This window comes from Oncorhynchus kisutch, linkage group LG20 (assembly GCF_002021735.2).
Source record: "Oncorhynchus kisutch isolate 150728-3 linkage group LG20, Okis_V2, whole genome shotgun sequence".
Taxonomy (NCBI): domain Eukaryota; kingdom Metazoa; phylum Chordata; class Actinopteri; order Salmoniformes; family Salmonidae; genus Oncorhynchus; species Oncorhynchus kisutch.
This window is the reverse complement of record NC_034193.2, coordinates 27,680,880-27,825,058: the sequence shown is the minus strand read 5'-3', so window position 1 is coordinate 27,825,058 and position 144,179 is coordinate 27,680,880. Positions and strand designations below refer to the sequence as shown.

Here is a 144,179-nt window from a genome sequence, read left to right as displayed (position 1 = left end):
TGACTGTGCTGCTGCTCTAGTTTCAACTGTTCTGCCTTATTATTATTCGACCATGCTGGTCATTTATGAACATTGAACATCTTGACCATGTTCTGTTATAATCTCCACCCGGCACAGCCAGAAGAGGACTGGCCACCCCACATAGCCTGGTTCCTCTCTAGGTTTCTTCCTAGGTATTGGCCTTTCTAGGGAGTTTTTCCTAGCCACTGTGCTTCTCCACCTGCATTGCTTGCTGTTTGGGGTTTTAGGCTGGGTTTCTGTACAGCACTTTGAGATATCAGCTGATGTACGAAGGGCTATATAAATAAATTTGATTTGATTTGATTTAGTCCCATATCATAACAATCAGATGTGCTGTGTTGCGACCCTCTCGCTATTACTTTTAAATTTGGTGCTCCAACCAACATAGAACACAGCTGAGCAATATGAGCGCTTGCCCCAACTACGTGCAGTTTATAATGTGGTGCTTCACTATCACAGCATTAGATGCACTGCTTGTACCAGACAAAGAAGGCTAGTACTGATGAGTTCTTTCAATTGTATAGCGACCCTGGACATTTTCCATGCAAGATCCATCAGGTAATCAGTCATGAGCTGATGAAACAATCAAACTGCCCCATTGAGCAGCCCAGGCAAATTGTGTTCTAATAATAGGAATAGGCTAAATTTCTATATTATGTTTAGGCCATTCAAAACATAATAAAAGCATAATTAGACTAAAATATAGTTATAGTACTGCAATAGTGAATCAAGATTATCAATCAATCAATAATTTATGTGAATCAAAATAATCTGATGCAGCCTAGTCTACTAAATGTATTGTTCCCAATTGGAGACACATTCTTTAGCCTTGAAAGAATACTTTCACCTACTGTCACAGGAGATTCTGGGCACATCCCCATTCATTTGATTAGTGGCAGTGTCACGATCGTCGTAATGACGAGACCAAAGCGCAGCGTGATGTGAATACATATTTTTTATGAAAGACAGAAAACACGAAGTACACTAAACAAACCGCTATCAAAACTGAGTGCAAACATGCAACATCACATAGACAATAACCCACGAAATACCAAAAGAAGATGGCTGCCTAAATATGGTTCCCAATCAGAGACAACGATAAACAGCTGCCTCTAATTGAGAACCAATCTAGGCAACCAGACATACATAAACACCTTGATGGTAAAAAAAACATAAACCTACAAAACCCCTAGACAGTTCAAAAACACATACATCACATGTCACACCCTGACCTAACCAAAATATATAAAGAAAACAAAGAATACTCAGGTTAGGGCGTGACAGTACCCCCCCACAAAGGTGCGGACTCCGGCCGCAAAAACCTAATCTAAAGGGGAGGGTCCGGGTGGGCCTCTTTCACTACGGCGGCTCGGGTGCGGGACGTGGACCCCGCTCTACCTCAGTCTTGGCCTACTTAGATGGCGCCTCAGGAGTGGGGACCCTCGCAGCAGGCGAGCTGAAGTGTAAAATAGTTGACCTTTGTTGTACCACAATTATAGAATATTCTATTTGTTTCTACAAATTGCAAAATAGGCCTATATAAAGCTGAAGATCATCATAGAGAGCGCCACTGAATGGAAAGGCGCCTCTGGAAAGGGGCGCCTCTGGAAAGGAGCGACTCTGGAAAGGAGCGACTCTGGAAAGGAGCGACTCTGGAAAGGAGCGACTCTGGAAAGGAGCGACTCTGGAAAGGAGCGACTCTGGAAAGGAGCGACTCTGGAAAGGAGCGACTCAGGACAGACGGGAGACTCTGGCGGCTCAGGACAGACGGGAGACTCTGGCGGCTCAGGACAGACGGGAGACTCTGGCGGCTCAGGACAGACGGGAGACTCTGGCGGCTCAGGACAGACGGGAGACTCTGGCGGCTCAGGACAGACGGGAGACTCTGGCGGCTCAGGACAGACGGGAGACTCTGGCGGCTCAGGACAGACGGGAGACTCTGGCGGCTCAGGACAGACGGGAGACTCTGGCGGCTCAGGACAGACGGGAGACTCTGGCGGCTCAGGACAGACGGGAGACTCTGGCAGCTCAGGACAGACGGGAGACTCTGGCGGCTCAGGACAGACGGGAGACTCTGGCGGCTCAGGACAGACGGGAGACTCTGGCGGCTCAGGACAGACGGGAGACTCTGGCGGCTCAGGACAGACGGGAGACTCTGGCGGCTCAGGACAGACGGGAGACTCTGGCGGCTCAGGACAGACGGGAGACTCTGGCGGCTCAGGACAGACGGGAGACTCTGGCGGCTCAGGACAGACGGGAGACTCTGGCGGCTCAGGACAGACGGGAGACTCTGGCGGCTCAGGACAGACGGGAGACTCTGGCAGCTCAGGACAGACGGGAGACTCTGGCGGCTCAGGACAGACGGGAGACTCTGGCGGCTCAGGACAGACGGGAGACTCTGGCGGCTCAGGACAGACGGGAGACTCTGGCGGCTCAGGACAGATGGGAGACTCTGGCGGCTCAGGACAGACGGGAGACTCTGGCGGCTCAGGAGCACCTGTTGGGATGAGACGGAGAGACAGCCTGGTGCGGGGGGCTGCCACCGGAGGGCTGGTGCGTGGAGGTGGCACTGGATAGACCGGACCATGCAGGCGCACTGGAGCTCTTTAGCACCGAGCCTGCCCAACCTTACCTGGTTGAATGCTCCCGGTAGCCAGGCCAGTGCGGCGAGGTGGAATAGCCCGCACCGGGCTGTGCTGGCGAACCGGGGACACCATGCGGCCCGAGGAGACGCACTGGAGACCAGATGCGTAAAGCCGGCTTCATGGCACCTGGCTCGATGCCCACTCTAGCCCGGCCGATACGAGGAGCTGGAATGTACCACACCGGGCTATGCACACGCACTGGGGAGACTGTGCGCTCCACCGCAATACACAGTGCCTGCCTGGTCCCTCTCTCTCTCCGGTAAGCACAGGAAGTTGGCACAGGTCTCCTACCTGGCTTCACCACACTCACCGTGTGCCTCCCCCAAGACACGCTGCCGTGCTGCCTCCTCATACCGGCCCCTCTCTGCTTTCGCTGTCTCCAGCTCTGCTTTGGGGCGGCGATATTCCCCTGGCTGTGCCCAGGGTCCTTCGCCGTCCAGAATCTCCTCCCAAGTCCATGAGTCCTGCGTTCTTTGCCGCTGCTGGCCGTTACCACGCTGCTTGGTCCATTGTTGGTGGGTTATTCTGTCACGATCATCGTAGTGAGGAGACCAAAGCGCAGCGTGATGTGAATACATCTTTTTAATGAAAGACGGAAAACCCGAAGTACACTAAACAAACAAAATAACATGACGAACGTGACCGCTATCAAAACTGAGTGCAAACATGCAACACCACGAAATACCCAATGAAGATGGCTGCCTAAATATGGTTCCCAATCAGAGACAACGATAAACAGCTGCCTCTAATTGAGAACCAATCTAGGCAACCATAGACATACATAAACACCTAGATGGTAAACAACAACCCCATAAATCCCCTAGACAGTCCAAACATATACATCACCCATGTCACACCCTGACCTAACCAAAATATATAAAGAAAACAAAGAATACTCAGGTCAGGGCGTGACAGGCAGCACATGAGTGACAACTCAACTGACAGAATGGCTCCTCAATTTCAGGATGAGAAGAGATACCTTCCTACACCTGTGTGATGTTCTTCGGCCCAATCTGACTCACCAGAATACTAACTGTAGACAGGCAGTCACTGTAGATATACGAGTGGCATGGAGTTATTGTGATAAATGGAGGTTTCCACAGTGTACAGGTGCTATAGATGAGACCCATATTGGCATCCTGGCTCCAACTGACAATCTACTATAAGGTGTAGTGGACAACAACTTGAAATATCAGCTGGCCAGGAACAGTCCACGATGCCCAGGTTTTTGCCAATTCATCTCTGTACCAGCAAGGCCAGAGAGGCACACTGTTGCCGGGATGGACTGAGATGTGATTTATTTATAGTTTTTTTACCCCCCAATTGGTAGTTACAGTCTTGTTCCATCGCTGCAACTCCAGCTTTGTGCCACAGGAATGGCCCATCTTGGATGGCTCTTGTTCCCCTCACTCTGCTAATCAGTGCTCTGACTCCCTCTGCTCATCGGTGCTCTGACTCCCGCTGCTATGCTCATCATCCATGTCATTGGGTTTGGTTTGTTTTGCATTACTACCTTTAATAGAAAGTGAAATCATGTTAGTGATCATCTTTGACATTATGTATAGCACTGTGTTGTTGTCAATTAATTGATTTAATGCTAGAACCACTGGGCCTCGAGGTACCCCTTCAAGCTAATGAGCAGTCATTCTGACTGCAACATTCTAACATTGTAGTTAATACATGTCATATATGCCATCTCAAAAATAATCATTTGGTTGCGTTTATGAAGGTAACATTAGAAAAACTATTTTTCTATATTTAAATAACACAATAGCATTTTGATGAGGGAGGAGGATTATTTTTTGTAAGTGCATGACCTTATTTCTATTACAGCATTATCACATTCCATTCACCCAGCTCAATGAACATCGATAGGTTAAGACTACTACATGATAGTCCAATTTTCCCTATACGAGGTTGTTACAAGCCTATGAATGAAAGTTTACAACGTAGGTGCACAGGTCAAGATACATTTTAGTAATCAAGGTGACAGACATTGACACATTCAATATCGCCTTGCACAATCTTGCCTGCATCTAGCTGTTCTAGGGTGTAATCATTAGTCCAACAGCTGCAAACAAGAGTTTATTTTAGACAAATTCAGGTATGTTTATTCCAGTTTTGTTCCGTTTGCTTCCATTTTTCTTTTCAACAGAATCGGCGGAATGAATACACCCCTGATCACACGCAGACACAGTTCATAGCAGCCAGATCAGATCATTGTATAATTCCTTCATGTATCTACTCGCTCAACTTTTCCCTTCGCTTGTGGACTTCAGTGCACAACACATCTGTCTGTGACCAGGGGAAAAAAACTTCCCAAGCCACACCTTCATATCATAACCGCTAACCACTACACACAGTCTACATTGTTGTCACCATATTAGCTAATGTCATGTCAACAACATAACTACTTCAACTAACGTGTTAGTAAACCTGCTATAATCACGCAGTACAGTGTACAGTCAGCAAGCAGTTACACTTGGGGGCCCCAGTAGCAATAAATTTACAAAACCAAAAACTTAACATGACTTAGAAGAGTTCCAGTGTTGGATAGCCATGGTCAGCTAGGTAACATAGCATCCCTCTGTTTGAGCCAGGTGTTTGAGTAGGCTAAACTAGCTAGCTGAATTCGCTAGCTAAGTAAGTAAAAGTTTAATATATATATATATATATATATATATATATATAAATATAAATATATAGTTAGCTCTCCAGTTTCTTCATTTTTTAATACATTAATTTGTTCAAAACTGTTTAAGTATTGTCTTTCTCTCTGAGTCAACTACTCACCACATATTATGCACTGCAGTGCTGACTAGCTGTAGCTTATCAAATCAAAGTTTATTTGTCACATGCGCCGAATACAATAGGTGTAGACCTTACAGTGAAATGCTTACTATCAGGCTCTAACAAACAGTGCAAAAATGGTATTAGGAGAACCATAGGTAAGTAAAGAACTAAAAACAACTGTAAAAAGACAGTGAAAAATAACAGTAGTGAGGCTATATACAGGTACCGGTTAGTTGGGCTGATTGAGGTAGTATGTACATGTAGATATGGTTAAAGTGACTATGCATATATGATAAACAGAGAGTAGCGTAAAGGAGGAGGTGGCCGGTTGTGGGACACAACGCAGATAGCCCGGTTAGCCAATGTGCGGGGGGCACTGGTTGGTCGGGCCAATTGAGGTAGTATGTACATGAATGTATAGTTAAAGTGACTATGCATATATGATAAACAGAGAGTAGCAGCATCGTAAAAGCGGTGTTGGGGGGGGCACACAATGCAAATAGTCCGGGTAGCCATTTGATTACCTGTTCAGGAGTCTGATTGCGTGGGGGTAAAAACTGTTGAAAAGCCTTTTTGTCCTTGACTTGGCACTCCGGTACCACTTGCCATGCGGTAGTAGAGAGACCAGTCTATGACTGGGGTGGCTGGGGTCTTTGACCATTTTTAGGGCCTTCCTCTGACACCGCCTGGTATAGAGGTCCTGGATAGCAAGCAGCTGTCATGACGTTGGCCTGAGGAATAGGTTTATGACAGTCAAATACCTCTTCCCCCCTTTTTCCTCTCTCTAACCTACTGAGGTTACTTTTTTTTTTTACTTGGTTAACATAGAGATTCTGGGAACATCAGAATGTGGGGGGTAATGAACTATATTCTGGTAATCCGAACAATTGAACATATGCGGTGGTACTTAATGAATTATGTGTATTTGAATTCTGTGTGATTAGTTAGGTATTTAGTGAATAAATAATTAAACCCAATTTTGTATTGCTGATTCAAATTGTTGTAAAATAATTTACAACTTTCAGATGAGACTGAATTGAGGTGACGATTGATATTGACTGCTATGGATGTAAAATATTGCTAGGTCTTCAAGAGTTTATTCGGAAGATAACAGCTCTATAAATAGTATTTTGTGGTGCCCGACTCAAATCAAATCAAATCAAATCAAATGTTATTCGTCACATACACATGGTTAGCAGATGTTAATGCGAGTGTAACGAAATGCTTGTGCTTCTAGTTCCGACAATGCAGTAATAACGAAGAAGTAATCTAACTAACAATTCCAAAAAACGACTGTCTTATACACAGTGTAAGGGGATAAAGAATATGTACATAAGGATATATGAATGAGTGATGGTACAGAGCAGCATAGGCAAGATACAGTAGATGATATCGAGTACAGTATAACATATGAGATGAGTATGTAAACAAAGTGGCATAGTTAAAGTGGCTAGTGATACATGTATTACATAAGGATGCAGTCGATGATATAGCGTACAGTATATACGTATGCATATGAGATGAATAATGTTGGGTAAGTAACATTATATAAGGTAGCATTGTTTAAAGTGGCTAGTGATATATTTACATCATTTCCCATCAATTCCCATTATTAAAGTGGCTGGAGTTGAGTCAGTGTCATTGACAGTGTGTTGGCAGCAGCCACTCAATGTTAGTGGTGGCTGTTTAACAGTCTGATGGCCTTGAGATAGAAGCTGTTTTTCAGTCTCTCGGTCCCAGCTTTGATGCACCTGTACTGACCTCGCCTTCTGGATGACAGCGGGGTGAACAGGCAGTGGCTCGGGTGGTTGATGTCCTTGATGATCTTTATGGCCTTCCTGTAGCATCGGGTGGTGTAGGTGTCCTGGAGGGCAGGTAGTTTGCCCCCGGTGATGCGTTGTGCAGACCTCACTACCCTCTGGAGAGCCTTACGGTTGAGGGCAGTGCAGTTGCCATACCAGGTGGTGATACAGCCCGCCAGGATGCTCTCTATTGTGCATCTGTAGAAGTTTGTGAGTGCTTTTGGTGACAAGCCGAATTTCTTCAGCCTCCTGAGGTTGAAGAGGCGCTGCTGCGCCTTCTTCACGATGCTGTCTGTGTGAGTGGACCAATTCAGTTTGTCTGTGATGTGTATGCCAAGGAACTTAAAACTTGCTACCCTCTCCACTACTGTTCCATCGATGTGGATAGGGGGGTGTTCCCTCTGCTGTTTCCTGAAGTCCACAATCATCTCCTTAGTTTTGTTGACGTTGAGTGTGAGGTTATTTTCCTGACACCACACTCCGAGGGCCCTCACCTCCTCCCTGTAGGCCGTCTCGTCGTTGTTGGTAATCAAGCCTACCACTGTTGTGTCGTCCGCAAACTTGATGATTGAGTTGGAGGCGTGCGTGGCCACGCAGTCGTGGGTGAACAGGGAGTACAGGAGAGGGCTCAGAACGCACCCTTGTGGGGCCCCAGTGTTGAGGATCAGCGGGGAGGAGATGTTGTTGCCTACCCTCACCACCTGGGGGCGGCCCGTCAGGAAGTCCAGTACCCAGTTGCACAGGGCGGGGTCGAGACCCAGGGTCTCGAGCTTGATGACGAGCTTGGAGGGTACTATGGTGTTGAATGCCGAGCTGTAGTCGATGAACAGCATTCTCACATAGGTATTCCTCTTGTCCAAATGGGTTAGGGCAGTGTGCAGTGTGGTTGAGATTGCATTGTCTGTGGACCTATTTGGGCGGTAAGCAAATTGGAGTGGGTCTAGGGTGTCAGGTAGGGTGGAGGTGATATGGTCCTTGACTAGTCTCTCAAAGCACTTCATGATGACGGATGTGAGTGCTACGGGGCTACGGGGCGGTAGTCGTTTAGCTCAGTTACCTTAGCTTTCTTGGGAACAGGAACAATGGTGGCCCTCTTAAAGCATGTGGGAACAGCAGACTGGTATAGGGATTGATTGAATATGTCCGTAAACACACCGGCCAGCTGGTCTGCGCATGCTCTGAGGGCACGGCTGGGGATGCCGTCTGGGCCTGCAGCCTTGCGAGGGTTAACACGTTTAAATGTCTTACTCACCTCGGGTGCAGTGAAGGAGAGACCGCATGTTTTCGTTGCAGGCCGTGTCAGTGGCACTGTATTGTCCTCAAAGCGGGCAAAAAAGTTATTTAGTCTGCCTGGGAGCAAGACATCCTGGTCCGTGACTGGGCTGGATTTCTTCCTGTAGTCCGTGATTGACTGTAGACCCTGCCACATGCCTCTTGTGTCTGAGCCGTTGAATTGAGATTCTACTTTGTCTCTGTACTGGCGCTTAGCTTGTTTGATAGCCTTGCGGAGGGAATAGCTGCACTGTTTGTATTCGGTCATGTTACCAGACGCCTTGCCCTGATTAAAAGCAGTTGTTCGCGCTTTCAGTTTCACACGAATGCTGCCATCAATCCACGGTTTCTGGTTAGGGAATGTTTTAATCGTTGCTATGGGAACGACATCTTCAACGCACGTTCTAATGAACTCGCACACCGAATCAGCGTATTCGTCAATGTTGTTATCTGACGCAATACGAAACATCTCCCAGTCCACGTGATGGAAGCAGTTTTGGAGTGTGGAGTCAGCTTGGTCGGACCAGCGTTGGACAGACCTCAGCGTGGGAGCCTCTTGTTTTAGTTTCTGTCTGTAGGCAGGGATCAACAAAATGGAGTCGTGGTCAGCTTTTCCGAAAGGGGGGCGGGGCAGGGCCTTATATGCGTCGCGGAAGTTAGAGTAACAATGATCCAAGGTCTTTCCACCCCTGGTTGCGCAATCGATATGCTGATAAAATTTAGGGAGTCTTGTTTTCAGATTAGCCTTGTTAAAATCCCCAGCTACAATGAATGCAGCCTCCGGATAAATCGTTTCCAGTTTGCAGAGAGTTAAATAAAGTTTGTTCAGAGCCATCGATGTGTCTGCTTGGGGGGATATATACGGCTGTGATTATAATCGAAGAGAATTCTCTTGGTAGATAATGCGGTCTACATTTGATTGTGAGGAATTCTAAATCAGGTGAACAGAAGGATTTGAGTTCCTGTATGTTTATTTCATCACACCATGTCACGTTGGCCATAAGGCATACGCCCCCGCCCCTCTTCTTACCAGAAAGATGTTTGTTTCTGTCGGCGCGATGCGTGGAGAAACCCGTTGGCTGCACCGCTTCGGATAGCGTCTCTCCGGTGAGCCATGTTTCCGTGAAGCAAAGAACGTTACAGTCTCTGTTGTCCCTCTGGAATGCTACCCTTGCTCGGATTTCATCAACCTTGTTGTCAAGAGACTGGACATTGGCAAGAAGAATGCTAGGGAGTGGTGCACGGTGTGCCCGTCTCCGGAGTCTGACCAGAAGACCGCCTCGTTTCCCTCTCTTTCGGAGTCGTTTTTTTGGGTCGCTGCATAGGATCCACTCCGTTGTCCTGTTTGTTTCACGTCGCGAAAAACATATTCTTGGTCGTACTGATGGTGAGTTGACGCTGATCTTATATTCAGTAGTTCTTCTCGACTGTATGTAATGAAACCTAAGATGACCTGGGGTACTAATGTAAGAAATAACACATAAAAAAAAAAAAAAAACTGCATAGTTTCCTAGGAACGCGAAGCGAGGCGGCCATCTCTGTCGGCGCCGGAAGTAGTCACTCTCTAGTTAATGATATTTACATGATTAGCTCAATCAGGTAATAGTAATTACAGAGAAATTATTTCATAGAATAGCAGGTCATATCACTTAATCCGACATAGCCAAAGACACGACACAGCTTAGTCCCAGTGATGTCAGTGCCTTGCGGTGATGACCCCCTGTAGTGCCTTGCGGTCGGAGGCCGAGCAATTGCCGCACCAGGCAGTTATGCTTTCAGTACTAGATTCCTTCTGTGATACTTTGGGTGGACAACATGTCGGTTCATGCTGCAAGAGCTCTGATCGGTTGGAGGAAGTCCTCGGGAAGTAGTCCTAAATACTGTGTAAACCTATGGAAGGGGGTGAGAACCACGAGCCTCCTATTTTTTTTTTTATTGAAGTCAATGTACCCAGAAGAGGACAGAAAGTAGCTGTCCCCCAGCTACACCATCGTGCTACAGAGTGCTGTTGAGGCTACTTGTCACGTTGTATAAATGATTGGAGACAGGTGCAGGAATTCGTAATAGGTGGGGGTTTAATACTCCACCCCAAATATACACAACATGCCATTAAAAGGCACGGGGACGAAGCCCAAAACAAACACGTATACAAAAACACAGAGATGTAACCCAAACAAAAAAGTGAGGTAAATCCTCTAATTACACGGGGCAAGACCCGAAATACCAATACACGGGATGAGACAGTAAATATCAAGTGCACAACAATACACGGGACGAGACCCATAATAACGAGTACACAATACGAAAGCCGAAACAAAGCACCGATACTCAAGACCAACAGACATGGGAACAATAACAGACAAGACAATGGTGAACAGAGGGCACTTATCTACAATTACTATTCAGGGGAACTGGAATCAGGTGTGCGTAATGAGACAGTTCAGTGACGCCTCGAGGCACGGAATGAGCAGCAGTACCGGAGGAATCCGTGACACTACCGTAGACCTTCATTACAAAACAGTGTTTTAATCAATTATTTAGTAGTAGTTTTATCTAAAAATTAAAAATTAACTTTAATGTTTCACCATTTTTATGAAATTCACTGCGGATGATCCTTCGCTTCCTCCTCTGAGGACCCTCCACTATTAGCTATACTCTGAGTGGACAAAACATTAGGAACACTTTTTTTGCCCTCAAAACAATCTCAATTCGTCGGGCATGGACAAGGTGTCGAAAGCGTTCTAAGGGGATGGCCCATGTTGACTCCAATGCTTCCCACAGTTGTGTCAAGTTGGCTGGATGTCCTTTGGGTGGTGAACCATTTTTGATACACATAGGAAACTGTTGAGCATGAAAAACCCCTCAGCATTGCAGTTCTTGACACACTCAAACCGGTGCGCGTTGCACTTACTACATTACCCCGTTCAAATGCACTTAAATATTTTTTCTTGCCCATTCCCCCTCTAAATGGCACATACCTATAAGGGCACAAGGCGAAACCCAGATGCAGACACAGGAGGCAGATGGTTTGAGTCTTTGTTGTTTATTTATAATCCAAAAGGAGTAGGCAAGAGAATGGTCATGGACAGGCAAGAGGTCAAACCCAGTCCAAGAGGTAAAGAGTGGCAGACGGGCTTGATGTCAGGTCAGGCAGGCGGGTACGGAGTCCAGAAAAACAGTCAGATTCAAAACTGGGAAGACGAGACATGCTGGTTGACCTGAAAACATACCAGACCAAACGTACCAGACGAACTGGCACAGACACAGGAAACACTGGGGAAAATAAACACCTGGAGGGGGTGGAGACAATCACAAGAACAGGTGAAACAGATCAGGGCGTGACAATACCATTCATGTCTCAATAGTCTCAAGGCTAACCTCTCTCCTCCCCTTCATCTACCCTGATGGAAGTGGATTTAACAAGTGACATCAAAAAGGGATCATAGTTTTCACCTGGATTTACCTGGTCAGTCTATGTCATGGAAAAAGTAGCTGTTCCTAATCTTTTGTACAGTCAGTGTATGTAAAAACAGAAAACCACAAGGAAACAAAAAATTATAGTGTTCATTCAATGTTATTAGGGGACTGCCTTTGTTACAACTATGACACAGAAAGCATATGTTGGAACAGCTTCTTTTTATGACCGCCACAAAAAAGAATACCCTAACCACCAAGACGCACAAACATCAGTAGCCTAAACATCATTATAAGTGCCAAGTGTGCTTGATAAATTGTGAAAAACAGCACAAAAGCAACAATGGCATTATAATGAATGTGTCGTTATGACAGTAGTCAAAAATCGTCAATTACTTATATGTTGGATACACATTCGATTTTACAATGAAAAATCAACACAAAGAGTTCATTTTAACACTATCTTAGTGTGTAAACTGTACTCTGATTATAGTCTTACATTATGAATGTTAATGTTAATGTAACACTTCATAGTGTAAAAATAGTGTTACTCAAATGTGTAATTAAAACTGTGTGGTGTAAAGCTTAATTTGCATATATTTTTATTGTGCCTTTTCTTTTCAATTGAATTGTAGAGTTGCCACCCATGGCTATTTGTTACTGACAAACATGGTTGTTTAAAGGCCTTGTGGCTTTCACCTAATGAGTACCTAGGCGAATTGTCACGTTCTGACCTTAGTTCTTTTGTTTTGTCTTTGTTTTAGTATGGTCAGGGCGTGAGTTGGGGTGGGCAGTCTATGTTTGTTTTTCTAGGTTGGTTTTTGAGTTTGGCCTGGTATTGGTTCTCAATCAGAGGCAGGTGTCGTTAGTTGTCTCTGATTGAGAATCATACTTAGGTAGCCTTTTTCCACCTGTGTTTCGTGGGTGTTTATTTTCTGTTTTGTGTGTCATCACTAGACAGGACTGTATCGTTTGTTCGTTGATGTTTATGGTTAGGTACATATTGGTGTTTCGTCCTCACCTTCTTCCACCGACGACGATCGTTACACAAATGTAATCATAAAAATTATGATTACTTTATGACAATACATTACATATTTCATATAGCTTTCCTTTGGTGGCCTGGTTTTACCCTAACAAAGTGGTGTTAGGACAGCGTTTCCCAAACTCGGTCATGGGGAACCCAAGGGGTGTACTGTATGTTTCGTTTTTTGCCCTAGCACTACACAGCTGATTCAAATAATGTACTCTTCATCAAGTGTTGATTATTTGAATCATCTGTGTATTGCTGGGTCAAAAAACTAAATGTGCACCCCTTGGAGTACCCACGACCAAGTTTGGGAAAGGCTGTGTTAGAAACTCCTAGTTTACAGGATGTGACATTTCTTTTTGAGTCCAGCCAGAGTTAGGACAGTTGGAATTTGTATTCCCCCACAATCTGCATTCAGAATGACAGTCAGGGTTTGGGACATTGGCAAAGGAGACTACCTAAACTATTTAAACTGGAACAACCATTTCGGTAATGGGTGCAATACATCTAACTGATTGAATTAGTTTAGAAAAAAATATGTTATTTATCTTTGTGTAGAATAAGATGAATGAATCAATCAATCAATGTGCATGCAAAAACACAGATATTAAAAACAATACTAAAAAATCTACCTTGCAATAAGGCTTGCTGGCAAATATGATGGGTGCGGTTTTGATGGTAACGTTCTACTTGCCACAGAGTACAAATTGACACAATCAAACCCTCACCCTCAACATTGGGTATTAACACCAACATTAGGGTAATTGTATACCACTGAGTGTTAATTTCACACTTACAAAGTTAGTTTGAATCCTGAATCAACACTCTACATTTTACACTGAAAAATCCACACTAGGTAACACTGGCTAATGTGCTGTGTACCATGCCGAATTTGTCTGTTTCCGGGCGATGCGTTATCGTTTTGTCCAAAGAAAGGTATCCTGTCTGACCAGAATACACAGAATACACATTTCCACAGAATGCTCCATTGACATACAGGATTGAAAAAAAATGCTTCCAGCTCATCAACAGACAGATCCCAGTCTCAGTACAGCCACAGAACAGCCACAGTACAGTCCCTGATGTGCTGTAGCATACCCATGTCACATAAAAGCTGGCGTTGCTGATGTGTTCTTTGATCTCTCAGCGATAATCGGCCTGTAGCGTTGTCACCGGTTTGTTCTATTCAAACAGTGCCATCCCTTGGAGGGGTAGGTTCAAGCTGAGATTCAGATTCAGAAGCATAATCATCGGAGATGTCATGATTAATTTCTTTCTTCATGACTCATTTTCATTCAGATCTTGTAGCAGCGCTAACGCAGCTTGTACATCCATTCGTCTTCGTCTTCTTGCCATTGCCATTGCACTCTCACTGTGTACTCAAGTAGACCAGAGTAGACTGATAAGACTAATTGGATTTGGTGGACTAATATAAGCTACATACCATTTTGAGATTATAATAAAAATATACTTTACCAACACAATAAAATGGCCCACGCTGTTCTTCATACACAATTGCCGATTACATAATTATGCATCGTTCGCTTCCCCTCGCTCATCAACTCACCCATTGTCCCTCTTTCTCCCCATCATACTTTTACTTAATTTACAATACATGAACAAAAGTATGTGGACGTCTGCTCGTCAAACATCTCATTCCAAAATCATATGCATTAATATGGAGTTGGTCCCTCCGTTTGCCCCTATAACAGCCTCCACTCTTCTGGGACGGCTTTCCACAAGATGTTGGAACATTGCTGCAAGGACACAAAAGCATTAGTGAGGTCGGGCACTGATGTTGGGCTTAGGTCTGGCTCCAATTCATCCCAAAGGGGTTTTATGGAGTTGAGATCAGGGCTCTGTGCAGGCCAGTAAAGTTATTTTACACCGATCTCGACATACCGTGTCTGTATAGACCCCGCTTTGTGCACAGGGACATTGTCATGCTGAAACAGGAAAGGGCCTTCCCCTAACTGTTGCCACAAAGTTGGAAGCACAGAATCGTCTAGAATGTCATTGTATGCTGTAGACTTAACATTTCCCTGCGGTGAACTAAGGAGCCTAGCCAATGAATACCACCCCCTCCACCAAACTTTACAGTTGGAACTATGCATCGGGGCTGGTAGTGTTCTCCTGGCATCCGCAAAACCCTGATTAATCCATCTGACTGCCAGATGGTGAAGCGTGATTCACTACTCCAGAGAACACGTTTCCACTTCTCCAGAGTCCAATGGCAACGAGCTTTACACCACTCCAGCCGACGCTTGGCATTGCACATGGTGATCTTAGGCTTGTGTGTGGCTGCTTGGACATTGAAACCCCTTTTGTGAAGCTCCCGACTAACAGTTCTTATGCTGACGTTCCTTCCAGAGGCAGTTTGGAATTCGAAAGTGAGTGTTGCAACCAAAGACAGATGATTTTTACTCACTATGCGAGTCAGCACTGAGCTGTACCATTCTGTCAGCTTGTGTGGCCTACCACTTTGTGGCTAAGCCGTTGTTGACCCTAGACGTTGCCACTACACAATAACAGTACTTACAGTTGATCGGAGCAGCTCTGGCAGGCTATAAGTGTGACGAGCTGACTTGTTGGAAAGGTGCTATCCTATGACGGTGCCACATTGAAAGTCACTTAGCTCTTCAGTTAGGCCATTCTGCTGCCAATGTTTGTCTATGGAGATTGCACGGCAGTCTGCTTGATTTTATACACCTGTCAGCAGCTGATGTGGCTGAAATAGCTGAAATCCACTCATTTGAAGGGGTGTCCACCAGTGGAGGCTCCTCAGAGGAAGAAGGGGAGGACTATCCTCCTCATTGAAATTTCATACAAATAAAAATAGTGAAACATTAAAGTTATCCTTTTCAGATAAAACTATACTAAATATATTCATATGTCACCAAATACTTGATTAAAACACACTGTTTTGCAATGAAGGTCTATGGTAACAAAAACAGCACTCTCTGGTGTAGCACCATGGTGTAACCGGAGGACATCTAGCTTCCGTTTTCCTCTGGCTACATTGACTTCAATACAAAACCTAGGATGCTCGTAGGCCTCACCCCCTTCCATAGACCTGCATGGTTATTATGACCACTTCCGGAGGACGACCTCCAACCAATCAGTTTTTGAAGTATGTACTGACATGTTTTCCATCTAATCATAGGATTAGGATCAGAGAATTAACCTAGTGTGTCGTATTGGGGTTGTGCAGCAGAGCATTATTGGGGGGGTTGGGGGATTCTATGTGTTGAGAAGCTTGGTGAGTGTGACAAGTGATATTATTCAATTCAAAATAGTTTCTTCGAATTACAGGAGACAAAGGTGGTAGATTATAAATTGTATTCTTGGTTTTAGAACTTTATTCTTGTGTCCAGTTGAGGCACATTTATTTCAATTTGCCTCGCTAACTTCAGTAGCAGTAGCCAGCCAGCGCAGGTGTGCAGTTTGGCAGAATGACCAACGCTACCGAGAATGTTGTGGACTTTTTGTTGAAGAACCCCTTTCATTCTCTGAGGTAAACGGAAAATGTGCGAATTAAAACTGAGGGTTGACCTCTGCCTGAGATCAGTTTCATGAAGAACGATGAAAAGATGAAGGAGTTCGTATTGATTGGTATCAAAAGTTAGCTGGTTTAACCGGGAGACTTTCATCAATCCGCCTGTACAGGCAGGCAAGTCTGAACCATGGGCGAATAAAAATAAATAAATGTAACCTTTATTTAACTAGGCAAGTCAGTTAAGAACATATTAGGATTATTTTTCAAGCAACAAATTTAGCTACTTTTAAAATGTATTTGGAACTTTTAGCAACTGTTTAAAAGTGACTCAAACACTAAAATGCGCGCATTTTCCCTCTAGGTCATTAGTATGGTAAAATCCGGAAACTATCATTTCGAAACAAAACGTTTATTCTTTCAGTGAAATACGGAACCATTCCGTATTTTATCTAACGGGTGGCATCCGTAAGTCTAAATATTCCTGTTACATTGCACAACCTTCAATGTTATGTTATAGTTACGTAAAATTCTGGCAAATTAGTTCGCAAGGAGCCAGGCGTCCCAAACTGTTGCATATACCCTGACTCTGCGTGCAATGAATGCAAGAGAAGTAACACAATTTCCCTAGTTAATACTGCCTGCTAACCTGGATTTCTTTTAACTAAATATGCAGGTTTAAAAAAATATGCTTCTGTGTATTGATTTTAAGAAAGGCATTGATGTTTATGGTTAGGTACATTCGTGCAACGATCGTGCTTTTTTCGCAAATGCGCTTTTGTTAACTCATCGCCCGTTTGGCGAAGTTGGCTGTCTTTGTTAGGAAGAAAGTCTTCACACAGTTCGCAACGAGCCAGGCGGCCCAAACTGCTGCAATATACCCTGACATGCACAGAACGCAAGAGAAGTGACACAATTTCCCTAGTTAAAATAAATTCATGTTCACAGGCAATATTGACTAAATATGCAGGTTTAAAAATATATACTTGAGTATTGATTTTAAGAAAGGTGTTGATGTTTATGGTTAGGTACATATTGGTGCAACGACAGTGCTTTTTTCGCAAATGCGCTTAACAGGCTTAACAGGCCTTAACAGGTGAATGTGCTTAACAGGCACCACATTGATTATATGCAACGCAGGACAAGCTAGATAAACTAGTAATATCATCAACCATGTGTAGTTAACTGGTGATTATGTTAAGATAGAATTATAAAAAACAATCAATGCTGCCAATGACTGGAACGAACTGCAAAAATCTCTGAACCTGGAGACTCTTACCTCACTCACTAGCTTTAAGCACCAGCTGTCAGAGCAGCTCACAGATCACTGCACCTGTACATAGCTCATATGTAAATAGCCCATCAAATCTACCTCATCCCCATACTGTATTTATTTATCTTGCTCCTTTGCACCCCAGACAGGACTGGCAAAAAAAGAGCTCTTCACTGACAAGTCATGATTTTGTCTCACCAGGGTGATGGTCGGATTCGCGTTTATTGTCAAAGGAATGAGCATTACACCTAGGCCTGTACTCTGGACACAGGATCGATTTGGAGGTGGAGGGTCCGTCATTGTCTGTGACAGCATCATCAGACTGAGCTTGTTGTCTCAACGCTGTGAGTTACAAGGAAGACATCCTCCTCCCTCATGTGGTACCCTTCTTGCAGGCTCATCCTGACATTACACTCCAGCATGACAATGCCACCAGCCATACTAATCGTTCTGTGCGTGATTTCCTGCAAGACAGGAATGTCAGTGTTCTGCCATGGCCAGCAACAAGCCTGGATCTCGATTCCATTGAGCACATCTGGGACCTGTTGGATCAGAAGGTGAGGGCTAGGGCCATTCCCCCCAGAAATGTCCAGGAACTTGCAGGTGCCTTGGTGGAAGAGTGGGGTAACATCTAACAGCAAGAACTGGCAAATCTGGTGCAGTCCATGAGGAGGAGATACACTGCAGTGCTTAATGCAGCTGGTGGCCACACCAGATACTGACTCTTACTTTTGATTTTGACCCCCCTTTGTTCAGGGACACATTATTCCATTTCTGTTAGTCACATGTCTGTGGAACCTGTTCAGTTTGTGTCTCAGTTGTTGAATCTTGTTTATGTTCATACACATATTTACACATGTTAAGTTTGCTGAAAAGAAACGCAGTTGACAGTGAGAGGAAGTTTCTTTTTTTGCTGAGTTTAAAAGGAAATCAGTCAATTGAAATAAATTCATTAAGGCCTAATATATTAATTTTATATGCCTGGGAATACAGATATTTAAAAAGAAATGTAGGGGCGTGGATCAGAAAACCTGAGTATCTGGTGTGACCACCATCTGACTCATGAAGCACAACACATCTCCTTCGTATAGAGTTGATCCGGCTTTTGATTGTGGCCTTTAGAATGTTGTCACACTTCTCTTCAATGACTGTGCGAAGTTGCTGGATATAATACAATTGTGTTCATTGTCCGTAGTTTATGCCTGCCCATACCATAACCCCACCACCATGTGGCACTCCGTTCACAACATTGACTACACACCTCTGCCATATGTCCGGTACAGTTGAAACCGGAATTAATCCTTGAAGAGAACACTTCTCCAGTATGAGCATTTTCCCACTGAAGTCGGTTACATTGCCGAGCTGCAGTCAGTCAAGACCCTGGTGAGGACGACGAGCATGCACATGAGCTTCCCTGAGGCGGTTTCTGACAGTTTGTGCAGAAATTATTTGGTTGTGAAAACCCACAGTTTCATCAGCTGTCAGGGTGGCTGGTCTCAGACGATCCCGTTGGTGAAGAACCCGGATGTGGTGGTCCTGGCTGGCGCGGTTGGACGTATTGCCAAATTCTCTAAAACAATGTTAGTGGGTATTATTGTAAAAAATTTACACTCAATTCTCTGGCAATAGCTCTGCTGGACATTCCTGCAGTCAGCACGCCAATTGCACGCTACCTGAAATCTTGAGACATCTGTGGCATTGTGTCATGTGTCAAAACTGCACCTTTTAGAGTGGCCTTTTATTGTCCCCAGCACATTAGCTTCTTGATATGCCACACCTTTCAGTTGGATGGATTATCTTGGCAACGGAGAAATGCTTACTAACAGGGTTTTAACAGGGTAAACACATTTGTTCACAAAATTTGAGAGAAATAAGCTTTTTGTTCATATGGAACATTTCTGGGACCTTTTATTTCAGCTCATGAAACATAGGACCAACACTTCACATTTTGCGTTTATACTTTTGCATAAAGTAAGTAACCCAATCAACATTAGTCATACGTCGAGACCCCTCCGGCGACCACCCCATTATCTCCTCAAATGTATACAGATGAAATCATCTGCTCAGACAGTGGTGAGTTTTCGCATACAATAGTTTCCCGCTGAACTACCATTTTGCTTAAAGATATTTTGTTTTGGCATTCTTTGTTTTGGTTGTGAATGTATGGGGAAAAATGAGAGGCTCTTCCTGAATTATCATTCATATCTATTTATTGAGTGCCTATAATCTATGGACTTGGCTAGTTGGCTTCAGCAATGCTAAACAGACAATAATATGCATGGTACAGAAATGTAGGCTACAAACTACAGTATGAATCAGGTCATTAGGGACAACCATTAAAATAATTTTAATTCAATGACAACACAGTATGAACAGTAATGCACACAGTATGAACCAGTCTGCTAGCCCACAGCCATTTAACACTAGAACTGCTCAGTCAGTATTTTTGACTGCTCATGAAAAAAAGATATACATATTTTACAGACACTCTTATCCAGAGAAATGTACTGGAGCAATTAAGGTTAAGTGGCATGCTCAAGGGCACAGGCAGATGTTTCACCTAGTTGGCTTGGGGATTCAAACCAGCAATCTTTCAGTCATTGGCCCATTGTGCTTAACCACTAAGCTACCTGCCGTGCTCTAGGTTAGGATCAGTGGGCTCCTTTCAAACACAAATATTTAGAAGATATATCCTAATATAATATGAATTTGACATAAAGGGGTTTGCACAATTTCTCTCATATCTTGAGAATTGAGACACCTAGGACTGTTCAGAGGACCTCAGCTCAGACTCCCCTGGGGTAAGTGTGATGGTGAAATGCAGGGCACAGTTAAAGACACTGTGGGAAAGGAGGCAATTCAGTCTAATTTGCGCTCCATAGTCAGGCCTTCTGAACTTTGGCGAGTCTGGAGCATCTTCTGGACCATGTCCTTCCACTAGTCGTCTGAGATCTCCTGAGCCCCGGTCAGGATGGCCAGAGAGGGCAGGGCCACTGTTGCCATGGTTCGCTACACCAGCTCCATGCGGTCTTCATCCATGAGAATGGAGGCTGCGTTGCACTGAGCAGCGGCTCCTTCTGGTCCTCCTTCTCTGCCAATTATAAAGTCATGCCTCCCCTCCTTGACTTTTCCTAAATGAGTCTATATAACAGACTGCCATTGTTAGAATCTTAATATCATAAACAGAGCTGTAATTATAATCAGTTTTAGAAGGGCATTCCATTTTTTGAAAGGTTTTCCTCCTCCTGACCCTAGGGCCTGCTCTGCTCTTTCTCCCAACAGTGGAAGGTGCCATGCCAAGTTGATAATCACCCCGGTAATTGCCAAAAAAACAGAACCTAAATTATACCAAAACGGATTTTACACATATAACAGATGAAATACACTACATATACAAAAGTATGTGGACACCAGTGGAGGCTGGTGACTTGAACAATTGAGGAGGATGGGAGACCCACAGTATTGTCGCAAAATGCATGTCGATGGCAAAGCGTGTTTAAAAATTCGTCAAAGACTGATTATTTTAACCTCAAGCATTTAATAAAGGCATTTATAGCACAGCATTATGGGGAATGGGAATGAGAGCGCTTACTTACAGTGTTGGGAAGGGATCACAGCAGTGATTGAATGAGGGTATGAGGCATGAGTTGAGGTGTTCAGAGGTTCGACTTCAGTGAAGGACGGGGGTTGAGGTGTTCATAGACTTTAGTGCAGGACAGGCTCATCATGGATGGATGGATGGTGTTTGGAGAGAGCTCAACTCTTCCACTGAGGGCAGGACAGGATTGACTGGGAGGACAAAAAACAATAACACAACACTGTTAGACAAAAGAGCTAAGAATGAGTTAGTTCAGGCAAGGATTAAAATCATTGATGTGTAATAATATGATTATGTTTGTATGTGTGAATGACTCTACATACAGTAATGAGAGAAAATGTATAAGTGTACTCACAGTGCTTGGACAGGAAACATTCAACTTGCCAGTGAATGAGCGGGCAAATGAAACGTGGCTTCAGTTCATGTCCGGAGAGAGATGACAACAGTAGCTGAGTGGTCATCATCTCTTAATAAGGATCAGACCCTTTTTTCCAATTTCTGCCTAAAATGACATACCCAAATCTAACTGCCTGTATCTCCAGAACCTGAACCAAGGATATGCATATTCTTGATACCATTTGAAAGGAAACACTTTGAAGTTTATGGAAGTCTGTGGAAATTTGAAATTAATGTAGGAAAATAAAACACATTAGATCTGGAAAAAGATAATACAATCATTTTGAAATGCAAGCGAAAGGCCATCCATTGATATAGGATTATGGGTGTGAATTTAGATGTTGTCCACAAGATGGCAGCAGTATGTGTGCAAAGGTTCAGACTGATCCAGTGAAGAATTACATCTGCCAGGAGTTTGCCCAAATGTTCTGAATTGGTCAAATTAAAAATGTTCAAGTACATAACTATAGAGAACATACAAAAATGATATGGTAATAAAAACATTTGTTTACAAGCTCCCAGGAATGTTATACATGATGGATCATTAGCTTCCCTACAGAAAAGACACCTACCTTCACACATCTAGATGGCCGGGCAGGATGTGTGTGGAGCCAGGGACAGCAGTGGGGTCAAACTGTAGAACCCAGTTGCTACATTTGAATAAAAAAATGTATTTAATTTTTTTTTTTACTCACTACATTTTATCTCTGGGACCTTCAGGATGACAAATCAAAGCAAGTTAATGAATGCGAGTACATTATTTACCTTCAGAGGTGAATGTACCAAACCAGTTGCCGTGATAAAGTGTTTGTTGTTGTAGACTATCCTCAAACATTGCATTTTTTTGCTGTAACAGCTACTGTAAATTGGACACTGCAGTTAGATTAACAAGAATTTAAGCTTTCTGCCCAAATAAGACATCTTTTAAAAAAAAATTTAACCAGGCAAGTCAGTTAAGAACAAATTCTTATTTAGAATTGCAGCCTATCCCAACCAAAGCTGGGCCAATTGTGCCCCACCCTATGGGAGTCCCGATCACAGCCAGATGTGATGCAGCTTGGATTTGAACCAGCTACTGCAGTGACACCTCTTGCATTGAGATGCAGTTGGCTGTTGCTTACAATGTCATTCTAGTCACATTATCGCATATTGAACAACAACTGTCCCGGTTTAGGGACACTGATCCCATAGAGGTTATTAAATCAGGGAACAGGGGAGCTAGCTGTAAATACAAATAGCATATACATTCCATTACAGTTGCACCATTGTATGTTTGGGCAACAGGTTTCTCCATGAATATAAACTCAGACGTTTCAGAAATCAAAGTCAAACACAGACTGAGAAATCAAAGTTTGCCAAGAAATGTTCCTGGATAAAGCCCTGATCATCCTGACGGTAACTGACAACTTGCAAGCAGACTGGTTGCACCATAGGTCCCAAAATGGTGGGGCATTTTTTCCCCTTATCTGTTAGCCTAACCAGGAAAACTCTGGACCCTATAAAGTATGACAGTGATTAATCAGTTGTAAAAAGGTTTTATATGGTCTGTGATGGGACCAGTTTTTTTCCTAATCAGGTCAAATGGTTTAACAAAAAGAAAAACCTTGTCAAACTGTAGCAACTGTGTACTTTTTCATGTGAATTATATTTATATTAGATTAAGAGGGGAACATCCTCTACCCAGACAGAGACAACAACTGATAGACAATAGAACTCACAGGGCTGAGTTTGCTTTATGCATGTTTGCATCATGCAGGCCTATGCAACTGAAAGCCTAGTAAAACAAACTAAAATCTGTCATCAATATTATGTTGATTGATTCATTCCAGTTAATAATTTTGGATTGAAAACGTATAGGCAGCCTAGCCAGCCCAAGCTTGGATATAAACCAAATTTGATCACATTGACTATAAATACATAACGTTACCAATTTGTTTACCCTGACCAGATGGACTGGGAGTATAGGCTGTATGCAGCTATGCAATAATAGCCTACAGTTGATCAGACTGAAGAATTGTCTCCTTTTCATCCCATTCAGCATGTCAGATCTCTGTATAGGTGTAGCCTAGACTGCTGCAACATTTCTGTAATTAGTTTTTTCTTGTGTCTGTCCAGAGTGATTATGTGTTATCTCCTTTGCTAAATCAATCTGGAACGCGCGCAAAAAAATGCCCTGCCTCAACCTCTCCCTTGAATCTCACTTTTAATGGATGATGCGATGGAAGCTGTCAAATCATTCTCTATTGATTTCGACATCATAGAAAAGACAGTCGAAAGCTCCATGTTCAGCAAGTAAAGCCTCGCAACGTGCAATTACCTCCGCAATCTCATTGTAGTTGCCCTTGTTAGCGGAACTTTCCCTCTCATCGTGTCCTCTAAAAGCCAATTATTCCATGACCAAAAAATGCAGTGGTGTCGATAAACCGCTTTACAACATCGCTGTTTCTTTTTACTTTCTCATGGTGTGACGTAGTTTGAATACGTAGACCTTCATCCTGTCACGCCTGCTCCCACTCCTTCTCCCTGGCGCGGCGCCAGGCTACCCGTCATCATACACTCATGTTGCAAACAATAAGCGCAGCTGCACTCATTGGCAGTGTTGCCATTTTAGCGACTTAGTCACTATATTTAGCGAGTATTCAGTATACACATTTTCAAAAAAGCGACTAGCGACCAATCTAGCGACTTTTTCTGGTGTTATTGGAGACTTTTGCAGACTCTGACGTGAAAGCACGTATCGTTCTTACTCTTCTCAACTGACTTGCCTAGTTAAATAAAGGTTACACAAAGAGCATAACATTTCTACACCATAATTGTAGTCTAGCCAATACACAAACAGAGATTCAATGACAATAAAAATCTCATCGATTTATCAAGACCAGTCCCTATGCTTGTCTCAGAGCAGTGTGAAACAGTGCTAAAATTGTTGTAAGCTATTGCTTCTAACTTCAATATGCGCTTTAAATAAATAAGACCTTCACCACTTTTAATAGCACATTACTCAACACTAATGAGACCCATGTCACCTACCGTAGGCCTACAGTATATTAAAAAAAATATGACGTGACTCTCTGCCAATAATTACATATACAGGATTGGAGCATTCTAAATTAAAACCAAAAGCCGCCTTGTGTCTCCCGGCCCTGGTATCGAACCTGCATCTTTAGCAACGCATTTTGCACTACGGGATAACCAATCCACTCCGCACCCCCATCCACAAAGTATCAAAATACAGAGAGGTGTTGGTAAAGGAATATTGTCCTGCTAATAGCCCATAATGGGCTATTATAATACTGTACATGGTGTACAGGCCAGGATAACCAAAACATGTATTTATTATTACTATCAGAAAGAATGTTGATACTTATTTATTTTGATCCAAAGCCATGAATGAGTGTGTCACTCAGCTTTATGTAGGTGCCGCTATATGACTGTGTCATCAACTTGATAATACAGTATATAACGATATTTTTGAGGTTATTTATTTTTCAAAAAAATGAAAGACAGCGATTGTAATCTGAATAAATGCCAAAATAATATTTGTAAAGGCCAAAACATTTATTTCTGTTTTTAGAGGGAGAGAAACGCTGGGCCAATTGTGCTCCGCCCGTGAAGGCCAAAATATAGCCCTGTAATAGCCATAACGGCGCTGTACAATGTGACCGTGTGTGTTTGAAAGAGTATTTTTTATCATTATTTTATTAACGAAAGCATAAAGATGCCGATGAAGAAATACAGTACTGTACAGTATATGCTTTTATGTTTGGATAATAAAGCATTTAAAGATAATAAAGCATTTAAAGAATATTGAAGATATAAGCCACCTGTATTTGTTTATTAGGCTACTGTGCAGTCTGACAAGCTCGGCGGTCGTCATTGCCGGCCTATTAGCTGCCACTGATTGTCTTTCCTCCCCCTCCTTGTATGTTTATTGTAGGCACCTGTTAGTGAATCACTAGTTGGGCTTTATTAGACAGCCGTTTCTTTGTGCGGGATTAATTATTGTGACCTTCGGTTATGTAGTAGAGGAACGTGTTTGTTCCTGGTCGTGTATTAAGCTGTACTATTTTCGTCCCCCGTGTTTGGGGCATTTTGGTTTTGAGCACCCAGTGTTGCGTTAGTGCATTAAAGAGCACAGTATTGCACTCTCTGTTTCCTGCGTCTGACTCCACACCCACGACACCCGGAGCGTTAAACAGCCTACAGTACATACTGTAGTCAACATGGGAAAGTGCCTAATTCCTTACATAAGGGAGAGCAGTCCAGACTTTCTTGTGACCTCAAATACTCATTAACTCTATCTTTAATGCTTTTTTTCGGGTTGCACCAGTAATGGACAGAATCTACTGAGACACTGTATTAATGATGAACACACGGAGGTTCACTGGTAAGCCACATTTGCCTTGGGATCTATCCCAGTTGGTATTCTGTTCCCACTCGTGGTATCTCTCCCACTCGTGGTATCTCTGTGCCTGGTGAGCAGTTGGTCAAGATCTGTTGTCAGAAGAGGAATGGAAATGTCAGAGTAAACTGACGACCTGACGAACCCGCCGGGTATGTTGACTCTGCCTGTCGGAGGTGGAGTTCCAGAGCTCACAAGTGTGCCTGGCATGGATTGTGACTCCATCTCGTTCCTCGCCCTCTTCAAAGCGTCATTCTCCGCCTGACTCTCTGCAGATGCCGCCTGGCCCTGGACCAATGCATCAGCTGTCACCGGTATCTCTGCCCTCCAATAATGTTTCTCTTTCTGCTGGTCTGCCTTCAACGACTCGATCTCGGTCTTCAAAGTTTGAATCTGATCCATGTGCACCTTCATCAGATGAGCAGAATGGTACCAACCTGAGCCCCCATTGACTACAGTGGCCTATGACAGAAACGGTATATCAATTAAGAATTAAAAGTGACTCCAACACACACATGCTGCATACACATTTTAAGAATCTAGCGAAACTAACCACTTTCTTGGAAACCATACATTTTTTCGGTGCGGGCAGTTGTCCAGCCCTTTGTCCACAGATGGTGGTCGGCATGTTTGTATGCTCTGAAAAAACACATTAATGTTTTTAGTACACAATTGTATTTTTATTTTATTTATTTAACCTTTATTTAATTATTGATTTTTATTACACAGTATGCCTACACATTGATAGGCTGTATACATTTTTTTTAAGAAAATGCACAGAAACCAAAATACCTTTTAGTGTTAGTGATCCTCTCACCTCCGGGTCATTTTCAAGTCCTCTCATGGTGGTGTCACGTTCTGACCTTAGTTCCTTTGTTTTGTCTTCGTATGGTCAGGGTGTGAGTTGGGGTGTGCAGTCCATGTTCCTTTTTCTAAAATTTGGGATTCTGTGTTTGGCCTGGTACGGTTCTCAATCAGAGGCAGCTGTCAATCGTTGTCCCTGATTGAGAACCATACTTAGGTAGCCTGGTTTCACTTTTGAGTTGTGGGTGCTTATTTCCTGTTTAGTGTTTTTGTCTTTCACCTTATGGGACTGTTCAGTGTTCTAGTACGTCATTAAAAGCTATGAACACTTACCACGCTGCGCATTGGTCCTCCTCCCTTTCTCCCAACGACGAATGTTACAGGTGGTCCTAACCCTGGAACAGGTAGCACTATAGAAAGAAGCTGGCTTGATGAAAACGATGTCCATTTTATCTGTTCTCTTTGGTCGCAATGTCATTTTTTTTAGATAAACAGCTAGTTTTTGAATGGTAACAGTTTCTAAACATTTTATTAATGAAAATGAAAAGATGTTGAAGAAATAATGTACTGCTGTTTTGAGTAAGAAATGTAACACTTCAGAGTGCTTAAGCATTGAATACATTGCAGGTAGGGGGAATTTCACACCTGCAGTAGCCGGGCTATAAAGAGTCTTTTATCCTGATAATTGGGCTACAAGTGTTTGAAACCCTCTTTTCAAAATATCACCAACTGTCCATCACTACTGTAAATAAAAACACAGCATCTTGTTTACATTCTTTATTGTAACCACAATGTCACAAATCATTGGTATCTACCTTTCCAATTACTTTTAGATTTTGGTATTAATTTGATTAATATTATGGTGTTTCTATTATAAGGAGAAAAAAAAACTTGAACATGGGGTGAGAAATTGTTACTAATTTGTAAATATAGCCAGTTTGTTATTTCAAATCATTTATTTCTGTATTTAGAGGGAGAGAAACAAAAACCTACAATCATCTCATGGGTGAAGAGCAGCACAGGTATTGAGCCAGCATCTGTAGCAACACAGCTTGCACTGCTATGCAGTGTCTTAGAACATTACACCATCCAAGGTCTGTATAATATGACATTTCAGGAGGGGCATACAGTACAACAGTAAGAGCAAAATAATAAAATAATATAAACCTTAGTGTAACAACAGTTTAAATAAGTAATACTGAAGTTGTGCACAATTATCAGTTTCTATTTAGGTTTCTGCCGCCCATTCATTGTCAGAGACACAGTAGGACCCAAAAGCATAATCAGTGCTTCTCTCTCCCCTTTGCCTCCTTCGCATAGAGTTGATCAGGCTGTTGATTGTGGCCTGTGGAATGTTGTCCTACTCCTCATCAATGGCTATGCAAAGTTGCTGGATAGTGTCAGGAACTGGAACATGCAGTCATACAAGTCAATCCAGAGCATCCCAAACATACTCATTCAGTTACATTTCTGGTGAGCATGCAAGCCATGGAAGAACTGGGACATTTTCAGCTTCCAGGAATTGTGTACAGATCCTTGCTACATGGGGCTGTGCATTATCATGCTGAAACAGAGGCGATGGTGGTGGATGAATGACACAACAATGGGCCTCAGGATCTTGTCACAGTATCTCTGTGCATTCAAATTGCCATTGATAAAATGCAATTGTGTTCATTGTGCGTAGCTTATACCTGCCCGTACCATAACCCCACTGCGACCATGAAACACTCCGTTTGAAATGTTGACATCAGCAAACTGCTCACTCACATGACATCATACACGCTGTCTGCCATCTGCCCGGTACAGTTTAAGCTGGGATTAATCTGTGAAGAGCACACTACTCCAGCGTGCCAGTGGCCATTGAAGGTGAGCATTTGCCCACTGAAGCATTTGCCCACTGAACTCGTCTCCCCTGGCGAGGGTGAAGAGCATGCAAATGAGCTTCCCTGAGACGGTTTCTGACAGTTTGTGCAAACCCATAGTTTAATCAGCTGTCCGGGTGGCTGGTCTCAGAAGCCTGTTGGACGTACTGCCAAATTCTCTAAAACAACGTCAGAGGCGGCTTATGGTAGAGAGATTAACATTAAATTATCTGGCAACAGCTCTGGTGGACATTCCTACAGTCAGCATACCAATTGCATGCTACCTCAGAACTTAAGACATCTGTGGCATTGTGTTGTTTGACAAAACTGCACATTTTAGAGTGGCCTTTTATATTTTCCCCAACACAAGGTGTAATGATCATGAAGTTTAATCAGCTTCTTGATATGCCACACCTGTCAGGTAGATGGATTATCTTGGCAAAGGAGAAATGCTCACTAACAGGAATGTAATGAAATGTGTGCACATAATTTAGGAGAAATAAGATTTTTGTGAGTATGGAAAATTTCTGGGATCTTTTATTTCAGCTGATGAAACATGGGACCAACATTTTACATGTTGCATTTATATTTTTGTTCAGTGTATATTGGGTGATTGACATTATGTTGAATTTCATATTTGATTAGATATATTTTATTTGACCTTGTCTCAATGTTGATAGTAAAATAGTACGTTGGAATCAATGTCATCATTTCAACATCTTGCCATCAACCTAAAGAGAACGAGTCTACCATTCAGATGCCTACCTCTATGTACCCTGCTTAGCTTTGGAAAAAAACAGTGTTCGTTTCTGCTGAGCTATCATGTCAACACATTTGGAAATTGATCATCTTCCATACTCATTTGTGTATCTATGCTTGATAATACCTTGATAATACTGAATAGTTGAAAGTAACTCCTCTAACTTGTTTTACACAAGTTATGTGAAAGTAAATTCGGAGTGAAGTTGGGTTTACGCAGTCTGTATTCAATGTAGTAAGTACACTGACATCTGATTTGCCCAACTTCTGATTTGCCCAAAGGAAACCATAAATTCAACATGTAGCTAGGTATAATTTCATTAATTCATGACTGATCTTAAGAAGTTTAGAAGTAGTTACCTTTAGCCCTACAAACTTTAGCCCTGTCTTTTATAAATATGTTATTCATAATATATATGGATAAGACAATATCCAAATGTAAATGTTTTATTATATTAACACTGATTCGTACCATCACATATTTGTGATAATTGTTGAGTGGTCCCTGATGGTACCATCGCAAATACGTGATTGGAACAATAGCAACAGAACATACAGTTGAAGTCGAAAGTTTACATACGTACACCTTAGCCAAATACCTTTAAACTCAGTTTTTCACAATTCCTGACATTTAATCCTGCACAACACATCACCGGGGGCCCTCCAGGACACCTACAGCACACGATGTCACAGGAAGGCCAAAAAGGTCATCAAGGACAACAACCACCCGAGCCACTGCCTGTTCACACCGCTACCATCCAGAAGGTGAGGTCAGTACAGGTGCATCAAAACTGGGACCGAGAGTCTGAAAAACAGCTTCTATTTCAAGGCCATCAGACTGCTAAACAGCAATCACTAACTCAGAGAGGCTGCTGCCTACATTGAGACCCAATCACTGGTCACTTTAATACATGGATCACTAGTCACTTTATACAAAGCACTCTAAATAATGCCACTTTAATAATATTTACATATCTTACATTACTCATATCACTTGTATATACTGGATTTTATACCACCTACTGCACTTTGCCTATGCCGCTCGGCCATCGCTCATCCATAAACTTACATGCACATACAGTGGCTTGCGAAAGAATTCACCCCCCTTGGCTTTTTTCCCTATTTTGTGGCCTTACAACCTGGAATTAAAATAGATTTTGGGGGGGTTTGTATCATTGGATTTACACAACTTTCCTACCACTTTGAAGATTATTGTAAAACAAACAAGAAATAAGACAAAGAAATAGAAAACTTGAGCGTGCATAACTATTCAACCCCCCCCAAAGTCAATACCTTTTGCAGCAATTACAGCTACAAGTCTCTTGGGGTATGTCTCTACAAGCTTGGCACATCTAGCCACTGGGACTTTTTCTCATTCTTCAAGGCAAAACTGCTCCAGGTCCTTCAAGTTGGATGGGTTCCACTGGTGTACAGCAATCTTTAAGTCATACCACAGACTCTCAATTGGATTGAGGTCTGGGCTTTGACTTGGGCATTCCAAGACATTTAAATGTTTCCCCTTAAACCACTCAAGTGTTAATTTAGCAGTATGCATAGGGTCATTTTCCTGCTGGAAGGTCCAGTCTCAAATCTCTGGAAAACTGAAAAAGTTTCCCTCAAGGATTTCCCTGTATTTAGCGACATCCATCAATTCTTCAACTTCAGTTTCCCAGTCCCTGCCGGTGGATAACATTCCCACAGCATGATCCTGCCACCACCATGCTTCACTGTGGGGATGTTGTTCTTGAGGGCGATGAGAGGTGTTAGGTTTGCGCCAGACATAGCGTTTTCCTTGATTGCCAAAAAGCTCAATTTTAGTCTCATCTGACCAGAGAACCTTCTCCATATGTTTGGGTAGTCTCCCACATGCCTTTTGGCGAACACCAAACGTGCTTGCTTATTTTTTTCTTTAACTTCGTGGTGACAATATTGAGTAGCTTGGATGAATAAGTTGCCCAGAGTAAACTGCCGGCTACTCTGTCCCAGATGCTAATATAGGCATATTATTAGTAGTATTGGACCTGGGAAGTATGAGGCTGAAGAAATTTAGCTTGGCACCTAAAACCCTCACAAACTTTTACAGATGCACAATTGAGAGCATCCTGTCAGGCTGTAACACCGCCTGGTACGGAAACTGCACCGCCCACAACCGCAGGGTTGTCCAGTTGGTAGTATTGGATAGAAAACACTCTGAAGTTTCTAAAACTGTTTGAATGATGTCTGTGAGTATTACAGAACTCATATGGGAAGTATGACATTACTTTGCAGGCTAGCTCTGCAGTAGACTGCAACTCCTCCCCCTTTGGCAGTTATATCTTGACGGAAAATGTTATAGTTGGGTATGGAAATCTCAGAATTTTTGGTGGAGTTCCTGAGCCAGATTCAGACACGGCAAGGACATCAGGGTTAGCAGAGTGTGCTAAAGCAGTGAGTAAAACAAACTTAGGGAGGAGGCTTCTGATGTTGACATGCATGAAACCAAGGCTTTTTCGATCACAGAAGTCAACAAATGAGGGTGCCTGGGGACATGCAGGGCCTGGGTTTACCTCCACATCACCCATGGAACAGAGGAGGAGTAGTATGAGGGTGCGGCTAAAGGCTATCAAAACTGGTCGCCTAGAGCGTTGGGGACAAAGAATAAAAGGAGCAGATTTCCTGGCATGGTAGAATATATTCAGGGCATAATGCGCAGACAGGGGTATGGTGGGGTGCGGGTACAGCGGAGGTAAGCCCAGGCACTGGGTGATGATAAGAGAGGTTGTATCTCTGGACATGCTGGTTGTAAATGGGTGAGGTCACCGCCTGTGTGGGAGGTGGGACACAGGAGGTATCAGGGGTGTGAAGAGTGGAACTAGGGGCTCCATTGTAAACTAAAACAATGATAACTAACCTGAACAACAGTATACAAGGCATATTGACATTTGAGAGAGACATACAGCGAGGCATACAGTAATCACAGGTATTGATTGGGAGAGCTAGCTAAACCAGTAGGTGAGACAACAACAGTATTCACTGCATAGCTGGGAGAGTTGGCATTGCCACCAGAGGATGATCTTCAAAGGTAAGCGATTTATTTTATTGTTATTTCTGACTTTCGTGACACTAATGCTTGGTTGGAAAATGCTCGTAATATTTATGTGTGCTGGGCACTGTCCTCAGATAATCGCATGGTATGCTTTCACCATAAAGCCTTTTGGAAATCTGACAAAGCGGCTGGATTAACAAGAAGTTAAGCTTTTAAATGAATGTTTAATATTAGGAATGGTGTTTTTAGAATGTTAGTGTGCTGCAATTTCACAGGATGTTGGCCAGGTGGGACGATACTGTCCCACGTACCCTAAAGAGTTCAAAACTTTCCACCTTCTCCAATGCTGTCCCATCGATGTGGATAGGGGGGTGCTCCCTCTTCTGTTTCCTGAAGTCCACGATCATCTCCTTTGTTTTGTTGACATTACGTTTGAGTTATTCTTCTGACACCACACTTCGAGAACCCTCACCTCCTCCCTGTAGGCTGTCTCATCGTTGTTGGTAATCAAGCCTACTACTGTTGTGTCATCTGCAAACTTGATGATTGCGTTGGAGGCATGCATGGCCACGCTGTCATGGGTGAACAGGGAGTACAGGAGTGGACTGAGCACACACCCTTGTGGGGCACCAGTGTTGAGGATCAGCGAAGTGGAGATGTTGTTTCTTACCTTCACTTCCTGGGGTGGCACGTCAGGAAGTCCAGGACCCAATTGCACAGGGCGGGGTTCAGACCCAAGGGTCTCAAGCTTAATGATGAGCTTGGAGGGTATTATGGTGTTGAATGCTGAGCCATAGTCAATGAACAATATTCTTACAGTATAGTATTCCTCTTGTTAAGATGGGATAGGGCAGTGGGATGGCAATTGCATCTTCTGTGGACCTATTGGGGCTGTAAGCAAATTGAAGTGGGTCTAAGGGTAACAGGTAAGGTGATATGATCCTATGATCCTAGTCTCTCAATGCACTTCATGATGACAGAAGGGAGTGCTGTGGGGCGATAGTCATTTAGTTCAGTTACCTTTGCATTCTTGGGTACAGGAACAATGGTGGCCATCTTGAAGCATGTGGGGACAGCAGACTGAGATAGGGAGAGTTTGAATATGTCCGTAAACACACCAGCCAGCTGGTCTGCGCATGCTTTGAGGAAGCGGATAGATGTCGTCTGGGCTGGCAGCCTTGCGAGGGTTAACATGTTTAAATATCTTACTCAAGTCAGCCACAGAGAAGGAGAGCCCACAGTCCTTGGTAGCAGGCTGCGTTGGTGGAACTGTATTTTCCTCAAAGCGGGCAAAGAAAGTGTTTAGTTTGTCTGGAACCAAGATGACGGTGTCCACGACGTGGCTGGTTTCCCTTTGGTAGTCTGTGATTGTCTGTAGACTGATGGGTCAAATTGGGGTCATGATAGGGGCTGCACCAAATGTTTGATGTATTATAATAATTTATTATTCTTATGTAGTATTAATAGAAGTGGAGGGGCTATGGGACCCTTCGTCCTCTACATTTATGGGGTCCTAGACTACAGATTAACAATATATATATATTCATTGTAAGGTTTTAGAAAAGACTGTGGAACAATTCTAAGTCTCTGCCTCTTATAAAGAAATGGGGGGTCTGTGAGAAAGCATTTCAAAGATAAACAAAGAGCCCTGCAGGGGAGTACAAGAGATAAGAGGCTAGTCAGACATACCTCTATAAATCGACTTGGGGGATTGGACATTTACTGCTGAGGCCTTTGAAAACACTGGATCTATTGTATCTCTTCAAAGTTTCTATAGCTGTGTATGCATGGGCTTAGTCTGAGGAGTAGCAGGTAATGACATATGCAGTGACATCACAGGGGGTTGACTACAAGCATGATAAAAGCAACTTGGACTTTTCCTATGGGGCAGAACGCATGAGATCAGTTGTATATGTGATGTTTGATCTTTGACTTCTGTCTACAGCTGTATTTTGATTATAATTGTCATGATTTATAAGTGCACGTTTTGAGTGTTCCTTATTTGTTACGTAAATTAAACGAAGCACAGAAAAACGGAACCAACAAGACCCTGTCACATACAGTGGGGAGATAACCTGCTAAATCGGCAGTGTTTCCTACTTACAAAGCATGTAGAGGTCTGTAATTTTTATCATAGGTACACTTCAACTGTGAGAGACAGAATCTAAAACAAAAATCCAGAAAATCACATTGTATGATTTTTAAGTAATTATTTGCAAACCTGAAAAATCGGCAGTGTATCAAATACTTGTTCTCCCTACTGTATGTCTCCTGTCTGAGCCATTGAATTGCGACTCCACTCTGTCTTTATACTGACATTTTGCTTGTTTGATTGCCTTGCGGAGGGAATGACTACACTGTTTCTATTCTGCCATATTCTCAGTCGCCTTGCCATGGTAAAATGCAGTGCTACGTGCTTTCAGTTTTGCGTGAATGCTGCCATCTGGTTAGGGTAAGTCCCCATAGAGGAGGCAGCTAAGGAGGGGCCCGTGGTGATGGTGGAGCATGGGCACCATAGAGAAGGCCGTTGAGGAGGGGCCCGTGGTGACAGATGCAGAGCAGGTGACTGTGGTCACCATTGAGGAGGGTACTAATCCCAATCACGGCAGGTAAGCGAGAAAGCTGAATCTTAAGCAGAAATAACACTGGGGACTCCATCAACCACGTGCAACAGCAGTAAGCGTTAATTCACATAGGCAGTGTAGGGTATGCCAGCGTAATTGTCAGGAAAAGCCATTATAAAGAGTTGTATTCTCTTTTGAAATCGAAGTTACCCCATTCCTTGAGTTTTCCAGACTACATGCCCATGATCGAAATAAACAGTAATAGCCGGTGCATTTTATTTCAAATAGGAATCTACCCTATTTGTCAGATAAACCATAGCCTACAGCTCAAAATATATTTTTAAACCATATAACTTTACTTAGCAGAGTAGAGAAGATCATAACAATGCCTTGAATTCTCTTTCTACAAACAACCCACTCAATCTCTAAACCAGATTTGATTCATTTAAACCACTTCGTTTGAACTGTACAATCAAATCAACTGTAAGCAACAATGGTGATAAGTGACACTGATGATGTGATATCATTCCGAAACACAATCAAGTTTATAAATGTTGAATTAACATGAGGGGAGAGAGAGAGATGGTTTCAAGTGCAGGGCGGCGGCAGGTTGCAAAGGACCACAGGAGGAGGCAGGTAGCAGGTCCAGGGGCAGGCATACACAAGGGGACCAAAAGGGCTAAAGTACAGGCGTCATTAGTTTTTGCCTGCCTCACTATCATACACGGGAGGAGTAAATCACACAGAAAACTGTGCGCCGAAAGACCTGTGTCTCAAAACAAACAATACCTCATTATGATGGGGTGCAAAGAACTGAACTAAATAGTGTGTGATATTGACATACAGGTGTGTGAACAGGGGATTAGAATTCAGGTGATTGGGATCTGGAGCGTGAGCTGCATTCAGGAGCTGCATCTAGGTGTTTGTGGGTGTGAGTTGGAAGCAGACATTACAAACGTTGCATTCATACATTACTTCATATGCACTAGTCTATACATAATGTTGACTTGCAATTCAATTTATTTACACAAAAAATACACGTTTTAAATTAACTTCGCAACCATGTTGACATTTATTGTCATTAACTGAGTGATTTCCCCTATAGCCAGCTGGCTATATTGGAAAAATGTAGGGTTAGGGTTAGGCATTAGGGTTAGCAGTGTGGTTAGGTTTAAAATCTGATTGTATGACTTTGTGGTTGTGCCAGCTACGGGCCAATCTGCAGAGCTGCCTCCAGAACAAGATTAATCACAACAAATGCTAACCTGCACTTCACAATTCCAGACTCGGTAACAATGCACAAACAGTTTATTTTCTGAGAATTGATCAGCTCATTCTACCAGCATTGCGCCGCGAGAAAAATTGCTTTCTAATTTGGCTTTCTGTATACTTATAATGTCGTTGACACTTACAGCCCGTCTGTTTTCCCTTATTGAGTCCCATGCATTCTATTTCCAGCGTAAGCATGATTGTTCACGCACATAAAAAAAAAAGAGGCTCCATGTGTGATTTGGGCTTTACCCATAGTGAATCAGCCGTTCCCAGTTCACTCCCTAACTCTGTCCCTTGGCCCTAACCATTAGATGTTTTTATATGTGTAAGGTGTAAGCAATATGGTGTAAGCTCTATCACTTTCCTGATTATACCTATCCAGACCCTTCAGAAAAACCTAAGGGTTAAGCCAGGGCCAAGAAGGAGGGGTGGTGAGTGAATTTGGACCGGCAAATAATGTGCATGTGCCACCTAAGAGTTTCAATACCAATTATGTCCGTGTGTGTTCATTCAGGTTGATGTTCACAATGGAAGAGAAGCAGGGGTCCATTGTGATAATGTTGGAGGACACCGGCACTGCAGAGTGACAGAAAAGACAGAAACCGAATAAGCAATGGTACACGGATCTATCTTTAATTTGTCACTGACTATTTTCTTTGTCTCCACTGTACACAATGCGAGCCTGGGCTGTCATTTCTATAGTACAGCATGTTATCTTAGTTGTTTATTAATGTACCAGCAATGACAGTGAAAGTCAACTAAGTTATCAACAGCATGTTTGGAGGCAACAACTAAAATACATTACCATTCTATCATGTGTAGAAATATCCCTATTTCAGAATGCAAGGATAGGAACTCTTTAAGAACAGTTGAGACAGTGGTGAAGTCCAGAGTTAGGGAGGTTAGTTTGAATGGAATTTAAGGGAAGAACAGGGAAGGGAAGAACAGTTATGACATTGATGTTATTATGCAATAAAAAGGTCAAACTGGTGAAATTGTTAGATTTTCTGTAAACAGTAACAATGTATGTCACCTCTATTTGACCTGCACCTAGTTATTTGCAAGGATGTACAGTCAGTATAGTCAATTCCATCCATCAATTGAGTAAATTTGTGAATTCAGTAAAAGGTTGTAAATTACACAAAACCACAAAGCAAGCGATTTCAAATAATAACATTAGCTAATTCTGTTCATAAAGGGGCAGAGAGAATATTTAATCAGATGGAAGCCATGATCCTGATAAGTTTTTTTATTTTTATATATTTCACCTTTATTTAACCAGGTAGCCAAGTTGAGAACAAGTTCTCATTTACAATTGCGACCTGGCCAAGATAAAGCAAAGCAGTTCGACAGATACAACGACACAGAGTTACACATGGAGCAAAACAAACATACAGTCAATAATACAGTATAAACAAGTCTATATACAATGTGAGCAAATGAGGTGAGAAGGGAGGTAAAGGCAAAAAAGGCCATGGTGGCAAAGTAAATACAATATAGCAAGTAAAAAGTAGGATGCTATGCCAGAGTTTTGTCACTTTTTCCATCTATTGGGACATACAGTGATTGACTTCGGTTGGAGCTCACCGGAGCTGAGTACTGGCACCTCAGATTTACTACTGCTTGAGCTCCTGTTCCTCTGCACATACTGCACATACTGTATGTAAATCAGGAGAAAAAGTTTACATAAAAGTTATTTCATTCTTCCATTTGACTTATCTTGATGTGGTTTGTTCATTTTGTTGGTGGTGGTGGCTTTTCATTGCAGTGGCAGAAAATGGCGGAGCACCTGGGCCAACCTACCTACCATCTCCTAAAGCCCACTCTTGTTCCTATACCTATGAAGGAGCTCTCTCGTTCTCTTTCTTTCTCTATATACTCCCACCCTCCCCTCCATATAATAAACCCTCTTCAGTTTCCAATGCGTGGTCTGTGCTTTATGAAGGCATTGTTAAGAAATAATTGGATTCAATATAATCCTATGTTATTGTTTAATGGCATAACCACCTACATGCAATATGACAGATCTAGTACCATGAATCAAGACAGCAGCAGATAAGGCAATTGGCAGAGCCAGGAGGATAAAATGGTAGATGGTATACATGTAGCCTGGTCCCATTTCCCAATTCTGTGGAGACCAAATGGATCTCCAGAGTTATATTAAGATATTAAGATTTGGGTCAGTAACATGAACAAATTCTAGGTAAACTGCTGCAATCAGTGGAGGCTGTTTAGGGGAGGACGGCTCATAATAATGACTGTAAAGGTGCGATACCATTCCACTTATTCTGCTCCTGCCATTACTATGAGCCCGTCCTCCCCAATTAAGAAGCCACCAACCTCCTGTGGCTACAATATGTATAGGACATTCATTCATTTATTCATTCATCAATAAATGTCATACTTAGAATCGGTATGTTCCTGGTCAATTTTTAAGTGTTGTTATAGTTTGATTGTACTGCTGACACAATTGCCTCTACACAGAACATTTCTACGTGACCATTCTGTAACGTTGAGCCCTCCCTTACAAAAAAAGATAGCAATTTTGAAACCGCAGTAAAATGTGCAGTAACTGCAGTCGACTGTGGTATTATGGTTTTAGTAATTGCAGAACAACTGCAGTGCAGTAAGAAAAACTGTTATTTTGGATGCAGTATTTACAGCATACTGCAGTTATAATGCACTCTAACTGCAGTTAAGAAGAACCATACCAGGAGAGAAGCATACCAGGCCAAGACATAGAAATACAAAACATAGAAAAAAGGACATAGAATGCCCACCCTAGTCACACCCTGGCATAACCAAAATAGAGAATAAAAAGCCCCCCCCCCCAAAAGGTGTGGACTCCGGCCGCAAAACCTGACTCTAAAGGGGAGGGTCCGGGTGGGCCTTCTTACGGTGGCGGCTCGGGTGCGGGATGTGGACCCCGCTCCACATCAGTCTTGGCCCACTTAGGTGAAGAACCCTCGCAGCGGGCCCCGGACTGAAGACCCTCGTAGAGGGCGCCACTGGACTGAGGGGTGCCTCTGGACTGAGGGGCTGCGGCTCTGGCAGCTCCGGACAGGAGGGAGGCTCTGGCAGCTCCGGACAGGAGGGAGACTCTGGCAGCCCCGGACAGGAGGGAGACTCTGGCAGCCCCGGACAGGAGGGAGACTCTGGCAGCCCCGGACAGGAGGGAGACTCTGGCAGCCCCGGACAGGAGGGAGACTCTGGCAGCCCTCGCAGCGGGCCCCGGACTGAAGACCCTCGTAGAGGGCGCCACTGGACTGAGGGGTGCCTCTGGACTGAGGGGCTGCGGCTCTGGCAGCTCCGGACAGGAGGGAGGCTCTGGCAGCTCCGGACAGGAGGGAGACTCTGGCAGCCCCGGACAGGAGGGAGACTCTGGCAGCCCCGGACAGGAGGGAGACTCTGGCAGCCCCGGACAGGAGGGAGACTCTGGCAGCCCCGGACAGGAGGGAGACTCTGGCAGCCCCGGACAGGAGGGAGACTCTGGCAGCCCCGGACAGGAGGGAGACTATGGCAGCCCCGGACAGGAGGGAGACTCTGGCAGCCCCGGACAGGAGGGAGACTCTGGCAGCCCCGGACAGGAGGGAGACTCTGGCAGCCCCGGACAGGAGGGAGACTCTGGCAGCCCCGGACAGGAGGGAGACTCTGGCAGCCCCGGACAGGAGGGAGACTCTGGCAGCCCCGGACAGGAGGGAGACTCTGGCAGCCCCGGACAGGAGGGAGACTCTGGCAGCCCCGGACAGGAGGGAGACTCTGGCAGCCCCGGACAGGAGGGAGACTCTGGCAGCCCCGGACAGGAGGGAGACTCTGGCAGCCCCGGACAGGAGGGAGACTCTGGCAGCTCCGGACAGGAGGGAGACTCTGGCAGCTCCGGACAGGAGGGAGACTCTGGCAGCTCCGGACAGGAGGGAGACTCTGGCAGCTCCGGACAGGAGGGAGACTCTGGCAGCTCCGGACAGGAGGCAGGCACAGGACTCACCGGGCTGGGGAGACACACAGGAGACCTGGCTCTGGGAGCAGGCACAGGACTCACCGGGCTGGGGAGAGATCCAGGAGGCCTCTTCCTTGGCCAAGGCACCGGATACACTGGGCCGTGGAGGCGCACTGGTGGTCTCGAGCGCAGAGCTGGCCCCACCCGTTCTGGCTGGATGCCAGCTTCCACCCGGCAAATGCGGGATGCTGGCACCGAGCACACCGGCCTGTGAATGCTCCGCCTCGATACCGTGAGCATCACCCCATACCACGGGGCCTGACCAGTCCCATGCTCTCCACGGTAAGCACGGGGAGTTGGCTCAGGTCAGCATGGTAAGCGTACATTTTCCTTTTATTAAAAATGACGCCGACAAAACAAAGAACCAAACCAAACCGTGAAACTTTGGGCTATGTGCCCTGAACAAAGTCAAAGTTAACTTCCCACAAAACAGGTGGGGGAAAAGGGTACCTAAGTATGGTTCCCGATCAGAGACAACGATAGACAGCTGTCCCTGATTGAGAACCATACCTGGCCAAAACAAAGAAATACAAAAACATAGAAAAAAGAACCAAGAATGCCCACCCAAATCACACCCTGACCAAACCAAAATAGAGACATAAAAAGCTCTCTAAGGTCAGGGCGTGACGCCTTCATATGTAAGCTTGAAATGTGGGAGCCTCATGATTTAATTAGGGTCTCTTAGTAAACCATGTCAAATAATGTTTGAATATGTTAATCTGTTTTTGACTTACAAATCATTAAAGTTTGGACACAATACAACACACACATATAAAGTGAATCGATTGAGTGCTCTACAATAATGATGGCTGGTCGACAAATCACTCTCAGATGATTCGTTGAGAGCCCTGAGACAAAAATACAAAGGTATTTTATGGCCAAGATACACCCCCTTCAGGCTATATGACAAACAACAGACATATGGAATGGGTCACAAGGTTAAGATTTGTATGAGAGACCAAGGTCTGGCGCTGGAGTCATCTCTCACGGGTACTTTATAGAACAGAAATATTAACTCATGCTCTGGAATGCGATATCATCCAAAGACATTGTAAATCTTCCAGAGGCCCATCCTTGGTAGAACACACACAGATGAGTGTTCTAACAACCCCTTATTCTGTTGCATAAAACAACCATTTGATGCAATAACAGCATTATAACATAATTTTGTAATTTCTCCACCATACACCCCAAATATATTTTCGGGCCAAGCCACAAGTATGAGCTACCAAAAACATTCCATGACCAGACATGGCTTATTGCTTCATGGCAGAAAACAAGTGTATGTATGTAAATGTTTATAAAAAACAGTTTTATGTTGATATTGGAGAACCTCGTAAATATACTATTTAAACATTCTACACCCTTTATATGGCCATTCAACCCCTATACCCATTATTCATGTAATGGACATAACCGTGCCTCTATTGCCATGGTCTTCGGCACAGCATATTTCTGATGAGCAAGACAATTATGCACTGAATTCTCACTACCTATCTAAATCAAGCAGCTGTGCCATGATTTGGCTTTCACCTTCAGAAAATACATCCCTCTGTTAAGTAGCCCACAGAACCCAAGCAGATAAACGCACCTGTCACAAAACATGCAAAACATGCAGCAAAACAAACAGAAGGAATGCAGGTAAGGTAAAAACCTAAAAGCATAGGCTATATATACAGCACATAAACTATGATGACATACACGTAGGCCTATATGTATTATAATCTATAGCTACATCTAACCTATTATAGGCCTATAAACTCCTCTATGAAGATAAGCTTATTATCCCAAATAGCCCTATATTGCATAGCCTATTTGAAGATCAGTCGCCATATAATAATCTATAATAAGTTGTTCCCTGTGTAGTATCTGGGATCTACATCTGTTTATATTAGTTACTGTGCTGTTACTAAGCAGTAATGCATTACGGCAGTGTTACGTTACTACACCTAATAGGAAATGCACATGCGCACTGGGGTGCCGCGAACTGTAGAGCACGAGGGGTTTTGACTAAACGAAAACTAACTGTACTCCCGCCTCCTTCTCCACAACACAAATTTTACACCCTGTTACAAATGGTAACAGGAGCCCTGCGCGGCCTAAATAGTTAACGCTGTATCAGCCCTTTCAAAACGCCCTAATTCTTCATGACACCCCTCACGCAGGTCCACTGATGTTGGAATTTGCCTACGTATCCTGTTTTCTCATTACTCACAACAAAATCATTAGGCCTACTAAAGTTGCTCAGACCAATCCACTGCTCATAACCTATATCAATCAGCATTGTGTCATATGCGTATCTTAGTAGGCTATAGTTTGTGAACTTTATTTTTATACCATGAATATATCAATTAACATCAATTAATTTTGGTAAAATAACTATTAAATCATATGTTGCTGTAAATAGGCATACTACGTTATTGTCATTCATCAGCCAGTAAACTTTACCTTACCATTTGAAATTATGGTGTAGGGTACAATGCACTGCTGAAATATATGGGTTGGGCACCAGTACATTCAACTCAATATCAAATTAGAAAGCTGATGTTGTACTTACAATGTTGCAAGGGGCAGCAATGGTTTACTGTGACGACCCTCCCACTCTGTCTGATGAATTGGGTGAATTGGGTGGGTGGAGCCGGGAGGGTCGTCAGTGAAATGGGACACACCTGGGCTCAGGTGTGTCCCAGGATAAATGCACCTCTTCCCCATTCATTGAGGAGACTCTCTCCATGCAGACACACAGATTTTGGTTGTGGCATTTTTGTGGCTATTTGGTTTGTTTGCGTTGGCACCTTTCAACATCCCTCATTATCACATGTATACACGTGACCACTCACTTACACTGACTAAACACGCACCACTGTTAATTGTATTTACTTTAGTTAAAAAACATATTTTGTTATTCTTTATCTCCACGTTATCTCCCTTTTTGTTACGGGCTTCGAGCCTATTCGTGAAACTTACAACATCAAATCAAATGTTATTTGTCACATACACATGTTTATCAGATGTTATTGCAGGTATTGTGAAATGCTTGTGTTTCTAGCTCTAACAGTGCAGTAAAATCTAACAATTCCACAACAATACACACAAATCTTAAGTAAAGGAATTAAGAATATATAAATATTGGCCGAGCAATGTCAGATGAGTAATGCAAAATATGTAAAGATTATTAAAGTGGCCAGTGATTACAAGTCTAGGGCAGCAGCCTCTAATGTGATGGTTATTTAACATAATTTAAGTCTGAGGGCCTTGAGATAGAAGCTGTTTTTCAGTCTCTTGGTCCCAGCTTTTGATGCACCTATACTGAACTCACCTTCTGGATGATAGCGGGGTGAACAGGCAGTGGCTTCGGGTGGTTGTTGTCCTTGATCTTTTTGGCCTTCCTGTGACATCAGGTGCTGTAGGTGTCCTGTAGGACAGGTAGTTTGCCCCTGGTGAAGCTCTGGGCAGACCGAACCACCCTCTGGAGAGCCCTGTGGTTGCGGCCGGTGCAGTTGCCTTACCAGGCGGAGATACAGCCCGACAGGATGCTCTCAATTGTGCATCTGTAAAAGTTTGTGAGTTTTAGGTGTCAAGCTGCATTTCTTCAACCTCCTGAGATTGAAGAGGTGCTGTTGTGCTCTCTTCACCACACTGTCTGTGTGGTTGGACCATTTCAGTTCATCAGGGATGTGTACGCCGAGGAACTTGAAGCTTTCCACCTGCTCCACTGTGGTCCCGTCGATGTGGACAGGGGGGGGTGCTCCCTCTGCTGTTTCCTAAAGTACACGATCAATTCCTTTTGACATTGGGAATTTGTCTTTTTTTGTTGTATTTTATTAGGATCCCCATTAGCTGTTGCAAAAGCAGCAGCTACTCTTCTTGGGGTCCACACAAAACATGAAACATAATACAGAATGACATAATACAGAGCATCAATAGACAAGAATAGCTCAAAAGACAGAACATACATTTTTTTTAAAGGCACACGTATCCTACATGTCAATGCATACACAAACTCTATAGGTCAAATAGGGGAGAGGCGTTGTGCAGTCTCTTGAAGTCCAGGACCAAATTGCACAGGGTGGGGTTCAGACCCAGGGCCTCAAGCTTAATGATAAGCTTGGAGATTACTATGGTGTTGAATGCTGAGCTATAGTCAATGAACAGCATTCTTACATAGGTATTCCTCTTGTCCAGATGGGATAGGGCAGTGTGATGGCGATTGCATCGTCTGTGGATCTATTTGGGTAAGCTAATAGTCATTTAGTTCAGTTACCTTTGCTTTCTTGGGTACAGGAAGAATAGTGGACATCTTGAAGCATGTGGAGACAGTAGACTGAGATAGGGAGAGATTGAATATGTCCGTAAACACTCCAGCCAGCTGATCTGCACACGCTCTGAGGATGCGGCTAGGGATGCCACCTGGGCCGGCGGCCTTGTGAGGGTTAACATGTTTAAATGTCTTATGGTGGCCATGGAGAAGGAGAGCCCACAGTCCTTGGTAGGGGGCCGCGTCGGTGACGCTGTATTATCCTCTGAGCGAGCGAAGATGTTTAACTTCCCGGAAGCAAGATGTCGTTGTCTGACATGGCTGGTTTCCCCTTTGTTGTCCGTGATTGTCTGAAGAACCTGCCACAATTTGTGTCTGAGCCATTGAGTTGAGACTCCACTTTGTCTCTGATGTTTTGCCTGTTTGATTGCCTTACGGCGGGAATAACTACACTTTTTGGATTTGTCACCTTGCTATGGTTAAATGCGATGTTTGCGCTTTCAGTTCCGCGCGAATGCTACCATTTTCATAGTCACAGTGGGTACAACATCTCCTATACACTTCCTGATAACCTTAAATCAGCGTATAGACATTGATATTAATCTCGGCTACCCGGAAAATATCCCAGTCCAGGTGATCAAAACATTCTTGAAGCGTGAATTCCGATTGGTCAGACCAGAGTTGAATAATCCTTAGCACGGGTACTTCCTGAAGTGGGTCTGAACCAACACTTTATTACATCAAAATAACTTCATACTATGTAACTGATTGAAACACACACAGTGCCTAATGCATTTATTGATTTGTTAAGACCTTTATTTATTTTAGCAGTCCCATTGAGATCAAGGACTCTTTTGCAACTCACAAAAACCCCAATCATGGCAGCATAGAAAATACTTGACGTAAATACAAATAAATAATAATGAAGAACCACATTCCTCAGTAAGAGGTCCTCAACCAACAGTATGAGTTGCAGATGATGTTGCCATAGTCTAGGACCGGAAGAGAGGTGGTGAGGAGAGGAAACATGACACATTCCTTCTCCACTAGCACATCATCAGGCAAATTACAGTTCCCTGGATGGGTTCAGAAGGTGAGGGGTCAACGTCAGGAGACCAGGCTGCTCCTAAGGGAGGTGGTTGGCGGCCTTCTCCCTCTCCTGCGGGAGAAAGCGAGACCGAGAGAAAGAGGCAGGGGTGGTGTAGGATTTCAGAAAGCATAGCAGTTGTCATCTGAGCTCTCAGCAATAGAACTTCTATCTTCATCGGAGTTCTCACCTACATCAGTCATAAAAAAATATCCCCTTCTCCCAGAATCAGCTTGTGGTAGGTATTCCTGGTGTCAACTTGGTCTTGTGTCAGTTCACTCAATCTTCTCTTCAGGTGGCAGAGAAGGCCATTCTTCCCTCCCTCTGAAAACTCCACTGCATTACCTAAAAGTCACATGTAAAGCTTTACAATTCCATTACACAAAATAGTGTGGAGGGTATTTGTAAAGCAAGACAAAAAGTTCAGTCCAAAAATAGTATAAACCTCAACTTACTCTGATCTTGTAGGTACAGTGCTGCCACAGTTCCCACTGCTCTTTGTAGGCTCCCCCAGTGCCTCTTCATCTCCCGGACCAGGATCCTCTCTTCCTCCTGCAGTCTGTTCACTAACAACAGTCTGTTGAAGATTGCCTTTTGATGGCAGTTGCCTGTGAGCTGTAAACCCAGAGGTATATAACAGAACAGCAATGATTGCAGCCTACGCTGAAGGTAAACATTCAATCACAAAAGATACTTTCTGCAATCATATATTTACTGGTGCCAAGTCTCTCCCATGGCCACACAAAGTTATCAGTATTGAGCAGCTCATCCACTGTGGGGAGCCTAAACTCTGCCTGCTGCTCGTGAAGTTGAACAATGGCAGCTGTCAAGGCTGCTTTGTCCTCAATTTCTCAGAATCAGATGATGCCTCTTGTTGCCGTCAAAATAAAAAGGGTGATTAGACTGTATATTCAGATATATTACATGACTATAAGTTAGAGCTACTATAGAGGCACAAACAAAGAATACAAAGCAAGCAACTAATTTCCAAAGCATTTGTCGTCATGTAGTTAACATTACACAAGGCATGCAGAGGTGTGGCTCACAAGAGGTACATGGTCACATAATTTCTCAGTTTAATTACTTGTTTTGCATTAGATCAATTAATAACATAGGTCATACCTACATTTGATCATTAACATGGTCTGATGTGTATGACTAATGCATTCTCTTTCACAACTCACTTTTACTGCTTGATTAATAATATGTTTGAGGTCATACTGTTGTTGGGGCTTACCTGTCAAATGGTAGAAGTAGTTTCCTCTTTCACACTGTGGTAAAGCCCTTCAAGCTTCTTCTGGAGATGACCCGTCTGACGATCCTGAAGTGTGTCTGTCAAACATGACTCCACTGACATTAATGCAATTATGAAGTTGAGACAGAAACTGTCATTTTTCTGCCTGTTGGATTCTGGCTTGAAACATACTTATTCCTGTCATCATATTAGAACGTATTGATTACTTTACATGTTAGGTGTCAATGAAGGGTGAATAGGAACTTTGGGTATGGAAAGTTACTGAGTGAGACAAGGGAAGTGCAGAAAGTTCATATTCTATTCAAACATGTTATTGCTGAATATTAATATTTCTAAGTAAAGAGGCAAAGGGTAGCAGTTAGGTTTCAGTTACTGATAAGGCAGGCCAGTTGCTGTGGAATTAGGACAATGAGGGATGTGGAACTCAACTCAAGATAAGGTCAGCAGTTGGAGAGAAGACACTGCTGGGAGGGGGGGCCATAGGGGGCCCACCCCGAAAACCATCTGACTACAGTCCTATCCCATACACACTTCCACACCCATGAGGTTCCTAGACTTAGGCAACTCCCACCTAGTTGGAAGGTATAAATATATGCTTGTGGGTAGAATAAACTTGGTTTGAGATTTCTGGTTGTCTGTTTCAGTTTTTGCTCTATTTGTTCAGAACCTAACATACCATCAGGCCACTGCTGGACCTCAGTAATCCACTTCTGTAGCACAGCGGTGTTGATGTCTAGCTCTTCCCGCTTTTTGCGAGGCTGGTCTCCTCCAGTCTTTTGACATTCTGAAAAAATGCAATGAAATTAATGAACAACATGGGTGAAGGTGAAGGTTCTACTTTTTCAAGTGAATTACACTAAGATATTTGACTTTAATGTATACAGTCATCTTGATGTTTTCCTACATCAAGATGACTAATAAAATAAAACACTGAGCAAGGGTTGAAGACATGTAGAAAAAGAATGAGAAAGTAGATACAGGTAAAAAAATAAATAATAATAATAATGTTCACATCTTTGCCAACATGCGATGTCACGCCCTGACCTTAGAGAGCCTTTTTATGTCTCTATTTGATTTGGTCAGGGTGTGATTTGGGTGGGCATTCTATGTTTTGTATTTCTTTGTGTTTGGCCGAGTGTGGTTCCCAATCAGAGGCAGCCGTCTATCGTTGTCTCTGATTGGGAGTCAGAGACAACGTCAGATACCTTTTCCCCCCACCTATGTTGTGGGATCTTGTCCTTGTATTGTTGCTGTTGAGCCCTTCAAGGCTGTACGTTTCGTTGGTTCTCTCTCTCTCTCTCTCTTCTTTTTGTGGTTATCATTAAAGAATATGATTATGGTCCACTTCTTCAGACGAGTGTTACATGCGATCCATGTTGGTGAACTTCCTCTTATTCCAGCCCATTGGCAGTAGTGTGATAATCTCTGTCCGTACTGTTGGAAAAACATCTTCAGTCAGTGATTCTAATAATTTACTACTGTGTGCATAACCAATCAACATAAAGATTGCAATTACAGTCGTAAGATACATTTTTTATTATTAAACTTACATAATATCATAGCATCATCAGTTATGCCCAACAAGTAAATGTCATTCACTGTCTGCTTCTCCCTTCAGCAGTAACATGTGTCCAAAAAAATGTCCTGCTTTGGAACAATTTATTTGGTTTCCATTCGGCAATGTTTCTGTTTTTTTTCCGGGATGGGGTAGTTAGCCCCACATGGAGGACCATGGACTGCTTCTTACCATTCGACATGGCCGGCTTGGTTGCACCTGCCGGGAGTATAAACCCCATCCGGCTTAGCGCTCAGGGTCATTGGAGTATGCAAGCCTCTCCACCGTGGCAAGGTGACAGTCCAGGAGGGGCAATTAGGTTTATCTTATTCATTGAAGTGTGTTGGAGCTCAAATATAAAGGACCACTTAATAGTTCAACAATAAGGGAATTATGTTGCAATCCTAAACCTTATTCAGCATTAGTTATGTTATCATAATACAATTACCAGTCTTGGACATGTAATTTGTTGTGACAGCAACTCTGGATATAAAACTATTCACCTGCCGACTTCTCTCCGGTTGTGTTGCCGGCACCAGGCTGATTGCGGCCTCTCCATTTGTGCTATACTGACATAATGAACAAATAATAATAAGTTATGTATTAATTATATTATTTTAAAAAGATTACAATATCCTTTCTGCATAACACAAAAATAGTCAAGGAAAACAATTACCTCACAAGACCATTCATGTGCCTTAGCATGAATAGTGGAGAGGAGAGGGTGGTTTTTTAGAAGCTCCTCCAACTCTTGGTACGCCTGCACAACTATCTTCAAATGTGGCCAGTATTTGCATGCAACAGTGCAGCAGAAAAAACCCACCGTGCCAGCAGAAGACAGCTTCTTCTGCAAGTACATTGGCATATATCTTGCTTCTGTACATGTTGAGGGCCTTGAGGAGCACGCTGTGTCGGCAAACTGCTATCTCAAGGCCCTCCTCTACTTTGGCAGACAATTTTCCTGACGTCTTTGGCCGCTGTCCACTCTGATGTGCCACACACTCCTTTGCCTGGTGTCTACAACATGAAAATCACAGTGAAGTGCAGATATCAACTTTAAAAGAAACAAGCTCTAAACTGGGTGACATTAAGCAGTGTTATAGAACCTGAGAATGATTGGTCTTTGTATGGACATGTTTGATGAAGGATGACACATCATCTTGTTTCTCCAGGAAGACATCATAGAAGCCCTTCTCAACATTCACATAGCCTAGAGAGGTGGGTTGCTGGTTTAAATCCCAAACATCTGACCATGTTGCTCCAACCTCTGTGTGTCTGAGGGATTTGGATAACGCAAAGAGACAAATCACTGTCCCACAATTTCTCTTCATGGAAAATGACAATTAATCTTCTAAAAAGATGATCAACGGCAATATAACAAACATATACTTCATGACAAAAAGACCAGCATGCACTTTAAGAAGGTATAATTATACTCTGAACAAAACACATAAGGTAGTACAAACCCTGAGGCTTTCCGAAAGCAGTATTGCTTGCGATTCCCATCCACTGATATAGCATGCATCAGGACAATGTAGGAGATCGCTTCCACAAAGCTTGTCTATTTCAAACCGCCCGTATGTCCACTCGAGGAATGCTTTCTGGAACGTGTCGCCACATATCTTTCCACTTTAACATGCAAAACAGTGGTATAATAAGGGGAAAATGTTATATTATGGACAAATATTAACCAGTAATTCTTTCATATTATCATTTGATTAGTATATACACACTTACCCTGTCAAAGTGCTTTGTTCTTCCGTCAAGCATTCCCACAAAGGCTTGACAGGAGCATCCTGGGGCCAACACCTTCATGTCTTCAAAAGACTTGAAGTGGTCCACTGTGAAGATGGTCTGGTGAGTCACGGATCCTGGCCGGTAGCCACTCTTTACAAAATTAATCCAGCCCCACTGTCCAATGTCTCCGACACCCGGGTAACATGTTTCAGGAGAAGACCCAGATGCAAACAGTGTCAAAGTAACACAAGTTTACTAGAACAGGGGGCAGGCAAAACGACAGGTCAAGGGCAGGCAGAGGTCAGTAATCCAGATCAGAGTCCATACAGTACAGAACGGCTGGCAGTCTCGGGGTCAGCGCAGGGAGAGGTCAAAAATCAAGGCTGGTGTTACAAGGTACAGAATGGCAGGCAGGCTCAGGGAAGGCAGAATGGTCAAAACCAGGAAACAGGAACTAGAAAAAGACAGGCGCAAGGGGGAAACCGCTGGTAAGCTTGACGAACAAAATGAACTGGCAACAAACAAACCGAGAATACAGGTATAAATACACTGGGGATAATGGGGAAGATGGGTGACACCTGGAGGGGGGTGGAGACAAGCACAAAGACAGGTGAAACAGATCAGGGTGTGCCACCCGGAGCAGTTCAGAGCAGGGACAGAGCAGGGACAGGTTGTAGCACCCTGAATCAGGAGTAATTATTAGGAAGTAATTAATTACATTCTTTAAAAACGTGAATAGAAGTAAAGTCCTTAAAAAACACACACTTACCAATTATACCAATCAGGATGACCTGCTTGCCACTTGCCACTGTCAGGGTGCAACTACACAACTGTGGCACAGCCATGGGCAAAAGACAAAGTGGAAACCAAAATGTGACGTCAAAGAATCCCAAATAAATGTTTCTATATATTTGGACTGTAAATATTTGTGGTGGCAGGTAGCCTAGTGGTTACAGCGTTGGGCCACAAACCAAAAGGTTGCTGGAGCCCTACAAACCTGACTCAGTTACACCAGCTCTGTCAGGAGGAATGGGCCAAAATTCACCCAACTTATTGTGGGAACCTACTGTCACCGACTCATCTTCATCCTGACCCTCGGTGCAAGCCTCTGGCTCCAAGAATTTCACTACACCTCCGATACTTCGCCCTCATTCACTTCCATTTCCCCTGCTGTCTTCAGCTTACTCTGTTTACACTTTCTACCATTCTTCCTTAACAACCCGTCTCCCTTTTTTCCCACAATTTTTTACCGACTCAAGCTCACCTTCTTCCTCCCTCTATCTCTTATACCTCCTCTGCCGCTCCTTTTCCCTACATTCCTCCTCCGTATTCCAAGTATGCTTCTCCTTATGATAATACTGCACTTCTCCTGACATACATCTTGTTCTTGCCTTCTCAAGGGACGCCATTTAACCTGCTGTCCTGTCACAATATCCGTACAATAAGCACGAACCCCTCGGGATATAGCTCTCAAAAGTGCATCGAACTTATAAAGCAGCTGCTTCGTCTTGCTGTTCTTCTTTATCAAAGGCTACCGCAATGATTTTCCATTTCAAACAAGTGCGCTCTTCCAACCACCACATCTCGCTAAATGGGCTTGATACGCTTTCACTTTTTCATTGACAGTCCGTCACTCACTGCCAGACACTTTTAAATCATTAAATAAATAATTCAATAATTCACTAAAAAGTATTTCCATGTTTATTATAACTAAACCAAGTTACAGGCTGACTACACTGCTCATGTCGCATGCGCAAGCGTTGCAAAATACATTTAGAAATCTATATTATTCAATTATTGCATCCACACTGCTCGTGCGCGCCAACGAGCATCTGCGTTGCCAAGGGCTAAAATAGAAGTCAGTTCTATTTGTGACGCAGATCGCGCTGCAAGTCCTGCCTCCATCTCCTCATTGGTTTATAGAAGTAGGTACCAACGTGTCATCTCCTCATTGGTTATACCCACATGGGTGACTGAAAGAGAAACGAGGTCAGTGGCGGTAATGCACCTAATTTATGAATGTTGCATTTCTGTATATATCAATGATGTTGCTCTTGCTGCGGGCAATTCCCTGATCCACCTCTACGCAGACGACACCATTCTGTATACTTCTGGCCCTTCCTTGGACACTGTGCTATCTAACCTCCAAATGAGCTTCAATGCCATACAACACTCCTTCCGTGGCCTCCAACTGCTCTTAAACGCTAGTAAAACCAAATGCATGCTTTTCAACCCTTCGCTGCCTGCACCCGCACGCCCGACTAGCATCACCACCCTGGATGGTTCCGACTTAGAATATGTGGACATCTATAAGTACCTAGGTGTCTGGCTAGACTATAAACTCTCCTTCCAGACTTATATCAAACATCTCCAATCTAAAATCAGATCTAGAGTCGGCTTTCTATTTCGCAACAAAGCCTCCTTCACTCACGCCGCCAAACTTACCCTAGTAAAACTGACTATCCTACCGATCCTCGACTTCGGCGATGTCATCTACAAAATAGCTTCCAGTACTCTACTCAGCAAACTGGATGCAGTTTATCACAGTGCCATCCGTTTTGTTACTAAAGCACCTTATACCACCCACCACTGCGACCTGTATGCTCTAGTTGGCTGGCCAACGGTCCTCTACTCCGACAATTAATCCACACATAAAAACGGTCAACCAAATCATTTCTAGTCATCTCTCCTCCTTCCAGACTTTTTCATCGTTTAACTTATATGGTGATTGGCATCTAAACGTTCATAGTATTACCACGACAACCAGCAACAGTTTGTCTGTCAATCACCCACGTGGGTATAACCAATGAGGAGATGGCACATGGGTACCTGCTTCTATAAACCAATGAGGAGATGGGAGAGGCAGGACTTGCAGTGCGATCTGCGTCAGAAATAGGAATGACTTCTATTTTAGCCCTAGGCTACACAGACGCTTGTTGGTGCACACGAGCAGTGTGGGTGCAATAATTGAATAACATAGATTTCGAAATATATTTTGCAATGCTCGTGCATGCGAGCGGTGTGGGCAGCCTATTAGACCACAGCCTGTCGTTTCCAATGGGAACAGATGAGTCATATTGGGCAGAACAAGCAAGCTGGGAGGGCAAAGCCAAGCATGAGCTAGCGAGATCATATTGGTTCGTTCCAGCATACATATTCATATTTCCGTAAGGGAACGCCTTCTCTGTGATATACGAGCCTGCAATAACTCAATTCGACTTTGCACTCCTAAACAACGCGATTTAAAAAAACTTTGACAAACTCTAAAGTCTGCAAAACTTAGTCCACTCTGTTCATAACAGATTCTAGTTTTGGGAACATAAAACAACTGTATTGAGATCAAATGTTTCATCGCTGAGAACATTTACAGAATCATCCATCTCGTTCCATCTTCTCCCACTGCCCGTCAGTGGGCTTCCTCTTACTACCATATTTGGTAGTGAGAGGAAACACCAAGAGGATGATTCATATTTATACATACAGTGAAATATCTGTCTCATTGTTCTATCGGTGATAATACTGTTGGCCAGAGCGAAAAATCACTTCCTGTCTACAAGATTAGCCAATATACGTAACTGATTAAAATACAATACATTAGAATTATGGTGGCCGAAATACAGAAAATACTAGATTATGTGTCATTTCTTGTCCAATAACGTACCTCATTCTCACTGTAAAATAGCTCGCTAGCGTCAACTAAATAAGCAGTTGTGTTTATTTGTACTAATAGCACAAACTCAGGGCGCATCGAGTTTAAATAGATTCAGAAGGGGCGTGGCATCAGATGTATCTGGCGTTATTGAGTATGATTCGCCATACGTTTGTGCTATTAGTACATAAAAACATTGTGCTTCTTTGTACATACTTAATAATGAGAGACTGGGTTGAAAATAAGGACATTTTCCGCTATTACTTCAAAACTACGGCAAGCAGCAGGGGTACATGGTAACGTTATGAAACTGGGCTACACGGCGGATGCAATGAACTAGTTTTATCAGAAAAAAGCGTTGTTAAAAATGTGATGTGTCCAGCCTACCAAGAGGGCAGATAACTAATACGGTGCTTGGCTAAGTAATCTATTTTTCCTGCAAGCCACCTAGCTAGCTGACTTTAGTATATCTACTGAAACATATATTGCTAACATACTAATGTGTTACAATGTGGAGGGAAATCGAATAATTGTTCTGTTTGCTAACTTATCTAGCGAACTAAGTTGGCTAAACAACTACCGCCCGGTAGCCATATCTATGACTAAAAATAAAATATTTGAGATCTTCTGTTTCTCGATTGTAAAACCCATTCTCTTTTTAGTCATAGATATGGCTACTAAACAGCAAGCTATAACCAGCCACCTAAGCTAGGTTTACCAGGAAACGTTACACATGAGTGATGTATGACTTGATTTTGCTAGCAAGTTAGCTTGTAAATGTAATATCTGTGCCTATGTATGCATGTAAACTAGTCTACCCCAATGTTGATGTTATGCTGGAACAGTTCAACTATCGTTCAAACTGTACAATAGACTCATTTATTACATAATTTTGTCTTACAGATAATAAATACTGTGTGGTACCTTTCTGGAGTGGATTCCAGAGACAGAAACAGAATTCCTTTGCCTGCATATGTCATTGTAGCAGAACTGTATTCCTGTCTAGGAATTAGACATTGTTTGATTTTAAGCAGATGACTCCTGAGCTGAATGCCAGTTTGATCATGACAACACTCCTCCCACAACTTTACAAGTATTCCCTGAACATTAGTACACTGACCATACTATATGTTTCTTTGTGAGTGGCATTTTACTCATGACCACCAGTTCTCTTACAGTACAAGTTGTTACCCCAGATAATGTGATTTAACCAAAGATTTTTGGTATCCATTATTGGGAGTTACAGAATAGATCATGTTTGGTGTAGCGCAGAGAATTTGACCAACCTTAGCGAGGCGAAGAAAGAGGAGTCTCAAAATGTCTGTGTCCAGTTGCAAGGATCCGTTTTTAAATTTAGAAAATGCTCCGTTATTAAAATAAAAACAGTTTTTGCATCATGAAGTAATTCAACAATATGTGTGCCGCCATGTTGTCTATTTCAAGTCTTCTCTCACGGATCGAGACAGTACTCTATCATCATGACATGCAGGCAGCACTTTGGGGTGGAAACCCACCTGTCTTGATCAATGAGAGAAGACTTGAAATAGACCAGATGTCAGCTAAAATCTTTGGGTAAATCACATCTGGTGTAACAATCTGTAGCTACAGTACTCTACACTTGGGTGTACACCTCAGACACACTGAACTTTACTACACTGTTCATGCTATATTTTTCTGTATGTTACTTTTACCATAACATTTTTGTTGAACACCCAGTTGTCTTGAACTAGCATTAAATAGTGTAAACACCCCTGTATTTTAGATATCCAAATAATGTTCATTTGTCAATCTGAATGTCTAGCATCTATTTGATGTTACAGAGCCCTGTACAGCATATAAATATATTCTGTGAATCCCTCAAGGCAGACACATTTAAGATTGATATACAGTGCATTCAGAAAGTATTCATACCCCTTGACTTTTGCTTTACAGCCTTATTCTAAAATGGAGTAAATCCCCCCTCCAATCTACACACTACCCAATAAAGACAAAGAAAAAACAGGTTTTAGGAAATTTTTGCAAATGTATTCAAAATAAAAACAGAAAATATTACATTTACATAAGAATTCAGACTCTTTACTCAGTAGTGATTACAGCCTTGAATATGACGCTACAAGCTTGGCACACCTGTATTTGGGGAGTTTCTCCCATTCTTCTCTGCAGATCCTTTCAAGCTCTGACAGGTTGGATGGGGAGCATCGCTACACAGTTATTTTCAAGTCTCTCCAGAGATTTTAGATCGGGTTAAAGTCTGGGCCACTCAAGAACATTCATTGTCCCGAAGCCACTCCTGCGTAAGCACTTTGGACCAAGTTTTCATAAAGGATCTCTTTGTACTTTGCTCCGTTCATCTTTCCCTTTATCCTGACTAGTCTCCCAGTTCCTGCCGCTGAAAAACATCCCCACAGCAAGATGCTGCCACCACCATGCTTCATCGTAGGAATGGTGCCAGGCTTCTTCCAGGTGTGACACTTGGCATTCAGGCCAAAGACTTCATTCTTGGTTTCATCTTTTTTTCTCATGGTCTGAGAGACTTTAGGTGCCTTTTGACAAACTCCAAGCGGGCTGTCATGTGCCTTTTTGGCTGGGTGGCCAGCACTAGGAAGAGTCTTGGGGGTTCCAAACTTCTTCCATTGAAGAATGATGGCCAGTGTGCTGTTGGGACCTTCAATGCTGCAGAATTTGTTTGGTAACCTTCCCCAGATCTTTTTTTTAGTTAACCTTTATTTAACTAGGCAAGTCAGTTAAGAACGAATTCTTATTTTACAATGACGACCTGCCCCAGACAGATTCTTTTTAAATTGATTATCTACACAGGTGTACAAAGGTACAAATGCCCATTATCAGCAACCATCACTCCTGTGTTCCAGTGGCATGTTGTGTTAGCTAATCCAAGTTTATAATTTTAAAAGCCTAATTGATCATTAGAAAACCCTTTTGTAATTATGTTAGCACAGCTGAAAACTGTTCTGATTAAAGAAGCAATAAAACTGTCCTTCTTTAGACTAGTTGAGTATCTGGAGCATAAGCATTTGTGGGTTCAATTACAGGCTCAAAATGGCCGGGATAAGCACAAATTTCCAGCAGTGCTAACTAAAATGATAAACTTGGATTAGCTAACACAATGTGCCATTGGAACACAGGAATGATAGTTGCTGATAATGGGCCTCTGTACACCTATGTATATATTCCATAAAAAATAAGCCGTTTCCAGCTACAATAGTCATTTACAACATTAACAATGTATTTCTAATCAATTGGATGTTATTAATGGTAAAAAAAAAGTGCTTTTCTTTCAAAAACAAGGACATTTTTAAGTGACCCAAACCTTTGAACGGTAGTGTGTGTGTATGTATAGTATATAGTATATATATATATATATATATATATATATATATATATATATATATATATATTTTTTTTTTTTTAAATCTATTTTGTGTAGGTTCTACATCAGGGCTCTCCAACCCTGTTCCTGGAGAGCTACAGTCCTGTATGTTTTCACTCCAGCCCTAATCTAGCACATCTGATTCTAATAATTAGCTGGTTGATAACCTGGTTCAGTTTATTTACAAAACCCTTGTTCTACATGGTCTTATGCTGAGCTACACTGGCTGTGTTTACACAGGCAGCCCCATTATGATATTTTTTCCACTAATTGGTCTTAATCACAAGATTTCTTTCACATCAGATCTTATTCAGAACTGATCTGATTGGTCAAAAGACCAATTAGTGAAATATCAGAATTGGGCTGTCTGTGTAAACACAGACATAGTCCTGTATCTGGCTTTGGTACACTGGCAATGGTGTTGGCATGGTGGGCTGGGGAAGCTGAGATTCTTTGTGCTTATGGAGAATGGTCTTGTCCTACCTGTGATGAACAGCCAGCTGGATAAGACTGCCGAAAGTGGTGTAGGGCTTCATAACCACCAACTGTTTGGTTCTCTTGCAGAAGATTTGCTGGTACTGCATGTCTCCTGGAAAGACATGGTTGTGGTGTTAGCGTTTTATACTTTTTGTGGAAGGGATGTAGGGCCGCATGCCTTTGTTGGTAAAGGTGTTAACCGAATGGGACAGGCTAGCGTATTGTTTCGGGACAATTTGGAACTTTGGGAGCTGCTTTTGAGAGAAAAGATCAGTCAACAAAGTGAATGGGCTGGGGGGCTCAAGAAGTTGTGAAAAGTCTTAGGGGAGCAGTTCTTACACAGTATGAATTGCTGTGAATGGGAGATTTAAGAAATGGCACTTCTCAATCGCTCTGATACACAATACATGTACTGTCTAAGCACAACCCTGCACTACCAAAACCCTCTTCCTCATCTCAAAGTACTGTCTGTGAAGCTCCCCAATCCATTGACTTTGACAGATCATTCTTGTCAATAGTAGCCCTTTGCAGGGTATTTTTGTAGACATGTCTTTTGTATTTAGTTTTGAGAATTCACAGAGAGAAGAATGAGTTGATTGTGTCATCACTGTTGTAGTCTTGATTTCATTATCCCTTGCTAGCTTTTGTCACACAATCTTGTTGTGCTCCATAACCACAATGTGCGTCCACTCCCTCTTGCTCGTGTACCCAAAATGCTGCCGCTTTGAGGTATTTTTCATAAGGGCACTACTTTCAGAAATGGAAAGGGTAAAGCCAAAGCAGTGTCTGTATTCTTGGAACTTATATTTTAACATGTTGGGTGGGACAGACATTCAAAAATGAAATGTAGCTATTTATTTCCTACCTATAACATTTATTTACTATTTGGTATTATCAGAGTGGAAGAGGGGCCCAACTCGATGGAAAATATGTCTCCCTCCAGCAGGTGGCGGTTTTTCTTTGTTTTGCCCACCAAGCAAGGAGTTTTTGTATGGAGGTCAATGAGTTGAATTTGGCCAACAAAAACATATGGCTAATTTTCTGAGTGAGGTTTATTTGATCGAATAGAAGTTTCGTAATGCTACAGTTGTTACGAGTATGCTGATATAAGTAGGCCACGTGACATCTCGGCAACTTTGAGAAAAAACACTATCAACATTGTCTCGAGATGGCTATGCATATTCATGTAATGAAGCAAGTATCATAGCGTCACTCTCCATTGAATACCGACAGTTGATGTCAACAACCCTTATCGATATTAAAAAATATGACAATAATTAGATATCCACTAATCCAAAGAAAGGATAGGCGGAGCTAGACAGCCCGCGGTTCCGCGCTGTGGACAACTACTAACATTGTTAGGGCACGGTCTTTCGTGTCATGGAATCAGTTGTCCTATATCCCATGGCATTTATGAGTGTGTTTGTAAATTAAATCTGGAGTGCCAGAGTGCGCTCTGGGAGTTCGTAAATTCAGTGTTGTCAGGTTATCGTTTCGTAAATTCAGAGCGTTTCGCGTTCAGCGCGCACACGCGACGCTCTTGCTGAAAGTAGAGTTGATTCAAGCGTTCTGACCTCACAACGAAAGTCAAGCACCCAAGCTAATTGGCTAGCTACTTTCAGATACAAATAAGAGTCCACCTCACTCTGAACATTTTACTCACCCTGCCAAGTAGAGCTGATTAGGCTGTTTTCGTGTTATCCAGAGCGTTGGTGACTGTAACTGTGCTATTGGCAACAATATAATTACGCATTTTGCCAACGTTTACTGACACCGGCCATATTCAACTGGTGTTGAGCATTCGTAAATTCAGCAGTTATAGTGTGGTCTGGCGAGAGTGCTCTGAAATCGGAGTAGATAGCCAGAGTGAATTTATGAACGCACCCTATGTCTCCCATTGTTCCAACCATAGGGTTCCAACAAATTTAGAGTACCATCTGCTGGTCTCATGTCAAAATGCAGGGAAGCTGTTGTACAATATTAAAATGGTAAAATATATATATATATACATTTGATTTCCATTGAATTAATAATTCAATTAATTAAATAAGTATCTATTTTCACAGGGTTAGTAGAGGAATTGGACATAACATTTAGCTGACAAGGTAAAAATCTGTCATTCTGCCCCTGAACAAGGCAGTTAACCCACTGTTCTTAGGCTGTCATTGAAAATGAGAATTTGTTCTTAACTGACTTGCCTAGTTAAATAAAGGTAAAATAAATAAAATAAAAATTGTAAGTACAACACCGATGAGGCCTGGTAAAAAATGACTACAAATGATACATTTTAAGTTTGAGTAATAACATTATTGTTCAAAACAAAGGTTTTGAACAATATCTGCCCAACAGTCTGGGTGAATAGGTATCTTGATTTTTAGACATATTAAATTGTAGAGTTTGAATGGCAAGTATCAATTTTAAATCTATGATCTTTGTTTTTTGTTTATTATGATATGTTCATTTGTAACGAACAAAACAGAAACAATATGGTTTGCTAGGCCGAAACAGAACCGGTGAATGGAGGACAGAAAAAAAACAGATTGCGCGTGTGCTTGAGAGATGTGAGTGAGGGGAGGGAGAAAAGAGAGCGAGCCAGCCGCCTTCAAACATGGCGTCTTCATAGGAAAATAACAAAAAATATATTTAAAAAAAGAGGCCTACTTCTACCGTCTTCATTGATTTTCCGAATTTAGATTATGGTTTCCAGACCTCGCGATATCGTCGTTATCACTATTTTCTAATGTAAAAAGAGAAGGCAGTATAGCAGGCTTTATAAATAGTAATTCCGTTTTATTTAGATGCGTCGACAGGGCTAGCTAGCATCTGCTAATGTAGCCCACAACAATTTTAGGGTGGGAAGGTATTTTGCATGCTAAAAACTTCACGATAATATGATCTCTTATCGTTTGATACATTTTGCAACAATCGTGAGATATCGATGGTAATTTTATAAATCTCGGAATATGTTCAGTAGATAAAATAAAGGGGTTGAGACACGGCAGGAAAGGACGCGTTTGATCAAATGTTTCTCTGCAACTTATCGATGATTGACAAATACAAAAGTGTTATCATGATCATGCATAACTTCGTTGCAAATTGGCAATTGTGGAAATGATATTTGGAGAAAGTGTAGGAAAGGACAGACTGATTTGAGGTGGTTAGAGTACACCCCCAGACCCCCCTTTTTTCATCCAGATTTCTCCCCTTCATTTCTCTTTCAATATGCTGTTTTCCATGGCCAAGGACTTGTTTATGACAAGGGGGGAAATAGTCTAAAGTCGATCACGGGAAGACGGATACCCCACTTCTGTCATAATTGTTTTCGTCCTTGTCACACACCTCTTAAATTCAAAATGGATAGAAATTACCCGGGAACAGGGTTCGGTGATTTGGGCGCAGGATGGAGTTACGAAAGATCCGCGAAAGCAAGGTAAGCCACTGATTTAGTCCATATAATGTTTACACACTTGCTAATATATTACATTATCGTTGCTTTTTTTGTAATCGATTGGGCGTTAATGTGGTACATTGACGTCGAAATGTATCCTGCTTATTGGCAGCATCGCGATGTTGTTACTATTATAAACAGCAGGGAATGGAACAAGCGGGGTGGAAAGACTAGCAAGTAGAACTCTTAACAATGCGATTGACAGACAAGATGCGTGGTTTTAGGTATACAGACAGGGAGGGAACGGGAGCAAAATGGGATGGGTTGGAACTAGCTGCTCTTAGCAACGCAGGTGTATTTACATACACTAGCGTTGCTTTCAATTATATTGGGTTGCACCAAACAGTCCACGGGAAGGCAGAAATGTAATACAATTCCATTTCAATTTACTGTGCCGGTGGGCAGGGAATTTGGTCATTATGACGGGGAAATCTGAGAAAATATATTTGATCGTATTATTAAACAGACATTCCAAACGTGGATCTGTTGTAGGGTCACTTCCTATCTGATTACCTCATGTCAAAATAAAAGTCCTGTACGTGCGCAATGTGTACAAAAAAATTATAACTTGTGTGGGACGTTTATTTTGAATAGCTTGATGCCCAATTTGTATCTAACCAGTTTTCTCCTGTGACATTGCATGATACCATGTTTCACATAGTAAGAGAGATCCCTCAGCCTGTGAAGTATCAAAAGTTTACAACTAACATTTTTGAGTGGCAAATAATTACCATTAGGGAGATTACCGAAAAACACACCACTTCGACACAGTTATGACCGGAAGTGACATTTTCATAGCAGATTAGAAGAGCATTTTCGCTGACCTTAACCTTTCCTAATTCTCCTAAGGTTAGCGAAAATGCTCTTCTAATCTGCTATGAAAAGTAACTTCTGGTCGTAGCTTGCTTTTAGGGAGTCACAGCACGAGGTGCCAGTGGTCGAATGTTGGCAACTCTTATGCTATGAAGTATGATAATGAGAGTCAACACATTGCCTCCTTAAATAACACCACAACTTTAGGTTATTGTGGTTAAGTAAATTACAACCAGTCTTGCTAGTGACCAAAATACGTTAGTTAAGTCTTTATTTAAATTTCTCTTATCAGTGTTTTCAACATATTGCCATCAATCTGATAGACCATATGACTGGACAGGAAAAGGACAAAGCATCAACTGAATGTTAAATTTGTTTCCTGTCAGGTATTTTAATTGTCTGTACTGTCTACTTGTTGAATGTTTGTGAAGACTTGATTTGTGGTTGTTTGTAATGTCTTGTTAATTGGTGTTGGACCCCAGGAAGATTAGCTAGCGTTACAGCGTTATCTAATGGGGATCCTAAATAAAAATGACCAAAGAATTATAATAATCCATAGGGATCTCTACTATGATTTGGATTGCTAGCTAGGCTACCTAATGACTAGGGCTGACCCCATTTAGTGGACTGGTCAATTGTTTGGTCGATAGGTTGTTGGTCGGCAGGGTAGCCTAGTGGTTAGAGCGTTGGAGTAGCAGCCGAAAGGTTGCACGTTCAAATCCCCGAGCTGACAAGGTACAAATTTGTTGTTCTGCCCCTGAACAGGCAGTTAACCCACTGTTCCTAGGCCATCATTGAAAATAAGAATTTGTTCTTAACTGACTTGCCTAGTTAAATAAAGGTTAAAAAATAATAATATAGATTTCTTTAGTCGAGCAGTAGCAAAAAAGACACCTGTACAAGACATCTGTCTGATTTGTGCCTGTCTAAGTGGACCGATCCATTGTGGAGACCTTGGGGATGGCACAGTCCATCAGTTTAAGACATGTGCTACTGAAATTGTATATGGTTATATTATGTAAGAACAAGGGAGCAACACACATACAAATATTATTTTATAACAAATGCATTTTCTCCAATTGGATAGTGGTCGCAGTTCTGAAACACACTGTTGTATTGGTGCCTTTTTCTAGACCATGTTGCTATGTGCATAAAAGCAAAGTAAACCATCATGTTGGTGTTGAGAACAATGTGGTGGAGGTGGCAGCAGCAGAGTTAGGCAATGAGAAAACAGCCCTTTGCTTAATTTTCTAAGAAAAATGAGGTCTATAATCAATAGCCTAACTGTTAAATGTGTCTGATTTTATAAATCATCCATATACACTACCGTTCAAAAGTTTGGGGTCACTTCCGTTCGAAAGTTTGGAGTCATTTCCTTGTTTTTAAAGAAAAGCAAAAAAACGTTGTCCTTTTTAAAGGACATCAAATTGATCAGAAAAGTTGATAGTCATCACGAGGTCTGTTGCGTTGACCATATTACCGGCAGACTGCAGTAAAATTCTACATGACCGCTGAGTCATGGTAGTCTACTCTTATGCACTCTGGACAAACATTAGTAGCACCCAACTCGCCTGGTACTCAGGCCTCTATTGTCTTTCTAACCAGTCTGACATCAATGCAAATGCAATTAAAAATCACATATAACACTTATCATCAAAACAGTATGTGTTTTTAAAACTCACCTCACTGTGATTGATCAATTTAAAGAAAGAAGTTAAACAACAGGTTGCAACTGAGTGGAAAACATGGTCGTTATGGATGTTGTTTCAAAGCCTAACACAAGAAATGGACAGCACTTTCTAAGGTGAAGGTTAATTCAAAACACCCATATGCATGCATATTAGAGCTGTTCTGAACAAAAAGAGTAAAAACTCAGGGACAACTAGAAAAAGCACAAACCAAGTTTATTCACCCACTGGGTCATACAGCTACAAAGACAGTTTTACACAAGCACATATATTTATACCCTCCTACTAGGTGCACTCAACTCCTTACATATCTAGACAGCCAATACATCTCTGTTGCTAGTCAGGGACTTAATTGGTTCCTCTCACTAGCGACGTTAGTGCTGACTAGTTTCTATGGAGTGAAGCTGGCCCCTTTTCCCAACGAGGTGGATGTTTTTACTGACCCACATTGGCAAATGAAACAGTTGCCCTTGACAACAGTTTGCCCCGGCAACAAAACTGCCCACACAGACTGTGAACAAGCGATTCGGTGGCATTCTCTCTTTGTGTCGCCACCATGCTCGATGCTATGTACAAGGACCTCTACTTCGATGCAGACAAGAAAAAGGGTTTATGTGAAATGTTACATGCACAACTGGACAAGATGGAAACGGACACAGCGACAGTGCGCACCGAGGAAGAGGCCACGACATGACCATGATGGTGGCAACATCATGCTGTTGGGATGTTTTTCAGTGGCAGGGACTAGGAGACCAGGATTGAGGGAAAGATTAACGGTGCAAAGTACAGAGAGATACTTGATAAACATCTGCTCAGGACCTCAGACTGGGGCGAAGGTTCACCTTCCAACAGGACAACGACCCTAAGCACACAGCCAAGACAACACAGGAGTGGCTTCGGGACAAGTCTCTGAATGTCCTTGAGTGGCCCAGCTATAGCCTGTAATTGAACCCGATCGAACATCTCTTGTGAGACCTCAAAATACCTGTGCAGTGACACTCCCCATCCAACCTGACGGAGCTTGAGGATCTGCAAAGAAGAATGGGAGAAACTCCCCAAAATACAGGTGTGCAAAGCTTGTAGCGTCATACCCAAGAAGACTCAAGGTTGTAATCACTGTCAAAGGTTTTTAACCCCGTTCAGCTAGCAGAACCCCCTCGCAAACAGCCAATGAAATTGCAGGGCGCCAAATACAAATCAACAGAAATCTTAAAAAAAATCTAATTTCTCAAACATACAAGTATTAGGCACCATTTTAAAGATAATATTCTCGTTAATCCAGCCAGTGTCTGATTTCAAAAATGCTTTACAGCAAAAGCTCCACAAACGATTGTTGGGTCACCACCAAGTCACAGAAAAACCCAGCCATTTTTCCAGCCAAAGAGAGGAGTCACAAAAAGCAGAAATATAGATACAATTAATCACTAACCTTTGATGATCTTCATCAGATGACACTCATAGGACTTCATGTTACACAATACATGTATGTTTTGTTCGATAAAGTGCATATTTGTATCCAAAAATCGAATTCTACATTGGTGTGTTATGTTCAGTCGTTCAAAAACATGCTCAGAGCCCAAACCAGCCAAAGAAATATCCGCCATGTTGCGCAGTCAACATTTAGTCAGAAATAGCATTATAAATATTCACTTACCTTTTGATGATCTTCATCAGAATGCACTCCCAGGAATCACAGTTCCACAATAAATGTTTGTTTTGTTCGATATTGTCCATCATTTATGTCCAAATAGCTTCTTTTGTTAGGACGTTTTGTAAGCAAATCCAAACGCGCGTTCAGGTCCGGCCCAAACGTCGGACGAAAAGTTCAAAAAGTTATATTACAGGTCATAGAAACTTGTCAAACTAAGTACAGAATCAATCTTTAGGATGTTTTTAACATGAATCTTCAATAATGTTCCAACCGGAGAATTCCATTGTCTGTTGAAAAGCAATGGAATGAGCGCAACCTCATGTGAAATGCGCGTGACTGAGATCGAGGCTGCTCCCAGACCCCTTAGTGAAACAGCTCTCATTCGCTCCCCCTTCACAGTAGAAGCCTGAAACAACGTTCTAAAGACGGTTGACATATAGTGGAAGCCTTAGGAAGTGCAAAATGACCAATATCCCACTGTGTATTTGATAGGGGCCGAGTTCAAAAACTACACTTCCTGTTTGGATTTTTTTCTCAGGTTTTTGCCTGCCATATGAGTTCTGTTATACTCACAGACATCATTCAACCAGTTTTAGTGTTGCACGTCCTAAGGCTTCCACTAGATGTCAAACGTCTTCAGAAACATGTTTTGAGGCTTCTACTGTAAAGGAGAGGCTCATAAGGGCTGTTTGAGTCAGTGGTCTGGCAGAGTGCCACGGGCTCGTGACGCGCGGTCATGAGAGGGTTCGCTCTCATTCCATTGCTTTTCCATTGCTTTTCTTTTCTGGAACATTATTGAAGATTTATGTTAAATTAATCTTCTGATGAAGATCATCAAAGGTAAGTGAATATTTATAATGCTATTTCTGACTAATGTAGACTACACAACATGGCAGATCTTTCTTTGGCTGATTTGGGCTCTGAGTGCCGTACTCATATTATTGCATGGTGTGCTTTTTCCGTAAAGTTTTTTTGAAATCTGACACAGCGGTTGCATTAAGGAGAAGTTTATCTAAAGTTCCATGTATAATAGTTGTATCTTTTATCAATGTTTATTATGAGTATTTCTGTGAAATGATGTCGCTCTCTGCAAAATCACCGCATGTTTTGGAACTATTGAACATAACACGCCAATGTAAAATGAGATTTTTGGATATAAATACGCACTTTATTGAACAAAACACATGTATTGTGTAACCTGAAGTCCTATGAGTGTCATCTGAGGAAGATCATCAAAGTTTAGTGATGAATTTGTTCTATTTGTGCTTTTTGTGACTCCTCTATTTGGCTGGGAAAATGGCTGAGTTTTCTTTGGCTTGGTGGTGACCTAACCTAATCGTTTGTGGTGCTTTCGCTGTAAAGCCTTTTTGAAATCAGACACTGTGGCTGGATTAACGAGAATTTTATCTTTAAAATGATGTAAAATACTTGTATGCTTGAGGAATTTTAATTATACGATTTTTGTTGTTTTGAATTGGCGCCCTGCACTTTCACTGGCTGTTGGCGGGGTGGGACGCTACCGTCCCGAATATCCCAGAGAGGTTCCTAACACACACACACACACATAGACGCAGCGGACTAAGGCACTGCATCTCAGTGCAAGAGACATCGCTACAGTCCCTGTTTTGAATCCAGGTTGTATCACATCCGGTCGTGATTGGGAGTCCCATAGGGCAGTGCACAATTGGCCCAGCGTCATCTGGGTTTGGCCGGGGTAGGTAGTCATTGTAAATAAGAAGAATTTGTTCTTAACTGACTTGCCTAGTTAATTAATGGTTACACACACACACACTGAGCAAAACGTTATTTTGTTGGCATTTGCGTATGTCCCCATTATCATTAAAACACAATCAAACCTATGTCTTTCACTTACTTGCTGTGCTGTTTCGTTGTTCATTTGTTCAGTCGTTTCATTCTCAACCAGGATTTCTCATACTATGGAACGCCGTTTGGGTCTTTGACGAGTATTTTTTTGACCCTCAATTTATCTTGTTGACCAATCAGGACCTGAATATGACTGCACGTCACATAATTGAACACGTTCATATGTTTTTTTTTTTAACCTAGTTATTACACATTGATTACACCATCACTCGTATTTAATATGTCACAACGATTCATCGATACGTATGCTATGACGCTGGTAAGGTTGTCTCACGCACCTACAGTGCTGGTCATAAAAAAAGCTAGCTAGCTCATGGATGCAAACATTGTTCTTCCCCAAAAACAGCTAAATGACATCTGTTTCACAAGCTATATAGTTAGCTAGCTAATGTGTCATCTAAAATAACCCTAATTTATAAGACAGTTCTTATTTGATTAATTGTGGTCGGAGCCATCTGTGATGCTAGCCACATTAAGGATTAGCCGAACAGTGGACTTTGCGGTTAGCCTTCAAAATTAAAGTACGTCATTGACAGTGATGCAAATGAATACAAATAGTAGAATTATGCCATAATTTAATAGATCATGCTAAACAAGGTTGGAATGTTTTATATAAAATCAACAATTTGACAATCTGTTGAAATCACACTGGATGTATTATACTTTAGAATTGCATTGGGGGCATACTTTTTTCACTGTACAGCCTTACCTACGGATTGTGGATCAATGACATGGGGTGTAAGTCTACTCAGTGACACCCAGAGAACATTAGGGTCGTAGCTCTTATTGCGGGACTCCGAAACAACTGCAAATTGAGCCACATTTGTCAACCTATATGTATTGAACACTATTCCCAAGGAAAAACAATACTGCGTGGATGTTTTGGAGTCTGATAACTCTGAGGAGGACGTTGGGAAAAAAAACTTTTTAACGATAGTGGGTGTCAATTACGTCATGTACCTGCGTTTATATGTATGCACGTCAGCTTTGACATTGGTTTTGCATGTAGGCATTAAACTAGACATCGGGTCGATACCGATGTTGGTATTTTTAGCTAATATCGGCTGATTACGATATGTTCACAGATATATTGTGTATCCCTAATTAATATGCAGTTGGTCCCCCCTTTGCTTCTATAACAGCCTCCACTATTTTTGGAAGACTCTCCACTAGATGTTGGATCATTGCTGAAGGGACTTGCTTCCATTCAGCCATGAGCATTAGTGAGGTCAGCCACTGATGTTAGGCGACTTAGGCCTGGCTCGCAGTCGGTGTAACAATTCATCCCAAAGGTGTTTGATGGGGTAGATGTCAGGGCTCTGTGCAGGCCAGTCAAGATCTTCCGCGCCGATCCCTGCCAACCATTTCTGTATAGACCTCGCTTTGTGAACAGGGGCATTATCTTGCTGAAACAGGAAAGGGCCTTCTCCCAACTCTTGCCACAAAGTTGGAAGCACATAATTGTCATTGTATGATGTAGTGTTAATATTTCCCTTCACTGGAACTAAGGGGCCTAGCCTGAACCATGAAAAACAGCGCCAGACCATTATTCCTCCTCCACCAAACTTTACAGTTGGTACGATGCATTGGGGAAGGTAACGTTCTCCTGGCATCTGCCAAACCCAGATTCGTCAGTCAGACTGCCAGATAGTGAAGTGTGATTCATCACTCTAGAGAAGGCGTTTCCACTGTTCCAGAGTTCAACGGCAGCAAGCTTTACACCAGTCCACCCGACAATTGGCATTGTGCATGGTGATCTTAAGCTTGTGTGCAGCTGCTCGGCCATGGAAACCCATTTCATGAAGCTCCCGACAAACCGTTGTGTTGACGTTGCTTCCAGAGGCAGTTTTGAACTCTGTAGTGAGTGTTGCAATCAAGGAGAGACGTGCTACATGCATCAGCACTCTGTGGTCCCATTCTGTGAGCTTGTGTGTGCCTACCACTTCGCGGCTGAGCCGTTGTTGCTCCTAGACATTTCCACTTGACAATAACAGCACTTACAGTTGACCGGGGCAGCACTAGCAGGGTGGAAATTTGACCAACTGACTTGTTGGAAAGGCGCCATCATAGGAAAGTCACTGATTTCTTCAGGAAAGCCATGGAGATTGCATGGCAGTGTGCTCGATTTTATACACCTGACAGCAACGGGTGTGCTGAAATAGCCAAATTCACTCATTTGAAGGGGTGTCCACATACGTTTCTGTTAATATATAGTGTACATTTTATACACCAGACTCCAATATTGCTTGTTCTAATATTTCTTAATTCCATTCTTTTACTTTAAGATTTGTGTGTATTAGATATTACTGCACTGTTGGAGCTTGGAACAAGTGTTTCACCACACCCGCAATAACATCTGCTAAATATGTGTATGGGTCCAATAAAATTTGATTTGAATGCACAGAGATACCGTGACGTGCCATTCATCACCTCATGTTTCAGCATGACAATGCACAGCCCTATTTCGCAAGGATCTGTATACAATTTCTGTAAGCTGAAAAAGACCAATTCTTCCATGGCTTGCATTGTCACCAGACATGTCATGTCATGACCCCAGGAAGAGTAGCTGTTGCCTTGGCAGCAGCTAATGGGCATCCATAACAAATACAAATCAACAGCCTGATCAACTCTATGCGAAGGCAAATGGTGGTAACACCAGATACTGACTGGTTTAATGATCCACGTGCCTACCTTTTTTTTAAGGCATCTTTGACCAACTGTTTTCCCAGTCATGTGAAATCCATAAATTACGGCCTAATGAATTTATTTCAACTGACTGATTTCCTTCTGTGAATAGTAACACAGTAAACATTTGAAATTGTGGCATGTTGCGTTTTTATATTTTTATGTTTGTTCTAGCTTATAGGCTGGATGTTTTAACAAGAATGCGCCATTCTATCGAACTACTTTAATTCTTGAAATGTGCTTGTTTAGCCCACACTTAAAATGAGGTATTATGCATCATAATAATAATAATTATAACATCCCTAGGAGGTGGTACAGGCATAAAGTAGTGTTGGTCAAATATCAAAGATAGGAATTGTGAATAAAGAAGTCCACAACAGGCTTTAAGATCTTTTTGATGTTGTTGACAAAGCTATTTGATTATCTTGTTACTGATTTTGTATGATCCATAGCCACATTTTTTACAATGCCAAGAAAGGTGACCTAAAGTAATTATGCCATATTCATTTTTATTAGGATGGAGATGCACTCTAAGTTGACTGATGTATCTGAATAACTTTTAATATGATTGCAAGGTTTTCTGAACAGAGTGTTGTACTTTGTCATGACAAACAATCCACTTAGTATTTACATAGTCGTTGAATACATTTCAATTTCACAGCCTCTCCCTAAGGTCACCCGTTGGAAAATTTTAATATGAAAATGGACTTGAACGGTTAAATTAATTACCTTTTCTCCTCTTCCCCAGTCTCGTCTATGGGAGCTCCAGATCATCACACCCTGAGTCTGAGCTTCTCCATCGACAAGCCTACGGCACTCCTCACCCTCTGCAGGGCTATGCCACCAATCACCACCCGGGCAGCTCTGGCCAAGGAGGTGCTTGGGGTGCAGGACGGAGTTTGGGTGAGAGACATGTCACACACCTTACTATTTTGTCGCAAATTGCCACAGTACAGGGCTTTCGGAATGATATATGACAGGCCATGCTTTTGGTAGTAAGGTTGCAGCCACTGACAAATGCATTTCACCGAATTCTATTGGAGGCAGTTTCTATGGAAGCCACTTGTGTGGGGGGAAAAACTGTATTTGTTTTTATTTATAGGGCCACGTTTGATTTATAACATCTGTTAGGCCTGCGAATTATGGAGAAATGGACACTCCTTGACCTATTCAGTACAGTTATACAATTCTATAACATAGGTATAGCTGTCTTTTGTTAATGCCCTGTGCCCGGTTTCCTGATAGAGGTGGAACTTAGGCTTACAAGTGTTTTCACGATGCATCATTCCTACAATGTCTGAAGATGTAACATGCATTTCCCAAATCACCCCGCAGAGAGGACGTTCGCTAAGTACGTTGCTGGAGCATGTGTCGATACTGATAGGATCGAAATAAGGCAGTACTGCTCTCGGATCAGCTTTCTCCATTCAAATATTACCTTAAAGTGGCAGTGCATTTAATGAGATTTTCCTGTTTTTTTATATATTTTTAATGATATTTCCAAACTGAGGTCAAAATAACACTGAAATTGTGAAAATTATGCTAATACCCTTTTTGTGTCAGAGCTGTTTGCAAAAATGGCTTGGAATTTCTGTATGTTCAGGTGGGATGAAGTTTTTGGGCCGCCACATAACATCATACAGCGTTCTGATTCTAATAGACCAATTCATTTGTTATTTGCATATCCTCCTATCCTCCTGTTGGCCCCGCCCGGTCATATTGACATTCCATTCCTCAATGTTGGCACCGTGCAGAGATAATTCCTACTTCAAAGCAATGAGCAAAAGGAAGAGAAATTGTGCAGTAGCTGGCTGCAAGGCAGCAAATGTTTCTTTGTACTGTCTTCCACCTGAAAAGTCAATTTGTCTGATTTGGCCAGAGAAGTTCAATCCATTGTTATGAGCACACTTTACATTGGACTGCATTGCAAATCAGGCTATGTACAGTTCATTGGGAAAGTATTCAAACCCCATGACTTTTTCCACATTTTGTTACGTTAAATTAAATTGATGAGAAAAATATATATAATTAATCTCCTCACCATACCCCATAATGACAAAACAAATACAGGTTTTTAGAAAATAAATACAATTACATTGACATAAGTATTAAGACTTGGGGCTCCCAAGTGGCGCAGTGGTCTAAGATATTGCATCTCAGTGCTAGAAAACCTGTATCACAATCCAGGCTGTATCACAACCGGCTGTGACTGGGAGTCTCATAGGGCGGGGCGCACAATTGGCCCAGCGTCGTCCGAGTTTGGCCGGTGTAGGCCGTCATTGTAAATAAGAATTTGTCCTTAACTTACTTGCCTAGTTAAAAACAAAAATACCTTTTACTCTACTTTATTGAAGCACCCATGGCAGTGGTTACAGCCTCAAGTTTTCTTTGGCACACCTGTATTTAGGGAGTTTCCCATTCTCTGCAGATCCTTTCAAGCTGCCAGGTTGGATGGGGAGTGTCGCTGCACAGCTATTTTTAGGCCTCTCCAGAGATGTTCAATTGGGTTCAACTCCGGGCTCTGGGCCACTCAAGGGCACTCCTGTGTTGTTTTACCATGTGCTTAGGGTCGTTGTCCTGTTGGAAGGTGAACGTTCACCCCAGTCTTAGTTCTCGAGCGCTCTGGAGCAGGTTTTTATGAAGGATCTCTGTACTTTGCTCCATTCATCTTTGCCTCGATCCTGCCTAGTCTCCCAGTCCCTGCCGATGAAAACCATCCACACAGCATGATGCTGCTGCCACCATGCTTCACCATAGGGATGATGCCAGGTTTCCTCCAGACTCGACACTTGGCATTTAGGCCAAAGAGTTCTATCTTGGTTTCATCACACCAGAGAATCTTTTTTCTCATGGTCAGAATCCTTTAGGTGCCTTTTGGCAAACTCCAAGCGGGCTGTCATGTGCCTTTTACTGAGGAGTGGCTTCAGTCTGGCCACTTTCCAAATCGTGTCCAATCAATTGAATTTACCACAGGTGGACTCCAATGAAGTTGTAGCAATATCTCAAGGATGATCAATGAAAACCGGATGCACCTGAGCTCAATTTCGAGTCTCATAGCAAAGGGTCTGTATACTTATTTAAATAATGTATTTCTCTCTGCAAAAATGTCTAAAAACCTGTTTTCAATTTGTCATTATGGGGTATTGAGTGTAGATTGATGAGGTGAACAATTAATTTAATACATTTTAGAATAATGCTGTAACAACATAATGTAGGAAAGGTCAAGGGGTCTGAATACTTTTCGATTGCAATGTACACACATGGATTTGCCAGCAGCTTGTTCCTCCACTCCCATGCACCTGGCAGCTGCAGAAACTATTCAAGAAGTGTCTAGATAGAAGACTAACTATTATTAAAAGGACATGCTAATCACGGATTGCACATTTCGTTTTGAATGTTCTTTTGAAGACTGACTGAAAGCTAACTTTAGCATCGCTAACCTCAGCTTTTTTTTTTACAAACTTGGCTAGTTAATGGTAACATTGTCATCTCTCTAAAGTAAATTTGATGACATCATAATGATGGAATATTTGTTTCCTATTCATTATTTGACTACTTTAGCAATCTCATCCTGTTTCCAGGTCACTATTAGTGTAATTTAGGCGAAACAGTCATTAGCTAGCAGCAGCAAAACTGGCTAGTTAGCTAGCTATGTTTTAGCAGCAGCATCATCAATGCTAAATTGACAACTTGATGAAAAGTTCATCTACAGTTGCTGTAACTTAGTTATAACTTGTTTACTACTTACAGTACCAGTCAGAAGTTTGACATACCTACTCATTCTGTTTTTTGTGTGTTATTTTTACTGTTTTCTACATTGTATAATAATAATGAAGACATCAAACCTATGAAGTAACACATTGAATCATGTAGTAACCAGAAAAGTGTTAAACAAATCAAAATATATTTGAGATTTGAGATTCTTCTAAGTAGCCCTTTGCGTTGAGACAGCTTTGCACATTCTTGGCATTCTCTCAACCAGCTTCGTGAGGTAGTCACCTGGAATGCATTTCAATTGACAGGAGTGCCTTGTTAATTTGTGGGATTTCTTTCCTTAATGGGGTTGAGCCAACCAGTTGTGTTGTGACAAGATAGGGATGGTATACAGAAGATGGCCCTATTTGGTAAAAGACCAAGTCCATATTTTGGAAAGAACAGCTCAAATAGAGTTGAAGTCGGAAGTTTACATACACTTATTAAAACTCGTTTTTCAACCACCCCACAATTTCTTGTTAACAAACTATAGTTTTAACAAGTCGGTTAGGACATCTACTTTGCATGACACAAGTAATTGTTCCAACAACTGTTTACAGACTTGTTGGAATCTGTTTACAGATTATTTAACTTATAATTCACTGTACCACAATTCCAGTGGGTCAGAAGGTTACATACTCTAAGTTGACTGTGCCTTTAAACAGCTTGGAAATTCCAGAAAATGTCATGGCTTTAGAAGCTAATTCACATAATTTGAGTCAATTGGAGGTGTACCTGTGGATGTATTTCAAGGCCTACCTTGACCTTGCTTGACATCATGGGAAAATCAAAAGAATTCAGCCAAGACCTCAGAAAAAAATTGTAGACCTTCACAAGTCTGGTTCATCCTTGGAAGCAATTTCCAAATGCCTGAAGGTACCACGTTCATCTGTACAAACAATAATATGCAAGTATAAACACCATGGGACCACGCAGCCGTCATACCGCTCAGGAAGGAGCGGAGTTCTGTCTCAATCTCAGAACAACAGCAAAGGACCTTATGAAGATGCTGGAGGAAACCGGTACAGAAGTATCTATATCCACAGTACAACGAGTCCTATATCAACATAACCTGAAAGGCCACTCAGCAAGGAAGAAGCCACTGCTCCAAAACCTTCATAAAAAAGCCAGATTACGGTTTGCAACTGCACATGGGGAGAAAGATTGTACTTTTTGGAGAAATGTCCTCTACTCTGATGAAAGAAAAATATAACTGTTTGGCCATAATGACCATCGTTATGTTTGGAGGAAAAATGGGGAGGCTTGCAAGCCGAAGAACACCATCCCAGAACCAGGAACACATCTACAGCCACCCTCGAAGCATTGTCGTGGAAATTTCCTCCATTTACCAAATCATGAGAGCAAACCACACACAATTCAGAGTTAGTTATCACAAAGTGATAATTATATGAGCTCTATCACAACCCTGTGACTCTCAGATCAATTCAGTGTCTATCAATGAATTCTCTGAGAGTCTCCTCCACATTTCAACTGAGATCCTTTATAGCAAAGACACACACAGGATAAGACAGCATTGGCATAATTCATTGTTCAGCTTTGTCTCCTTTCTCATACTCAGAACCATAAACCAATCCTCCATATCAACAGGCATATATCAAATCCATCCTATCTTGACAAGATCACAGAGACACATTGACTGGCACACAGACATTGTGGAGCCAAGAGGTACACGCTTGACCTCTCACCTCTCTCTGGCCCAAGCAACTTAGTCTTGACATAGAACAGATACTGCAACCCTGCCACAGTATTATACAAACACATTCTGATGAGAAGTAACTTACAAACATATGATGAATATAAAACATCTTACCTATGTTACCAACCAATTCTGATTATTCCCCAACAGCATCGTTATCCATTGCTCCACAAAAGCCGCGGCCCTTGCAGAGCAAGGGGAACAACTACTCCAAGTCTTAGAGTGAGTGACGTTTGAAACTCTATTAGCGCGCACCCTGCTAACTAGCTAGCCATTTCACATCGGTTACAACAGCCTAATCTCGGGAGTTGATGGGCTTGAAGTCATAAACAGCTCAATGCTTGAAGCATTGCGAATAGCTGCTGGCAAACGCACGAAAGTGCTGTTTGAATGAATGCTTACGAGCCTGCTGGTGCCTACCATCGCTCAGTCAGACTGCTCTATCAAATCATAGACTTAATTATAACATAATAACGCACAGAAATACGAGCTTTAGGTCATTTAATATGGTCGAATCCGGGAAACTATCATCTCGAAAACAAAACGTTTATTTCAGTGAAATACGGAACTGTTCCGTATTTTATCTAACGGGTGGCATCCATAAGTCAAAATATTCCTGTTACATTGCACAACCTGCAATGTTATGTCATAATTACGTAAAATTCTGGCAAACTGCTGCATATACCCGGACTCTGTTGCAAGAGAAGTGACACAATTGACCTAGTTAAGAGAAATTCATGTTAGCAGGCAATATTAACTAAATATGCAGGTTTAAAAATATGTACTTGTGTATTGATTTTAAGAAAGGCATTGATGTTTATGGTTGGGTACGCGTTAGAGCAACGACAGTCCTTTTTCGCGAATGTGCACCGCATCGATTTAAGCTAGATGAACTAGTAATATCATCAACCATGTGTAGTTAACTAGTGATTATGATTAATTTGTTTTTTATAAGATAGCATTAAACTTAACTAGCAACTTACCTTGGCTTCTTACTGCATTCGCATAACAGGCAGGCTCCTCGTGGAGTGCAATGTAAAGCAGGTGGTTAGAGCGTTGGACTAGTTAACCGTAAGGTTGCAAGATTGAATCCCCGAGCTGACAAGGTAAAAATCTGTTGTTCTGCTCCTGAACAAGGCAGTTAACCCACCGTTCCTAGGCCGTCATTGAAAATAAGAATGTGTTCTTAACTGACTTGCCTAGTTAAATAAAGGTCAAAAAATATATATTAAAAAATCCTTGGGCTATAATACCTATTTTGCCAATCGGCTTGGACCCCCGCCGGCCCATCATGACTGGACTACCGAGGGGGTTTATCAACTGGCTCCTCCGTTGCGATGTCCCCTGAATACACATCAGCTAGCCGCGGCCCACTAGCTGTCTTGAGCATATCGGACTGTTAAGCTTAAGAGGCTCATAGGACAAATTCTTTGGCTACTATACCTATTCTGCCAATTGGCTTGGACCTTTTACCACACGGAGCTCTGTTGATCCACGACGACTGGTCTGCAGATGTAACAGCACGAGGGGGCTACAACAGACTTTCTTCCGTCGCGATGTCCCCCTAAGGCCCTTCTGCTAGCTTGCTAGCCCGGCCCGCTAGCTGCCTGAATTGCCTTGTCTCCGGCCTGAGCCACTTACTGGACCCCTATGATCACTCGGCTACGCATGCCTCTCCCTAATGTCAATATGCCTTGTTCATTGCTGTCTTGGTTAGTAATTATTACCTTATTTCACTGTAGAGCCTCTAGCCCTGCTCAATACGACTTAGTTAACCCTTTAGTTCCACCTCGGTGGCCTCACCTGGTTTTAATTATGTTTCTAGGGACATTAATCCCTCTCATTGTCACTCAGTGCATAGGTCTACCTCCACTATATTCACATCCTACCATAACTTTGTCTGTACATTATGCCTGGAATCTTTTCTACCGTGCCCAGAAACCTGCTCCTTTTACTCTCTGTTCCGAACGTACCCTTATCCTACTCCTCTTCTGATGATGTGGAGGTTGATCCAGGCCCTGCTCCACTCCCATTCCCCAGGCGTTCTCATTTCTTGACTTCTGTAACCGTAAAAGCCTTGGTTTCATGCATGTTAACATTAGAAGCCTCCTCCCTAAGTTTGTTTTATTCACTGCCTTAGCACACTCTGCCAACCCAGATGTCCTAGCCGTGTCTGAATCCTGGCTTAGGAAGACCACCAAAACCCCTGAAATTTCCATCCCTAACTATAACATTTTCTGACAAGATAGAACTGCTAAAGGGGGAAGTGTTGCAATCTACTGCAGAGAGAGCCTGCAGAGTGCTGTCTTTACTATCCAGGTCTGTGCCCAAATTCAAGCTCCTACTTTTAAAGATTCACCTTTCCAGAAACAAGTCTCTCACTCACCGTTACCGCTTGCTATAAACCACCTTCTACACCCAGCTGTGCCCTGGACACCATATGTGAATTGATTGCGCCCCATTTTCTTCAGAGCTTGTGCTGTTAGGTGACCTAAACTGGGACATGCTTTAACACCCTAACCGTCCTACAATCTAAGCTAGATGCCCGCAATCTCACTCAAATGATCAAGGAACCTACCAGGTACAACCCCCAAATCCGTAAACACGGGCACCCTCATGTATATCATCCTAACCAACTTGCCCTCCAAATACCTCTGCTGTCTTCAACCAGGATCTCAGCAATCACTGCCTCATTGCCTGTGTCCGTAATGGGTCTGCGGTCAAATGACCACCGCTCATCGCTGTCAAGCGCTCCCTAAATCACTTCAGCGAGCAGGCCTTTCTAATCATCCTGGCCCAGGTATCCTGGAAGGACATTGACCTCATTCCATCAGTAGAGGATGCCTTGATATTCTTTAAAAGTGCTTTCCTCACCATCTTAAATAAGCATTCCCCGTTCAAAAAATGTTGAACCAGAAACAGATATAGCCCCTGGTTCACTCCAGACCTGACCGTCCTAGATAAGCACAAAAATATTCTGTGGTGTACTGCATTAGCTTCGAATAGGCCCCGCAATATACAACTTTTCAGGGAAGTTAGGAACCAATATACACAGGCAGTTAGGATAGCGAAGGCTAGCTTTTTCAAACATAAATTTGTGTCCTGTAGCACAAACTCCAAAAAGTTCTGGGACACTGTAAAGTCTATGGAGAATAAGAGCACCTCCTCCCAGCTGCCCACTGCACTGAAGCTAGGAAACACTGTCACCACCGATAAATCCGCGATAATTGAGAAATTCAATTTTTCTACGGCTGGACATGCTTTCCACCTAGCTACCCCTACACCGGTTAACAGCCCTGCACCCCCCACAGCAACTTGCCCAAGCCTCCCCATTTCTCCTTCACCTTTATCCAGATAGCTGATGTTCTGAAAGAGATGCAAAAGCTGGACCCCCTACAAATCAGCCGGTCGCTGAAATTGTTGCAACCCCTATTACTAGCCTGTTCAACCTCTCTTTCATATCATCTGAGATCCCCAAAGATAGGATAGCTGCTGCGGTTATCCCCCTCTTCAAAGGGGGAAATACTCTAGACCCAAACTGCTACTGACCTATATCTATCTTTCCCTGCCTTTCTAAAATCTTCGAAAGCCAAGTTAACAAACAGATCACCGACCATTTCGAATCCCACCGTACCTTCTCCGCTATGCAATCTGGTTTCCGAGCTGGTCAAGGGTGCACCTCAGCCACGCTCAAGGTCCTAAACGATATCAAAACCGCCATCGATGAAAGACAATACTGTGCAGCCGTCTTTATCGACCTGGCCAAGGCTTTCGACTCTTGTCAATCACCACATTCTTATCGGTAGACTCAACAGCCTTGGTTTCTCAAATGACTGCCTCGCCTGGTTCACCAATTACTTCTCAGATTGAGTTCAGTGTGTCAAATCGGAGGGCCTGTTGTCTGGACCTCTGGCAGTCTCTATGGGGGTGCCACAGGGTTCAATTCTCGGGCCGACTCTTTTCTCTGTATACATCAATGATGTTACTGCTGGTGATTCTCTGATCCACCTCTACGCAGACGACACCATTCTGTATACTTGTGTCCCTTCTTTTGACTCTGTGTTAACTCACCTCCAGACAATCTTCAATGCCATACAACTCTCCTTCCGTGGCCTCCAACTGCTCTTAAATGCAGGTAAAACTAAATGCATGCTCTTCAACCGATTGCTGCCCACACCTGCCTGCCCGCCCGCCCAGCATCACTACTCTGAACGGTTCTGATTTAGAATATGTGGACAACTACAAATACATAGGTGTCTGGTTAGACTTTAAACTCTCCTTCCAGACTCATATTAAGCATCTCCAATCTAAAATTACATATAGAATCAGCTTCCTATTTCGCAACAAAACATCCTTCACTCATGCTGCCAAACATACCCTCGTAAAACTGACTATGCTACCGATCCTTGACTTCGGCAATGTCATTTACAAAATAGTCTCCAACACTCTACTCAGAAAATTGGATGCAGTGTATCACAGTGCCATCCATTTTGTCACCAAAGCCCCATATACTACCCACCACTGCAACCTGTATGCTCTCGTTGGCTGGCCCTCGCTTCATATTCATCGCCAAACACACTAGCTCCAGGTCATCTATAAGTCTTTGCTAGGTAAAGTCCCACCTTATCTCAGCTCACTGGTCACCATAGCAGCACCCACCTGTAGCACGCGCTCCAGCAGGTATGTTTCACTGGTCACCCCCGCCTTTCATTCCAGTTCTCTGCTGCCAATGACTGGAACCAACTACCAAAATCACTGAAGCTGGAGTCTCATATCTCCCTCACTAGCTTTAAGCACCAGCTGTCAGAGCAGCTCACATATCACTGCACCTGTTCATATCCTATCTGTAAATAGCCCATCCAACTACCTCATCCCCATACTGTTATCTATTTGATTTCTTTTTGCTCCTTTGCACCCCAGTATCTCTACTTGTACACTCATCTTCTGCACAGTTATCACTCCAGTGTTTAATTGCTATATTGTAATTATTTTACCACTATGGCCAATCTATGGCCTTTCCTCCGGTATACTACCTCATTTGCACACACTGTATATATCCTTTTTTTCTACTGTATTATTGACTGCATGTTTGTTTATTCCATATGTAACTCTGTGTTGTTTGTGCTGCGCTGATTTGCTTTATCCTGGCCAGGTCGCATTTGTTCTCAACTAGTCTTCCTGGTTCAATAAAGGTGAAATAAATAAATACATAATTAATTGGACATGATCTGGAAAGGCACACCTGTCTATATAAGGTCCCACAGTTGACAGTGCATGTCAGAGAAAAAAACAAGCCATGAGGTCGAAGGACTTGTCCGAAGAGCTCCGAGACAGGATAGTGTTGGGGCACAGATCTGGGAAAGGGTACCAAAACATTAAACACTCTGACAGAGCTTCAGAGTTCCTCTGTGGAGATGGGAGAACCTTCCAGAAGGACAACCATCTCTGCAGCACTCCACCAATCAGGCGTTTATTGTACAGTGGCCAGACTGAAGCCACTCTTCAGTGAAAGGCACATGACTGCCCGCTTGGAGTTTGCCAAAAGGCACCTAAAGGACTCTGACCATGAGAAACAAGATTCTCTGGTCTGATGAAACCAAGATTGAACACTTTGGCCTGAATGCTAAGCGTCATGTCTGGAGGAAACCTGGCCCCATTCCTAAGGTGAAGCATGGTGGTGGCCGCATCATGCTATCGGGAGGTTTTTTAGGGGCATGGACTGGGAGACAAGTCAGGACCGAGGGAAAGATGAATGGAGCAAAGTACAGAGATCCTTCATTTGAACCTGCTCCAGAGCGCTCAAGACCTCAGACTGGGGCGACGGTTCATCTTCCAATAGGACAACAACCCTAAGCACACAGCCAAGACAACGCAGGAGTGGCTTCGGAACAAGTCTTTGAATGTCCTTGTAGAGCCCAGACTTGAATCTGATCCATCTCTGGAGAGACCTGAAAATTGCTGTGCAGCGACGCTTCCCATCCAACCTGATAGAGTTTGAGAGGATCTGCAGAGAAAAAATGTGAGAAACTCTCCAAAAACAGGTGTGCCAATCTTGTAGCTACATACCCAATAAGACTTGTGGCTGTAATCATTCCCATAGGTGCTTCAACAAAGTACTGAGTAAAGGGTCTAAATACGTATGTAAATGTGATATTTAAATTTTTTCTAATGAATTTTCAAGAAAAATACATTTTAGAATAAGGCTATAATGTAACTGTGGAAAAAGTGAAGGTGGCCTGACGACTTTCCAAATGCACTGTATATTGGGGTAAAAAATTTGACCATAGCCTTCAATTAGCAAAATGGAACATGAAAGTGTTTTTATATGATTTTAAATATATAGGCCTATATGCCTACTGTATTTTTTTATTTTATAATGCTGTCGTCTCGTTTTTTTATTTGAAGCATGTTTTTATCCTTTAACTTCGTGCTCAAGTTATCAGCGGTGACAGTTGATCCTATGTTTTAGCGGAGATCTTCTTTGTATAAAGTGATGAGGAAAGATGGCAAAAAAGCATCTAAACTTAGCTCTAAACTTAGTGCTTCTACACCTGCATTGCTTGCTGTTTGGGGTTTTAGGCTGGGTTTCTGTACAGCACTTTGAGATATCAGCTGATGTACGAAGGGCTATATAAATAAATTTGATTTGATTTGATTCTACGAATGGTCTGTGGCAGTCGGTAAATAATAAGCGTTTTCAACTCCAACTTCCATCACAATGGTTTTGGGGAAACAGCTCTTTGTTTTAACGATGCTTCTTTGACAGTTCTAATGATATACTTAGCCTTAAGATGCTTTTGAGAAAGCGGGTCCTGTTGAGTTTGCTGTCAAATAAAGACATGGTCATCACTGTTTACTCATGGTTGTATTTGTCTCATCAGGTCTCTCTGGACTATTTGACACAGGTCTGCACCACGCCAGCCCCTCTGGCCCAGATGCCTCAGTCATGAATCTGATCTCTGCTCTTGAGTCCCAGCGGGGTCCCCAGCCTCAACCCTCCGCCTCCTCCCTGCTTTCCCAGTTCCGCACTCCGTCCTGGCAGACAGGTAGGCAATGTGACCAGACCTGTGTTAATGTGTTGACATTCAAAACGGGGTTGCAAAAGTCAATATGACATTTCCAACGCCAAACAATGTCGAATTGTTATTCCTCTCTTATGTCGGCATTGTCGCGCCTCGCCTTATTCTGAACGGTGATTACTGTCAGTGATTTGCATTGAGGTTATCTTGGTGTCATTTGGATATTGGTTTGTCTTATCTGTTTAAATTTTACAGGAGGGGAGTGGGTTATAATTTATTTACTCATGCTTGTCAGTTTTTTCAGTTGACTGGTGTTGAATAATCGTCCTCTTGTCTCTTTATCTGACCCTGACAGCGATGCACACCCCTGCCCCTGCCGAGCTCTTCATCTCCGGCTCGGGCTCCTTCCCCTCTTCCTCTGCCCTCTCGGCCTATCAGCACCCAGCCTCCTTCTCCAGCCGCTCCTTCCCCACCCTCCAGGACACTCCCACGTTCAGCCCTACCTCCAATGGACTCCTCTCCCCCCACGACCCTCTGCTACACATTAAGGGTCCCGCCCAGTCCAGCCTGGGCTTCGACCGCCTCCTGTCCTCTCAGGGCGCCGCCGCAGCCTACCGTGGTGCCCAGGACTCCACAGGCGCCGCCTCCTCGGCCCAAGCTTCGTCGGCACTACACATCCAGTCCCACCAGTTCAACCTGCTGTCCTCCCAGCTGCAGGACCAATCCTCCCAGTTGTACAACGCCTCAGTGTTCTCCTCAGCCCAAGCTCAGGCTCAGGCCCAAGCTCAGGCCCAATCTAACTCGGTCCAGGAGAGGGCTGTGCCCCGGCAGGACAGCGTAATCAAGCACTACCAGCGGCCCACGCCGTCCCAGTCACAGCTCTCCTCCTCGGCAGCCCACTCCCTACAGCAGTACCTCAGCTGCGGAGGAGCCGGGTACCAGCAGATAGCCCACCCCCGGCATGCCGGCCTCTCCTGCAGCCCCCTGGGTGACCAGAGTCCCTCCTCGGACCACAAGGCCTCTTCCCGGACAGAACAGGTTTATCGGCCAATCATCCAGCCCCCTTACTCGTCCTCCTCCTCTTCAGCAGTGGGGAAGGGCGCCAAGAGCAACTCTAGCAGCGGCTACTCTTCGGCCAGCTCTGTGTCCTCCTCCCGCACCCCTCACACGCCCCCTTCTGCATCCTCCACTTCTTCGACCTCTTCTTCTTCCTCCTCTGCCTCGGGAGCCCACCCCTCCAACTCCATTCCCCCCTCCAGCTCTAGCTCGGGCCCCTCTAGACAGCAGCCTCCCACCCAGAGCGCTCCCCCAGCTCCCCAGCAGCAACAGCCCCCTCCAACCTCATCCTCGTCTGCCCAGCAGCCCTTACCCAAGCACAGGCTCTCGAGCTACAGCTCACCCGCACCTCTTGTGAAACCCCCCACTGCTGCCCTCGCAGGCCAAACCCCGCCGCAACCGCAGACCCAGTCATACTCACCCAGTCAGCCCCCTCTCTCCCACCTCCCCCAGTCATATGGCGGCTTCAGCTCCCCTCAGGCCCAAGACCTGAGCTCATCCGGGGTAAGAAAAGGCTATGGGAGCCTGGGAGGGCAAAGCCAGTCGTACTCTGCGGATGTGGTATACGGGACTGACTCTGCTTACGGTTCCCTCCCCTCCTCTCTAGGCGGAGAGGGAAGTCCGTCAATAGGTTACGGCCCAGGCCACTCCCCCGCCCTTTTACGGTCGGGTGGGCCGTCTGGGGGTGGAACCTCAGGAGGCGGTGGTAGTAGCAGCTCAGGAGGTGGGACTTCCGGCTCAGGAGGAGGAGGAGGAGCCACGAGCAGTATGGTAAATGAGAGAGGAGGTGGCGGAGGAGGGTCTTACCATATCCCTGAGTCGATCCCCTCCCCGTCGGCCAACTCTGGGATCATCCGTCCAGGGTTGCACTCCCCTGCCCCTGCCTGCCCCACCAAGACCCCAGGAGGAACGGGCTCCAACAAATACATCTCCTCTGTCCTTTCCCCCACCTTCATGTCCTCCCCTCAGGGCTACCCTGACACCAGAGGCCCTCGGCCCCAGTCCTACCACCCCAACTCCAGCAAGACCAAATCTGACCCCAGCAGCATGCTAGGTGTGGGCTCTCAGAGGGCTCAAGAGGACGTGGATGACGACTTCTTGATCCAGCACCTTTTCCAAGCCCAGGCCAGTCCAGCGTCCCAGGAGTCCCATCACCACTCCCAGCAGCAACAATCTCAACAGACGGCCCAACAGCAGGCACCTCCACAGCCCGTCTCCTCCACCACAGATGGCGGCAAAGGGCTGTCGTCCTATGAGCTGGGAAAGAGCTCTGAGGAGAGGTGCCACCTCCAGAGCGTTATCCGCACTCACAGCGCCACCTCCAGCACCGAATCGGGCGGGGGGGTTACTGGCCTAGACAGGCAGCTGGAGATGTCTCTCAAGAAACAGCAGCAACAACAACAGAGGAATGACAGACGAGGTGGTGGCAGGATTGGAGGAAGAGGAAGTGCTGAGCAAAGTCACCCCCTCCTCCACCACTCTTTGGGATCAGTGGTGCACTACGGCCGGGGCGACCCATACTCCCTGGGCCCCCAACACACCTCCCACCCGCAGCAACAGCACACCGCCTCCCATGCCCACCTTCAATCCCTCACTCACATGGACCCGCAGAAGAAGCCACAAGAGCGCTCAGAGCTGGTGTACCCACGCAAGACCCCCGAGGTCCAGCAGCAACAACACTCTCAGTCTCAAGCCTCAGCCACCCTCATGGATTCCCCCACACACCAGTCCCGCCAAACGCCCCACCTGCTCCAGTCTGTGCTGTCCCACACCACCCGCAACAAGATGGAACCCCATCAGCAGCAGCAGCAGCAGCATTCGGTGAGCCAACAACAAGCTATGATGGATGGAGCCGGAGGGCGAATGGGCCCAAATAAACACCAGATTCCGACCCAGCAGGCTTCCCAGCTTCAGCTACAACTCCAGTCCCAGGCTTTGGAGGCCGCAGTGGCGGCCACTCACTACAGCCACGGACCTCCTCAGCAGGACCAGAGCCAGTCCAAGCAACAACAGCAGAGCTCGGTGGTGTCCTCCCTGGACATGCTGGAGTGCTCGATCTCCCAGACCTCCAGTACGGATGGAGGGGGAGTGGAGGGGAGGAGAGGAGGAGGGAGCGGAGAGTGCCGCATGCAACAAGAGCAGCAGAGGCTCTCGTCCCACCACCCTCAACACTCAGAGGTCCACTCATTACTCTCTGAGCCTGACATGGGCTTATCCGCCTCCTCGCAAGTGCACCACCTCCCCCAGCACCATCAACAACAGCAACACCCCAACTCACACCACCAGCAAAGCCACTCAGGGCACCACTCCCAAGGCCATGCTCACCCCCTGTCCAACCACTTGCCCCCTCCCTCAGCTTCCACCCACTCACAGCAACAGAAGTCCCAGTCCCACCCTTCCCAGCTCACCCTGGGCCAGCAGGTCCAATTGGACCAGCAACAGCGCTCTGAGCAGCACCCGTTTGACACGGTCAGCCCTGTGGAGAAAAGCGGCGGTCAGAGCCAGAATCACTTCGTCCCACTCACCTCCATCTGCTTCCCGGACTCGCTCCTGCAAGACGAGGACCGCTCCTTCTTCCCTGGCATGGAGGACATGTTCTGCTCGGATGACTACTCCAAGTCGAGCTGCACCGGAGGAAGCGCAGGCCCAATGCAGGGGGAGATGAACAAAGAGGGACCAGGAGATGGCCATGAGGAGGCCATGAAGGCTAATTCAGGTGGAGGAAGTGGAGGGGGAAGCGGAAGAGCCAGCTACGACATGCATGGCCACCACGGTGGCGACCAGGGCTACGTGCAGTACTGCCACGGTCTCTCCGAGTCAGGCAGCAGCACCATGGACCTGGACTCCCTTAAGACCCACGAGCTGCCCTCTACCGTCAATACGGAGCAGCTGGGCCTGATCCAGTTGCAGGGCCCCGGAGGCATGGGTGTCACTGGCCCGGGGAAATTGTCCTCGAGTCCAGGCGGGGGCGCTGGCGGTACTGGTGTCAGTCCTGGAGGCCTCACCTCACCCATCTTCTGCTCTTCGCGCCCCAAGAAGCTACTCAAGTCGAGCTCGTTCCATCTGCTCAAGGAGCGCCGGGACCCCAACACGCTGCCCAAGAAGAGCTACGCGCAGGAGTACGAGTTCGAGGATGACGAGGACAAGGACAACCAGCCGGCAGACATCCGCCTGAACAGCCGCCGGCTCCCCGACCTCCTCCCTGACCTGGTCTCTAGTTGTCGTAAGACAGGAGTTGGGGCTGGAGGAGGAGGCACGCTCAGCCCCCTCATGGGAGACCTTAACTTCTACCACACGACAGGCTACCCCCCCCTCGGCCCCCCTCCCCAGCTCATGTCGCAGGACATGGTCAAGAAGAGGGGCCGTAAGCCCACCAAGCAAAAGAGAGAGGGGCCTCCCAGGCCCAGGGGTAGGCCTCGCATTCGCCCGCAGCCAGAGCAACACACGCCCTGCGAAATGTTGACCGGTGAGATGGGAGGAGGAACCGGAGTAGGAGGGGGGAATGGAGGAGGAATGGAGGGTAAACTGGGCAGGGATCGTGGTGGTGGATGCCGGGTGAGGAGAAATGACATGTTTATGGAGATGACTAGGAAGGACCACATGCAGCAACACCACCATCAGCAACAACAGCATCAGCTCCACCACCAGGCTCCACAGCATCAGGAGCCCATACCACCTCTCAAGGTGAGTGATTGATCCCCAGGGGGAAATATAGATGTCATAGCAGGCCTATACTTAAAGGGACATTACTCTTTCAAATCAAAGATTTTCAAACAGTTTCAGATCTCTAAAGTAGTCGAATGTCAAGATTTAACCACTTCCCATAAATCTGGATCTACACAACTGATGACATGGGATTCGAATGCATCATGACATCTGACAGCTTTTCATTTTGGAGTAGAATGTTCCTTTAAAGTGGCGGGCATAGCAAAGTTTACTGTACTCTGTACTCTATTGGCGTTTTAACAAAACTTTTCCCGTTTTTTTTTCCTGTCGTAGATCAAACTGCCCATCGGCTCCATGTCCTCTTCCGACGACCTGCTGAGGATAGACTCTCTGTCTGGTACAGACCCCGCTCTGTCGGACGGCTCGGTGGGCTCGGCACCCTCCCTTGGCCTGAGTCCCGGACCCCCGTGCGGAGGGACAGACTCCAACAGGACCCAGAACAAGAGCAAGCAGAACAGCCAGATGCTGAGTGATGGAGTGGACGGAGAGGGGATGGATGGAAGGGTAAAGGACTTTTACATTTGTTTGTCCACTGAATGAGTTTAAATTGTTTTATCCTTTGTGTTGTATGTGACAATATTACCCTTCTTAGTTGGTAAAATGAAGAGTGGAAAGCAGTATTTCCCTTCTAATCTATTCCCGACCCGCTCCCTCTCTGTCTCTCTCTCAGGTGGATGAGAAGGATTCGGAATCCAAGGCGGGCTTCATGGCCTCCTTCATGGACTTCCTCAAGTCGGGAAAGAGACCTCAGGGCTTGGAAATGCCTGTGGGAATGGAATCAGGACATGGTGACACCTCACCTCTCAAATGTGGCGGTCTCTGTCCCTTGTCCCCAGTGCCGCCTCCATTCGGGGAGGGTGAGGGCAACGGTGGCCTGGCCCTGGTTGGCTGCCCCAGCCCCTGCAAGCGCACCCTGGATGACGAGCTGAAGAGGAACCTGGAGACGCTGCCCTCGTTCTCCTCGGATGAGGAGGATTCGGTGGGCAAGAACCAGGACCTGCAGAAGAGCATCTCCTCAGCCATCTCGGCTCTCTATGATACACCGCAGCTGGCCTTCCAGCCGCCCCCTCCCCCACCCCAGTCCCAACCCCAACCCAGGCAGGCCCAGCACACATCGACCCCTCTGCAGCCCCCCACCCTCAGCCCCCAGACCCCCTCACACACCCCTCACACCCAGCTCCAGGCGGCCGAGCCGGCTGTACTACAGCGAGAGGACCGGGAGATGGAGGAGAATGATGATGAGGAGGAGAGGAAGATGGGAGGGGGTAATGAGAGTGAAGTGAAGGTTATGGAAGAGGAGGTGCCAGAGTTTGAAACACTTGGTGCACACAAATTAGAAGGTAAGGGAAATACCGGGCCGATACAGATCATATTGATGATATTTTGTTGTCGATGATTGCCAATGCCAGTATGGCAAAAGGAGAAAAAAAAAAACATTATGTCCTTGCGAGGTGAGGGGGATCAACAGAGATTGCAAATGAAAACTTTGTCATATTTGGATGCCAAGTTTTTAATAAAAGTTGCACAGTGCAGCATAAAATGTGGCAAGCGACCACTTAGTAGTTTCCCACATATTTACTATTTTGGCTCAGATGTAATAGTATAAAATATTGTACCATAATATCTGAGCCCCTTGACTTTTTCCATATTTTGTTGTGTTCTAAATTGGATTAAATTGTTTTTTTTCTCAGCAATCTACACACAATACCTCATAATGACAAAGCCCCAGAATACCCCAGACATTTTTGCAAATGTATTGAAAAGTAAAAAACGATCACATTTACCTAATTATTCAGACCCTTTACTCAGTACTTTGTTGAAGCACCTTTGGCATCGATTACAGCCTTGAGTCTTCTTGGGTATGATGCTACAAGCTTGGCACAGCTGTATTTGGAGAGTTTCTCCCATTGTTCTCTGCAGATCCTCTCAAGCTCTGTCAGGTTGGATGGGGAGCGTCGCTGCACAGCTATGTTCAGGTCTCTCCAGAAATGTTCGATTGGGTTCAAGTCCGGGCTCTGGGTGGGCCACTGAAGGACATTCAGTGACTTGTCCCGTAGCTACTCCTGCATTGTCTGTGCTGTGTGCTTAGGGTCGTTGTCCTATTGGAAGATGAACCTTCGGCCACAGTCTGAGGTCCTGAGTGCTTTGGAGCAAGTTTTCATCAAGGATCTTTCTGTACTTTGCTCCGTTCATCTTTCCCTTAATCCTGACTAGTCTCCCAGTCCCTGCTGCTGAAAAATATCCCGACAGCATGATGCTGCCACCACCATGCTTAAACATAGGGATGTCACGCCTGGCATTCAGGCCAGAGAGTTCAATCTTGGTTTCATCAGACCATAGAATGCAGTTTCTCATGGTTTGAGAGTCCTTTAGGTGCCTTTTGGAAAACTCCAATCAGGCTGTCATGTGCCTCTTACTGAGGAGTGGCTTCCGTCTGGCCACTCTACCATAAAGGCCTGATTGGTGGAGTTCTGCAGAGATGGTTGTCCTTCTGGAAGGTTCTCCCATCTCCACAGATGACCTTTGGAGCTCTGATAGTGACCATTGGTCAGGGAGGTGACCAAGACCCAAGGCCCTTCTCTCCCAATTGCTTAGTTTGGCCAGGCGGCCAGCCCTAGAAAGGGTTGGTTGTTCCGAACTTCTTCCATTTATGAATGATGGAGACCACTGTGTTCTTGGGAACCTTCAATGCTGCAGACATTTTTTGGTACCCTTCCCCAGATCTGTGGCTCGACACATTCCAGTCTCAGAGTGCAACAGACAATTCCTTCGTCCTCGTGGCTTGGTTTTTGCGCTGACATGCACTGTCAACTGTGGGACCTTATATAGATGGGTGTGCCTTTCCAAATCATGTCCAATCAATTGAATTTCCCACAGGTGGACTCCAATCAAGTGAAATGGAACATGACATACATGAGCTCAATTTCGAGTCTCATAGTAAAGGGTCTGAATACCTACAGTTGAAGTCAGAAGTTTACATACACCTTAGCCAAATACATTTAAACTCAGTTTTTCACAATTCCTGACATTTAATCATCGTAAAAATCCCTGTCTTAGGTCAGTTAGGATCACCAATTTATTTTAAGAATGTGAAATGTCAGAATAATAGTAGAGAGAATGATTTATTTCAGCTTTTATTTCTTTCATCACATTCCCAGTGGGTCAGAAGTTTACATACATTCAATTAGTATTTGGTAGCATTGCCTTTAAATTGTTTAACTTGGGTCAACTGTTTTGGGTAGCCTTCCACAAGCTTCCCACAATAAGTTGGTGAATTTTAGCCCCTTCCTCCTGACAGAGCTGGTGTAACTGAGTCAGGTTTGTAGGCCTCCTCGCTCGCACATGCTTTTTCAGTTCTGCCCACAAATGTTCAATAGGACTGAGGTCAGGGCGTTGTGATGGCCACTCCAATACCTTGACTTTGTTGTCCTTAAGGAATTTTGCCACAACTTTGGAAGTATGCTTGGTGTCATTGTCCATTTGGAAGACCCATTTGCGACCAAGCTTTAACTTCCTGACTGATGTCTTGAGATGTTGCTTCAATATATCCACATAATTTTCCTACCTCATGGTGCCATCTATTTTGTGAAGTGCATCAGTCCCTCCTGCAGCAAAGCACCCCCACAACATGATGCTGCCACCCCCGTGCTTCACAGTTGGGATGGTGTTCTTCAACTTGCAAGTGTTCCCCTTTTCCCTCCAAATATAACGGTGGTCATTATGACAAAACAGTTATATTTTTGTTTTATTAGACCAGAGGACATTTCTCCAAAAGTACGATCTTTGTCCCCATGTGCAGTTGCAAACCATAGTCTGGCTTTTTTATGGCTGTTTTGGAGCAGTGGCTTCTTCCTTGCTGAGCGGCCATTCAGGTTATGTCAACATAGGACTCGTTTTACCCTGGATATAGATACATTTGTACCTGTTTCGTCTAGCATCTTCACAAGGTAATTTGCTGTTGTTCTGGGATTGATTTGCACTATTCACACCAAAGTACATTCATCTCTAGGAGACAGAACGCGTCTCCTTCCTGAGCAGTATGACGACTGCATGGTCCCATGGTGTTTATACTTGCGTACAGATGAACGGGGTACCTTCAGGTGTTTGGAAATTGCTCCCAATGATGAACAAGACTTGTGGAGGTCTACAAATTTTTTTCTGGGGTCTTGGCTGATTTCTTTTGATTTTCCCATGATGTCAAGCAAAGATGCACAGAGTTTGAAGGTAGGCCTTGAAATGCATCCACAGGTACACCTCCAATTGACTCAAATTATGTAAATTAGCCTGTCAGACATTTCTAAAGCCATGACATAATTTTCTGGAATTTTCCAAGCTGTTTAAAGGCAAAGTCAACTTTAGTGTATGTAAACTTCTGACCCACTGGAATTGTGATACAGTGAATTCTAAGTGAAACAACCTGTCTGTAAACAATTGTTGGATAATGTACTTGTGTCATACACAAAGTAGATGTCCTAACCGACTTGCCAAAGCTATAGTTTGTTAACAAACATTTGTGGAGTGGTTGAAAAACTAGTTTTAATGACTCCATCCTAAGTGTATGTAAACTTCCGACTTCAACTGTATGTGTATAAGGTATTTGTTTTTTAAATATTTAATAGATTTGCAAACAAGAACCTAAGAACCTGTTTTCACAGTGTCATTAAGGGGTATTGTGTGTAGATTTGAGGAATAATAAAAAAATATATCTATTTCAGAATAAGGCTGTAACGTAACAAAATGAGGAAAATGTCAAGTGGTCTGGATATTTTCCGAATGCACTGTATATAGTGAATATAAATAAATAATAAATAATGAATCAATTTCAAAGATTATACTGAATTACAATTCATCAGTCAATAAAAATGAATTCCTTAGTCCTTAATCTATGGATTTCTCATGACTGCGAGTACAGATACGCATCTGTTGGTCACAAATACCTTAAAAAGGTTGGGGTGTGGATCAGAAAACCAGTCAGTATCGGGTGTGACCACCATTTGCCTCATGCAGCGCGACACATCTCCTTCGGATAGAGTTAATCAGGCTGTTGATTGTGGCTTGTGGAATGTTGTCCCACTCTTCAATTGCTGTGCAAAGTTGCTGGGTATTGGCAGGAACTGGAATACGCTGTCGTACATGTCGATCCAGAGCATCCCAAACGTGCTCAATGGGTGACATGTCTAGTGAGTATGCAGTTCATGGAAGAACTGGGACATTTTCAGCTTCCAGGAATTGTGTACAGATCCTTGCGACACGGGGCCACGCATTATCATGCTGAAAAATGAGGTGATGGTGGCGGGTGAATGGCAGGATCTCAACATGTTATCTCTGTGCGTTGAAATTGCCATTGATAAAATTCAATTGTTCAGATTCTTGAAATGCCACACCTTTTGGCTGAATGGCAAAAGAGAAATGCTCACTAACATGGATGTAAACAATTTTGGGCACACTTTACATCTTGCGTTTTATGTTTTTGTTCAGTGTAGATAATATATCTATTTTTGGAACCAGGAAAAAACATTCCCCTTCTCATATCTTACAAGACTTTCTTCATATTCTTGTTGGTTCAGCTCATGCCCCATTTTTCTTCGAATTTATTTTCAGGAGTTAGCTCATGGCAAATAATTATTTTAGCCTGTGGCTGTGCGTTTGCTGTAAAATTCTGTCATTGAATCGATTTCCTATTGCACACAAAGTAAAGAACTGATTAATAGAAACGTTATGATGATAGTTTTAAAAGTTTGAACTGAATGATATTAAAGGCCCACAACTGTGATCTTTACAGCTGTTTTGGTTCATTTAAACTTATACTGTAAATACCTATTGATTCTTGAAGAAAATTACATGAGCACTTCTCTCCATTTTCCAGCTTCCCTCCCAGAGTCCCAGGAGGCACCAGTCGCACCCCCACCTCCCTCCGCCTCCCCCACTCAATCCTTCTCTCCCTCTCCCCCGCCTTCCCCCTTACCTCCCCTCTCTCTCCCTTCATCACCCATGCCGCCACAAGAAGCAGCACAACAGCAGAAGTCCCAACCTCTGAGCCCCCTCCCTCCTTTCAATCCCTCCCCTCTTCATCCTGCTCACGCAACCCTCCCTCTCTATCCCTCCCCTCTTCATCCTGCTTCTGCCACTCTCCCTCTCTCCTCCCCACTTCCTCAGTCATCCCCGGCCACGGATATCCCCAAGTACTCACCGGAGCCCCGTGCATCCCCGGAAGAAGCCCCTGCCTCTCAGGTCACCTCGCTGCATGTGGCTCAGAAGCAGGAGGATGCCGCCATCGCCGGAGAGAGCGAGGAGGATGAGAGCGAGAGCGGAGGTGAAGGCATTTTCCGAGAGAGGGACGAGTTTGTGGTGCGTGTGGAAGACATTGCAACTATGAAGGTATTTGTGTGTTTGCGTGTATGTGTGAGTAAAAAATACATCACTAATCAACAGTCGCTAGGTTTGATGGTTTGTCAAAATAGTCCATCTGTTCCGTTAAGTATGTGAGAGTATGTGTGTGTTCATATATGGTAGGTGTGTGTTCAGTATGTGATGTATTGACTCCCTCACCCCTCAAACCCTAGCTGGCCCTGAAGACCGGTCGAGAGCCTCCCCCCATCTGGAGGGTGCAGAAAGCCCTGCTGCAGAAGTTCAGCCCTGAGATCAAGGACGGAGAGAGGCAGTTCTGTGCCACCAGCAACGTGAGTCAGTCCGTCTGTCCACCAAACACATGACTGTCACTGCTCAATGTCAACACAGCATGTATGTTACTGTCTATCAACAGGGCACGCAACGGAAAATGTTTTAAAACATTTTGTTAAAATGAAAAAAAAATTCTCTACCTGATTCAGTACCTTTTCCTCCATTTAGTGCCTAGTGAACACGACCCTGGTGATGTCTATGTGTGGTTGTTTGTTGCATTACAGGTCGTCTTAGTTCTCAGAAGAGTGCTTATATCATATTAATGTGATTCCTGATATCTAAAATGCCCAAACTGTTTCTAGATCAGCACTCGTACTACTTTGCCTTTTTAGATTCTAACAAATGGACAGTGTGGTCCTGGTCCTAGATCAACACTCCTAAAGTGAGACACTTTATGACTGTGGAACCTGATAAACTGTGCAGCACAACTGCAATAAAGATTAACCTGGAACAGGCCCATTGATTTGTGTGGATCCCAAGATAGGTACTTATTGAACAGCTACTCATCAGGTATCCAAATAAACAAAATGGCTACTCTTTCTCTTCCTCAGTATCTGGGCTATTTTGGAGATGCCAAGAGGCGGTACCAGCGCCTGTACGTCAAGTTCCTGGAGAATGTTAACAAGAAGGACTACGTGAGAGTGTGCTCTCGACGACCCTGGCACAGACCATCTGGACTGAGGTACCCATTAGGGGATTTATTCAATTCTAATCTAGACATGTCCAGTGTTTTTTTTTATGGCTTCACTTCTCAAAGTTATTCTTCCACCTTGTCATTGAACAATCCATAAGACAGTACTGTCCGAAAGATATGCTTGGAAGGTTTATTACTTGCACCTCTCAAATATACATTTCGGAGAGTGCTGTCCTGTTGAATGTCCATGGACAATGTTTAAGAGGAAAATACTAGCCTAAAGAGCTAACATGGTGTTTGCACTTTGATGTAGCCATCCAGAGTGTTCCAGAAAATCTGAAGTAGCCAGCATACTGAAAAATGTAGCAAGCTAGAGGGTGCGAGGGCATAACCCCCCACAAAATGAGGGTTAGTAGTCAGCTACTTTGCTGGCAGGGTGGAACCTTATGGAACTGGCCATCTGAAATATTGTTCCGTTCTCTTTATTCAAATCTCCACTCGTCTTCAACAGGCGACAGGCCCTCCCCAAAATAGCGTCCACGCCTCCCACCACCCTGACCCCGCCTCGAGCTGAGAGGGAGCAGCGAGTGGCACCGCCGCGTGAGCCAGTGCAGCGCGAACCGAGGGAGAGAACAAGGGCAAAGATCGAACAGCGAGAAAAGGCGACCGCAGGGTTGAAAGAGAAGCAGAGGGAGAAGGAGAGGAGGGTGCAACTATCTCAGGAGAAGCCTGAGAAACGGGCCGCCGCGGTGGCAACGATGGAACGAGGGAAGGGGAAAGAGGAGAAGAAAGGAGGAGTGGAGAAAGAGAAGATGGAGTGCCCTCCCAAGTTGAAGCCAGCCAAGGTCAAGGCAGAGCCTCCTCTGAAAAAGAGGAAGAAGTGGCTGAAGGAGGTCCCCTCTTCATCTGATTCAGACTCGTCCGAGGAGGCAGCCAGTGAGGATGAGAGTGAGAAACCATTTTGTGCCTATAGGGCCAGTTTCCCAGACACGGATTAAGCCAAGTCCAGGACTAAAAAGCATTCTCAATGGAGATTCTCATTTGAAATAGCTTTTTAGTCCAAGACTAGGCATAAACTGTGTCCATGAAAGTAGCCCATAATGTTTTTGATACTTTGTGAACCCATTTTGTACCGATTTATTGATAGCTACACCATACATACTATATATAGTGCACTACTTTTGACCAGAGCCCCGTGTGCCCTGGTCAAAAAGTAGTGCACTATAAAGGGAATAGGGTGCCAATTGGAATGTAGACCATATCTGTTTAGCCTATAAGTATGTGTTTGTGCATTCAAACTTGGTGGAGGGATTATGAGATGTTCGGGGGAGTAATGGGTGTCTGTGTCTGCCCTCAAGGAATAACTCAGGAGGGGAGACAAAAAGAAAATCTGTCAGGAATGTATTTGGCAATTAGGTAGAGATGCTGTGTGTGTAGTGTTGTCACGATAGGAACACACAATGCAGACTATTTTTTTCCTTTGAATTGTACTGTATGTTACATATTGTGTGCAAAAGCTTGGAAATGCATAATTTTTATTTTATTTTGAGTTATAACATTATGCCCATCTTCCTCAGTTTCCATACCATAATACGCCTGAGTATTTTGCCAACCCTATGTATGTGTTTGTGTGTGTGTTGTGTCTAAACCCTGTATGTGTGTGTAACCTCTGTGCAGTGCCAGTGCGAGGTGGGGTGAACAACCGGGCCATGCGCGAGATGTTCAGGAGCTATGTGGAGATGCTGGTCAGCACGGCCTTGGACCCCGACATGATCCAAGCCCTGGAGGATACAGACGGTGAGAGCCCAGAACACACACACACACACACACACACACACACACGACCCTGGACCTCGACATGATCCAAACCCTGGAGGCCAGACATTGAGAGCAGAACACAGTCAATTTGAAGGAATATATTTATTTTTTATTTTTTTTATTTTTATTTTTTTTATAAATTAAAATGTGGCACTGACTCACCCATGGCTTGATGATTTACCATTGTCTCAATGAAGAGTTCGACGAGCTTGTGCGACATGCACGTACAGATACAATTCAGCAAGAGTTAGTGGCACGGATGAAGCCTGAGCTGTAATGTACACCTAACTAAAGCTGGCTAGCGTTAGAAAACACTGAGTGTAGATCTAGCTTCCTTCGTTGTACTGCCCCTTCCCATTTAAGCCATTGAAGTTCAAGGCCGACCGCAGTACTACAGGCATTGTTTGCAGAAAACAGGATCTGCTTCGTGGTCAATCTTCATGTAAATAAAAAAAAATTAAAAGATGATTTTTGTACCAAAAATTACTTCTAATACACAAGATGTATAGTATGTCCTTGAACTGATTTATTTCAAAATGGCACCCAGAAGAAGTTAATAATAGTTGCTAATGGAAGCCTGCAGTACCCCAGTCAGCCTTCAACTTGAGTACTCAAAGAGAAGGGGCAGCACTGAGCAAGTCTGCAACGTCACTTCCTGGAGTAGCTCAAACTGCGCATGTTATGTCCCCATGAGACGCCATTTCAACTTCATTTGGCTTCAATGCGCGATTGAGTCTTCAAATAGGAATGAATGGTGTCACGTGATCTATGGTTTTGTCCATTCATATACTGAACAAAAATATAAATGCAACAATTTCAACGGTTTTACTGAGTTACAGTTCATATAAGGAAATCAGTTGAAGAACCCGAATGTGGAGGTCGTGGACTGGCGTGGTTAGACTTGGTCTGTGTTTGTGAGGCCAGTTGGACGTACTGCAAAAATGGTCTGAAACGATGTTGGAGGCAGCTTATGTTAGAGAAACGCAATTCTCTGGCAACAACTCTGGTGGACATTCCTGCAGTCAGCATGCCAATTGCACGCTCCCTCAACTTGAGACATCTGTGGCATTGTGCAGTTTTGTCACACGACACATTTTAGTGGCCTTTTATTGTCCCCAGCACAAGGTGCACCTGTGTAATGACCATGCTGTTTACTCAGCTTCTTAATATGCCACACCTGTCAGGTGGATGGATTATCTTGGCAAAGGAGAAATGCTCACTAAAAGTGATGAAAACAAATTTGTGCACAAAATTTGAGAGAAATAACCTTTTTTTGCATATGGACATTTCTGGGATCTTTTATTTCATGTCATGAAACATGGGATCAACATTTTACATATTTTTGTTCAGTGTTTGTGTAAATATGTAGTCATTGCAAGAGATGGCCCGTCTTTTGTTGACCAATAAGAAGGCTGCACCATTAGAATACAATTTTGTGTGGGCCCAATAAGCATTTTGAGGAATCAGTGTTTCACAGTACTATCATTCCACTATTACTGTAGACATATAAAGGACGTTTTCTGTAATTAAAATGCAAAAATATTACATAGCTCCTTTAATCAAATGTTATTTTGCGTTAAATAGTGATATTCTAATGCATATCACAGTACACATTTAGTAATGACAGGATGCATTTGAAACTTCACAAGCAGTAAAACTTTTCTATGACTTAATGCGTTTACATTTTTTGGATAGGAGTGGGGGAAAATGGCTTGTGCATTGATAAGCACACGAAAGATGACACTTCTAATAGCCTAGTTCCCACCATAGCCAGCTGTATTTGCAGGATAACCTTTAATTTTGATTTTGGCAAAAATTTTAATGTGGCATGGATTACTATTTCAACGTTGTCTCAATGAAGACTTTGGCGTTCGACTATCCACTTTCAACACGAATGCGCAGTTACAAGCTTGCTCGAGTTAATGGTGGCTGCATGATACATTTCCACCTTCGTAACATGGATGAAGCCTGAGCTGGAATTTTAAAGCTAACTGAAGCTGGCTAGGTTTAGAAAATCATGAAAAGATCTAACTATCGTCATAGAACACCCCTCTGGACCCAACATGACACAACACACACACGGACTCGGCCCTGGAGGACACTGACAGTGAAAGCAGAACACACTCACTCACACAGCCCTGGACCCCGACATGATCCAAACCCTGGAGGACACAGAAGTTGAGTGCAGAACACACTCATTCACAAACACACACACACATACACACACTACCAATATTTTGTAAGAACAGCTGTATCTAACATACAATGCACACCAGTTGACCTGGGTCATATTCATTAGATGGCAAATGGAAGAAATTGGACTGAAACAGGGTGGGACTCTTTGGAAGTTGTTCAATAGGAAATGCTGATTTGCATTTTCTGTTACAAAACATTAAACATTTTCCATGATGTGTCCTAATGAACAGGGCCCTGATCAGGAGTGTGAAAAGTTACAGAATGTCCAGATAGACATATATTGTGTGGAACAGATAAGATTATCTATCATTATAGAATTGGGAATCATGTCTGATATATTCATAACATTCAGAATGTTTCACCTCACTGAATTATACCCCAGTAGCATCTAGGGAGTTGGAGTTAGTCTTTCTGCCTCCCTTAGGACTCGTCCCTAAGGGAGGCAGAAAGACTAACTTACCCGCCATTCTTTGGGACAAATCCTAAGTTAGTCTTTCTGCCTCCCTTGGGGACAAATCCTAACTTTACTGTGCCCCTTGGGGCAGAGAAATGTTTGCAAATCTGAAGGAATGGACATACAGTTGAAGTCGGGAAGTTTACATACACCTTAGCCAAATACATTTAAACTGTTTTTCACAATTCCTGACATTTAATCCTAGTAAAAATTCCCTTTCTTTAGGTCAGTTAGGATCACCACTTTATTTTAAGAATGTGAAATGTCAGAATAATAGGACAGTGATTTATTTCAGCTTTTATTTCTTTCATCACATTCCCAGTGGGTCAGAAGTTTACATACACTCAATTAGTATTTGGTAGCATTGCCTTTACATTTTTTAATTTGGGTCAAATGTTTCGGGAAGCCTTCCACAAGATTCCCACAGTATGTGAATTTTTGTAGGCCTCCTTGCGCACACACACTTTTTCAGTTCTGCCCACAGGTTTTCTATAGGACTGAGGTCAGGGCTTTGTGATGGCCACTCCAATACCTTGACTTTGTTGTCCTTAAGCCATTTTGCCACAACTTTGGAAGTATGCTTGGTGTCATTGTCCATTTGGAAGTCCCATTTGTGACCAAGCTTTAACTTCCTGACTGATGTCTTGAGATGTTGCTTCAATCCACATAATTTTCCTACCTCATGATGCCATCTATTTTGTGAAGTGCACCAGTCCCTCCTGCAGCAAAGCACCCCCACACCATGATGCTGCCACCACCGTGCTTCAAAGTTTGGATGGTGTTCTTCGGCTAGCAAGTCTCCCCCTTTTTCCTCCAAACCTAACGATGGTAATTATGGCCAAACAGTTATATTTTTGTTTCATCAGACCAGAGGACATTTCTCCAAAAAGTACAATCTTTGCCCCCATGTGCAGGTGCAAACCGTAGTCTGGCTTTTCTATGGCGGTTTTGGAGCGGTGGCTTATTCCTTGCTGAACGGCCATTCAGGTTATGTCGACATAGGACTCGTTTTACTGTGAATACAGATACTTTTGTACCTGTTTCGTCCAGCATCTTCACAATTTCCTTTTCTGTTGTTCTGGGCTTGATTTGCACTTTTCACACCAAAGTACGCGCTTCTCTAGGAGACAGAACTCTGCTCTTTCCTGAGCGGTATGATGGCTGTGTGGTCCCATGGTGTTTGTACTTGCGTACTATTGTTTGTACAGATGAACGTGGTACCTTCAGGCATTTGGAAATTGCTCCCAAGGATGAACCAGACTTGTGGACGTCTAAAAAAAAATTCTGATGTCTTTGCTGATTTCTTTTGATTTTCCCATGATGTTACGCAAAGAGATTAGTTTGAAGGTAGGCCTTGAAATACATCCACAGGTACACCCCCAATTGACTCAAATGATGTCAATTAGCCTATCAGAAGCTTCTAAAACCGTGACGGAAGTCAACTTAGTCTATGTAAACTTCTGACCCACTGGAATTGTGATACAATGAGAAATAATCTGCCTGTAAACAATTGTTGGAAAAATTACCTGTCATGCACAAAGTAGATGTCTTAACCGACTTGCCAAAACTATAGTTTGTCAACAAGAAACTTGAGGAGTAGTTGAAAAATGGGTTTTAATGACTCCCAACTTAAGTTTATGTAATTTTCTGACTTCAACTGTAGGTCTTGCATTATGCCAATGCTTTGTGAGAAAGTACAAGTTGCCTCATGGTTATCCCAAGTTGAGGACTTGGCCCTAAATCATTCTGATTAGGAGTTAGATGTATTTGATAGAAAGGGTCACTGTTGCATGATTTACACAATTGGTCCAGGCCGCGCTGAACTTGGTTGGCCTGGTTATGCATTCACCTTTAATTGCAGGAACAAGGTTATTAGAAAGTGTCTGATTCAGCAGTTGCTCTGTGCTCATTTGTGAAAAGCAGCTAGTGTGGTCATGTCAGCTGTAATATGTCAGTAAAGAGTTTTGTAAGGGCCCAACGCTTAACGTAAACTTGAACGTAAACTGTACTGTTCTGAATGACCAGTTGAAGAAAGTTGTGGTTATGGTGGCTGAGAGATCAATTGTTTGGTATTTTGAGATTTCAAATGGTCAAACCCCTATTGATCAGGCTACACCATGCCACACACACCAAACAAGAGCAAACATACCTTTAGGAATGTTGAAGAGCAGTGCACACTGTTGTAGGAAAGTGTGTCGTTCAGTACAAACCTTTGAGCATTGTATTAAAATATTTCATCAACTGTATATGCCCCTGGTTTTAGCATCCCCAAGGTTTGGAATGATTGAGAGCCGTGTGAAACATATCCATTTAATAATGTTTTGCTCTCCATTGGTTCCCTCAGATGAGCTGTACCTCCCCGGGATGAGGAAGATTGACGGCATCATTGTGGAACAGAAGAGGAGGCTGATGAGGAGAGTTAACATGGGTACTCAGCACCAGGTAACCTGCTTTGAATGTACTCTGTGTGTGTATATACAGTACCAGTCAAATGTTTGGACACACTTTCTCATTTCAAGGTTTTTCTTTATTTTTACTATTTTTCTACATTGTAGAATAATATTGAAGACATCAAAACTATGAAATATCACATATGAAATCATGTAACCAAAAAAGCGTTAAACAAATCAAAATATATTTGAGATTCTTCAAGGTAGCCTTTTTTTCCCACCTTTATTTAACCAGGTAGGCAAGTTGAGAACAAGTTCTCATTTACAGTTGCGACCTGGCCAAGATAAAGCAAAGCAGTTAGACACATACACCAACACAGAGTTACACATGGAGTAAAACAAACATACAGTCAATAATACAGTAGAAAAATAAGTCTATATACAATGTGAGCAAATGAGGTGAGATAAGGGAGGTAAAGGCAAAAAAAAAAGGCCATGGTGGCGAAGTAAATACAATATAGCAAGTTAAACACTGGCTGACTTGGTAGATTTGCAGTGGAAGAATGTGCAAAGTAGAGCTAGAAATAATGGGGTGCAAAGGTGCCTTGATATCAGCTTTGTACACTCTTGGCATTCTCTCAACCAGCTTCACTTGGAATTATTTTCCAACATTCTTGAAGGAGTTCCCACATTTGCTGAGTGCTTGTTGGCTGCTTTTCCTTCACTCTGCAGTCCAACTCTTCCCAAACCATCTCAATTAGGGTGAGGTCGGGTGATTGTGGATGCCATGTCATCTGATGTAGCACTCCATCACTCTCCTTATAGGTCAAATAGCCCTACCACAGCCTGGAGGTGTGTTGGGTCATTGTCCTGTTGAAAAACAAATGATAGTCCCACTAAGCGCAATCCAGACGGGTTGGCGTGTCTCTGCAGAATGCTGTGGTAGCCATGCTGTTTAAGTGTACCTTGAATTCTAAATAAATCACAGACTAAGCACCATCACACCACCTCCATGCTTCATGGTTGGAACCACACATTCGGAGATCATCCGTTAACCTACTCCGCATCTCACAAAGACAAGTTGGTTGGAACCAAAAATCTCAAATTTGGACTCATCAGTCCAAAAGACAGATTTCCACCAGTTTTATGTCCATTGCTCGTGCTTCTTGGTCCAAGCAAGTCTCTTCTTTTATTGGTGTCCTTTAGTAGTGGTTTCTTTGCAGAAATGTCACCATGAAGGCCTGATTCATGCAGTCTCCTCTGAACAGTTGATGTTGAGATGTGTCTGAACTCTGTGGAGCATTTACTTCGGCTGCAATATTCTGAGGTGCAATTAACTCTAATGAACTTTTCTGCAGCAGATGTAACTCTAGGTCTTCCTTTCCTGTGGCGGTCCTCATGGGAGCCAATTTCATCATAGCACTTGGTTTTTTTTCAACTGCACTTGAAGAAACTTTAAAAGTTCTTGAAATGTTCCAGATTGACGGACCTTCATGTCTTAAAGTAATGATGGACTATTGTTTTTCTTTGCTTATTTCACACTTCTTTTGAATCCAGCCAATTTGTCAGAATTTCAAAAAGTCTTTACGGCGAAAGCAAACGATGCTATTATCTGAGGACAGCACACCAGCAAGCAAACACAAACAATCATATCTCGACCCTCCAGGCTCGACACAAAACGCAGAAATAAAGATATAATTCATGCCTTACATTTGACAAGCTTCTTCTGTTGGTACTCCAATATGTCCCATAAACATCACAGCTGGTCCTTTTTTTAAATTAATTCCGTCGATATATACCCAAAATGGCCATTTATTTGGCGCGTTTGATCCAAAAAAACACCTGCTCCAACTCGCGCAACATGACTACAACATATCTCATAAGTTACCTGTAATCTTTGTCCAAACATTTCAAACAACTTTCCTAATACAACTTTAGGTATTTTGCACCAGTCCCTTCTGCAGCAAAGCACCCCTACAACATGATGCTGCCAACCCCGTGCTTCATGGTTGGGATGGTGTTCTTCGACTTGCAAGTCTCCCCCTTTTTCCTCCAAACATAACGATGGTCATTATGGCCAAACAGATCTATTTTTTTTTTCATCAGACCAGAGGACATTTCTCCAAAATGTACAATCTTCGCCCCCATGTACAGTTGCAAACCGTAGTCTGGCTTTTTTATGGCGGTTTTGGAGCAGTGGCTTCTTCCTTGCAGAGCGGCCTTTCAGGTTATGTCGATATAGGACTTTTTTTACTGTGGATATAGATACTTTGTGAAGATGCTGGAGGAAACAGGTACAAGGTCCTTTTCTGTTGGTCTGGGATTGAATTACACTTCGCACCAAAAGTACGTTCATCTCTAGGAGACAGAACTCGTCTCCTTCAGCAGCTGCTTGGTCCCATGGTGTTTTTACTTGCGTACTATTGTTTGTTTGTTCGTTCAGATGAACATGGTACCTTCAGGAATTTGGAAATTGCTCCAAAGTACGAACTAGATTTGTGGTGGTGGAGGTGTTTGCTGATTTTCTTTTGATTTTCCCAAGCAAAGATGCACAGAGTTTGAAGGTAGGCCTTCAAATACATCCACAGGTACACCTCCAATTGACTCAAATGATGTAAATTAGCCTATCAGACGTTTCTAAAGCCATGACATAATTTTCTGGAATTTTCCAAGCTGTTTAAAGGCAGGGTCAACTTAGTGTATGTTAACTTCTGACCCACTGGAATTGTGATACAGTGAATTCTAAGTGAAATAATCTGTCTGTAAACAATTTTTGGAAACATTACTTGTGTCCTGCACAAAGTAGATGTCCTAACCAACTTTCCAAAACTATTGTTTGTTAACAGGAAATTTGTGGAGTGGTTGAAAAATGAGTTTGTGACTCTAACCTAAGTGTATGTGAACTTCTGTATAAAAATCCTTTCGTCGAGGAGCTATCTGTACTTTTCTCCGTTCATCTTTCCCTCTATCCTGACTAGTCTCCCAGTCGCTGAAAAACATTGGGCTGTCGTGCCTTTTTCTGAGCAGTGGTTTCCGTCTGGCCGCTCTACCAAGACCTGATTGGTTGAGTGCTGCAGAGATGGTTGTCCTTCTGGAAGGTTCTCCCATCCCCACATAGGAGTGACCAGAGTGACCATTGGGTTCTTGGTCACCTCCCTGACCAAGGCCCATCTCTCCCGGTTGCTCAGTTTGGCCGGGTGGCCAGCTTTAGGAAGTCTCGATGGTCCCGAACTTCTTCCATTTTAGAATAATCGAGGCTACTGTGTTCTTGAGACCTTCAATGCTGCAGAAATGTTTTTGTATCCTTCCCCAGATCTGTGCCTCTACACAATCCTGTCTCGGAGCTCTATGGACAATCCCTTTTGACCTCATGGCTTGGTTTTTGCTCTGATATGCACTCTCAACTATGGGACCTTTATGTAAACTAGAGGTCGACCAATTATGATTTTTCAATGCCGATACCGATTAGTGGAGGACCAAAAAAAGCCGATACCGATTAATCTGCCTATTTTTTATTTTTTAAGACCATTACAACAATATTGGATGAACACTTATTTTAACTTATTTTAACTTTTGACTGGACTCCAATCAACATTTTATTCATTTTAGAATAGTGTTTTTGTAAAATGGTTAAATTAAAATATCAATCTACACACAATACCCCATAAAGACAAAGCGAAAACAGGTTTTTGAAATGTTTGCAAATTTATTAAAAATCAAAAACAGAAATGTTATTTACGTAAGTATTCAGACCTTTTGCTATGAGATTAGGTGTGTGCGCACACACTGAGTGTACAAAACATTAGGAACACCTAGTTGCACCCCAATTTCCCCTCAGAACAGCCTTAATTCGTCGGGGCATGGACTACAAGCTGTCGAAAGCATTCCGCAGGGATGCTGGCCCATGTTGACTCCAATGCTTTCCGCAGTTGTCAAGTTGGCTGGATGTCCTTTTTGAGGGTTGAAAACCCAGCAGCGTTGCAGTTCTTGACACACCCTTATACCGGGTGTGCCTGGCACCTACTACCATACCCCGTTCAAGGGCACTTAAATCGTTTTGCTTGCCCATTCACCCTCTGAATGGCACACATACACAATCAATGTCTCAATTGCCTCAATGCTTAAACATTATTCTTTAACCTGTCTCCTCCCTTTCATCAACACTGATTTTAAAGTAGATTAATTAAGTGACATCAGTAATTGTATTTTTATTTTACCTTTATTTAACTAGGTAAGTCAGTTAAGAACAAGTTCTTATTTTCAATGACGGCCTAGTGGGTTAACTATCTGTTCAGGGGCAGAACGACAGATTTGTACCTTGTCAGCTCGGCGGTTTGAACTTGCAACCTTCTGGTTACTAGCCCAACGCTCTAACCACTCGGCTACCCTGCCGCCCCAATAAGGGATCATAGCTTTCACCTGGTCAGTCTGTCATGGCAAGATCATGTGTTCCTAATGTATTCTTCACTCTGTGTATGCTTCTCTGGCCATCTGTTGTATGTATTTGTTTGCAGGATTCTCATGAATTTACATTTCATATTTGTTTTATAGAATATTATGTTTCTATTTAACCTCAAAACGTTCTAGCCTTTTCAATATTCAAGGTCTACCTTTCATTCTGTCCTTCCTATTTCTCTCTCTCCACCCGTTTAGGACGCCCTGCACACGTACCCTCAGATGGCGGGGGACCCCCTGGACTCAGGAACTGTGAGGGTGCGGTTCAGTGGGGAGGGCTACAACCGCAAGACTCTCAACAGAGTCAAGAAGAGCCTGCCCAAACCACAGGTGTGTGTTTGTTGGTAATTCTGTGTGTGTGTGTTTGGGGGAAGGGGGGGGGGGTTGTCCATCTCTTATAAGTTGATAAAGTGTGTGTGTATTCCCATGTCATGCTGTTGAACCTTGATTAGATGTGTGTGTGTGTGGGGGGGGGGGGGGTTCATATGTTTTTATACCATTAGAATAACCTCTCTGTCTTCCGCCAGGACCTTAAACTGTCAACAGAGTCATGTCGGATCTACAGCCTCTATCACTCCCTACATCATTATAAATATCATACTTTCTTACATTGTAAGAAAGAGGTAAGGACATCCGACCTGTATTTTATACTATTGTAATAGGTATTTAAATATGTTGCGATATTTAAATAGCATCGAGAACAGTTCTTTAAAAATATATATATTTACCCAGCAGAAATACTAGTCCATCTTGTTTGATTCCCGAACCCCTGCTTAAAAGACACAAGCTTATATTGTTCCAATCAACACACAAGAGTTGTAATATATAGTGTTTTATATGTCCCATGCTGACATAGTCAACAAAATTAAATTCATACTTCATTGCCAATCAACAATTAGTTGATAGGAATTCTAAATATTTTGTTTATATTAATATTGTGTTTCCCCAGCATACATCAAATATAGTTTATTCCTTTGGTAGATACACCATAGCCTAGACATGAACTTCTATTTTTCAAATAGACATACTATATATATATATATTGTGCTTATATTCTGTCTTCCCTGGCAGACCAACACTATAGAGCAGGCAGCTGAGGACCCTGGGCAGGAGGAGGTGGTGCAGCAGTGTATGGCCAACCATGGCTGGCTGGACACCCTCTTCAACTCCTTCATCGAGCTGCTCACACTCAGCACCAAGGCCTGAGGGACAGACCAAGGGGAAAGAATACAGAAAGAAAGAGGGAAAGCCAAAGAACATAAGGCACAGAAACTAGGGCCCCAGAAACAGAGGTTGGTGAACGAGTGGAAACGAGGGAATAGAGTTGTATAGAGGCCCCATCCCACCTGGAGTCGTGTGGGTCTGAGGGACAACTTGAAAGGCCACTCTAGGAACAAGAGGGTTGGTAGGTGTGACCTTGGAGAGTGACCTCTCCTTAGTTGCTCAATTACTAAAATATAGAATTACTTGACCTTGAGAATGGATGATGACCCCACAGGTGCTGGGGTCGTTCCTGATGGGCCAAGAGAGGAGACTGACCAATCAGGAGACAAAGACTGACATTAGGGTCACAGAGAAAAGACAAGGCAGATGGATGAGGTATTGTACCAAGTTACAGAGGATTGTCATACTGACATTGTAAAACAGTGTCAGTCCCAAACAGTTCAGAGAGAATCTATTACTGTTTCGTTTTTACATAAATTATCTTTTAAAGACTCTAACTGCTTTTAACGAGTGGACGTGGGCGAGAATGCTTTTTAAAACATTGTGTTAGAGGAGTGCAGTGTGACTATATGGGAACGGATGCAACATAAAGGTGTTAATTCTCGCTCGCTCTATGCGACAGTAGTCGGCAGTACCGGCGCGCTATGTGGTAGTATATAAACACATTTGTATTATTTATGAGGTTTTTAATATAAACTCTCACAAGCGCTGGGATGCCGCCTTAGCATTTTAAGTAACATTTTTCACAGGTTATACATAAAATCGTACACCCACATATCCGAGCTGTCTTCCTTTTTTTTCTATACAAAAGATTTGAGGACGAGACGAAAACATGTTATCAACTATGTCTGTAAAAGGGGAGAATGGGAGAGTATATTTGAAATGTAGACATTGTAGTGCATTAGTTCATTCATCAGAATCATGCAGGTTAAAAATGAAAGAAACTAATAACCATATCCAGTTCCCTTATACACGAGTGGTTATAAATAAGTAATATTTAAAAAAGGAAATAGTCATTTCAATTTTATTAGTTTGATATTTGGGCATATTACTGTGTTTCCAAAAAAAAGTCAATCAAATTTTCCTTCGAAATAAAGTCTTTGTGTAAATATTGTACAGTTCTTGACACATTGTTTTCTTCTGTACATTAACCCTGTATTTGAAAAACAAATAAAACCGGCAAAGAACAATTTGTTGTTGAAATCAATGTATATGAAATGCAACAACTCCTCCACTATGCTGATCCTCAACACTGGAGCATAACAAGGGTGCCTGCTCAGCCCCCTTCCTGTACTCCCTGTTCGCCCATGGCTGTGTGTCCACGCATGTCTCCAATTCAATCAAGATTGCAGACAACAACAGTGGTAGGCCTGTTTAACAACAACGATGAGACAGCCTACAGGGAGGAGGTGAAGGCCCTGGCAGAGTGGTGCCAGGAAATTAACCCCTCCATCAACATCAACAAAACGAAGGAGCTGATTGTGGACTTCAAGAGACAGCAGAGAGCAGGTGAAAAGGTTTAAGTTCCTCGGCGTACACGTCACTGACAGCCTGAAATAGTCCATCCACACAGACAGTGTGGTGAAGAAGTTGTAACAACAGCACCTCTTCAACCTCAGGAGGCCTGTTCACCCCACTACCTTCTAGAACACAGGTGTCAAACCCTTTCTACGGAGGGCAGAGTGTCTGCGGGTTTTCGCTCCCTTGTACTTGATTGAATTAAGTTCACTGATTAGTAAGGGAACTCCCTACCTGGTTGTCTAGGTCTTACTTGAAAGTAAAATACAAAAACTAGCAGACATTAAGCCCTGGTCTAGAAGGCAGAGATCGTACAGGTGCATCAAAGCTGGGACTGAGACTAAAAAACAGCTTCTATGCTCTAACACTCAGACATCAGTTACAAACGAAGCATGTGTTGAGTGAGTCCACCAGATCAGAGGCAGTAGGGATGACCAGGGATGTTATCTTGTAAGTGTGTGAATTAGACAGTTTTCCTGTCCTGCTAAGCGTTCCAAATGTAATGAGTACTTTTGGGTGTCAGGGAAAATGTAAGGAGTAAAAGTTGTCAAAAATATAAATAGTAAAGTACAGATACCCCCAAAAAATAATTAAGTAAAAATAGTTGAAAGTACTACTTGAAAATACTTTCCACCCTGTAAATAGTCACCAATAGCCAGCCTACGCCCAGTACCCTGCCCTGAACTTAGTCACTGTTACTAGACGGTTACAACCTGGTACTCTACCCTGCACCTTTAGAGACTGCTGACTAATGTACTGCACATAGTCATTGAGCACTTGTCACTTTAATGTTTACATACTGTTGTTTTACCCACTACACATGTATTTTACTGTATTCTAGTCATGGCTCATCCTGTACAACTACTGCTGTACACACCTTTTAAATTCCTATACTGTCCATATACTCTATATACACACACCATCATATATTTATATTCCAGAATCATTGCTTGTTCATTGCTTGTTCATTTTATTTGCTTAAAATGTCCGATTTATTTTTTGGGATTTGTCTGCAAAATATGTTTAGGCGACCAATAAAATGTGATTTGATTTTGAAATAGTGTGACTACGCCACCTAGTGGTATTGAATAGATCACAAAAAGGAAGGTACCTCAGAGCTGTTTGTGACGTATAAACTGGAAAACGAAACTGAAGACACTGGATTTCCCAAGAAAGCATTCGCTTGATAGGACATACAGAGAGAGATACATCGGTTTGAGTTTGATGCGAGTTTCTGTAGTCACGGTCGACACACTTCACACTTTTTGCATAATATATCTTAAGGATAATTACCAGACGGAGCTTTACTTTAATCCAGACAATACTGATTCGTGAATTTCGGCACACTGTCCGAAGACGAGGTAAGAACCTTTAAATGTGCAATTCTTTGCTAGCACTATAGCTTTACTCAATCTAATGCAAATGTCAATGATCTGTGTGTGTGGGAAAGTGACACAATCAAGTCGAAGTCTGTTATTACACGCTACAATCTCTGGGAATGATTTATTGCGGTCCTGAACTAGCAAAGATTATTTAGGATTACCCATAACATGCACAATGAATACATTTATGATACAGATACAGTGGAGTTGCATTTCTTTGAAATCCATAATCTACGATGATACACAGCCTAAACCAGAATCCTAGCATTTTTAAAATACATGGATAGGTTCATAGATGTGTAATTTGTGTTGCATTGCTCAATTTTCTTTTTTACACAGTATACTCAACCCGTTTTATAATTTCCAATGTTTATGTACCGTCTAATCTGAATAATAGGCTATATTTGGATTATCTCAGATTTTAAAACGCGTGTATTTTTGTAATATGATGACCCCTATGACTGTTACTTTAACTTTTATTCATTCTATCGCTTTTATCATTTGCAGTCTGTGAATGTAAATGCATGTCTGGTTTTTTCATCTTTTTTTAAAGGGAGTATTCAAAAAAAAATACTGAAAGATACTGACCACAATTTATTTTATACATATTGTTCCCAGTTTACACAGGCTGTCACAATGCTCTTCTTTAACTCTTTTAGATTAAGACATGTCTCAATCCAAACCGCTCCTCATCCCTTGGCTGCGCGAACAGATAAATAGTGGCCGGTATCCCGGGGTTACCTGGACCAATCAGGAGCGAACAGAGTTCTGCATCCCTTGGAAACATGCTTTGAGGCAGGATTCCTGCAGCGATGATGTACTTATTTTCAAGGTAATATCTCGCTCCTCACTTAAAAAATAAATAAGAACAGTATTACTCACCATTTACTGCTCCCAAAACTTAAAGCAAAATTCCTCCCAAAAACTATATTTTGGTACAGTATTTGTTTCATTAGTCCATTGTTATAGTCCCAAAATGTGTTGCATGTCAAGCAATCAAGTTTTCAAGATAAATAACTTTCAAAAATACAGAAGGTATGATACAGCCCCCACTTCTCCTTAGGCGTGGGCTGAGGTTAGCAATGGTAGGGTTCAAGGCGACCACTCCATTTGGAAGAGAAACTTCCGTTCTGCCCTCCGAGCCAAGGGGTTCAAAATGCTCCTTGACAACAAAAATGATGCAGCCAACCCCAACAAACTGTTCCAGTGGCCAGATGAGGCACCCACAGGAGGTAAAGCACCAACCAAAAAATACAAAGGAAAACAGTTCAATGCTTGGTTTATTATTAAAACAATGACATATGGGTGTGACATAGGAGTTAAATATGAGTCAAATAGAACACATTCTCTTTAATATACAGTAAATGGCCAAGAGATAAACATTTACTGAAAGTTGCAAAAAATATTACATATCTAAATGGAGACATACGTTAGTAGCAGAACTTCAGCTCTGAAACAACATGAAATGACACTCAATCATTTTGTTTTCAAACTTGTGCATCTCAAGGATCTCAGCACCCAGATCTGCATCAAGATCCCAGTCCATTACAAGAAGTGAGTGTGCTTATAAGAATTCTCACTTGTGAATGGAATGCAGTACCTGTACTGTAAAATCTTTTTTTAAACACCACTTCTTTTTCCCCAACTCTGCTCTTTTAGAGTCATGGTCTACCATGTTTTAATGACCTTTACCTTGCAGCAGAAGAAACTGTATACACAGGTAATGCAGATAAAAGTTTGTGACAATTTAACGACAATCTTTCAGGAAATGGATGATATTTAATGCAATCTAAAAGTAGGGTAAATGTACATTTATGAAATGTACTATGTCTCTTTTGTTATCTCATGTTATGTCTTCACTCATCTTTCCCACAACTACTCACCAGCGGAGGGGATCTCAACCACTATCAACCAGGATATACTTCAGAAATGTCTGCAAGGGTTGAACATTGAACAAACAGGTGGGAACCAACCGTTCCAATGTGGCACTCTAGACCAGCAACAGGTCAATCGCGTGCTACCAGTAGTTATGAAAAATATATTTCACAGCAGTTGCGTCGGTGCAATGATTCTATACACTATACTTGATTGTTTCGTCACCTAAACTGAAATTAGGTGAACTATTAGAATTGTATCAACCAGGAAATAATGGAGTGGTTTCAGCATAGTGCATCTTTTAAGCCTTTTTTCTGGACTAGGAAGCCCTAGGACTAGGCTTAATCTGTGTCCGGGAAACCGGCCCATAATGATTATCATAATATAGGCTATTATCCAAGTCTTTCTCTTCACTCTTCCAACCTCTTCTGCAGAAGCTATTCATGGTTATGAACTCCCCGTTGAGGAACTGCAATATCCAATGGAGGGCACGATTGGAGGGCATGTTTTGCTAGGGCAACAGCAGTATCCGGTTGTAATGGAGGATGCTGTGGGTGGAGCTGTGTTGCCCCCGCAACCGGTGTATCCAATGGATGGAGCTGTCGGTGGTGCCCATGAACAGCAGGTGGTGGAGCAGTTAACAAATGAATTGTCCAGAACCATGGTGGGCGAAAATTTTAGTAAGTTATGAATATTATTAGATTTCTACTTGTGGGTGCTAGGATTGAAGTTAATGCCAATTGGCTTCTCTTCACACAGTAGTTGGTGTCAATAGTCTATCTTTGAAAAACATATCATTATAAATTATAATGTGGGCGTGCCAATGTTAATAGTTTAAATGCTTATAGGGCTGCTCAAGATTTTGTTCAGCAGGCATTGTTCATGTAGAACACAATCTGTGTTCTACATGAACAAGTTGAACATCCTTCTTCCCTCCATTTCAAAATGTTTTTTTTGCTACTGAAACAACCCTGTTTTGTTATGGGAATGCCACTCCCGTTGGGTTACCCATGATTTCAATGTTGTATCTAGACAGTATATGGTCATGCACAGAACACTATCTTTCCCCAGGTTTAGTTGTTCCTCTCATCTTGACAACAATCTATTATTTTCCTTTCTTCCCCTAGAAACTCACTTCAGGGTTTCTGTGTACTACCGGGGAGTGAAGATGCCTGAGCAGCTGGTTGAGAACGAGGCAGGGTTCAGATTAGTCTACAGGTAAAATGGCATATAGCACAGCTAGGCTACATGTTTGTAATTTTTGTTGTTGTCTATTGTGTGTTTGGTTATGAACCCAGGACGATTAGCCCTGATGGACTAATTGGTAGCTCTGTCTCGACTAGACCTGAACTTACACAACCGCTTCTGGACCCAGATTCTGGCCTGAATCTGGTCTCTCTGCCCAGTCCACCGCCTGTCCGGGACGAAACTCAGGCCAAACTGACCCAAGATATCCTGGCTCTCCTGGGAGAGGGCCTGGAGGTGGGTGCCTCCGGGTCCATCATCTACGGACTCCGTAAGGGTGAAATTAAGGCCTTCTGGAGCCTTGACAAGTTTGACAATAGCAGGAGGCCCCAGGGAGTGTCCAAATGCCCAGAACCACTATATCAGGCCAAGGACTTCTATGGAGGTGAAAGAGGAAAATATATACTGAGACTGATTAATTTTTTTAGAAAGGAGGCATGATAAAAAAATGTTTTTAAATAATTTCAGAGAAACTTATTAAAGGGGAAGTTCAGTATTTACTAAATTTAAGATGGTTCCTCAACCTTAAAGTAGTCTATGGGCCAGGAGAAAGTGTAGTCCGTGTTTCGGATTCACCCACTATAAACTTCAGCTAACTTTAGCCACCGCTAGCTAAAGATCAATGGGAGTGATGGGAGCAACCTTGCAATCTTCTAAACAGATTGGCTGCATGACGAGATTATCTGGACACCTCTTCCCGATAGCTAAACAGCCGTCCCTACCTTCTGCGCATATGCTACTTCACAAACAATTTTTCTACGTAGCTCCTCTGCTCCCTCCGCTGCTGCTCCCGGATCTCTTCCTGTTCTCATCCAGTTATTTTCTCTGCTGTAACTATAAATGACATGATTGACATGTTATAAAAACTCAACAGCACACAAAACACAGATAGGCAACAGCTTAACACCATCTGCAAAAAAAAATTGTCACGAAACAACACTACGTAATTCAAGAAGATCTAAATGCATATTCCCATAAAACTGAATGAGATTATATGGTTGCCATGCAGATGCTACATGGAGATTTCACCGGTAAAACGTAAATAATTATCGCTCACGATTGACAATGAGAAAGGGGGAGCAGTGACTATGTAATTTTTGTTAGCCTAAAGTAACATGCACAGAACGGGATAAGGTTGTTTAGCTCTGGAAAAGTCAACCCCCCCCGGGCGGGAAACCGTTCCCGGTTGCTGCTATACATCGATCTTAAGTTAGCTGAAGTTTTCAGTGAAGAAAACCCAAACACGGATTAAGTCCAAATCACACGGGTAGTGTTTCATAAATTATTATGCGCATGAATGAGTGTGTTTACGCTGGAAATAGAATGGATGGGAGTGAATAAGAGAAAACAAATGGCCGTGAGCATCAACTGCGTCACGAGCTGAATTGTGTTTCGGAATTATATATCACATTGTCAATGTCATTCCTTGTCGGTATCACTGTTGCTGACAGACAAGTCGATTGATACATTTCAATGTGCATGGTTATTGAGTGCCTTGGTTCAAATGAACCATATCTGGTCTAGAGTTTGTGTGGGTCGTTTGTAGAAAGGGAATTCAAGGAATTGTTCCTACTTCCCTACTTAGCTACAGTTGAAGTCAGAAGTGTACATACACTTAGGTTGGAGTCATTAAAACTCGTTTTTCAACCACTGCACAAAATTATTGTTAACAAACTATAGTTTTGGCAATTCGGTTAGGACATATACTTTGTGCATGACACATATTTTTCCAACAATTGTTTAAAGACAGATTAAATTATTTATAATTCACTGTTCCATCACAATTCCAGTGGGTCAGAAGATTACATACACTAAGTTGACTGTGCCTTTAAACAGCTTGGAAAATTCCAGAAAATGAGAATTCCAGAAAATGATGTCATGGCTTTACAAGCTTCTGATTAGGCTTATTGACATCATTTGAGTCAATTGGAGGTGTACCTGTGGATGTATTTCAAGGCCTACCTTCAAACTCAGTGCTTCTTTGCTTGACATCATGGGAAAATCAAAAGAAATCTGCCAAGACCTGCCAAAAATTGTAGTCCTCCACAAGTCTGGTTCATCCTTGGGAGCAATTTCCAAATGCCTGTACAAACAATAGTACGCAAGTATAAACACCATGGGACCATGCAGCTGTCATACCGCTCAGGAAGGAGATGAATGTACTTTGGTGCGAAAAGTGCAAATCAATCCCAGAACAACAGCAACGGACCTTGTGAAGATACTGGAGGAAACGAGTACAAAAGCATCTATATCCACAGTAAAGCGAGTCCTATATCGACATAACCTGAAAGGCCGCTCAGCAAGGAAGGAGCCACTGCTCCGAAACCGCCATAAAAAAGCCAGACTACGGTTTGCAACTGCACATGGGGACAAAGATCTTAGTTTTTGGAGAAATGTCCTCTGGTCTGATGAAACAAAAATATAACTGTTTGGCCATAATGACCATCATTATGTTTGGAGGAAAAAGGGGGAGGCTTGCAAGCTGAAGAACACCATCCCAACTGTGAAGCACGGTGGTAGCAGCATCATGTTGTGGGGGTGCTTTGCTGAAGGAGAGACTGGTGCACTTCACAAAATAGATGGCTTCATGAGGATGGAAAATTATGTGGATATATTGAAGCAACAACCTGACTCAGTTACACCAGCTCTGTCAGTAGGAATGGGCCAAAATTCACCCAACTTATTATGGGAAGCTTGTGGAAGGCTACCCAAAACGTTTGACTCAAGTTAAACAATTTAAAGGCAATGCTACCAAATACTAATTGAGTGTATGTAAACTTCTGACCCACTGTGAATGTGATGAAATAAATAAAAGCTGAAATAAATAATTCTATACTATTATTCTGACATTTCACATGCTTAAAATAAAGTGATGATCCTGACCTAAGACAGGGAATTTTTACTCTAATTAATTGTCAGGAATTGTGAAGTACTGAGTTAAAATCTATTTGGCTAAGGACTTCAACATTAAGTAAAGTTCTATGGTAAAAAAATATTTTGGTCTAGGCTATGGTTTAGGCCTATCTGACAAATAGGCTACAGATTTGAAAACAATGCAGCAGCCTACCTATGTTAATTTTGATCATGGGGATGTATGTAGCCCAGGCTACTGCTGGAAAACTTGAGGAATGCGGCAGCTCCGAGTTTCAAGAGAGAGTACAACTGTTTTAGAATTACTTTTCATGACAACGCAGGTGAACACAATGCTGTGTATTTGAATTAATGCTCGACGGACGTCCCCTGTGTGATTTTGGCTTTACAGTTTCTCCTGGCCCATAGACAACTTTCAGGGTTGGAAACTTTTTTTGTTTTCTTTTTTTTCTTTAACTGTTAATCAACTAGGCAAGTCAGTTAAGAACAAATTCTTATTTACAATGACGGCCTAACCCGGACGACTCTGTGCCGCTGCGTCACCCGGGAGCCCTGTTAGGAACATCTAACAATAAGTTGTAAAATACTGAACTTCCCCTTTTATAGGTTTGAGAGGGAGTGATACAGTCTTTCAGGTAGATGTGTAGTTCTCAGGCATTGACCTTCGAATCCCTTCACCCTCTTTCCTTCTTTCTCCAGGGCTGTTGAAGTTCATAAACAATGAAGGAAAATGTCCCCCCTTTTCTCTATTCTTCTGTCTGGGAGAGAAGTGGCCAGACCCGGACAACAGACCCTGGGAGAAGAAACTGGTCATGGTCGAGGTAAGACACACACAGTCATAAGCAGGCCTTGTGAACTTGGCATAATTTTGTTTAGTAATACATCATTTTTGTTATCTTGCCTTCCTTCTCTGCTCGAGGTTCACCTACGCTTGTTAGTTACCTACGATCTGCACTATTAGCGGTTGTGACAAGCAGAATGGTTTCTGTTTTCTCACAGACATGATTCAAACAGTTTTAGAAAATAGTAAAAACTAGTGTTTTCTATCCAAATCTACGAATAATATGCATATCTTATATTCTTGGCATGAGTAGCAGGAAGTTTAAATTGGGCACGCTATTTATCCAAAAGTGAAAATTCTTCCCCCTAGCCCCAAGAGGTTTTAACCAAGGTAGTCATCTTGACTATTTGTCTCTTTCTCTCTTGCATCAAAAGGTTAAGTCTCCTCCATTTATATCTCACTGGGCTGGGGTTTTTGTCTTCAAATATCCACTATTTCTAATATGTCCATAATATTAGTGATTTCATTAAGGGCACGTTGATGATAGTTTTTGGAGTGATTTCCTTTATGGTCCATTGAGGTACTTAGCACTGTGTTATAGACTCCATAATAACCATAATAATTTTATCATTTGTTGCCTGTAAGTTCAATAAATTTGTATAAATATTTTAGATGAAGTATGGATCATCCTGATTTGGATCATATAGATTAATGAGCCAAATCTATTTTTCGTCCACTTTCGTATTCAAAAAGATCCACCTTCCTTGCGAATCATTCCTAATTATTTGTACATTCAGATCGACATTTTTGATAATTAATATCATCACACCTTTTGAGTTCCTTTGTCCATGACAGAATATTATTTCACCACCCCATTCCTTTTTCCACACAACTTCATCTAAGGATGTGGAGTGAGTTTCCTGTAAACAGTATATGGTATATTCCTTTTCCTTTAGCCACGTTTATAACCTGCTAAACCATTACAATCATAACTGGCTATACTTATTTCACCCCTTACCATAACTCAGTCTAAATTGACCATAATTAGTGCTTGTGAAGTTACTGCCATAAGAGGTATTTTGACGGTCAAAATTAGAGCTTTCAAATGTCTTATATTTAGAATTCAAGAAATAGGTTCTAGCAATATTTGTTTTATTCCCTTGCCTGATGCCTTGCTCAAACAATTATTGCCTGATGGTCTTCCCTGATGTTTTCCCGAACTTACCAGTACCTTTTTGATGCAATGTTTGTTTTTTGATTTTACACCTTTTAAAATATCCAAGTCATTTGACATATTTTCTTATTAGCCTTATAAACATAGGGGCGGCAGGGTAGTCTAGTGGTTAGAGCGTTGGACTAATAACTGGAAGGTTGCAAGTTCAAATCCCAGAGCTGACAAGGTACAAATCTGTTGTTCTGCCCCTGAACAGGCAGTTAAACCACTGTCATTGAAAATAAGAATTTGTTCTTAACTGACTTGCCTAGTTAAATAAAGGTAAAATAAATGTAAAAAATAAATAGAAACCTGGTTGCTTTTTGTATCTGCGCTAGAAAGGTTAAAAAGGCAAAAAATATATCGGTATTGGTCGATATCGCAAATTGTTTTACTAATATACACTACATGACCAAAAGTTATGTTGACACTTGCTCGTCGGACATCTCATTCCAAAATCATGGGCATTAATATAGATTTGGTCCCCCCTTTGCTGCTATAATGGCCTCTACTCTTCTGGAAAGGCTAACCACTAGATGTTGGAACATTGCTGCAGGGACTTGCTTCCATTCAGCCAAGAGAGCATTACTGAGGTCGGGGCACTGATGTTGGGCAATTAGGCCTGGCTCGTGGCCAGCGTTCCAATTAATTCCAAAAGTATTCAGTGGGGTTGAGGTCAGTGCTCTGTGCAGGCCAGTCAAGTTCTTCCACACTAATTACGACAAACCATTTCTGTATGGACCTCGCTTTGTGCATGGGGGCATTGTCATGCTGAATAGAAAAGGGCCTTCTCCAAACTGTTGCAACAAATTTGGAACACAGAATTGTCTAGAATGTCATTGTATGCTGTATCATTAAGATTTCCCTTCACTGGAACTAAAGGGTCCAGCCCTAGACCATTATTCCTCCTCCATCAAACTTTACCGTTGGCACTATGCATTCGGGCAGGTAGTGTTCTCCTGGCATCCGCCAAAACCAGATTCATCAGTCAGACTGCCAGATGGTGAAGTGTGATTCATCACTCCAAAGAATGCTTTTCCACTGCTCCGAGTCCAATGGCGGTGAGCTTTACACCACTCCAGCCGGCGCATTGTGGTCTTATGCTTGTGTGCAGATGCTCGGCCATGGAAACCCATTTCATGAAGCTCTGCCGACAAACAGTTATTGTGATGAAGTTGCTTCCAGAGGCAGTTTGGAACTTGGTAGTGAGTGTTGCAACCGAGGACAGACTATTTTTACGCTGTTAGGTTCTAATTATTGTAGTAAGAACTCAACGGACACTGTGAAAGCTTAAACCAACTTTATTCTTCCCAGAGGATTAAAGAGCTGAATCAACAAAGACGTGATTCCACCCGTGGTAGTATACGTACCCCACTTTGGGTTGAATCTCCTCCTTATCGCTAAACATTGCGTCATTATTGCTAGGCATGGAGCTGAGTGACATGGGCAATAAACGGTTCCTCCCCTTATCAGTACTGCCACATGTGACCGTTTTCCCTGCACCCATCGCCTCCCAAGTTTAAGTACGGCACCTCTCATGTCTCTATTATAACTAATGATTAATAGTTCAATCTCAGAAATCCAAACCCATCAACGTGCTACACGTTTCAGCACTCGGCGGTCGCGTACTGTGAGTCCGCCTCTGCACACACTCCATTAGGTGTTTGGAAGTGAGATTCTGTTTTGTTTCCTCTGCATGTTTTTTTTTTTAACTCATACGCTTTCTATCAGGTGGTGTTAACCGCTCTGGAGCTACTGAAGTCAATGGCGGTGGAAGGTGGTGCCTCCTCTCTGCAGTCTGTGGAACTGCAGCTGTCCTTGCAGGAGTCCCTGCAGGAGATGATGGACTTGTGCTAAAGAGGGACTGATCCACCTACTGTAAAATACTGAGTATCCATTCTGTCATAACGTTTACTCTTTTTTTATGACCATATTTGATCAACTGTTCAGAACCAAAACAACAGTATGTGAGGGGGAATGGGTTAAATAAGCATTTAAGTTTAATGTCTAATAGGGAACCTCACTCTGTTTTTTTTTTTCAATGATACTGTAAACAACAAGGCATGCAGGGTTCTAAATTGCAACTATTTTGGTCACATATGCTCCTTAATATTTTGCTGTGCGACCTGGATTTTTTATTTGGGAGCACCAGTGTGCTGGTGCTGATTGCACACGTAGACTACAGAAACACCGCTAACCAAACAACAGTCTATGTATTGCTGTTGGTTGCTACACTCAAAATGTAAACTTCTTAGATTTGTCCTGACCTCAAAGGTGCCCTCATTATGTGGTTTAATTTAGGACAAAATGGAATTAGCCAACATAAATGCCCAAACTATGTAGAATCCTAATATTCTACTCATGTAGTTTCATGACAGGTATTTGTATCAATTTTAGCTTTTTATAATAAACAAATGTGTTTACAGGGTTACCTATTCGTTTCTAGGGCACAACATGTGCTTCAGAAGTTGTTTGAATTCATATAGGCTATATCCACTTTTCTGGTGCTCTTAAATGTTATGTTGTGCTCCTAACTTTTTCAAGTTGTGAGCATCAGTTCAGGATTATTAATTGAGGATAAATATCAAATCAAGCACAGTTATTATCCATCTAAACTGGAGAGGTAATGCATAGGCATGGCATCTATTTCACTTAAGTCTTAATAAATAATAACTGTAATATGGTACAATGGATTTCACACCTTTATTTTAAGGTCGACTGGCCAATAGCATGTATGTATGATTGAATGTATCACTCATCATAACTATCTCATCTCGTTTTCAAAACCACTCTTTCATAAGACAAGACTTAACTGTATGCTGCAGTGAGACTAATTCAGACTACAATAAATAAAAAAATACCTTTAAAATGTGTTTTAATCTACATCACTTTCTTCACTCTGTCATTGTAGCTGACCAAAAATACAATTGATGGAATATTGATATATTTGCACACAGCTTCCCTTCAGCATTCACTCCCTGCCTGGATAATGTTGTCCCTGTGGACCAATGAGAAGAAACCATGATCGAGAACAGTTTTCAAAAACAGTAGTGCTGACAGTAGGCACTTGTAGATTTGATTGGTAAAGCATTATGATTAAAAGGCTGGGTTGAGATGTCGCCATATTGCTTACACCTATCCAATCCTCTCAGATCTATAAGCGTGGTAGGGAGTAGGGTGAAGGGATCGATTTTGGGATTCAAAAAGTATGTCCAAGAAAAATGTGGCTGACTTGACTGAAAGGTAGACAAAATGAAGCTGCTGGGTAGGGTATAGACCTGTGTAATGGTGTACTACAGTGCCTTCATAAAGTATTCACACCCCTTGACTTTTTTTCACATTTTGTTGTTAGAAAGTGGGATTATAAAGTATGTCATTTTTTTTGTCAAATATCTAGACAAAATATTCTGTTAAAGTGCAAGAAAATTAAAACATTTAAAAATGGAAAATAAAACTATCTTGATTTAGATAAGTATTCAACCCCTGAGTCAATACATGTTTGAATCACTCTGATAGCGATTACAGCTGTGAGTCTTTCTGTGTAAGTTTCTTCAAACTTTTGAACACCTAGATTGTTCAATATTTAGTTGTTGATCGTTGCTAGACAGCCATTTTCATGTCTTGCCATATATTTTCAAGCCAAATTTAAGTCAACTGTAGCCAGGCCACTCACGAACATTCAGTGTTGTCTTGGTAAGGAACTCCAGTATACATTTGGCCTTGTGTTTTAGGACAAAAATGTTTTTCTTTGCAAATGTTTTTGCAGTATTACTTTTAGTGCCTTTATTGCATTTTTTTGAATATTTTTATTTACAGGCTTCCTTTTCACTCTGTCAATTAGTTTGTATTGTGGAGTAACTACAATGTTGTTGATCCATCTTCAGTTTTCTCTTATCACAGCCATTAACCCTCTAGAGATGCTACTCCTCTTGAACTGTTTAAACTAGAAAGGCCATTCAAACTTTAAAACATGTGAACTGATCTGGATTAGATTGCTTGCATACAACCTTTTGATACTATTTATACTTAAAAGTATTCAAAGTATGAATACTTTCTGAAGGGATGTAAACACTTATTGCAAGCAGTGAGTCCATGCAACTTATTATGTAACTTATTTAGCCTTGCCATAACAAAAGGGTTGAATACTTATTGAGTCAAGACATTTGTTTCATTTAAAATTTTTGAAAACATCATTCCACTTTGACATTATTGGGTACTGTGTGTAGATCAATGACACAAAATCACAACATCTCTATACTGTATCCAGTGAACCATATATCTCTATGGGGCCACTCCTATTCTGTTCAGAATGCTTTGCTTATACGTGGAGCCAAGGGATGGTATTGGCCAGGTGATAAGCGGTGCATGGTTTCCTCCAGACGTGATGCTTGGCATCCAGGCCAAATAGTTCAATCTTTCATCATTCCAGAAAATCTTGTATTTCATGGTCTGAGAGATAGGTGCCTTTTGGCAAACTCCAATTGGGCTGTCCTGCCTTTTACTGAGGAGTGGTTCCACCTGGTCACTCTACCATAAAGGCCTGATTGATGGAGTGCTGCAGAGATGGTTGTCCTTCTGGAACAGGCCTGGGCAATTATTTTCCATGGAGGGCCACATTAGAATATATTTTTGCCTTCGCTGGCCAGAATCATATTACAGGATTATACATCATATGTATGACTGTTGACAGATATATCTACCGTAAATCACATCCCGATATGCTACTTATTGAACTTATTGAACATGCACAGAAAAAAACATCCATGTTCTCCTTTTGGTAGGTATTTTCATTATTAAACATGCAATGAACTACACGAAGGAAAATGTACACTGTGCATTCAGCACCATGGACAGAACTCTTGTTAATGGATATGCACAAAAACACAAAGAGAGAGAGCTTAACATTACATTTAAACTACTCAATCAGTGTGAGGACTGAAGTCTCATGTTATATTTCATCACTGAAAATGTCTGTTCAGATACATAGGTTAACCCAAACCATACAAACATCTTCTGAGCATGACTCCTAATCTTTGGAAATCCTCAAAGCAACGAGAAAACTAACCGTTCATGGCACGCAGCAAATTTAATCAAATCAAATGTTATTTGTCACATGCTGAATATAACAACCTTACAGTGAAATGCTTACTTACAAGCCCTTAACCAACAATGCAGTTAAGAAAAATACCAAAATAAGATAATAATTAAAGAGCAGCAAGCAGTAAGATAACAATAGCGAAGTTATATACAGGGGGTACCAGTACAGAGTTAATGTGTCAAGGTAATATGTACATGTAGGTAGAGTTATTAAAGTGACTATGCATAGATAATAACAGAGTAGCAGCAGCATAAAAGAGTTGGTGGTGAGGGGGCAATGCAAATGCAAATAATTTGATTAGATGTTCGGGTGTTTTATGGCTTGGGGGTAGAAGCTGTTTAGAAGACTCTTGGACCTAGACTTGGCACTCTGGTACTGTTTGTCGTGCGGTAGCAGAGAGAACAGTCTATGACTAGGGGGGCTGGAGTCTTTGACAATTTTTAGAGCCTTCCTCTGACACCTGGATGGCACTGGTGATGTACTGGGCTGTACGCACTACCCTCTGTAGTGCCTTGCTGTCGGAGGCTGAGCAGTTGCCATGCCAGACAGTGATGCAACCCGCCAGGATGCTCTCTGGTGCAACTGTAGAACCTTTTGAGGATCTGAGGACCCATGCCAAATATTTTCAGGGTCCAGCGATGTATACTTCTCCCTCTGGTCATCTGATAGGGAACAGACTAGTCGTGTCGGAAGGTGGGTAAGATTGTTGGCTTCTCAATTTTCCCTTGAGGGCTTTGACAAGGCTGTTCATCTGATGTGCAAATAGGCCCTTCCCTTGTAGTTTGGAATTCAGTTCATTCATTAGGGCCATGATGTCCATGGTGAAGGCAAAATCAGCCAACCATTCTTTCTTGCAGTTGAGGGAAATCACATATTTTCCTTTCATTTGCAAAAACTCGTCAATCTCTGACTTCAGGTCCCACACCCTTTTAAGCACCTTCCCCAAACTCATCTCACATGTGTGTGGTAGGGGAGATCTGTATGATCCGACTGCCTCTTCCAACAGTGAGACAAACTGCCTGTGGTTTAAAGATTTTGCTCTTATGAAGTTTACCAGTTCAGTGACTGTATCCACAACATGGCCAATTTTCAGAACACATTTACAGTGCACCTCTTGATGAATAATAATCATTTTCTGATCTGGGTTCAACTCAGCTACTTGATCTTGTCCTTTTCAAAAGGCCAACATTTTTTCCTGTCAAGTTTGGGCACCATCAGTGGTCACACTGGATAACTTCAAAACTCACTCCCAGCTTTGCCACACACTTATGAACCTCCTCCAATAAATCTTTCCCTGTGGTTGTTCTCTTCATTGACTGCACTGAAGTTAGCTCCGCTGTCATTTCAAAGCCACAACTGCGCCGTGTCATGTGCATCACTGCTCTCATCCAGGGCCAAGGAGAAATAGGTGAAATCCTTTCCCAACACGCCATGTTCGTCTTGACAGGGAAACATTTTCAAACAGATCTTTCTTGTCGGAGCAAAGTATTGCTGAAGAATCAGTTAAACATTCTTTAATGAATTCGCCCTCAGTGAATGGCTTGCTAAGTTTAGCAATTTTGTGGGACAGTAGATAGCTAGCTCTTACAATTACGTCGTTTGCTGAATGCAGTTTTGTGAAAAGTCCTTGCTGCGTTTGCAACTGAGAAAAAAACTCCCTCTTCTCAGCAGACATACATTCCTATATTTTGTCGGGACAAGTTTTAGTCTTTCAAGAAAAACTTGCACATTTCACTAAGCACACACATTTCCCTGATACCTCAATAAAGAAATATTTCGATGTCCACTCCTGCTGGAACACTCTATATTCGTTGTTTACTTTTCTTTGAAAAACGTATTTTTGCGCAATTTCTAGCTAGCTACTTACTATTTGTGACTGGGACGTGTGTCAGCCTGTCAGTCACTGTCTGTCCTCGTGCAGGTGTTATTTATACGTCCCTTCAAAATAAATGTCGCTCAAGCGGTGGGAGTTAAATCATTACACAAAGGCAAGTATTCATTGGGCTTTTAACTTGAATAACAAACACGTTTTTCAAAATTTTTATCGCAAATTCTTTGTGATCTGAACATGATTCCGTGGGCCATATTGAATCAGGTCGCGGGCCGCATACTGCCTCCGGACCAGCCTTTGCCCAGGCCTGTTCTGGGAGGTTCTCCCATCTCAACAGATGAGCTCTGTCAGTGACCATCGGGTTCTTGGTTACCTCCCTGACCAAGGCCCTTCTCCCCGTATTGTTCTGTTTGGCCGGGTGTTCCAAACTTCTTCCATTTAAGAATGATGTAGGCCAATGCTGCAGAATCTTTTAGTACTCTTCCCCAGATCTGTGCCTCGACACAATCCTGTCTCAGAGCTCTACGGACAATTCCTTTGACCTCATGGCTTGGTTTTTGCTCTGACATGCACATTCAACTCTGGGACCTTATTTAGACAGTTGTGTGCCTTTTCAAATAATGTCCAATCAATTAAATTTACCACAGGTGGACTCACAGCTTGGTTTTTGCTCTGACATGCACATTCAACTGTGGGACCTTATTTAGACAGTTGTGTGCCTTTCCAAATAATGTCCAATCAATTAAATTTACCACAGGTGGACTCAAGTTGTAGAAACATCTCATGCATGATCTATGGAAACAGGATGCACCTGAGCTAAATTTTGAGTCTCATAGCAAAGGGTCTGAATACTTATGTAAATAAAGTATTTATGTTTTTATTTTTTATAAATGTGCAATAATTTCTAAAAACCTGTTTACACATTGTCATTATGGGGTATTGTGTGTAAATTGATTTAATCAATTTTAGAATAAGGCTGTAACATAACAAAATGTGGAAAAAGTCCAGGGTTCTGAATACTTACCGAATGCACTGTACATCCTCCAAACACTGTGTTTTGAGGGCATTATCATTTTAATACGTGTTACCAACATATTGAAATAATGATTTACATAAATGTTATTTTGATTAATTAATGCTATTTCATCCTTCCACAAGATATACTCCCGCCACAAATCCAGCTTTTTTCCTCAAGCCGGCTGGTCTTTCATTCTATCGGACTTGTGAGGCGTCTGTTTCTCAAACTACACACTCTAATGTACTTGTCCTCTTGCTCAGTTGTGCACCGGGGCCTCCCTCTCCTCTTTGTATTCTGGTTAGCGCCCGTTTGCTCTGTTCTGTGAAGGGAGTACTACACAGCGCTGTACGAGATCTTCAGTTTCTTGGCAATTTCTCTCATGGGATAGCCTTCATTTCTCAGAACAAGAATAGACTGACTAGTTTCAGAAGAAAGGTCTTTGTTTCTGGCCATTTTGAGCCTGTTATCGAACCCACAAATGCTGATGCTCCAAATACCAACTAGTCTAAAGAAGGCCCATTTGCTGTTTCCAGCTATAATAGTCATTTACAACATTAACAATGTCTACACTGTATTTCTTATCAATTTAATGTTATTTTAAATGGACAAAAAAATGTGATTTTCTTTAAAAAGCAAGGACATTTCTAAGTTACCCCAAACTTTTGAACGGTAGTGTACATACGGTGCATTCAGAAAGTTCAGACCCCTTCCCTTTTCCACATTTTGTTCTGTTACAACGTTTCTTCATCAATCTATACACAATACCCCATGTGAAGATAAAACGAAAACAGGTTTTTAGAAATGTTTGCAAATTCATAAAAAATAAACAAATACCTTATTTACATAAGTATTCAGACCCTTTGCTATGAGACTCAATTCAGCTTAGGTGCATCCTGTTTCCATTGATCATCCTTGAGCTGTTTCTGAAACTTGATTGGAGTTAACCTGTGGTAAATTCAATTGATTGGACATTATTTTGAAAGGCACACACCTGTCAATGTAAGGCCCCACCTTTGACAGTGCATGTCTGTGCAAAAACCAAGCCACGGGGTTGAAGGAATTGTCCGTAGAGCTCCAAGACAAGCTTGTGTTGAGGCACAGATCTGGGAAAGGGTAACAATATGTTTTTGCAGCAATGAAGGTCCCCAAGAACTCAGTGGCCTCCTTCATTCTTAAATGGAGGAGGTATGGAACCACTATGACTCTTCCTAGAGCTGGCCAACTGGCCAAACTGAGCAATCGGGGGAGAAGGGCCTTGGTCAGGGAAGTGAGCAAGAACTCGATGGTCACTCTGACAGAGCTCCAGAGTCGCTCTGTGGAGATGGGAGAACGTTCCAGAAGGGCAACCATCTCTGAAGCACTCCACCAATCAGGCATTTATGGTAGAGTGGCTAGACGGAAGCCACTCCTTAGTAAACATGACAGCATGTTTGGAGTTTGCCAAAAGGCACCTAAAGGACTCTGACCATAAGAAACAAGATTGTTTCTGATGAAACCAAGATTGAACTCTTTGGCCTGAATGCCACGTCTGGAGGAAACCTGACACCATCCCTATGGTGAAGCATGGTGGTGGTAGCATCATGCTGTAGGGATGTTTTTCAGTGGCAGGGGCTGGGAGACAAGTCAGGATCAAAGGAAAAATGAACAGAGCAAAGTACAGAGAGAACCTTGACAAAAACCTGCTCCAGAGTGCTCAGGATCTCAGACTGGGGCGAAGGTTTTTTCTGTCGTGGAAATTTCCTCTATTTACCAAATCATGGGAGCAAACCACACACACAAGTCAGAGTTAGTTATAAAAGTCCATCTTTAATTATATAAGCTCTATAGCATTTTCTGTGACTCTCAGACAAATTCAGTGTCTCCCAGTGAATTTTCTGAGAGCCCCCTTACAATGCAACTGAGATCCTTTAATAGCAAAGAACACACATAGTCAGACAGCATAGACATAATTCATCGTTCAGCTTTGTCTCCTTTCTCAAACCCCAGAACCATAAACCAATCCTCCATATCAACAGGCATATATCAAATTGTCATTTAGATACAACCCACTCTAAATACAAACTCCTGGACAAACTCACGGAGAGGAGAATGAGGCTATAGGTTAAGATAGAAACAACATTAGAGGGAGCATAGAATGATTCCAGACACTGCCACCCTTCCTTTCCCCACAAGAAAAAGGTAGGGAGTAAAAGATATGTTTACACATGATGACACTTTGACCTCTCCCCTCTCAGCGGCCCATGCAACTTAGTCTTGACATAGAACAGATAACTGCAACCTCGCCACAGTATTATACAAAAATACCATTCTGATGAGAATTAACTTACACACATTAGATGAATATAAAACATCTTACAAATGTTACCAACAAATTCTGAATCTTCCACGACAGATCCAATATCAAATGTGATATTTCAGTTTTAATACATTTACAACAAATGTGATATTTCAGTTTTAATACATTTACAACAAAAAACCTAAAAACCTGATTTTGCTTTGTCACTATGGGGTATTGTGTATAGATTGAGATAAAAAAAAACTTTTAAATCCATTTTAGAATATGTCTAACGTAACCAAGTGTAGAAAAAGTCTAGTGGTCTGAATACTTTCAGAATGCACTGTATTGCTTAGTATGTTTAGGTTTACAAGAAACCTCTCTTGCTGATGTAAGAAGTTGGAGAAAGGATCTGGCAGAATCTCTGAAAACAGCAGACATTGGCCTTACGTGTGAATAAACCTGCATAGAAAACTTTAACGAGTTTCAGTTTGGACAGTAGAAACATTGTTATTTTTGGGGGGCTGAGGCTGAATTTATTTTGAAAATGTACCTAGATAGCCACTACAGGCGCATATTTTGGTCCGCTAATACAGGACTAGTAAAGGCCGAGTGACTATTTTGGGGTTATTCCAATTTTTTCAAAGGGTGCTTGCAGCACCCTCAGCACCCCTACTTCCCGCGGCTATGTTTGGGACCTTTAGCTGTTGGGAGGAAATATCCATAAATGTCGGGATCCACAGCCACACTGTTTTTTACATTGCATGTTTTTATTTCACATCATGCTTTCAATAATCTCACCAGAAAAATACATAACTAGCCAACATTAACACTTTGATGAAATCGATTAATTTTAAGTTAGCACTGTAGGATCAATATATGTTTGTTCTTTACCTTCTGGAACACAACTTGAAACTTCAGGAGGAGGAACCGAAGTGGTGGACCTGGTTTCAAGGACAGAAAAGTCATTTCTACATTTGCGGCTTAATTCATATAATTTTTTTCCACCTTTGCCAAACCATTCTCCAATGACCCTCTAAAGGATCGGATATTTTTTTAACATTTTCGCATAAAATGACATACCCAAATCTAAGTGCCTTTAGCTCAGGACCTGAAGCAAGGATATGCATATTCTTGGAAGGAAATACTTTGAAGTTTGTGGAAATGTAAAATGAATGTAGGATAATATAACACATTGTATTATCTTTTACCAGATCTAAAGAAAAACAGCTCCCATCTTTGAAATGCAAGAGAGAGGCCATGATGTATTATTCCAGCCCAGGCACAATTTAGATTTTTGCCACTGGATGGCAGCAGTGTATGTGCAAAGTGTTAGACAGATCCAATGAACATCTGTTCAAATTGTTGTATCACGACTGCCCGTCGTTCATAATTGTGCACACTCCTCAAACAATAGCATGGTATTATTTCACTGTAATAGCTACTGTAAATTATACAGTGCAGTTAGATTAACAAGAACTTAAGCTTTCTGCCCCTATCAGATATGTCTATGTCGTGGGGCATTTTTTGTTACTTACAACCTCATGTTAATCACACGTTAGCTCAACCATCCCGGGGTTACAACCTCATGCTACTCACATTAGCCTACGTTCGCTTAACCATCCCGTGGGGGACCAATCCCATAGAAGTTAAGAACAATTTATTTTACAATGACAGCCTACCCCGAACAAACCCTCGTTTAATCCGGACGATCCTGGGCCAGGTGAGAATAATGAAACTCTTTGTACCATTGTTGGAGTTTTATATGCATATTAGGATAACATTATCTAAACTGTAATACTAACTAACTGTAACACAGTTTTGTTTTTCATTTCAGGGGGTCAAGCAATGGCGACAAGGTTGTCAAGGCATATTTTGAAACTTATTAACAAAATCGGGGCATCAATAAAACTGAATAACCTGAATAGGCGTGCCATACCATTCTCCAATGTCCCTCAACTGCTGACTTTCAAGGTCAAATCAATCAAATCAAATTTTTATTTGTCACATACACATGGTTAGCAGATGTTAATGCGAGTGTAGCGAAATGCTTGTGCTTCTAGTTCCGACAATGCAGTAATAACCAACAAGTAATCTAACAATTCCAAAACTACTGTCTTATACACAGTGTAAGGGGATAAAGAATATGTACATAAGGATATATGAATGAGTGATGGTACAGAGCAGCATAGGCAAGATACAGTAGATGATATCGAGTACAGTATATACATATGAGATGAGTATGTAAACAAAGTGGCATAGTTAAAGTGGCTAGTGATACATGTATTACATAAGGATGCAGTCGATGATATAGAGTACAGTATCTACGTATGCATATGAGATGAATAATGTAGGGTAAGTAACATTATATAAGGTAGCATTGTTTAAAGTGGCTAGTGATATATTTACATCATTTCCCATCAATTCCCATTATTAAAGTGTCAGTGTCATTGTCCGTGTGTTGGCAGCAGCCACTCAATGTTAGTGGTGGCTGTTTAACAGTCTGATGGCCTTGAGATAGAAGCTGTTTTTCAGTCTCTCGGTCCCAGCTTTGATGCACCTGTACTGACCTCACCTTCTGGATGATAGCGGTTTGATCAGGCAGTGGCTCGGGTGGTTGATGTCCTTGATGATCTTTATGGCCTTCCTGTAACATCGGGTGGTGTAGGTGTCCTGGAGGGCAGGTAGTTTGCCCCCGGTGATGCGTTGTGCAGACCTCACTACCCTCTGGAGAGCCTTACGGTTGAGGGCGGAGCAGTTGCCGTACCAGGCGGTGATACAGCCCGCCAGGATGCTCTCGATTGTGCATCTGTAGAAGTTTGTGAGTGCTTTTGGTGACAAGCCGAATTTCTTCAGCCTCCTGAGGTTGAAGAGGCGCTGCTGCGCCTTCTTCACGATGCTGTCTTGTGTGAGTTTGGCCTTACAGTTTGTCTGTGATGTGTATGCCGAGGAACTTAAAACTTGCTACCCTCTCCACTACTGTTCCATCGATGTGGATATGGGGGTGTTCCCTCTGCTGTTTCCTGAAGTCCACAATCATCTCCTTAGTTTTGTTGATGTTGAGTGTGAGGTTATTTTCCTGACACCACACTCCGAGGGCCCTCACCTCCTCCCTGTAGGCCGTCTCGTCGTTGTTGGTAATCAAGCCTACCACTGTTGTGTCGTCCCCAAACTTGATGATTGAGTTGGAGGCGTGCGTGGCCACGCAGTCGTGGGTGAACAGGGAGTACAGGAGAGGGCTCAGAACGCACCCTTGTGGGGCCCCAGTGTTGAGGATCAGCGGGGAGGAGATGTTGTTGCCTACCCTCACCACCTGGGGGCGGCCCGTCAGGAAGTCCAGTACCCAGTTGCACAGGGCGGGGTCGAGACCCAGGGTCTCGAGCTTGATGACGAGCTTGGAGGGTACTATGGTGTTGAATGCCGAGCTGTAGTCGATGAACAGCATTCTCACATAGGTATTCCTCTTGTCCAGATGGGTTAGGGCAGTGTGCAGTGTGGTTGAGATTGCATCGTCTGTGGACCTATTTGGGCGGTAAGCAAATTGGAGTGGGTCTAGGGTGTCAGGTAGGGTGGAGGTGATATGGTCCTTGACTAGTCTCTCAAAGCACTTCATGATGACGGATGTGAGTGCTACGGGGCGGTAGTCGTTTAGCTCAGTTACCTTAGCTTTCTTGGGAACAGGAACAATGGTGGCCCTCTTGAAGAATGTGGGAACAGCAGACTGGTATAGGGATTGATTGAATATGTCCGTAAACACACCGGCCAGCTGGTCTGCGCATGCTCTGAGGGCGCGGCTGGGGATGCCGTCTGGGCCTGCAGCCTTGCGAGGGTTAACACGTTTAAATGTCTACTCACCTCGGCTGCAGTGAAGGAGAGACCGCATGTTTTCGTTGCAGGCCGTGTCAGTGGCACTGTATTGTCCTCAAAGCGGGCAAAAAAGTTATTTAGTCTGCCTGGGAGCAAGACATCCTGGTCCGTGACTGGGCTGGATTTCTTCCTGTAGTCCGTGATTGACTGTAGACCCTGCCACATGCCTCTTGTGTCTGAGCCGTTGAATTGAGATTCTACTTTGTCTCTGTACTGACGCTTAGCTTGTTTGATAGCCTTGCGGAGGGAATAGCTGCACTGTTTGTATTCGGTCATGTTACCAGACACCTTGCCCTGATTAAAAGCAGTGGTTCGCGCTTTCAGTTCCACACGAATGCTGCCATCAATCCACGGTTTCTGGTTAGGGAATGTTTTAATCGTTGCTATGGGAACGACATCTTCAACGCACGTTCTAATGAACTCGCACACCGAATCAGCGTATTCGTCAATATTGTTATCTGACGCAATACGAAACATGTCCCAGGCCACGTGATGGAAGCAGTCTTGGAGTGTGGAGTCAGCTTGGTCGGACCAGCGTTGGACAGACCTCAGCGTGGGAGCCTCTTGTTTTAGTTTCTGTCTGTAGGCAGGGATCAACAAAATGGAGTCGTGGTCAGCTTTTCCGAAAGGGGGGCGGGGCAGGGCCTTATATGCGTCGCGGAAGTTAGAGTAACAATGATCCAAGGTCTTTCCACCCCTGGTTACGCAATCGATATGCTGATAAAATTTAGGGAGTCTTGTTTTCAGATTAGCCTTGTTAAAATCCCCAGCTACAATGAATGCAGCCTCCGGATAAATCGTTTCCAGTTTGCAGAGAGTTAAATAAGATATATACTGTGAGGCTGTGATTATAATCGAAGAGAATTCTCTTGGTAGATAATGCGGTCTACATTTGATTGTGAGGAATTCTAAATCGGGTGAACAGAAGGATTTGAGTTCCTGTATGTTTCTTTCATCACACCATGTCACGTTAGCCATAAGGCATACGCCCCCGCCCCTCTTCTTACCAGAAAGATGTTTGTATCTGTCGGCGCGATGCGTGGAGAAACCCGTTGGCTGCACCGCCTCGGATAGCGTCTCTCCAGTGTGCCATGTTTCCGTGAAGCAAAGAACGTTGCAGTCTCTGATGTCCCTCTGGAATGCTACCCTTGCTCGGATTTCATCAACCTTGTTGTCAAGAGACTGGACATTGGCAAGAAGAATGCTAGGGAGTGGTGCACGGTGTGCCCGTCTCCGGAGTCTGACCAGAAGACCGCCTAGTTTCCCTCTTTTTCGGAGTCGTTTTTTTGGGTCGCTGCATGGGATCCATTCCGTAGTCCTGTTTGTAAGGCAGAACACAGGATCCGCGTCGCGAAAAACATATTCTTGGTCGTACTGATGGTGAGTTGACGCTGATCTTATATTCAGTAGTTCTTCTCGACTGTATGTAATGAAACCTAAGATGACCTGGGGTACTAATGTAAGAAATAACACGTAAAAAAACTGCATAGTTTCCTAGGAACGCGAAGCGAGGCGGCCATCTCTGTCGGCGCCGGAAGTCTGGTTGACAATAAATCTTGAAGGTGATGTCTGGAGAGTTTCTGTTTAACCTCAAACAAAAACGAGCTTTTCTTGCTATGAGAAAGCTTGAATGTAGACCATACCACATTGTTCATTAATGTTTATTTAAATAATCAGACTGTTCTTGCTTGTCTTTGTCCTGGAAAAATGTTTGGATTTCTTTATACTGTAATTGTAAATAACATTTATCAAATGAATGTTGTTATCATTCTCTCCTTGGTGAGGATCACAGGACAACAGATAGCCCAGACCCCCTCTCTCCCATACCCCCTCTCTCCCATAAACGGATTGAGTTCAACAGAGAGACAAAGACATCCACACCTAAATATATACATTGCAAATATTTTCCAATGAGCAGTCGTTCATGTGCAAAGTATGCATATTCCCATGAGCATAGCTTTCCATGTATGTACGATAAGTCCACTCTTTGTCTCTCCCGCTCTTTTTCTTTCCCCACCCCCTTTCCATTGTGCAACAAGCCGTCATATTGGGTTAGTCCTCTAGGGAATTTTCATTGCATTATGTTAGTAATCAATATTTAGTTAGTAAATAAACAAATAAGCCAATTTGTGTATCGCTGATTCATCACTTAGGCTAGAGTTCGTGCAGATATCCAAGGATTATGCGACGTTTCTGAATAAGACCAGGATGAGAAAATGATTGATTGATGACTGGTATGATATTAATACATTCTTGAGTTAATTCGGGAAACGGTAACTCCCGAAACTTTTCCCGTGATGCCCCAAATGACTAATTAATTAATTGTTACATGATTAATTTAATTGAGTAATAATTAAACGTAGGAGGTAATTATTCAGTGAATAGCAGTCATCACATTAATGATAGTCATGTCATGACAATGTGTCAACAATGAATGTGTCTGGTTGGTTATGTTTTTCACTTTGAATGTACCAGAGTAAAAAGTATTATCAATGTAATGGATATGAATCAAGAAGCATTTGTCTTGTATTTACCAAGGTAATGTATTTCCATTGCCACTTTTTATTGACATAATTTATCTATTAATATGTGTAGACTTTTACTGAACCAAAAATAGAACCCCAGGTCTTCTACAATTAACCAAAATTGTATCCATATTGAACCCTGTATGGTGCCATTCATTAATTATTGCTACTACTACAAAATAATATTTATAGCATATTAAACCGGGTGGTTCGAGCCCTGAGTGCTGAAAGCCGTGGTATATCAGTCTGTGGTATATCAGACTGAGTATGACTGAGTATGAACAAAAATGTATTTGTACTGTTCTAATTATATTGGTAACCAGTTTATAAGAGCAATAAGGTACCTTGGGATTTGTAGTATATGGCCAATATACCACACCCCCTCATGCCTTATTGCTTAATTATAGCATAAACATATTTAATAATAAACAAAAGAATACCAGTATAGTTTCAAGATTGTCATATGAAAAAAATGTAATCAGCAGCAGCCGAAAGAGTAGATCCTCTGCCTCTGATATAGTTGCTGTCAGACTCTGAGCAAAACAAAGTGTGTTGAATTAAAATGATTAACTACTGAATCACCAAAACGTATGGTAAAATAATTGATCTGTTTGGGGTAATTGTTAATTGGGGGGGGGAAACAGTGAATTGCAGCGGCTGCACAATGTTGCACCAGGCTCGGGTTACGTTTTCCACGGTGAAAGTGCTTTTTTTTTTTATATGGTCAATTTACTTTCAAATGCAGAGATATATAATGCGCAAATCGCACATCTTCATAGCGAAGTTCATTTGTCTGTCTAGGCCTATACCGGTGAATAGGCTGATTTGACTTATGTCTAAACTCAGCAAAAAAGAAACATCCCTGCACTGTCAACTGCGTTTATTTTCAGTAAACTTGTAAATATTTGTAATGAACATAACAAGATTCAACAACTGAGACATACAAGTGGGGCAAAAAAGTATTTAGTCAGCAACCAATTGTGCAAGTTCTCCCACTTAACAAGATGAGAGAGGCCTGTTTCATCATAGGTACACTTCAACTATGACAGACAAAATGAGAGAAAAAAAATCCAGAAATCCAGAAAATCACATTGTAGGATTTTTAATGAATTTATTTGCAAATTATGGTGGAATAAAATAAGTATTTGGTCAATAACAAAAGTTTACCTCAATACTTTGTTATATACCCTTTGTTGGCAATGACAGAGGTCAAACGTTTTCTGTAAGTCTTCACAAGGTTTTCACACACTGTTGCTGGTATTTGGGCCTGTTGCTGGGAAACACGGACTTTCAACTCCCTCCAAAGATTTTCTCTGGGGTTGAGATCTGGAGACTGGCTAGGCCACTCCAGGAACTTGAAATGCGTCTTACGAAGCCACTCCTTCGTTGCCCGGGCGGTGTGTTTGGGATCATTGTCGTGCTGAAAGACCCAGCCACGTTTCATCTTCAATGCCCTTGGTGATGGAAGGAGGTTTTCACTCAAAATCTCAAAATCCTTTACACGGATCAGTCGTCCTGGTCCCTTTGTAGAAAAACAGCCCCAAAGCATGATGTTTCCACCCCCATGCTTCACAGTAGGTATGGTGTTCTTTGGATGCAACTCAGCATTCTTTGTCCTCCAAACACAACGGGTTGAGTTTTTACCAAAAATTTATATTTTGGTTTCATCTGACCATATGACATTCTCCCAATCTTCTTCTGTTTCATCCAAATGCTCTCTAGCAAACTTCAGATGGGCCTGGACATGTACTGGGGGACACGTCTGGCACTGCAGGATTTGAGTCCCTGGCGGCATAGTGTGTTACTGATGGTAGGCTTTGTTACTTTGGTCCCAGCTCTCTGCAGGTCATTCACTAGGTCCCCCTGTGTGGTTCTGGGATTTTTGCTCACCGTTCTTGTGATCATTTTGACCCCACGGGGTGAGATCTTGCGTGGAGCCCCAGATCGAGGGAGATTATCAGTGGTATTGTATGTCTTCCATTTCCTAATAATTGCTCCCACAGTTGATTTCTTCAAACCAAGCTGCTTACCTATTGCAGATTCAGTCTTTCCAGCCTGGTGCAGGTCTACAATTTTGTTTCTGGTGTCCTTCGACAGCTCTTTGGTCTTGGCCATAGTGGAGTTTGGAGTGTGACTGTTTGAGGTTGTGGACAGGTGTCTTTTATACTGATAACAAGTTCAAACAGGTGCCATTAATACAGGTAACGAGTGGAGGACAGAGGAGCCTCTTAAAGAAGAAGTTACAGGTCTGTCAGAGCCAGAAATCTTGCTTGTTTGTAGGTGACCAAATACTTATTTTCCACCATAATTTGCTAATTAATTAATTAAAAATCCTACAATGTGATTTTCTGGGAAAAAAATTATAATTTTGTCTGTCATAGTTGGTGTACCTATGATGAAAATTATAGGCCTCTCTCATCTTTTTAAGTGGGAGAACTTGCACAATTGGTGGCTGACTAAATACTTTTTTGCCCCACTGAACAAGTTCCACAGAACTTCAAAATCAAAAGTCGGTATTTAAAAAAACAAAAAATTATTTCACCTTTATTTAACCAGGTAGGCTAGTTGAGAACAAGTTCTCATTTGCAACTGCGACCTGGCCAAGATAAAGCATAGCAGTGTGAACAGACAACACAGAGTTACACATGGAGTAAACAATTAACAAGTCAATAACACAGTAGAAAAAAAGAGAGTCTATATACATTGTGTGCAAAAGGCATGAGGAGGTAGGCGAATAATTACAATTTTGCAGATTAACACTGGAGTGATAAATGATCAGATGGTCATGTACAGGTAGAGATATTGGTGTGCAAAAGAGCAGAAAAGTAAATCAATAAAAACAGTATGGGGATGAGTAAGGTAAAAATGGGTGGGCTATTACCGATAGACTATGTACAGCTGCAGCGATCGGTTAGCTGCTCAGATAGCAGATGTTTGAAGTTGGTGAGGGAGATAAAAGTCTCCAACTTCAGCGATTTTTGCTGATCATCCCTAAAGCCAATGCCTAATTTGGCCGCCTTTCGTTCCAGTTCTCTGCTGGCTGTGACTGGAACGAAAGGCGGCCAAATGAGGTGTTGGCTTTAGGGATGATCAGTGAGATACACCAGCTGGAGCTCGTGCTACGGGTGGGTGTTGCCATCGTGACCAGTGAACTGAGATAAGGCGGAGCTTTACCTAGCATGGACTTGTAGATGACCTGGAGTCAGTGGGTCTGGCGACGAATATGTAGCGAGGGCCAGCTGACTAGAGCATACAGGTCGCAGTGGTGGGTGGTATAAGGTGCTTTAGTGACAAAACGGATGGCACTGTGATAAACTGCATCCAGTTTGCTGAGTAGAGTGTTGGAAGCTATTTTGTAGATGACGTCGCCAAAGTCGAGGATCGGTAGGATAGTCAGTTTTACTAGGGTAAGTTTGGCGGCGTGTGTGAAGGAGGCTTTGTTGCGAAATAGAAAGCCGACTCTAGATTTGATTCTAGATTGAAAAGCATGCATTTGGTTTTACTAGCGTTTAAGAGCAGTTGGAGGCCACGGAAGGAGTGTGGCCACCAGCTGCATTAAGTACTGCAGTGCATCTCCTCCTCATGGACTGCACCAGATTTGCCAGTTCTTGCTGTGAGATGTTACCCCACTCTTCCACCAAAGCCACCTGCAAGTTCCCAGACACTTCTGGGGGGAATGGCCGTAGCCCTCACCCTCCGATCCAAAAGGTCCCAGACGTGCTCAATGGGATTGAGATCCGGGTTCGTTGCTGACCATGGCAGAACACATTCCTGTCTTGCAGGAAATCACACACAGAACGAGCAGTATGACTTGTGGCATTGTCATGCTGGAGGAGGTCATGTCAGGATGAGCCTGCAGGAAGGGTAACACATGAGGGAGGAGGATGTCTTCCCTGTAACGCACAGTGTTGTGATTGCCTAAAATGACAACAAGCTGAGTCCGATGATGCTGTGACACAACGCCCCAGACCAGGACAGACCCTCCACCTCCAAATTGATCCCGCTCCAGAGTACAGGCCTCGGTGTAACGCTCATTCATTTGACGATGAATGCGAATCTGACCATCACCCCTGTTGAGACAAAACCGCAACTCATCAGTGAAGAGCACTTTTTGCCAGTCCTGTCTGGTCCAGCGACGATGGGTTTGTGCCCATAGGCGACGGTGATGTCTGGTGATGACCTGCCTTACAACAGGCCTACAAGCCCTCAATCCAGCTTCCCTCAGCCTATTGTGGACAGTCTGAGCACTGATGGAGGGATTGTGCGTTCCTGGTGTAACTCGGGCAGTTGTTGCAATCCTGTACCACAGGTGTGATGTTCAGATGTACCGATCCTGTGCAGGTCTTGTTACGTGGTCTGCCACTGGGAGTATGATCAGCTGTCCTTCCTGTCTCCCTGTAGTGCGGTCTTAGGCATCTCACAGTACAGACATTGCAATTTATTGCCCTGGCCACATCTTCAGTCCTCATGCCTCCTTGCAGCATGCCTAAGGCACGTTCACGCAGATGAGCAGGGACCCTTAACGATCGTTCCACAGGTGCACATTCATTAACTGCTTATGGTTCATTGAACTAGCATGGGAAACAGTGTTTAAACACTTTACAATGAAGATCTGTGAAGTTATTTAGATTTTTACTAATTATCTTTGAAAGACAGGGTCCTGAAAAAGGGACAATTCTTTTTATGCTGAGTTTCTGTCAACAGCCTATATAAAAACTATACAAATAAGTGTATGAACTTACATTTATTCTCTCCGGTAGGCTTTTGTGTTTGCATCAAAATCAAATCAAATCAAATCAAATTTATTTGTCACATACACATGGTTAGCAGATGTTAATGCGAGTGTAGCGAAATGCTTGTGCTTCTAGTTCCGACAATGCAGTAATAACGAACAAGTGATCTAACTAACAATTCCAAAAAAAACGACTGTCTTATACACAGTGTAAGGGGATAAAGAATATGTACATAAAGATATATGAATGAGTGATGGTACAGAGCAGCATAGGCAAGATACAGTAGATGATATCGAGTACAGTATATACATATGAGATGAGTATGTAAACCAAGTGGCATAGTTAAAGTGGCTAGTGATACATGTATTACATAAGGATGCAGTCGATGATATAGAGTACAGTATCTACGTATGCATATGAGATGAATAATGTAGGGTAAGTAACATTATATAAGGTAGCATTGTTTAAAGTGGCTAGTGATATATTTACATCATTTCCCATCAATTCCCAGAGAGAGAGCCTTACGGTTGAGGGCGGTGCAGTTGCCATACCAGGCGGTGATACAGCCCGCCAGGATGCTCTCGATTGTGCATCTGTAGAAGTTTGTGAGTGCTTTTGGTGACAAGCCGAATTTCTTCAGCCTCCTGAGGTTGAAGAGGCGCTGCTGCGCCTTCCTCACGATGCTGTCTGTGTGAGTGGACCAATTCAGTTTGTCTGTGATGTGTATGCCGAGGAACTTAAAACTTGCTACCCTCTCCACTACTGTTCCATCGATGTGGATGGGGGGGTGTTCCCTCTGCTGTTTCCTGAAGTCCACAATCATCTCCTTAGTTTTGTTGACGTTGAGTGTGAGGTTATTTTCCTGACACCACACTCCGAGGGACCTCACCTCCTCCCTGTAGGCCGTCTCGTCGTTGTTGGTAATCATGCCCATATTGCAAGGGCATGAATAGATTGACATATCATAACATAGCTGCACACAAAGGGACCCTTATAAAATATTGTATGCCCCACATTTCAAGCTTGTATATTAATGACCGGAAAACACCTTTTAAAGAAGTGCACCATTTAAAACTTTGAATTAGCATGTGCTGGTGCAGTATAGCTTTATTAGGGTTCCAATGAATTTACATATCCTTTTACAAGTCAATTACAGTGATATTGGCAAGTATATTTATCTATTAGAAACCAATTAGGTGTATTGAAGGGAAAAAACTACTAAATGGCGACATACTGTACCTGCAGTTAACTTTTCCAGTTTAGGGAATGTAATTTAAGTTATTATATTAACATTAATTATTTAATAGAAACTGTGATTCAAATTAAACGAAGTGTTAAATCAATTAAAGTTAGACGGAGCAACAATAATGTATGAATATCAAAAATAAATAATACAATTCCGACTTCTGAGACATGAACTACATCACCCGGTTGCGCAGCACCAAAACAAGAGCTGTGTTCGAATACCCATACTAACATACTGTATACTACATACTTAATGAGATATATATATATATACACACACACACACTATAAGTTCAATTTAGTATACTGAAAATTAACGGTATTGTTTCAGTTGAGCGCACTAGTGCTTCGCCTGTCTAACGAAAGTTGATGCTGTTGCTTAGCAACCTCTTGCTATCTTGTTAGCATAACAAATGATGAGAGACATTGATTTCGGGTGCGTTTGTAAAATTAAAATCTGGATTGCCAGAGTACATTGTCAGATTGTCCGTTAGTAAATTCAATTTTACAACGCTCTGGATTTAGGAATGTCCAGGGTGCACTCTGGCACTCCTGAATTTAGAGCGTTTCGCTCTCGGAGCGTTCAGAGCGCACACTGGACGCTCTGGCCGAGGAGTAGGGTTGAGCCGAGCGTTCAACAGCAGTCAAGCACCCAAGTTAACTGCTAACTTTGGCTAGCTACTTCCAGACACAAACGAGAGAACACCTCACTCTGATCATTTTACTCGCCATAGCAGAGCTGGTTAGACTGTTTTCCTGTTATTCAGAGTGTTGGTGACTGTAACTGTGCTGCTGGCAACAATTTATTGAATCTTTTTTTTGCCAACATTTTCTGACACCGGCTGTATTCAACAGGTGTTGAGCGTTCGTAAATTCATAAATTATTCTGTGCTCTGGCACTCAGATGAGAGTGCTCTGAAATCGGAGTGGATAGCCAGAATTAACTATGTCCATTGAAATACAAAATGACTATACCACTTAGCTAAGAATGATGTGAATAATCAAGTCAATAAACGTTGGGTTGTAAGTTAGTTAATATACTGCCTGGTAAGTTCGATGTATTATAGTAGTCAGCTAATGTTAGGTAACTAGCTAACATACTGGTACATAATGCTGTAATGCTATGCTGTTCGTAAGGATAGCGTAGCCGACAAAATGTCAGCCAACATAACGTGTAACATTACTTTATTACATTGCTAATCATTTGTCATAATTAGTTAAAGCAATGAATTTGTATCCGCTCTCGTCGGACTTCGGCTGCAAATTTTCCGCCATTTTCTTCAAATCTGAGAACTTTGAAGCCACGCTCATTTTCTGAAGAATTGCATTATGGGACCTAAAAAGAACAGAAATAGTGTCCACTGCTTGTATACTTCATATTTTGGTGAATTTAGTACGACATCCGGGAACTTTTGGCATACTAACTATATCCATACTATGACCAATAAGCATACTATATACTCAATTGACGTCACAAATAGTGCAGTTAGTATGAGTATTCGAACACAGCTAAAGACATAAACCAAACACTGACACAACACAGAGGTGTCTGTTCAAAGTGCCTGTTGAACGTTCTCTGTCTTTATGTTGCTTTGGTTACGTGCATAAGTGCCATTTGTTTCCTCTAAATTGTAATACAAACAAATTAAAACAGGATCTACTGCCGCTAACAAACAGTCACATTAAACATACTTAATTTTCCTGTAAATGACTGATTTGGGACCGGGACCTGTTCAGGGGGAGATAACGTTACATAACGTTCATATGAAAATGTTTTGTCGAGAGGGAACCGTGTCAGGTTGACTTATTACATAGGATTATTATTTTCCCCCCAATAAGAATAATGCTAAGATTTCCACATTTGCAGCATATTGTTTTTTCAATATGATGGTATGGGTCATTTTGAGGTCAGAATAATAAAATAATTATCTTAATGCAATAATCCTGTGTCAATACTTTCGTTGATGAAGTGTGAGTGATTGCTGAAGGTAGGCAATGTTATTTTTCAACTAACATTTATTCTGCAGCAAATGGCCCAAGTGTTGCTGACGCCTGGGTATGTATTTTACCACATATGTTATAGCAATCTGTCAGTTGATGGCACAGTTAATGACGTGGCACACATCGATTGGTTGATGCATGCAATGTCTGATGCGCTCAAGAAAATACGAGACCTGACTGAGAAAATAGTTTTGAATGAGCATCAAACTCTAAATTCTAGGTTGGAAACTCTGGCATCATTCTAGCGCTCAAATTTTCTGACCTGAAGATCACTAACATCATGATTTGAACTTGTTTTTCCCCCAAGTTTCCAGTTGTCTTGAAAGCACCATTAGCAGGGGAACACGACCAAAATCAAATAAATGTTTATTGGTCGCATACACATATTTTGCAGAGGTTATTGCAGGTGTAGCTAAATGCTTGTGTTCCTAGCTCCAACAGTGCAGTAATATCTAACAATACACACATCTAAAGTAAAAGACTGGAATTAAGAAATATATACATTTTGGGACGAGCAGTGTAGGAGTCGAGTTTATACATGTGTAAATATGATCCTTAACGGTCCTCCAAGCACTTAATGATGACAGAAGTGAGTGCTACGGGGCGATAGTCATTTAGTTCAGTTACCTTCGCTTTCTTGGGTACAGGAACAATGGTGCACATTTGAAGTAAGTGGGGACAGCAGACTGGGATAGGGAGAGATTGAATATGTTCGTAAACACTCCAGCCAGCTGGTCTACGCATGCTCTGAGGACGTGGCTAAGGATGCCGTCTGGGATGGCCGCCTTGCGAGGGTTAACACTCTTAAATATCTGACTCACGTCGGCCACGGATAACGAGAGCTCACAGTCCTCGGGAGTGGCCAGCGATGGTGGCACTGTGTTATCCTCAAAGTGGGTGAAGGTGGTGTTTAGCTTGTCTGGGATCAAGACGTCAGTCGTGGCTGGTTTTCCCTTTGTAATCCGTGAATGTCTCTGTACTGACGTGTTGCCTATTTGTATTCAACCATATTCCCAGTCACTTTGTCGTGGTTAAATACGGTGGTTTGTGCTTTCAGTTTTGCACGAATGCTGCCATCTACCCATGGTTTTAGGTTAGGATAGGTTTTAAATCATCACAGTGGGAACAACATCCCCTATACACTTCCTGATAAACTCAGTCACCGTGTCAGTGTATACGTCAATTCTTAAAGGCAACCCGGAACATATCCCAGTCTGCGTGATCAAAACAATCCTGAAGCATGTATTCCGATTGATCAGATCAGCGTTGAAAAGACCTTAGCTTGGGTACTACGGTGTCATCAGGTGCACCTACCTTTGACACTAAACTGTACATATGGAGCCGTTGACACTCTTTAATTCCATTGAAAGACAGACAGACACACCTAAATAGTGTACTATAATTAACTTGAAAGAAATCTGTGAATGCATAGTTCAAAACAGTAAAAGAAATGTCAAGCAATGTCAGTGTTATGTCATGCTTAAAGTGTTGGACTCTGGGGATCTCCGCATGATTCTTTATCCACGCTGTCATCTGCTCTTTGAGAGTGAATCTCTGGGTGAATCTGGAAGAGTGGTGCTT

General features: G+C 42.8%; 2 protein-coding genes and 2 long non-coding RNA genes across 19 annotated transcripts; 2 read left to right on the top strand and 2 right to left on the bottom strand.

Moving 5' to 3' along the window:
- Window positions 1-19,930: 19,930 nt before the first annotated feature.
- LOC109865843 (uncharacterized) lies at window positions 19,931-24,239 on the bottom strand. 5 transcript variants are annotated; one of them, XR_004204569.1, is made up of 6 exons: window positions 24,055-24,229; window positions 22,503-22,596; window positions 22,310-22,387; window positions 21,697-21,843; window positions 21,340-21,532; window positions 19,931-20,884 (listed from the first exon to the last, which is right to left on the bottom strand). It is a non-coding gene; the product is annotated as an uncharacterized LOC109865843 (long non-coding RNA). The 5 variants fall into 5 exon arrangements; XR_004204568.1 differs by having other exon boundaries at window positions 21,697-22,387; window positions 24,055-24,239; XR_004204567.1 differs by lacking the exon at window positions 22,503-22,596 and having other exon boundaries at window positions 24,055-24,226.
- Window positions 24,240-45,470: 21,231 nt separating this feature from the next.
- Window positions 45,471-59,755, bottom strand: LOC109865882 (uncharacterized). Of its 11 annotated transcripts, none has more exons than XR_004204522.1 (13): window positions 59,492-59,744; window positions 57,835-57,940; window positions 50,315-51,144; window positions 50,044-50,206; window positions 49,684-49,852; window positions 49,254-49,594; window positions 49,081-49,146; window positions 48,573-48,796; window positions 48,228-48,456; window positions 47,699-47,806; window positions 47,005-47,099; window positions 46,223-46,382; window positions 45,471-46,112 (listed from the first exon to the last, which is right to left on the bottom strand). It is a non-coding gene; the product is annotated as an uncharacterized LOC109865882 (long non-coding RNA). The 11 variants fall into 11 exon arrangements; XR_004204526.1 differs by having other exon boundaries at window positions 45,471-45,839; window positions 45,958-46,112; window positions 49,254-49,852; window positions 59,492-59,743; XR_004204527.1 differs by having other exon boundaries at window positions 45,471-45,839; window positions 45,962-46,112; window positions 49,254-49,852; window positions 59,492-59,743.
- A 650-nt stretch (window positions 59,756-60,405) lies between these two features.
- LOC109865629 (proline-rich protein 12) lies at window positions 60,406-108,310 on the top strand. Its single transcript, XM_020453958.2, has 15 exons — window positions 60,406-61,258; window positions 70,746-70,900; window positions 82,349-82,513; window positions 82,842-87,226; window positions 87,542-87,772; window positions 87,939-88,608; window positions 93,135-93,646; window positions 93,832-93,948; window positions 94,501-94,631; window positions 95,095-95,531; window positions 96,261-96,380; window positions 101,396-101,493; window positions 106,095-106,226; window positions 106,424-106,519; window positions 106,968-108,310. Exons 1-15 carry the CDS (start codon window positions 61,182-61,184, stop codon window positions 107,100-107,102), a joined length of 7,461 nt encoding a protein of 2,486 aa, XP_020309547.1. The 5' UTR covers window positions 60,406-61,181; the 3' UTR covers window positions 107,103-108,310.
- Window positions 108,311-109,802: 1,492 nt separating this feature from the next.
- On the top strand, window positions 109,803-121,328 carry irf3 (interferon regulatory factor 3). Of its 2 annotated transcripts, none has more exons than XM_020453960.2 (11): window positions 109,803-109,999; window positions 110,680-110,852; window positions 111,084-111,252; window positions 111,528-111,574; window positions 111,680-111,740; window positions 111,907-111,981; window positions 112,330-112,575; window positions 113,023-113,113; window positions 113,239-113,411; window positions 116,711-116,832; window positions 119,737-121,328. In XM_020453960.2, exons 2-11 carry the CDS (start codon window positions 110,688-110,690, stop codon window positions 119,860-119,862), a joined length of 1,275 nt encoding a protein of 424 aa, XP_020309549.1. In that variant the 5' UTR covers window positions 109,803-109,999; window positions 110,680-110,687; the 3' UTR covers window positions 119,863-121,328. The 2 variants fall into 2 exon arrangements, with proteins under 2 accessions (XP_020309549.1, XP_020309548.1); XM_020453959.2 differs by having other exon boundaries at window positions 113,239-113,525; window positions 119,737-120,884.
- The last annotated feature ends 22,851 nt before the right edge of the window (window positions 121,329-144,179 follow it).

What these genes read in the sequence shown, in the direction of transcription:
- LOC109865629 (XM_020453958.2), top strand. Translation starts at nt 61,182, where the DNA reads ATGGATAGAAATTACCCGGGAACAGGGTTCGGTGATTTGGGCGCAGGA. An exon ending in CACAGACCATCTGGACTGAG is followed by an intron (nt 94,632 to 95,094) that starts GTACCCATTAGG and finishes CGTCTTCAACAG; the next exon opens with GCGACAGGCCCTCCCCAAAA. An exon ending in ACATGGGTACTCAGCACCAG is followed by an intron (nt 101,494 to 106,094) that starts GTAACCTGCTTT and finishes CCACCCGTTTAG; the next exon opens with GACGCCCTGCACACGTACCC.
- irf3 (XM_020453959.2), top strand. Translation starts at nt 110,688, where the DNA reads ATGTCTCAATCCAAACCGCTCCTCATCCCTTGGCTGCGCGAACAGATA. An exon ending in CATGGTGGGCGAAAATTTTA is followed by an intron (nt 112,576 to 113,022) that starts GTAAGTTATGAA and finishes TTCTTCCCCTAG; the next exon opens with AAACTCACTTCAGGGTTTCT. An exon ending in AGAAACTGGTCATGGTCGAG is followed by an intron (nt 116,833 to 119,736) that starts GTAAGACACACA and finishes GCTTTCTATCAG; the next exon opens with GTGGTGTTAACCGCTCTGGA.